Source organism: Ranitomeya imitator, chromosome 4, assembly GCF_032444005.1.
Source record: "Ranitomeya imitator isolate aRanImi1 chromosome 4, aRanImi1.pri, whole genome shotgun sequence".
Lineage (NCBI taxonomy): Eukaryota > Metazoa > Chordata > Amphibia > Anura > Dendrobatidae > Ranitomeya > Ranitomeya imitator.
In genome coordinates this window covers 247868206-248012384 of record NC_091285.1, presented here as the reverse complement: position 1 = coordinate 248012384, position 144179 = coordinate 247868206, and the positions used below count along the sequence as shown (strand labels likewise).

The 144179-nt window shown below is 43.2% G+C and overlaps 1 protein-coding gene across 1 annotated transcript; it reads left to right on the top strand.

Annotated features, from left to right (window-relative positions):
• Positions 1 to 28968: 28968 nt before the first annotated feature.
• On the top strand, positions 28969 to 143794 carry SLC38A1 (solute carrier family 38 member 1). The gene is made up of 16 exons (XM_069764484.1): positions 28969 to 29223; positions 69122 to 69312; positions 89332 to 89410; positions 92580 to 92695; positions 103448 to 103521; positions 103768 to 103860; positions 106565 to 106646; positions 121365 to 121447; positions 121818 to 121876; positions 121996 to 122115; positions 122805 to 122884; positions 125236 to 125336; positions 126819 to 126937; positions 128622 to 128763; positions 131054 to 131151; positions 141912 to 143794. Exons 2-16 carry the CDS (start codon positions 69194 to 69196, stop codon positions 141990 to 141992), a joined length of 1446 nt encoding a protein of 481 aa, XP_069620585.1. The 5' UTR covers positions 28969 to 29223; positions 69122 to 69193; the 3' UTR covers positions 141993 to 143794.
• Positions 143795 to 144179: the final 385 nt, after the last annotated feature.

Genomic DNA, 144179 nt, shown 5'->3' with positions numbered 1-144179 from the left:
GTCCATCTCCAAAGACCTGAATGTTCCTGTGTCTACTGTGCGCAGTGTCATCAAGAAGTTTAAAGCCCATGGCACTGTGGCTAACCTCCCTAGATGTGGATGGAAAAGAAAAATTGACAAGAGATTTCAACGTAAGATTGTGCGGATGTTGGATAAAGAACCTAGACTAACATCCAAACAAGTTCAAGCTGCCCTGCAGTCCGAGGGTACAACAGTGTCGACACGTACTATCCGTCGGCGTCTGAATGAAAAGGGACTGTATGGTAGGAGACCCAGGAAGACCCCACTTCTTACCCTGAGACATAAAAAAGCCAGGCTGGAGTTTGCCAAAACTTACCTGAGAAAGCCTAAAACGTTTTGGAAGAATGTTCTCTGGTCAGATGAGACAAAAGTAGAGCTTTTTGGGCAAAGGCTTCAACATACAGTTTACAGGAGAAAAAAGAGGCATTCAAAGAAAAGAACACTGTACCTACAGTCAAACATGGCAGAGGTTCCCTGATGTTTTGGGGTTGCTTTGCTGCCTCTGGCACTGGACTGCTTGAACTTGTGCATGGCATTATGAAGTCTGAAGACTACCAACAAATTTTGCAGCATAATGTAGGGCCCAGTGTGAGAAAGCTGGGTCTCCCTCAGAGGTCATGGGTCTTCCAGCAGGACAATGACCCAAAACACACTTCAAAAAGCACTAGAAAATGGTTTGAGAGAAAGCACTGGAGACTGCTAAGGTGGCCAGCAATGAGTACAGACCTGAATCCCATAGAACACCTGTGGAGAGATCTAAAAATGGCAGTTTGGAGAAGGCACCCTTCAAATATCAGGGACCTGGAGCAGTTTGCCAAAGAAGAATGGTCTAAAATTCCAGCAGAGCATTGTAAGAAACTCACTGATGGTTACCGGAAGCGGTTGGTCGCAGTTATTTTGGCTAAAGGTTGTGGAACCAAGTATTAGGCTGAGGGTGCCAATACTTTTGTCTGGCCCATTTTTGGAGTTTTGTGTGAAATGATCAATGTTTTGCTTTTTGCTTCATTCTCTTTTGTGTTTTTTTATTTAAGACAAATTAAATGAAGATAATACCAAAGAATTTGTGATTGCAATCATTTTCAGGAAGAAACTGAGTATTATCTGACAGAATTGCAGGGGTGTTTATACTTTTGGCCATGACTGTATACCTTGTGTATGTGTGTATATATATATATATATATATATATATATATATATGTATATATATATATATATTTACTTTGTAATTCTTAAAATGGATGCCCGCACATGTCACAGAGTGAACTATTTTGCTATCAATGTTCGATATGTTTGTGACAACAAAAAAATTGTTACTAAGACACTGGCAGTAAAAGATACTAAAGCTCATCACAGCAGCCAGTTTCTCCAGACCTTAGTGGAAAAAGTTCTGCAAGATTATGATCTAAAAAAAGAACAGGTTCTTGCTATTGTTACTGATAATGCTTCAAACATGATAAGTAAAATTAAACTGATGAATGAGAATAATGAAGGTGAACAGCACCTAGAACATTTCACATTCAGTATGTTGGAGATGGAAGGCCACAGTCCTATTCCCATAACGGAGGAACAAACAGATAGTACTACAGAAGAACAGCAAAATGATTCTTTACAATTAGATGATCTTGTTGAAGCTGATTCACACCTCTTTCCTATTCGTCGCATGCGCTGTGTTGTGCACACGCTGCAGCTGGCAATAAGAGATAGTCTGGAAGAGGGACATGCTGGAACTCTGATTAGCAAAGTGAGGAAATTGGCTATTGGTGCCAGAACCCCTAAAATGGATTCTATCTTGAAGAGACGTCCTGGAAGAGGGGCAATTGTCAATCAAGCCACTTGGTGGGGCAGCACCTATTTAATGATTGCGTGATTGTTTGAGCTGAAACCCTTCCTTGTAGATATGGCCAACTCTCAGGTAACACTACATGAAGGTCAATGGGCATAGGTGGGTGAATTGAAGGAATTGCTTCATCATTTACAGTGACTAAAAGGTTACAAGCTGAGGATTTAACTCCTGGCATTTTTATAAAGGAGTGGAAGAACTTGTTGTTTTGCCTGTCCCAAAGAGGAGGTTTAATCGCAGATGGCATTGCTGCTTCAATGAAATGGAGAGAGACACTACTATTAGAAAATAAAATTCTTCTGGCACCTGTTTATGTGGACCCGAGTCATTTTATATTGCTGGACGATCAACAGCTTACTAAAGGAAAAGAAGATTTGATTGAGGTAGCAGTTAGGATGAGTGGGCTACAGGACGGTCAAGAGCAAGAGGACTCGGGTCCAGCCAGTGCTGCTGCTGCCGTTCCTTCATCCTCATCAGATAAGGAGTTTGATTTCGACAAGTATTTGGACAACATGGAGCAGGCAAAGCGTTGCTGCAGGGAAAAGGATTCCACTCCCATAGAAAACAGATTGACCATATTTCAGCAAAATTTATCACTTGCTCTCAAAGAAATAGAAGAGTTCAATGGTTCATCAAAACTGACTGTGCACGAGGCAATTCCTTTATACCCTGAAATTGTTAGAGATGTTGCCCATGTGGTTAGTGTAGAGAGGTTGTTCTCTACCTTTAAAATAATTAGGCAAGATTTGAGGTCATCTATAAAGGAGGATCTGATGGAGGCGATATTATTTCTCAGAACAAATTCATAGACTGCACAAATGCTATTCAGCACGTTTTTGTTGAAAACTGTTTTTTTTTCCACTTACTGCAAAGTGTATAACAAATTGTAAATATGCAAAGTTTTTTATTCTAAAGTTGTATTCCAATAAATATATTTTATGTTCTATCTAAATGGCTTGATTATTGTATCATAATAACGATTAAAAGCCTGATATTACCATTTTACTACAGTAAATTTATCACTTAAACTTAAACATGAGCCATGTATGAGGGAGTCGGAGACGTGGAGTAGGAGTCAGAGTTGGAGTCGGAGGTTTGGCTTACCGACTCCGCAGCCCTGATTGAAACAACACAAAAAAACTGAGAAAAAAATTTGAATTGGAAATAATTTCACACAAAACTTCAAAAATGGGCCAACAAAAATTGTTGGCACCCTCAACTTAATATTTGGATTCCACAATCCACACACTTTGGAATAAATAACTGCAATCAATTGCTTCCTATAACCATCTACATGCTTCTTATAACGGTCAACTGGAATTGTTAACAACTCTTCTTTTGTACTGCTCCAGGTATCTTGTATTTGAATGGAGCTTTTTCCCAACAGCAATTTTAAGATCTTTCCACAGGTGTTCAATTGGATTTAGATTTGGACTGATTGCTGGCCACTTCAGAACTGTCCAGCTGTTTTTTTTCCATCCATTTCTGGGTGGCACTTAAAGTATCTTTGGGGTCATTGTCCTCCTGGAAGACCCATGACCTAGGATGCAAACTCAGGTTTCTAACACTGGGTGCTACATTGTGACCCGAAATCCTTTAGTAATCTTCAGATTTCATGATGCCTTTCAAGGTATCCAGTACTAGAGGCAGCAAAACAATCAAAACATCTTTGAAACTCCAGCATATTTGACTTTTCTTTGTAGGCATCATTCCATTTTCGGTAAGCAGTAGAATAGTGTGCATAACCACAAAACTTAACTTTATTCTCCTCATCAGCATTCAGCATCTTGCACCACACACTTCTTGCACTTCTTGCCCCTAATACTGAGCCAGCAATCAGTCAGTGCAGGGGGCAACAGACCCCACTCTCTATACACAGCGGTGACTGAAACCACTCTTTAAAGGGAGCCTGTCACCCCCTCAGGTGTTTGTAACTAAAAGAGCCACCTTGTGCAGCACAAATGCTGCATTCTGACAAGGTGGCTCTTTTAGTTATGATGCCTGCACACACTGAAATAAACATTTATAAAATGTGCCCCCTCATACCCTGAAATGTTCCCGGAGGCGGGTCTTTCCCTCCTAATCAGACGCAGCACAGCCTTCTCTCCGGACCTGTGCGTGCCGGGCGCCACCTCTTGCTTCATTATCGTCCCCGGCGCCTGCACATTAAACTTTTTTTTCCAGGCGTGCGCAGTGGCGCTGCCCTTCGTACTTATAGCGCACGCGCCGGCGACGATAATGCAGCAAGAGGACACGGCGCCTGGCGCGCACTGGTCCGGAGTAACGGCTGTGCTGCGTCTGATTAGGAGGGAAAGACCCGCCTCAGGGAACATTTCAGGGTATGAGGGGGCACATTTTATAAACGTTTATTTCAGCGTGTGCAGGCATCATAACTAAAAGAGCCACCTTGTCATAATCCAGCATTTGTGCTGCACAAGGTGGCTCTTTTAGTTCCAAACGCCTGAGGGGGGTGACAGGTTCCCTTTAAAAGTGTTTACCCTTATTTAAAAGTGCCATTCCTCTGGACTCACCACTGTGTCCCCCACCAGTCATGAAGGGAATCAACATCCAGAGGAGGTGTCCACATGATTCTTGCTTCATATATTGATGCACTGAGACAAGTGTATGACACAGTAGCAAGTATGGAGGAGCGGCGCCGACTCAGGAGGTGAGCATAGATTTTTTTTGTCTTACCTCACCTCCACCCCATTGAGAACAACTTTTCAAGTAGCAGAAACTAATTATTAAAGAAAAATGAGTTATTTTGCTAAATACTTGAGTAAAATATGTAAATGTATTCATTGTGCTAAAGAATAGGATTCCAGTAAAATGTATGAAAGAGAAAAATATATCAATACAATAAATTGTCTTTGTTCAAAACTTTTTGTCTATTAAGATAAAGAAAAAAATATTTTGTTTGTGTAAAATGAAAGATAGAAATCACTTGACTCATACAACTACTAACATAATAACTAAGGTACAAACTTGTTCTCACAGAATGGCAAACTGCTAACTCTGACCTGTATTGTAATCGGAATGTATGAATCATACAACAGGTTGTTCTGCAATATAACCATTAGGGTCTTGTGCTGCCAAATTATAACAAAGGCATTTACAGCAAAAATGTATTTTCATTTGGTGCAATTATCTACAGAAAAGATTTGAAGCCATGTAAGAAAAAGTAGTATGAATTCTGAAATCCTGATTTACTGTGTACCCGTCTTATAATAATACCAATATAAACTGAATATCAGAAATAGGAATTGCTCACTTTCTAAATAGACACAATCTATTGATTTTCATAGAAGGAAGCCTGATTCATCACCAAGTTAACAATTCTTAAAGCGTGTGTCTGAGACTCATGTCTATAAGTTGGTCTTGGTATTGCAGCTCTGTATTATTCAAGCGATTTGTGGCTGATCTGCAGTACCATGCACAGCCTGTGGACAAGAGGGGCACTGCTTATGGTGTAACAGACATGGATGAACAAAATCTATGAGCATAGGAACTTAGTATATTCTGCATTCTCTCCCGCTTGTTTAATGTAATTAATATGGATAGGGGAAGCTCTGTGAACATTTTTACAGTCCATAGGAAACTGGGTGCGATGGGTCCCTCTTTACATGAGCCCTACCCCAGTGCATGCGCCTGAAGTAAGGAAGCGTATACTTGGCTTCAGAGACTCAGTGATGCTGCTGGAATGAGCAGCGTGCATGAGTTAGATTTGCATAAGTGGGGGTGATGCCGATCGTGCACATTATATCATCACACCTACAGGGACGTGATAACATGGAAAGAGGGCTGATTAGTCCGGGGCAACTAACGCCCCATTAACTAGTCAAAGCCCTCATTAGCATAGGAAATGGGGATATTATAAATGTTTTATACAGGGCTGGTTAGGCAGGGAATTTGCTCATACATAAGTGAATGCTGCTGGGCTGGAGGGCACGGGGGACCTGAAAGGTTCCCTTTCAGAAAAATGTCTGACCCTTTGATCAATTTTTAATCTTGCATATCTCCATGATCATCTTCAGAAACATTCACAAAGCTATAAAAAGGACAAACGCATGACACAAGATGTACGGTAAAAAGTACTTGTATTGTATGGTCCAACCATCTGTTATAAGGTAGTACACATAAAGTTGCACATACAGGAAGTTCTCTTGAGCGCAAGAAGTGTGAGTGGGGTGACTACTAAAAGAAGGGACTAGGCTCTAAGGAAAAATGGAAGAAAAGGAAAATTTCAAAAATAGTTGCGAATGATAGACAGTCGTGTCTAAAAAGATGTGTTTTAGGCCATGCTTTAGTTTTAGATCATTGGCAGAACAGAGATCATGCTTATGGTGGAAGACAGGCGATAAGGGAGCGGATGTAAGGTGGTGTAGCACTGTATAGAGATTTTTGGGTATTCCTGATAAGTTTATATTGTATTCTGAAGTGGATAGCTAACCAGTGCAGTGACTGGTACAGGGTGGAAGCATCTGTGTAGTGGCTGGACAGAAATGTACGCCTGACTGCTATATTCAATAAAACTTTTCATAACCACAAATGTTTATTTGCAACTCTAGTCTTGATTAATTTTCTTTACAACAGCAGTTAGGTGTCACATGTATGTAAAATGGAATTTAGACATGTCTTTTCATCAATGTACAACTCACAAGTGGCCTAAACGTTTCAAGATGCATAACATATACATGATAGGTCATGCCCCTGCACTCCATGCGGGCTCCGGCGATGAGCCTGCATGTTTTCTGGCACATCAACTGACATGTGCCTCTAGCAGCCACGGGTGGAATCATGATCCACCCACAGCTGTTATCATGTTGGTGCTTGTCATTGCAGCTCTGCTATGAGTGCCACCCAGTGGCTGAAGCCCTGATATATGTAGCAAGTTTTTAAAAATATTTTAAAAATATTAAAGTTCAAATCACCCCCCTTTAGCTCCGTTCAAAATAAAACATAAAAACACACATATTTGGTATCGCCGTGCTATATCAAAATATAGAAAAAATTAATTTGATTAGTAAACGGTACAACGAGAAAAAAAATCAAAAAGCCAGAATTACGGTTTTTAGGTCGCCGCAACATTACAATAAAATGAAATAATGGGCAATCAATACATAATATGTACCCCAAAATGGAATTAATTAAAATGTCTCAGCATGCAAAAATAAGCCCTCACACCTCCCCAGATCCTGAAAAATAGAGAGACTATGGGTCTCGGAAAATAGCGCCATTTTTTTCTGCAAACTCTGGATTTTCTTTACACCACTTAAATAGAAAAGAATCTAAACATGTTTGGGATCTGCGAACTCATTATGACCTAGAGAATAATAATGGCAAGTTAGTTTTAGCATTTAGTGAACGTGGTAAAATTTTAAAAACAATTGTGGAATTGCACTTTTCTTTCAATTTCACCGCACTTTGATTTTTTTGCCCGTTTTCCGGTACACAATATGGTAAAACCAGTGGTGTCATGCAAAAGTACAACTCGTCCTACAAAAACAAGTCCTAACATGGCCATATTGACAGAAAAATAAAAAAAAACTTATAGCTCTGGGAAGAAAGGGAGCAAAAAAAGAAAAAGTAAAAAAAAAAATTGGAAAGAACCAAGGTCGTGAAGGGGTTAAATGTAGAAAAACTTGGCACTCAGGTGTTAGGTGAAAATAAAGTGATTTTATTTACAGTGTCACAGTACGGTTTGAGGTTTTGGTCAGCAAGGACCTTCATCAGAGTCACTCTGTTACTGGTAAAGTGTCTTGGACACACAGCTCGGTGGTGTAATCTCAATGGTCCTGGAACGTGTCGGTATGGCGACGTGAACGTGCTATTTACCGCTCATTCCATTCCAGTGTTCATGCCGCCACACCGACACTGAGTCTTTCCAGGACCATTGAGATTACACCACCGGACTGTGTGCAAGATGAAAATAAATCTCTTTATTTTCATCTTATACCTGAGTGCCAAATTTTTCTACATTACTATTTGGTTTGGGACCCTACTTATGCACCTTATCTTGGAATGCTGATATTTTCTAACTACGGTAAATGACACTCAGGCTAAATTTTTCAAGACACCAAATAAGACCCTGTAATACTAAAAGGTCCATCGAAATACCAAACTGCAAAGAAAAAAAGACCTTTTGCAAACATAATACTTTATTTCAGACAACGTACTACCATCAAAAGCATAAAATAAAGGAGCAGTGTAAACGCAAGAAGCAAGAAGTAGAAAAACCAATGCAGATGTATCATAAGCTATGGGATTGGGATTCTAATCACTATTTAATACCAAACTGCGTCTTCAATGATATGTTGGTTCATACTTTCATGCAGATTCTGTAATTATCCCAAAACACGTGGTGTACTTCACCACACTAAAAGATAAAGTTTTAGAGTACACTTATAAAGTGGCAAGTGCAGAGGAAGTAGGTATCCAAGATACACTAATGATATCTAATAATAACAATGAGTGATGGTATAATCTCCCCATAAAGTGCTGACTGCATATGAAAAAATCAAACAAATACCCCTAGTTAGAAGGACGTAATTCCTTAACAATGATAAAAAAGTATAACGTCCATATAAATTGTTAGTAAGCACACGTTCTACGCTACATGCATAACAACATATAAGAAAAGATGCGTATATAGAACAAGTATAACAATCTTTATTAGAATAGGATTTACCTTTTACATATACAAAATTTAAAACCAGTAGCAAACAAGAGTGCTTGGTACATGAGCCAAACAAATATGAGTGGCACCCTTACTGAGCAAGCAGCATAGCACAGAATAGTAATATCCACATAAACGTATTGTTAACGCCAACGTAATTTAGAGTGGAACATCAGGAGCGCTGTCAATGCTTTTAGTCACCAGCATGAGTCATCAGGCCATAGTGGCCAGCCCCGGTTACCACTATTTAACAGTGCATAACAAAACAAGGCATTAAACATCAGATGATAGTAACATTAGTAAATATATCCTTACCAGTGCTCAGGAGATGGTGCCACTGCCCCTACGCGCGTTTCGGTGGCGTGCCATTATCAGGGAAGGTGGCATCATACTCCCAAAATGCTCCTTTTAAACTGAGTCCAGCCAATAGTAATAGAACCCCGCCCCATACATCGCAACACGTAGCATATGTGGATGGTATGCCAGTACATGTGATTAGCCATGTGACCCAACCAGAGGAATGCCGGTATTTGTAGTTTCTGATCACAGGGGACTGAACAATCCACCAATAGGTATCCAGAGTCACAGCGCACGCGACATCCGCGATCCCGGAGTAGACCGGACATACAGGCGTGCCCACATATGAAGCAGATATTCTATGTCAAATAGACATTGTCTCTTTACGAAAATGTTTTAATTGAAATCAAGGGAATAATAATAATAATCTTTATATAGTGCCAACATATTCCGCAGCGCTTTACAGTTTAACAGTTTTAAACACAACAGTCATAAGTAACAGCGTTAACGATACACTAATTAAAGCAAAATAAGATGACCCTGCTTGTGAGAGCTTACAATCTGCAATGAGGTGGGGGAGATACAAAGTGCAGGTGTGTATTTACAATGATGTATTTACAATGAGGGTCCTGCCATCTTCAGGGGATGGGGGATAGATGGAAGTAGTGAATGGGCTACACACACACACACAAACTTACAGTAAAATGACTTTGATTAGGGAACGTGATAGGCCGCTCTGAACAAATGTGTTTTGAGGGAGCGCCTAAAACTATGCAAATTGTGGATGGTCTCAATATCTTGAGGTAGAGCATTCCAGAGGATTGGTGCAGCACGGGAGAAGTCTTGGAGTCAGGAGTGGGAGGTACGGATTAGTGCAGAGGTTAGTCAAATGTTGTTTGCAGAGTGCAGTGGGCGGTTAGGCCGACATGCAGAAATGAGGGATGAGATGTAAGGGGGTGCCACACTGCGGAGAGCTTTGTGAGTGCGATCAAGTACTTTGAATTGGATTCTATAATGAATGGGCAGCCAGTGTACCGACTGGCGAAGAGCGGACACGTCTGAATACAGATTAGCTAGATGGACAACCCTGCCTGCTGCATTAAGTATAGACTGGAGAGGGAAAAGTCGAGTGAGGGGGAGACCAATTAATAGAGCATTACAGTAGTCCAGGCGGGAGTGGATCAGGGCTACAGTGAGAGTTTTTGTTGTTTCCATGGTGAGAAAAGGGCAGATTCTAGAGATATCCTTTTGGTGTAAGCAGCAAGAGTGGGCAAGAGATTGTATATGGGATGTGAAGGAAAGTTCGGAGTCAAACTTAACACCCAGACAGCGCGCCTGCTGTCGGGAAATGTTAGATTTAGGAAGGTTGGTAGATGGTGGGAGCAGAAGAAGTTCAGTTTTGGGTAGTGTAAGATTGCTCTTACTAAGTGTATTGGGGAACACTCGCTTAGCACGGGATTTAAGCACACGGGCACGGTTTTTCTCAAACAAAAAGAGTCCATACGGTTTATTTTATACAGCATAAACTGCATCGTAAGCCGAGTTGCATATCACTGACTTACATGTAGTCCATTCTTTAACACAGCAAGATATGGTTTAACTTATCTTCACATTAACAGGTTGCAGCAACTAAACACGCTGGTCCTCTTTTGACCAGTTGCTGTGGGTTACCACACTGTTCATATCACAAGCACCAACAGTCTGTATAAGTACCTGACGGGAGCTCCTGCTCCACCTGCTGACTCTTTGTCAGTCCTTTCTTCCGGGAAAGCTGCCTCATGGGAATCACCAACTTGCCTGTGTAGCATATCTTAGTCAGTCCAGACCCACCGAAGGACGGTAGCTTCCCCAACACAGACCATACAGGTCCTCCATGTCACTGTGCGCTGCTCAGGGATCCGGTCCTACTCCCAGGACCTCTCAACACACAAGCGTGTGGCCTGTCCAGGTGCTATCCAGGACTTTAGTCCAACACCCCAGGTCACCAAGTCCAAAGCCCCACCACGTGCTGTTCAGGAATCCTACTCCCAGGACTTCCAACACGGGCTTCCAGGACCTTGTACTTGGACCCTTCAGATGCAAACACTGGAACCACACAGGAACACGTGACCCACACCCTGGTCACATTATATATCTTTTAACCACTCCCCTGGGTGGGAGTGGATATGTATGGCTAGTTTGTCCCGCCCATCTCACATAACTAGCCCTGCCAGCCTCCCATGATAAACATACCAAATACTTGTGGGACTATAGGTCCCAAAACACCACATCGCTGCAGGCTGGCAGCGCAGAGTCTTCTCCTCTGCGACACATATATTGGCCATTCACCACAATGCTGGACTTTGTCTTATTACCACAGCCATGCATGCAACTGCCATGCACTCTCATGGCCTCAATACACCTCTGTACACATACTGGGGAGACTATGCAGCGCCCCCTACCTGTTACAGGGGTCACTGCATCACAGGAGGTTGAGTTTCAGATAGAAAGTGGACATGATGTTGGAGACTGCGGACAGTCACTGGCATTCTGTAGTACATCAGGGGTAACATAGTAACATAGTAACATAGTTAGTAAGGCCGAAAAAAGACATTTGTCCATCCAGTTCAGCCTATATTCCATCATAATATATCCCCAGATCTACGTCCTTCTACAGAACCTAATAATTGTATGATACAATATTGTTCTGCTCTAGGAAGACATCCAGGCCTCTCTTCAAACCCTCGACTGAGTTCGCCATCACCACCTCCTCAGGCAAGGAATTCCAGATTCTCACTGCCCTAACAGTAAAGAATCCTCTTCTATGTTGGTGGAAAAACCTTCTCTCCTCCAGACGCAAAGAATGCCCCCTTGTGCCCGTCACCTTCCTTGGTATAAACAGATCCTCAGCGAGATATTTGTATTGTCCCCTTATATACTTATACATGGTTATTAGATCGCCCCTCAGTCGTCTTTTTTCTAGACTAAATAATCCTAATTTCGCTAATCTATCTGGGTATTGTAGTTCTCCCATCCCCTTTATTAATTTTGTTGCCCTCCTTTGTACTCTCTCTAGTTCCATTATATCCTTCCTGAGCACCGGTGCCCAAAACTGGACACAGTACTCCATGTGCGGTCTAACTAGGGATTTGTACAGAGGCAGTATAATGCTCTCATCATGTGTATCCAGACCTCTTTTAATGCACCCCATGATCCTGTTTGCCTTGGCAGCTGCTGCCTGGCACTGGCTGCTCCAGGTAAGTTTATCATTAACTAGGATCCCCAAGTCCTTCTCCCTGTCAGATTTACCCAGTGGTTTCCCATTCAGTGTGTAATGGTGATATTGATTCCTTCTTCCCATGTGTATAACCTTACATTTATCATTGTTAAACCTCACCTGCCACCTTTCAGCCCAAGTTTCCAACTTATCCAGATCCATCTGTAGCAGAATACTATCTTCTCTTGTATTAACTGCTTTACATAGTTTTGTATCATCTGCAAATATCGATATTTTACTGTGTAAACCTTCTACCAGATCATTAATGAATATATTGAAGAGAACAGGTCCCAATACTGACCCCTGCGGTATCCCACTGGTCACAGCAACCCAGTTAGAGACTATACCATTTATAACCACCCTCTGCTTTCTATCACTAAGCCTATTACTAACCCATTTACACACATTTTCCCCCAGACCAAGCATTCTCATTTTGTGTACCAACCTCTTGTGCGGCACGGTATCAAACGCTTTGGAAAAATCGAGATATACCACGTCCAATGACTCACCGTGGTCCAGCCTATAGTTTACCTCTTCATAAAAACTGATTAGATTGGTTTGACAGGAGCGATTTTTCATAAACCCATGCTGATATGGAGTTAAACAGTTATTCTCATTGAGATAATCCAGAATAACATCCCTCAGAAACCCTTCAAATATTTTACCAACAATAGAGGTTAGACTTACTGGCCTATAATTTCCAGGTTGACTTTTAGAGCCCTTTTTGAATATTGGCACCACATTGGTAAGGTCAGGGGATGACATGTATAGTTGTGTGTCATCAGCGTAAAGATGGTACTGAAAGCCAAATTTGCTGATGGTCTGTCCCATTGGGGCCGTGTAGAGAGAAAAGAGAAGGGGATCAAGGACTGAGTCCTGAGGTATCCCAACAGTGAGAAGAAGAGGAGATGAAGTGGAGCCAGCGAACAAAACACTGAAGGAGCGGTCAGAAAGATAGGAAGAGAACCAGGAGAGAGAAGGGTCCTTAATGCCTAGTGACTGGAGCCTAGAGAGTAGGAGATGGTGGTCAACAGTGTTGAAAGCTGCAGAAAGGTCAAGAAGAATAAGCAGAGAGTGGTCACCGTTACATTTTGCTGTCAGAAGGTCATTGGTCACTTTGATGAGTGCAGTTTCTGTTGAATGTAGGGGGCGGAAGCCGGATTGTGAAGGGTTTAGGAGGGAGTGAGTGGAGAGGTGAAGGGTAAGGGAGCTGTCACACAGACAGCTCTCCAGCGACCAACGATGCCGAGGTCCCCGGGTAACCAGGGTAAACATCGGGTAACTAAGCGCAGGACCGCGCTTAGTTACCCGATGTTTACCCTGGTTACAAGCGTTAAACTAAAAAAAAACAAACAGCACATACTTACATCTGGTGTCCGTCACGTCCCTTGCAGTTTGCTTCCCGCACTCAGTGACTGCCGGCCGTAAAGTGAAAGTGAAAGCACAGCCGCTGTGCTCTGCTTTCACTTTACGGCCGGCAGTCACAGTGCGGGAAGCAGACGGCAAGGGACCTGACGGACACCAGAATGTAAGTATGTGCTGTTTGTTTTTTTTTAGTTTAACGCTTGTAACCAGGGTAAACATCGGGTAACTAAGCGCGGTCCTGCGCTTAGTTACCCGATGTTTACCCTGGTTACAAGCGAACGCATCGCTGGATCGCATCGCTAGATCGCTAGATCGGTGTCACACACACCGATCTAGCGATGCCAGCGGGAGATCCAGCGATGAAAGAAAGTTCTAAACAATCTGCTACGACGTACGATTCTCAGCAGGATCCCTGATCGCTGCTGCGTGTCAGACACAGCGATATCATAACGATATCGCTGGAACGTCACGAATCGTACCGTCGTAGCGATCGAAATGTTATAGTGTGACGGTACCCTAAGGCGGGAGTAGTCTAGGCGTTCCAAGAGATTAGAGATGAGAGATTGGAGACTGGTCTGTAGTTATTTGTGCAGGATGGATCGAGAGAGGGTTTCTTTAATAACGGAGTAATGCTAGAGTGTTTGAAGGAGGATGGGAAAATGCCTGAGGAGAAGTAGAGATTTATTATTGTAGTTAGGTGAATTGCGACGACTGGAGAGAGAGACTGGAGGAGATGAGAGAGAATGGGGTCAGTAGTGCATCTAGTCGGACGAGAAAAAGAGAGGAGCCTGGAGACTTCTTCTGTGATGGGATCAAATGTGGAGAGTGAGCCAGGGGAAATGCAGGGAGGGATGGGAGTCACTGAACTTGGTGGTTGGGAGTGGATTTCCTGACGGATGTTATCTATTTTCTCTATAAAGTGGGAGGCCAGGTCATCAGCACAAATGTCTGTGATAGGGGCTTGTGCTTTTGGCCTGAGAGGGAGTGAAAGGTGTCGAAAAGTTTCTTGGGGTTGTTGGATAGTGAGATCAGGGTGGTGTAGTAGGTCTGTTTGGCGAGGTGAAGGGCAGAGTTATAGGTTTTTAACATAAATTTGAAGTGTATGAAGTCTTCTGGTGTGTGAGTTTTCCTCCATAAGCATTCAGCACACCTAGAGCATCGCTGGAGAAATCGAGTTTGCAATGTGAGCCAGGGCTGTTTCAATCTGTGTTTGGAGGTTCTGAGGGTGAGGGGCGCTACTTGGTCCAGGGTGCTTCTGAGAGTGTAATTGTAGTGGTGTACAGCCAGATCAGGACAGGAAATAAAGGAAATTGGGGACAGTGTTATGACCTGGTGGTCAGAACAATAATGGACCTGGTGGTTAAGAGCACACGGAATGACCTGATAGTTACTGATAATAAGGACGAGCTCTGGGACGTGGGAACTCTGCTGACCGCAATCCCTAAACCTATCAAACACACTAGAAATAGCCGTGGATTGCGCCTAACGCTCCCTATGCAACTCTGAACAGCCTAAGAAACTAGCTAGCCCTGAAGATAGAAAAATAAAGCCTACCTTGCCTCAGAGAAATTCCCCAAAGGGAAAGGCAGCCCCCCACATATAATGACGGTGAGTAAAGATGAAAATACAAACACAGAGATGAAATAGATTTAGCAAAGTGAGGCCCGACTTACTGAACAGACCGAGGATAGGAAAGGTTACTTTGCGGTCAGCACAAAAACCTACAAAAAGACCACGCAGAGGGCGCAAAAAGACCCTCCGCACCGACTCACGGTGCGGAGGCGCTCCCTCTGCGTCCCAGAGCTTCCAGCAAGCAAGACAACAAATTAAATAGCAAGCTGGACAGAAAAATAGCAAACCCAAGAAATACAAGCTGGAACTTAGCTTCTGATGGGAAGACAGGTCACAAGAACGATCCAAGAGTGAACTAGACCAATACTGGAACATTGACAGGTGGCATGGAGCAAAGATCTAAGTGGAGTTAAATAGAGCAGCAGCTAACGAATTAACCTCGACACCTGTGAAACTCAGAAACACCCACCAGAGGAAGTCCATGGACAGAACCAGCTGAAGTACCATTCATGACCACAGGAGGGAGCCCGACAACAGAATTCACAACAGGACAGTGATGAGTGTAGGGAGTCTGTAAGTGTATGAGGGTTAATGGCTTCTAGATTTCTGACTGAATGGTAGGTAGGAGTGTGCTGGGGTGGGCAAGGATTTGTGAGCGTGAAGGAGATAATGTTGTGGTCAGAGAGGGGAAGGAGTGAGTTATCTAGGTAGGAGACTGAACAGAGCCAGACAAAGACCAGGTCAAGGGTGTTACCATCCTTATGTGTCTCCGAGGTTGAGCGCTGCGAGAGGCCAAGAAAAGTGGTTAGTGATAGAAGCTGGGATGCAATTGTGGAAGTGGGGCTGTTGATGGGGATGTTGAAGTCTCCCAGGATAAGGGTTGGGAGTTCTTAAGACTTAAAGTGCGGGAACCAGGCTGAGAAATGGTCCAGGAAGTGGGTGGGTGAGCCTGGGGACCGATATATGACCGCTACTCTGAGGGAGAGGGGACGAAAGAGCCTGATGGTGTGGACCTCAAAAGAAGGGAATGAGAGTGACAGAACTGGGGGGATGACCTGGAAAGTGCATTGTGGGGACAGGAGTATGCCAGCTCTACCACCAGGTCTGTTTGTGGGTCTCAGGGAATGGGAGAATTGTAAGCCACCATGAGAAATGGCAGCAGGGGAGACAGTGTCAGAGTCCTGGATCCAGGTTTCAGTGAGGGCCAACAGATTTAGAGAGTTGTGCAGGAAAGGAAGCTTGTTATATACAGACCGCGGATTCCAAAGAGAACAATTGAAATAGAGATATGAGGGAGTGCAAGTAATATTAATAAGGTTAATATGGTTTTGAAATGAGGTAGGGTAGCGGTTGGGGGGGGGGGTGGACCGGGGTTGGGGGAGATGTGCCCCAAAATCAGTAGGAGTAGGAAGATAAAAAAGCAAGAAGTTTTTGAAATTCTATGAAGTTTTTTTGTGCAGTGTGTTTGGGCAAGATGGACTGAGGTTTTTCATGAAGGTGGGAAGTGCATGGGATCTGTACATGGGAGAGGGAAGTATAGAGGGGCTGATGTCTATGAGTCGTGATGTAGGGGGGATGGTGCTGTGAATGTGGATGGCAAGGGAACATAGGAGGATAGGAATAAAGCACATGGATAAAAGAGAGTAGAGTGTGGGGTACCTGACTCCTGCCCTGACTAACTGCCATGGAGTAACTGCCTTTAGCTTGATGCTCAGCTAATGCAATGCTTTGCTGAATGCGTGTGGAACACCCGCCAGGGCCGTGGGGTACTCAGTACCGAGTCCGGTACTTAAGGGGATGTGTCCTGTGGCGGCGACCCAGTTCGTGGCCCTGGGTGCCCATGTTAAAGGGAATGTCCTTAAAGGGGTTTTAAATAAAGTTTGTGTTTGTGACGCCACGGTCAGTGGGGACGACGCTGCTTAAAGGAGTCCACTGGGGTGATGTTATGACAGCTAAGATGGTATAGCTTCCCACAGGTGAAGCTGGGTCCCCAGGGCTCCTGGTGTGTAGGTGGAGATGGTGCATAGTGCAGAGAGAATCAGAGGACACAGGTTTGCAGTCTCTTTACTTGGTTTACTGAAGACTTCAGGCAGCCACAATCCAGGGTTCCGGATTACAGGTACAGGCAGAGTCTGGCCGGCTTGGAAGCGAGTTGAGAGTCCCGTTTACCAGGTGGAGTTAGAAGCCTTCCTACTAGTGCTGTGGTGTAGTCCCTTGCTGCCTGTGGCTTCTGTCAAAGTCCTCACTGTTCTCTCTGTCCTCCTTTAAAGGTGGGAAACTAACCCGAATGACTAGTGGATCGAGCCTTTTTACAGGGTCTCTATCACGACCCAGACTCTATGCGCCACTTTGTCTCCAGGTGTTAGGGTGGACAAGTGATGTGTACTCCAGCTGTCCTGCCGGTTTCTGCTGTAAGTCTTGGAGTCCCTCACAACCTCGGTCTTCCGGCTACCTGTGTCTGCGCTCTGTAGGGAGGTAGTCCAGGTGCAGCTGTCCTCCCCAGTTCTCACTCTCCTGCACTTCACTTCTCCAACACGCTCTCTACAAATTGTTCGGCTTTCTCCTTTTCTAGGAGCTGCAGCACTTCTCGTGGCTGCACGGCCCCTCAACTTCCTTTTCCTCTGTCACTCTGACAGGAACTCTTTCTCAGACTGTATGACTTTCCCTCCAGACCAGAATATATATAGGGGAGCCACCCACAAGCTGGATCAGAGCTCCCCCTTCTGGCCTGGAGTGTGAACATGTTGATTGGTTGTACCCGATAGAGAAGATCCTTCCTCGCTTCCAAGTGTGACATCGCTTTCCCCTGAGGAAAGCAATGCCACTGTGACAACCAGGAACCTGGGGTGTCACACGTGCAACCCCACACAAATGCGTGCACCCCGAAGAACGAATCCAAATTTATAGGCTCCCAGTACAGGGAGAGGAGAGCAGGATTATGGGAGCTGGTTAGTTATAAATTAGCGACAGCTGCTCAACGCATCCTGGTGTGGAGAAGATGATCAAAGACGCAGTCCTGATTACATCTCTATACTATAGTACCTCTCCTGAGATAACATCTACAGAGATTCTTCCCCTGGATCTACAACAGTAAGTACTGGGAACCATGTAACTGTTGAATTCTAGCAAAGGAGTTGAATGGCATAATTACTATTCAGGCTGCTTGCGGACATTGAATGGAGTGAAAAGACATGCAAGGCAGTTCAGCTCAGTTCAGAGGTTGAATGACATGATTACCATTCAGGCTGCTTTCTGACATTGAATGGAGTGAAAAGACATGCAAGGTGTTGGGGTTGGCTGAACGCACCGAGTGTGTGTGTGTGTGTATATATATATATATATATATATATATATATATATATATATATATATATTGAGTAGTAGGTGCGTTCGCAACCCGGGGGCCACCGTGCAGCAGAGAACCTGCTGCTAGTAAAAGACAGTACTATATGGTGGTATAAGCAAACTCTGTTACTTCACAGATTCGCTTGAGAAAGAGAACGCTTTTCCCTGTTAACCTCACAGGGGAACAACTACCTAATACAGCTGACAGTGGTCATGTAGTCAGCATAGCACACAAAACTCCTCACCTGAGGTGCCGGTATTCTAGGGGCTTATTTCAGCCAAACCCTGACCACATGCAAGCATGACCACACTGGCACTGAGCTCATAACTTAGGTTAATACTAGGGCATGGCCGTGCGGCCATGCAAAACATTTATAGCTGCAGCAACTTCAGGACCTTCCTAGAGGACCAATGGGAGCTGCTACAGTACCTCAGCAACTCCAGGACCTTCCTAGAGGACCAATGGGAGCTGCTGCAGTACCTGAGCATGTGACTCGACCTCCAATGAGAGGTCTTACCCTGGGCATGCTCAGAAGTGGAAAAGCAGGACTTAGTCCCAGAGATGTCTGCTCACCGCTGACCAGTGCTGGCTACAATGGCTGAGCCTGGAAAGGCAGCAGTAATCATCTGCACCGTATCAGGCTGAGCCAGACAATGGGACCGACGTCTTCGCTGAGCAGGCTCCACTGCGGCTGGAGAAGAATGAGAGACCACAGCGGAGATGGTTCGAGATTCCCCCTGTGCAGAGATGGGAACTCGACCCATAACATTACCCTCCCCCCCTCCGAGTGCCTTCCTCCTTGGACCTCGCTACACTCGAAGGCTGCAATGAGCTGCGGAACACAAATGTGCTCAGCAGGCTCCCAAGATCTGTCCTCTGGGCCATAACCCTTTCAGTCCACCAAATAAAATATCTTGCCACGTTCCACCTTGCACCCCAAAATAGCGTTGACCTCGTAATCGTCCGTAGACTAACCCGATGTCCCGGCAGATGACTCAGAAAACCGGGACATGTAAACGGGCTTCAAGAGGGACACATGAAAGATGTCGGTGATACCTAGGCATGGAGGAAGGGCCAGACGATAGGCCACAGGGTTATCCTGTTCGAGGACCTTGAAGGGATCCAAGTAGCGAGGTGCAAACTTAGTGGACTCGACACGCAGCCTGATATTACGGGCGGAGAGCCACACTAAGTTGCCAGGAGCAAAGGTCGGAGCCGGGCAACGAAGAGCATCGAGCCCAGTCTGCCACCCTGGAGTAGGCGGAAGACACGGGCATGGGCACAGGAACACGCGGATGCTGGCCGTAATTAAGGAGGAATGGAGTCTGACCAGTGGAGTCGGCTGCGGCGTTGTTAAGCGCAAACTCCGCTCACGGTAGCAAGGATGCCCAGTCATCCTGCCTGGCAGAAACAAAATGACGTACATATGTGACCAGAGTCTGGTTGGCCCTCTCTATCAACCCATTTGTCTCAGGATGATAGGTCGAGGAGAGATTTAACTCAATGCCGAGTAGACGACAAAGCTCTCTCCAGAATCTAGACGCAAACTGGGAACCCCTGTCACTGACAATTTTGTCCGGCATACCATGTAGGCGAAAGATATGTTTGATAAACAACGCTGCCAGTGCCTGTGCAGAAGGTAGCCATGGAAGAGGCACCAAGTGCACCATTTTGGAAAAATGGTCGGTGATCACCCAAATATTGGTGCAACTACGAGACTTGGGTAAGCCCACCACAAAATCCATCCCAACCATCTCCCAGGGCCTGTCCGCCACCAGCAGGGGGTAAAGCAACCCAGCTGGCCGTTGACGAGGAGACTTGTTCTTGGCGCAGGAGACACACGCCCGAACATAGTCTGCGATGTTTCGGGCCATATGCAGCCACCAGTATGTCCTCGCCAGTAGCTCAGATGTCCTCTTGGACTCAAAATGTCCACCCACCCTGGACGAGTGAGCCCAAGAGAGAACCTCTGGACGCAGACTGGATGGTACAAAAGTCTTGCCTGGAGGCACAGACTCTAGCGAAAACAGAGCCACAGTTCTCAAGTTCTCAGACTCTCGGTAGGGACAATAAGACGAGGCTCCTTTTCCTCCTCCTCAGATGACACAACAGAGCAAGAGAGCGCGTCGGCACAAATGTTCTTCTCCCTGGAAAGGAAATGGAGGGTGAAATGGAACCGGGAGAAGAACAAGAACCATCTGGCCTGGCGAGAATTTAACTGCTGGGCTGTCTGTAGGTAAACCAAATTCTTGTGGTCTGTGAATACTTGGAAAGGAAAGCGAGCCCCCTCCAAAAGATATCTCCACTCACAGAAGGCCAACTTCATTGCTAGCAACTCCCTGTCTCCGATGGAATAATTCCTCTCCGCTGGTGTGAAGGTCTTGGAAAAGAAGAAGCAAGGATGCTTTCGACCTTGAGCATCCTTTTGAAAGAGGACTGCTCCAGCACCAACGGAAGACGCATCCACCTCCATTATAAATGGCTTATCTACGTCGGGGAGATGTAGGATGGGAGCGCTAGCAAAATGGGACTTAATAGAAGTGAAGGCCTTGGAGACCTCCTCCGACCACGATTTGGGATTTGCTCCCTTCTTGGTGAGGACTACCAAGGGAGCTACCAAAGTGGAGAAATGAGGAATGAACTGGCGATAATAGTTAATGAACCCCATAAAGCGCTGCACCACTTTAAGAGAATGGGGTTCTTGCCAGTCCATCACAGCCTGTAGTTTGGCAGGATCCATAGCCAATCCCTGGGCCGAGATGATATAGCCCAGGAAAGGTAAGGACTCCTGCTCAAACACACATTTCTCCAACTTGGTGTAGATGAGAATATCATCCAGATAGACTTCGACCGAGGTGGAGAGCATATCCCGGAAGATATTGTTTACAAAGTCTTGGAAAATGGCTGGGGCATTACAGAGCCCAAAGGACATCACTAGATATTCATAGTGCTCATCTCTGGTGTTAAAAGCCGTCTTCCATTCGTCCCCCTCACGGATACAAATCAGGTTGTAAGCACCTCGCAGATCTAATTTAGTAAATACCCTTGCTCCCTGAAGCCTATCAAAGAGCTCAGATATCAGGAGATATTTATTCTTAACAGTGATGGCGTTAAGATCCCTGTAGTTTATACATGGACGTAGTTCCCAGTTCTTCTTCTACACGAAGAAGAACCCGGCCCCTGCAGGTGACACTGATTTCCTAATGAATCCCCTTCCCAGATTTTCCTGGATATACTGTGACATTGCCTCCGACTCCAGGAGAGATAATGGATAGACTCGACCCCGGGGAGGCTCAGCACCAGGCAAGAGGTCTATAGGACAGTCATAAGGGCGATGAGGCGGAAGGGTCTCCGCAGCCCTTTTGGAGAACACGTCCGCATAGGGCCAATATTGCTTGGGGAGAGAGGATAGATCAGCGGGTACCTCGGTAGTAGCAACCTGAACGCATTCCCTCTGACATCTACCCTCACAAGATTCACCCCATCCCAAAATTCTGCCTGTGGACCACTCAATATGAGAAGAGTGGTACCGTAGCCAAGGTATCCCTAACAGGACCTCATCAATTTTCTCAGGAATGATGAGCTGAAATATAATCTTCTGATGAGATGGCGACATAGACAGAGTGAAAGGGATGGTCTGGTGTGTTACCTGAGAGGGTGGTGTCGACCCATTCACCACCCGTACGGTAACTGGTTGAGCTAGCATTACCAGGGGAATTGTATAACGTTGGGCAAAGGCTGAAGACATAAAATTGCCCTCCGCCCCAGAATCCATGCAGAGCTCTACCAAGTGGGACAATGAGCCTATAGTAATTGTCCCCTTGAAGGACAATTTGGAGGGAAACGTCGCCGTGTCTAGTGTACCTCCACCTTCTACCACTAGATGCTGACGTTTCCCCGACCGCTGGGAACATCTGGTGGCAAGATGTCCTGACTGCTGGCAAACATGACAGACCTTGAGTGTACAAGCGGTGCGGGACTTAGATCTCTCTTGTGACACCTCCATGGCCTCATGTGACTCAGGGACCAGGACCGGAGATTCCAAAAGTTTGGCCAAGGTGGGAGCCAGCCGAAACCTCTGCCTACACTGGGCTCGCTCTAACCTCCGCTTGTAAAAATGGAGGTCAATACGAGTGGACACAGCTATTAACTCCTCCAGTGTGGCGGGAATCTCCCTAGTGGCCAGAGCGTCCTTCACATGGTAAGCCAACCCCCTCCAAAATATTGGTATAAGGACTTTATCCGACCACTCCAACTCAGATGCTAGGGTACGGAAGTGGACGGCAAAATGGCTGACCAAGGACTAGCCCTGAGTCACTGCCAACAGTTGGAGCGCCATATCATGGGTGACTCGAGGTCCTAAAAAGACCTGTTTTAGAGTGCTCAGGAACAGCAGAGCACTCTGCACCACATGATCGCCACGCTCCCACAGCGGCGTAGCCCACTCCAACGCCCTGTCGACAGGACAGACACAATAAATCCCACCTTTGCCTTCACTGTGGGGAAACATGCGGCCAGAAGCTTGTGGTGTATAGAGCACTGGCTCGCGAAACCCCTACAAGATTTACTATCACCCAAAAAAATTTCTGGCAGCGGGAGGCGAGATAGATTTGGAACAGGGGTGACAGTGGACATGGTTGCTGCAGCTATGCTAGCAGCCTGAACAGCAACTGCGGTAACATCCACAGCTGAGGTTGTGCACTCGAGAGTCGCCAACCTACCCTCCAGCTGCTGGATGTACCGCAAAGATTGCTGTTTGTCCACCATTTACTAGCCAGACCCTGGTGCTAGTATTCTGTTAGGGTTGGCGGAACGCACCGAGTATATATATATATATATATATATATATATATGTTGAGTAGTAGGTGCATTCGCAACCCGGGGGCCACCGTGCAGGACAGAACCTGCTGCTAGTAAAAGACAGTACTATATGGCGGTATAAGCGAACTCTGTTACTTCACAGATTCGCTTGAGAAAGAGAACGCTGTGCCCAGTTAACCTCACAGGGGAACTGCTACCTAATAGAGCCGTCAGTGGTCATGCAGTCAGCATAGCACACACAAAACTCCTCACCGGAGGTGCCGGTATTCTAGGGGCTTATTTCAGCCGAACCCTGGCCACATGCAAGCATGACCACACTGGCGCTGAGCTCATAACTTAGGTTAATACTAGGGCATGGCCGTGCAGCCATGCAAAACTTTTATAGCTGCAGCAACTTCAGGACCTTCCTAGAGGACCAATGGGAGCTGCTACAGTACCTGAGCATGTGACTCTCGACCTCAAATGAGAGGTCTTACCCTGGGCATGCTCTGAAGGGGAAAAGCAGGACTTAGTCCCAGAGACATCTGCTCGCCGCTGACCAGTACTGGCTACAATGGCTGAGCCTGGAAAGGCAGCAGTAATCATCTGCACTGTATCAGGCTGAGCCAGACGCTGGGACCGACGTCTCCGCTGAGCAGGCTCCACTGCGGCTGGAGAAGAATGGGAGACCGCAGCGGAGATGGTTCAAGATTCCCCCTGTGCAGAGGTGGGATCTCGACCCCTAATACAAGGTAGTTCAGTTCAGAGGTTGAATGACATGATTACCATTCAGGCTACTTGCTGACATTGAATGGAGTGAAAAGACATGCAAGGCAGTTAAGGTCAGAAGTTGAATGACATGATTACCTATGTGATGAGAGAAGATGGATGTTAATTCCTTGCCATGGAGTAACTGCAAAGGACAGTGAGCTCAACGCATAACAGCACTTAAAAATATTTCAATAGAGGAAGCTAGCTTGATTAAAATGGAAAAGAGCTGCACAAAAGAGAAGTACACAATACAATGTATATTAGCAGCTGAAATGCAACAGCCAAGTGGCAAACACAGTCAGGAGACACCTTGACGCATGTTATGTCTATTTTCTTAGAATGGGTGAAGATGATTGACGATATGTATATCAAGGGGTCTCCTGATTGTGTTTGCATCTTGGGTATTATCAAATACAAATATAACAAAGTTACAAAATGCCTAGAATTGGAACAAGAAGGACCAAAAAGTTATCCATTGGTTTGGAATCCATTACATCTATTCCTATGCTTAGAATATAGGTGACCTGTTGTAATAAGTTGCACTGGCAAATTTATAGCATGCTTCTTGGCTGAGCACTGCATTTCCTTGGTTTTGCAGTGTGTATGTGTTTTCCAGGAAATGTACTTAGAATGTAAATGCTTGTATGTAAAAACACTATGTGTGGGTTTTTTTCTGGTTATTTTTCCCCTGTCAAGTCAATGGAGAAAGAAACTCAGCTGCAGAATATGAAGCAAAAATTATTACATTTCTGTTTTTTTAGTCAAGATGGGGTGCAGAGTGTACATTAATGAGAAAAAAAAACTTTTTTGAATTTATCAAATGGCTGCAATGAAACAAAGAGTGAAAATTCAAAAAGGGGTCTGAATACTTTCCGTACCCACTGTATAAAATCAACCAAAAGCTAGGCTAGCACTTGACAAACATAGATGTGCATGTGTTATCCACAGGTCCCAGATCTTGAAAAATTTACCGAACCATAAAGAAAAAAGACTAAGAATACTTGAAAAATATATAATATTCATATATGTTACAGTCATGACTTTAAGTGAACACTAGTGTTGAGCATTCCGATACTGCAAAACAGGAAACTATCCATCAAGCCCTGGGATCCATATTAATGTAAAAAATAAAGAACAAAAATAAAAAAATATGGCTATACTCACCCCTCCGAAGAACCCTGGCTGTCACCGCTGTAAGCGTCCGCCTCCGTTCCTGAGAATGTAGTGAGTGAAGGACCTTCGATGATGTCGCGGTCAGATGAGCCGTCACGTGTGCGGTCAGTTGACCGGTCACCTGACCGCGACGTCATCGAAGGTCCTTCACTCTTTGCAATTCTCAGGAACGGAGGCAGACGCTCGCAGCGGTGACAGCCAGGGTCCTTCGGAGGGGTGAGTATAGCAATATTTTTTATTTTTATTCTTTATTTTTTACATTAATATGGATCCCAGGGCCTGAAGGAGAGTTTCCTCTCCTTCAGACCCTGGGAACCATCGAGGATACATTCCGATATTTGTGTCCCATTGACTTGTATTGGTAACAGATATCGGTATCGGCGAGATCCGATATTTTGCCGGTATCGGCCGATACCATCCGATACCGATACTTTCAAATATCGGAAGGTATCGCTCAACACTTGTGAACACTTGAATTTTTTCCAGAAAATGAAGTATTTCTCCCAGGAAATTATAAAATTACACGTTTTGTAATACACATATGTATTTCCTTTGTGTGTATTGGAAAAACATAAAAAAGCTGAGGAGAAAGAAAGGCAAATTGGTCATAATTTCACACAAAACCCCAAAAATGGGCACAGCAAAATTGTTGGCACCTTTCCAAAATTGCTGAAAAACAACTTTGTTTTAAGCATGTGATGCTCGTTAAAACTCACCTGTGGCAAGTAGCAAGCATGGGCAATATGAAAATCACACCTGAAACCAGATAAAAGGTGTGACGTTAACTCAAACTTTGCATTGAACTGTCTGTGGACTTTAGAATTAAAATTGTTGAAAAATATCAACAATCCCAAGGTTTCAAGCTCATCTTCATAGATCTTGATGTTCCTTTGTCCATGGTGTGCAACATAATCAAATACAGTAGCTTACAATCCATGTCACTGTATCTAATCTGCCTGAATGTAGACAGCAGAGAAAAACTGATGAAAGGCTGCAATGCAGAATGATCTGGATGGTGGATAAGCAGCCCCAAATCATTTTCCAAGGAAATTCAAGCAATCCTTCAGGCTCAGGGTGCATCACTGTCAGCAGAACTATCCGTCGACATTGAAATGAAACACTATGGCAGGAGACCCAAGAGACAGCCCCACTGCTGACACATAGACACTAAAAAGCTAGACTGTAATTTGCCAAAATGTACACAGGTCAAAATCCTACTAAGAAAGCGTCTTGTGGACAGATGAGTCCAAGAGCTTTTAGTAAAGCCCATCATTGTTTGCTGAAAATGGAATGAGGCATAGAAAGAAAAGAACATAGTATCTACAGAAAATATGGTACAAAAAAACACAGTACCTACAGTCAAATATAGTGAAGGCTCAAATATGTTTTGGGGTTGTTTTGCTGCCTGTGGCACTGGGTGCCTTAAAGGGAATCTGTCACCTGAATTTGGCGGGACCGGTTTTTGGTCATATGGGCGGAGTATTCAGGTGTTTGATTCACCCTTTCCTTACCCGCTGGCTGCATGCTGGCCGCAATATTGGAATGAAGTTCTTTCTCTGTCCTCCGTAGTACACGCCTAAAAGTTTAAATCACCCCCCTTTAAAATCAAACAATAAAAAAAAAAAAAAAATACACGTTTGGTATTGCTGCGTTCAGAATCGCCCAGTCTATCAATTAAAAAAAGGATTAACCTGATCGCTAAACGGCGTAGCGAGAAAAATATTCAAAACACGAGAATTACGTTTTTTTGGTCGCTGCAACATTGCATTAACCCCTTTCTGACCTCAGATGGGATAGTATGTCCGAGGTCAGATCCCCTGCTTTGATGTGGGCTCCGGCGCTGAGCCCACATCAAAGCCGCAACAGGTCAGCTGTTTTGAACAGCTGACATGTGCGCGCAATAGTGGTGAGTGGAATCGCGATCCACCCGCCACTATTAACTAGTTAAATGTCACTGTCAAATGCTGACAGCAGCATTTAACTACCGCTTCCGGCTGCACGGCCGGAAATGCGCGCATCGCCAACCCCCGTCACATGATCGGGGGTCAGCGATGCATCAGGATAGTAACCATAGAGGTCCTTGAGACCTCTATGGTTACTGATGCCGGTTTGCTGTGAGCGCCACCCTGTGGTCGGTGCTCATTGCAAGCCTGTAATTCAGCTGCTATGTAGCTGAGCTGATCGCGTTGTGCCAGCTTTTAGCCTCCCATGGAGACTATTGAAGCATGGCAAAAGTATACAAAAAATGTTTAAAAAAAATATGGAATAAATAAAAAAAATATAAATGTTTAAATCACCCCCCTTTCACCCCATTCAAAATAAAACAATAAAAATAAAATCAAATATACACATATTTGGCATCGCCGCATTCAGAATTGCCTGATCTATCAATAAAAAAAGGATTAATTTGATTACTAAACAGTGCAGCGAGAAAAAAATTTGAATCTCCAAAATTACGTCTTTTTGGTTGCTGCGACATTGCATTAAAATGCAATAACAGGAGAACAAAAGAACGTATCTGCACCAAAATTGTATCACTAAGAATGTCAGCTCGGCACGGAAAACATAAGCCCTCACCCGACCCCAGATCACGAAAAATGGAGATGGAGGTATCGGAAAATGGCGCAATTTTTTTTTTTAGCAAAGTTTGGAATTTTTTTTTCACCACTTAGATAAAAAATAACCTAGACATGTTTGGTGTCTATGAACTCGTACTGACCTGGAGAATCATAATGTCAGGTCAGTTTTAGCATTTAGTGAACCTAGCAAAAAAAACAAAACAAAAAACATCCATGGGATTGCACTTTTTTTTCGCAATTTCACCGCACTTGGAATTTTTTTCCCATTTTCTAGTACACGTCATGGTAAAACCAATGATGTCGTTCAATAGTACAACTCGTCCCACAAAAAATAAGCTCTCACATGGCCAAATTAACAGAAAAATAAAAAAGATATGGCTCTGGGAAGGAGGGGAGTGAAAAACGAAAACACGAAAATACCCGTGGTCATGAAGGGGTTAAAGAAAGTTTCTCCACTGCATAAAATCCCCAAGTATGGCATGTACAAATTTATTTATACAAATATCTCAATATAATTTTATATGTGTTCTTTGCAGTTGTTTTCAGGGTGCATTTGGGCCCATCCGGTCTTGTAAACTGTGGTGCCTGTTCACATGGGATGCAGTTGGATAGCGCTGAACAGCCCACCTGATCTAATAGAAGGATGTCACTACTAGGCTGTTAACCTGGATGCTGTGCATCACCTGTGTGTGAACAGCGCCACATACAAGCCTCTATTGTGCATTAATATACCTCCATGGATTGGTAGGCCGTGAGCGGTTGCCTCGTCGGTAGTCTTGCACCCGTGTTACCGCCATCTTATGGGTCCACTGCATCCTGCTAGTGCATTTTTTTGGAGGCCTGGGCAGGTAAGCTCTCTGCCTTTTTGCTGTATTTTTGTAAATATCTCAATATAAAAATCGTTTATGATTGAAGCAGATAATTTAGAGAAAATAAAGTCTTTTCATGTGACTCCTATACATACACAATGCGTCAGCACACTGCGACTAATGAACACATGAACCCCAATATTGCTGCAAACGTTAAACACATAAGGTACAGTGGGCAAAATAAGTATTTGATACAGATACATTGTCGATTTTGCCAGCTTTCCCACCGACAAAGAATAGCCAGGTCTGTAATTATTATCGTAGGTACATTTCAACTGTGAGAGACAGAATCTAAAAATAAAATCCAGAAAATCCCATTGTATGATTTTGACAGAATGAATCCGTCCCTCTTCTTTCTTTTCATGAGAGGAGCAGATTGTTAAGGTGGACCTGATCCTGTTCAGTGTAGCTGCCAGTGTGGGGAGCTGTAAGAAGCAGGCAGGCTGCCGGATGCTTCATCTTCCCCTGACTCCACAGCACACATGCTGCACACTGGTCTGATGCAATCCTTTGTCTGTTCAGTAGAGTGCACATATTCACTTGGCCGGCTGGCTCCTACTCATCTCCCCATCCGGACCAGATTGTGATACAGGAATCTTCCTTTGGATGTACGGCCCGGTCATCCCTATCGGACCAGCTGCACTGCTCCAGGACCCAGGTAACACCCATTCTCCCCATGCTTTCACCCTCAACATCTATGTGACCAAATGTCTCCACCTTGTTCCTAGTACCTTCTTGTGCTCGGACAATATTTATTAACCTGATTTTATATATATATATATATATATATGTATATATATATATATATATATACATATATATATATATATATATTGAAGTTTCCATGGTGCAAATACAATAAGGCGGCAAGTGATGATGTGCGGTGTATACGTCTCGCTGTCAGCTCTGTGTAAACAGCAGCACGCTGACATCCCATGATTGCTCTATTGAATGGATGCCTGCCGGATGGAGCTGTCCTTCAGTCATTCATTGCAGGGCACCAGGACTTGTGCTGTCACTGGACGCGTCCTTTATAAATTGTGCATTCTAGTCCATCATTGAACTCAATTTCTTGCATTTCCCTCCATTTCCGCCCATTTCCCTCCATTTTAGAGGCTTTCGAATAGGATATATATAACGCTTATACAATAGGATTATAATAACAATTGACCTAGAATATAGTCACGTTGTGATGTCCGAGGCTTCAGACATATGACGATGACATACATTGTAAAGGGAAACGTCCTCATCCTCTGACATAGCCTAAGCATACAGCTGACATGCTAATTGATGGAGGGTCATTAGTTTCATTCATTGGAGGAACATAAGGGAGCTGCATGTGGCTATGACGAGCGGTGCCCTTTAACAATGTGCTGCTCTCACATGATATTGTGCAGTCACAATGTATTCATTGCGGTTGGAGGTGAGACTGACGTCACAAGCACAATGCCATGAATATCCACGTCTCCCCAGGCATTTGTCACATCATTCCCTACAGACAGCATCATGGCAGCAGCTGGGGATTCAGCAGCATTCTTCACTTATTTTCTAGTTTCTACCAAATCAGCCATAATTTAAAGGGGAAATTCCATTTACTAAATGACTGCTAGGAAGTGACGTTTGAGGAAGGCAAGTTTTTAGCCACCATAATCCTCTTTGATCACGCAGTATAATCTAAGCTACAGATCTGTAAGCAAAGGAAGAACGGGCAGAAGGCTTTGTATAGCGTCTAACAATATTCACATGTAAAGTAATAGATGTAAAAAAAAATACAACTGTAGCTGGGAGAAAAAATTGGGGCACAATTATTATCAAAGGTGAGACTTTTGTGGCATAAGTTGTGTTAAATTTTAGGTTGTTTCTGATGGGCTCTACACATTTAAAAAGTGTCTAGACAACTGTCTGTCTGTGCTTGTGTGTGTTTATATGTGTGTCTGTGTATGTCTGTCTGTCTGTGTGTGTGTCTGTCTGTGTATGTGTGTGAACAGGGGCGGACACTGACAGCTTGGGACCCCTGTGCAAGAAATCTGTCTGGGCCACACTCCTTTTATGGCAACAAAGCTATATATATATGTTTTTGTTGTTTTTATAATATATATGGAGAGCCCCCAAGGGCCATGGGGTACTTGGGCCAGGTAGAACAATTCTTAAAGGGGATGTGGTCACGACAGCTGTGACCCGGTACGTGGCCCTGGGCATCCAAATAAAGGTGAAATAAAGTTTATGGAAAAGGGAATTTGTTCGTGACGCCACCTCTGGTACTCGGCAATAAAGGTGTTAGCCGACGCTGCTTCAGAGTCTGCGGGGGCTGATGGTGATGCAGCAGAGTTGATACAGCTCTCCACAGGTAGAGCTAAACCCCAGGGCAACTGTACGAATAGATGATGAGATGGTGGTTGTGGTAGGCCGAGCAGGTGTTGTAGAAATAATGCAAAGACACAGTAAGGTGCAGTTTCCACTTTTACTCACAGTTCTCCAGTCCACAAACGCTAGCCAGATGCTGTGTTCTCCAGGTCAGTGGTCCAGCAAACTCCCAGGTAGATTTGGAAGGCACTTTTCCAGGACTCCTTTCATATGCCTTTCTCTGGCCGTCTCACTACACTGGCTTTTCACTTCTCCTGCCCAACACCTAACCCACAGTGTCTGAAGCCAGCAGCCACGAACCTTGTCGGGTGACGTTCTCTGAGTTTCCTGGATTCTATATGGCTGTCTTTTTTGGCAAAGTATGGCTGGATGTGGCTGTGCTTCTTACAAAAGCCACAGCCTCTGGTTTCTTAGCTGAACTTGAAATATTCCACTAAGTTGGGGCCAGTCCCCTAACTGCAACCTGGTCCCTCCATGTCTGGATACGGGCCCCACGGGTGGCTTCTGCACTTCCCATGCCCCTAGGACCCCTTCTGTCCTTTTGGGAGCTTCCTTCTGTCTCTACCTTTCTAGTCTCTCTTCAGGCTGTCAGGAGCTGCAGACCCTCACATCTGCTCAGCTCCACTTCTCTCACAATTTCTCTCTCTGACTCCCTCTGACAGGGAGCCTCTTTCTGCATGTCTTACTCCATTCAGCTCCTCTCACCATCTCTCTCACTTCCTAATTAGCTCCTCCCCTACTCTACCTTCCCTACCCACTCCCCAACACCCTTTGCTGCCCAGCCTGGCATGTGGCCATCCTCCCTCAGATGCCTCCACTGAACTAGTGTGCGTTGGATGTGAGTGTTAGAGTCCAGGGTAGTGCTCCCTCCTTACCTGAGAGTGGGATACCACACCTCTGGGTGAGGTGCAGTATCTCTGTGGCGACTGGACCCCAGGGGCGCCACATATATATAGCCACACACACTTACATGTGTAAATATATTACATAGTCTCCTTTATTATGTATAGTGCCGTCCCTTATTATACAGTGTTCTCTCTTGTTATATACAGTGGCGTCCCTTACATATAGGATTATATAGAGCCTTTTTGTTAGTACAAACCATCCTGTCTTGTTAGCTCTATAATGCAATGATGGCTGATGGAGCTTGGGAAAGCTTCTTTTCTAACGGAGGAGCTGATGGACTGGTCGTCTGGTCACCTGCCCTTCCATCAGTAGTCATTTTATATCTAAAAAGACAGGGGACTATGTAATAAAAGAGGGCTCTGTGAATAACAAAATTAACAAGAATACACTTATGTAAGAGACAGCACTGTACATCATAACAGCAGAGGAAGCTATATAATAAGGGACGTCACCATATATAACTAGAGAAAATGGTCCGTAATAAGGGACGATGTTATACATAATAAAAAAGGAAATTATGTAACTATGGATGGTGTTATACAGAATTAGTGAGTACACTATATACTAAGGAACTGTGTTATGCATAATAAGTATGTACACTCTATATTAAGGGACTGTGTTAGGCTAAGTACACATTTGCGTTTGGCAGCCCTGAGTAGGGCTGCGTACTTTTTCTTTTCATATCTGCACAGCTGCGCATGCGTCCTGCATACCTATCCTTAACATTGGGTACGCAGGGACATGCTTTGTCAGCGGGCGCGTCAAAACGACGCATCCGCATGCATCCGCATGTCCTGCGTACCCAATGTTAAAGATAGGTATGCAGGACGCATGCAGAATTAGGCGGACCTAAACGCAAATGGGTGGAGCTTCAGGGAGGAAGTACGCAGCCGTCCACAAAGCCCCGGTATGCAAGTGTGAACATAGCCTTAGACAGAATAAGCGATAATAATGTCTTCCTCCACCCTCCCTGTTCCTAAGTCCATTATAAGTCCCCCTTCATCCCCCATAACCCTCATTGTCCTTCTCCCCCGCATCCCATTATTGTCCTCTCCCCCACCCCATCATTGCCCTCTTCACCACCTCCATCATTGTCTTCTCCACCACCACCATTGCTTTCTCCCCACCACCTCATATTATTGGCCATTCCACCACCACCATCATTTCCTCCTCCCCATCATTGTCTTTTCCCCCACCACTACCATCATTGCCCATTCCACCACCTCCATCATTTCTTCCCCCTCTACCACCCTCATTATTTCCCTTTCCACCACCATCATTGCATTCTCTCTCAACACCCCAACATTGTTCTTTCCACCACCTCCATCATTGCTTTTCTCCCACCACCTCATCATTTCCCTTTCCACCCCCTCCATCATTGCCCTTTCCACCACCTCCATCATTGCTTTCTCCCCTGCCACCCCATCATTGCCCTCTCCATCACCCCAATCATTGCCCTTTCCACCACCTCTATCACAACCTTTTCCTCCGCCACCCCCATCATTGCCTCCTTCCCCACCACTCCCATCATTGCCTTTTCCACTACCACCATCATTGCCTTCTCTCCCCACCATCCTCATCATTGCCCTTTCCACCACATCCATCATTTCCTCCTCCCCTACCATCATTGCCCTTTCCACCACCACCATCATTGTCCTTTCCTCCATCACCATCCTTGCCCATTCCACCACCTCCATCATTCCCCCCCTCCACCACCATCATTGTCCTTTCCACCACCACCATCCTTGCCCATTCCACCACCTCCATCATTTCCTCCCCACTCCACCACCATCATTGTCCTTTCCACCACCACCATCCTTGCCCATTTCACCACCGCCATCATTTCCTCCCCCTCCACCCCCCATTATTGGCCTTTCCACCACTTCCATCATTGCCTTCTCCCCCACCACCATCATTGTCCATTCCACCACCTCCATCATTTCCTTCTCCCCCACCACCCCATCATTGCCCATTCCACCACCTCCATCATTTCCTCCTCCCCCACATCCCCATCCTTGCCCATTCCACCACTTCCATAATTTCCTGCTCCCCCACCATCCCTATCATTGCCCTCTCCATCACCCCATCATTGCCTTCTCCCCATCAGTCCCATCATTGCCCTCTCCTCCCCTACACACACAGACACACACAGCACCATTCACCTCTCTGCACATTCCCCGGCAATGCTACACATGCACACACACAACACACACACGCGCTACGCATGCACACACACACACAGCACCATCTCACCTCTCCGCAAGCTCTGCCGCAGCATCATCATCACCTTCCTCTCTCTTGCACAGGAAGCGCAGGCAGGAAGCAGGACAGATCTCTGCAGCTCCACTGCTATTTTCTCTTGTAGGCAGTGGAGCTGCAGGGATCGCTCCCTGCTCGCCGCACATAAGGGCAATCTTTCCAGGGGCCCCATGGAGCCTCGGGGCCGGATAAACAGACCAGATTGCTTTCATTATTAGCCATCCTGCAGGGGCCCCCCGGAGCCTCTGGGGGCCCCGATGCAGCCACACAGGCTGCACATGCCGTATGTCCGCTAATGTGTGTGACTGCCTCTGTTTGTGTATGATTTGTATGTGTGTGTGTGTCTGTGTTTTTGTGTGACTGCCTATTTCTATGTGTGTCTGTCTGTGATTGTGTTTGTGTGTCGCTGTGTGTGCCTGTGCTTGTGTGTGTCTGTGTCTGTGAAACTGTGTGTGTATCTGTGTGTTAATGAGTATGTGTGTGTGTGTATATATACAGTGGGGCAAAAAAGTATTTAGTCAGTCAGCAATAGTGCAAGTTCCACCACTTAAAAAGATGAGAGGCGTCTGTAATTTACATCATAGGTAGACCTCAACTATGGGAGACAAACTGAGAAAAAAAAATCCAGAAAATCACATTGTCTGTTTTTTTAACATTTTATTTGCATATTATGGTGGAAAATAAGTATTTGGTCAGAAACAAACAATCAAGATTTCTGGCTCTCACAGACCTGTAACTTCTTCTTTAAGAGTCTCCTCTTTCCTCCACTCATTACCTGTAGTAATGGCACCTGTTTAAACTTGTTATCAGTATAAAAAGACACCTGTGCACACCCTCAAACAGTCTGACTCCAAACTCCACTATGGTGAAGACCAAAGAGCTGTCAAAGGACACCAGAAACAAAATTGTAGCCCTGCACCAGGCTGGGAAGACTGAATCTGCAATAGCCAACCAGCTTGGAGTGAAGAAATCAACAGTGGGAGCAATAATTAGAAAATGGAAGACATACAAGACCACTGATAATCTCCCTCGATCTGGGGCTCCACGCAAAATCCCACCCCGTGGGGTCAGAATGATCACAAGAACGGTGAGCAAAAATCCCAGAACCACGCGGGGGGACCTAGTGAATGAACTGCAGAGAGCTGGGACCAATGTAACAAGGCCTACCATAAGTAACACACTACGCCACCATGGACTCAGATCCTGCAGTGCCAGACGTGTCCCACTGCTTAAGCCAGTACATGTCCGGGCCCGTCTGAAGTTTGCTAGAGAGCATTTGGATGATCCAGAGGAGTTTTGGGAGAATGTCCTATGGTCTGATGAAACCAAACTGGAACTGTTTGGTAGAAACACAACTTGTCGTGTTTGGAGGAAAAAGAATACTGAGTTGCATCCATCAAACACCATACCTACTGTAAAGCATGGTGGTGGAAACATCATGCTTTGGGGCTGTTTCTCTGCAAAGGGGCCAGGACGACTGATCCGGGTACATGAAAGAATAAATGGGGCCATGTATTGTGAGATTTTGAGTGCAAACCTCCTTCCATCAGCAAGGGCATTGAAGATGAAATGTGGCTGGGTCTTTCAACATGACAATGATCCAAAGCACACCGCCAGGGCAACGAAGGAGTGGCTTCGTAAGAAGCATTTCAAGGTCCTGGAGTGGCCTAGCCAGTCTCCAGATCTCAACCCTATAGAAAACCTTTGGAGGGAGTTGAAAGTCCGTGTTGCCAAGCGAAAAGCCAAAAACATCACTGCTCTAGAGGAGATCTGCATGGAGGAATGGGCCAACATACCAACAACAGTGTGAGGAAACCTTGTGAAGACTTACAGAAAATGTTTGACCTCTGTCATTGCCAACAAAGGATATATTACAAAGTATTGAGATGAAATTTTGTTTCTGACCAAATACTTATTTTCCACCATAATATGCAAATAAATTGTTAAAAAAACAGACAATGTGATTTTCTGGATTTTTTTTTCTCAGTTTGTCTCCCATAGTTGAGGTCTACCTATGATGTAAATTACAGACGCCTCTCATCTTTTTAAGTGGTGGAACTTGCACTATTGCTGACTGACTAAATACTTTTTTGCCCCACTGTATATATATATATATATATATATGTATATATATATATATACATATATATATATATATATATATATATATATATATATATATATACATGTATATATACACATGTATATATAGGTTTTTTTTGTGCTAGTTATATAAGTTGAGGCTGTTGGAGCTGCACAACTATTTAAAGAATAGGTAAACCTAACCATATGTACAGTCATGCCCAAAAATGTTGGCACCCTTTAAATTGTTCCAGAAGATGAAGTATTTTTCCCAGAAAATAATGCAGATATGCATGTTTTGTTATACACATGTTTATTGTGTTTGTGTGCACTGAAACAACACAAAAAACAGAGATGAAAGATAAATTGGACATGATTTCACACAAAACCCCCAAATGGGACAATATTGTTGGCATATTTAATTTAATATTTGGTTGCAGTCCTTTGGAATAAATAACTGCAATCAATCACTTCCTATAACCATCAACAAGCTTCTTACACCTCCCAACTGTAATGTTAGACCACTCTTGAGCAAACTGCTGCATTTCTCTCATATGAAGGGTGCCTTCTCCCAAAAGTGTTCAATGGGATTTAGATCCGGACTCATTGCTTGACACTTCAGAACTCTCCAGAACATTGTTTCCCTCTATTTCTGGGTATTTCTTGAAATATGTTTTGGGTCATTGTCCTGCCATTGTGACCCAAAATCCTTTGGAAGTCCTCAGATTTCATGATGCCTTGCACACAGTCAAGGCACCCAGTGCCAGAAGCAGCAAAACAACTCCAAGACTCTTTTAGCCTCCATCATATTTAACGGTAGGAACTGTGTTCTTTGTAGGCCTCATTCTATTTTCGGTAAACAGTAGAATGATATGCTTTGCCAAAAAGCTATATCTTGGTCTCATCTGTCCACAAGACACTATCCAATAAAAGATTTTGGCTTAGGCCAGTATTTTTATGTCTCTGGGTCATCAGTGAGCTCCTATTGGGTCTCCTGCCATAATGTTTTATTTTATTTTTAATGTTTTATTTTATGTTTTATTTTATTCAAATGTCGATGGATTATTCACGTTGACAATGATGCATCCTGAGCTTGCAGGACAGCATGAATTTCTTTGGAACTTGATTGAGGCTGCTTAAACACTATCTGGACTATCCTGCTTTGCAACCTTTCATTAATTTTTCTCTGACATCCACGTTCAAGGAGATTAGCTATAGTGCCATGGGCTACAAACGTTTTAATTATGTTGTGCATGGTGGACAAAGAAGCACCAAGATCTCTGGAGATGGACTTGTAACCTTGAGATTGTTGATATTTTTCAACAGTTTGGGATCTCAAGTCCTCAGACAGTTCTCGTCTGCTCTTTCTGTTCTCCATGCTTAGTGTAAATAAACACATAGGAAACATGCAAGGCTTCTAGAGCAATAAACTAACATCATAACCACACATATGATGTTGAAGCCAGATGTGCAGGACACACTAGCGAGACTACAGCACCACAGAGGAAAATAGTGTACTAGTCCAAAATAGTAAAATATAAATTTTATTAAACATCCATACAAATACAGACGGTTAAACAGTGACAACAAGGGCTAAAATTGGCAAACACATCTAAACTGCCTAATGGAGAACAGAGCGGCACAGACATCTCACTACTTATAATTGCATCAAATATGTTGCCCAAAAAGGAATGTCAATTAATATATGTAAAAGGTACAAACAAGTAACTATGTCCCGTTCAAAGAGTGAAAACAACATGTTATATAGACAGGGCATATATATAATAACACATACCAAGTGGTAGTAGATGATGAATGCTGCACCATGCCGTCACCACCCTCCCGACGCGCGTTTCGGATCAACCTTCCTCAAGCGCTGCGAAATATGTTGGTGCTTTATAAATAAAATTATTATTATTTATAAGGGGGGCGTCACACAGACACACAATGCTAAAATTAAGTTAACTTCTCGTCTTTTTATCTAGTTTCAGGTGTATTTTTCTTATTGCCCACATCTGTTAATTGCCACAAGTGAGTTTTAACGAGCATCACATGCTTCAAATAAAGCCGTTTTACCACAATTTTAGAAAGGTGCCAACAATTTTGTTCAGTCCATTTTGGGGGTTTTGTGTGAAATGATGTCTAATTTACCTTTTTTTCTCAGTTTATATACACACTAGATGGTGGCCCAATTCTAACGCATCGGGTATTCTAGAATATGTATGCGTAGTGTATAGCACAGCCCACGCAGTACATTGCGCAGCCCACGCAGTACACGTTGTATATTGCACAGCCCATGTAGTATATTGCACAGCCCACGTAATGTGTATAACACAGCCCACGTAGTATATTGCGCAGCCCACGTAGTATATTGCGCAGCCCACGTAGTATATTGCACAGCCCACGTAGTATATTGCGCAGCCCACATAGTATATTGCGCAGGCCACGTAGTATATTGTGCAGCCCACGTTGTATATTGCGCAGCCCACGTAGTATATTGCGCAGCCCATGTAGTATATAGCACAGCCCACGTTGTATATTGCCCAGCCGAAGTAGTATATTGCACAGTCCATGTAGTATATTGCACAGCCCACGCAGTCTATAGCAATGTGGGCACCATATCCCTGTTAAAAAAAAGAATTGAAATAAAAAATAGTTATATACTCACCGTCCGGTGGCCCCACGCTCCTCGTGCGCTCCGGTCTGAAGAGTGCATTGCGGTCTCGTGAGATGATGACGTAGCGGTCTCGCGAGACCGCACATCATCATCTCGCAAGACCGCAATGCATGGAGCGGTCACCGGGGCGTCGCGAGGAGCGTCAGTAACTGCTTCGATCCGGGGTGCCACCGGAGGGTGAGTATATAACTATTTTTTATTTTTTTTATTATTTTTAACATTAGATCTTTTTACTATTCATGCTGCATAGGCAGCATGAATAGTAAAAAGTTGGTCACACAGGGCTAATAGCAGCGTTAACCGAGTGCGTTACACCGCGGTCAACGCTGCCATTAACCCTGTGTGAGCGCTGACCGGAGGGGAGTATGCGGGCGCTGGGCACTGACTGCGGGGAGGAAGGAGCGGCCATTTTCTTCCGGACTGTGCCCGTCGCTAATTGGTCGTGGCTGTTTTGCAGCGACCAATCAGTGACTTGGATTTCCATGACAGACAGAGGCCGCGATCAATGAATATCCGTGACAGAAGGACAGACAGACGGAAGTGACCCTTTGACAATTATATAGTAGATGGGAAATAAACATGTGTTTAACAAATCATGCATAATTGCAATAATTTTCTGGGAGAAATACTTAATTTTCTAGAACAATTTTAACCACTTAACCCCCTGAGCTTTTTTCGCTTTTGCGGTTTTGTTCTTTGCTCCCCTTCTCAGAGCCATAACTTTTTTATTTTTCCATCAATATGGCCTTGTGAGGGCTTGTTTTTTGCGTGACAATTTGTACTTTTCAAAGACACCATGGGTTTTACCATGTTTTGTAATAGAAAACGGGAAAAAAATTCCAAGTGTGGTGAAATTGTAAAAATAGTGCAATCCGACATTTGTTTTTGTTTGGCTTTTTTAATAAGTTCACTAAATGCTAAAACTGACCTGCCATTATGATTCTCCAGACAAGTTCATAGACATCTAACATGTCTAGGTTATTTTTTATCTAAGTGGTGAAAAAAAATTCCAAACTTTGTTAAAAAAATAAAATTGCGCCACTTTCCGATACCCGTAGCGTCTCCATTTTTCGTGATCTCGGGTTGGGTGAGGGCTTATTTTTTTCATGCCGAGCTGACATTTTTAATGATACCATTTTGGTGCAGATAATATCTTTTGATAGCCATTATTGCATTTTACTGCAATGTCACGGCCACCAAAAAAAGGTAATTCTGGCATTTTTACTTTTTTTCTCACTATGCCGTTTAGCGATCAGGTTAATCCTTTTTTTATTGATTGATCGGGTGATTCTGAACACGACAATACCAAATATGTGTATGTTTGATTTTTTTTTTACTCGTTTTATTTTGAATGGGGCTATGGAAGACTAGAAGCTGCCACAACCCGATCACCTCTGCTACATATAGGCAGTGATCAGATCATCACTATAAAGCAGAATTACTCACAACCACTGGATGGCGATAACAGCAAGCCGACACTGACAACCATAGAGGTCTCCAGGAGACCTCCGGTTGTCATGCCAACACATCTGTGACACGCGATCAAGTGACATGGGTCACCTGTGGGCGGATTTCCAGCGCGATTGCTAGAAGCGCTTGTTAAATGTCGCTGTCAGTGTTTGACAGCGGCATTTATATAGTTACTAGATGGTGGCCCGATTCTAACACATCGGGTATTCTAGAATATGCATGTCCACGTAGTATATTGCACAGCCACGTAGTATATTGCCCAGCCACGTAGTATATTGCCCACCCATGTAGTATATTGCCCAGTCACGTAGTCTATTGCCCAGTCACGTAGTATATTGCCCAGCCACGTAGTATATTGCCCAGTCACGTAGTATACAGTCATGGCCAAAATTTTTGAGAATGACACCAAAATTATATTTTCACATGATCTGCTGCCCTCTGGTTTTTGTTAGTGTTTGTCTGATGTTTATATCACATACAGAAATATAATTGCAATCATATTATGAGTACCAATAGGTTTTATTGACAGAATGAGTTAATGCAGCAAGTCAATATTTGCAGTGTTGACCCTTCTTCTTCAAAACCTCTGCAATTCTCCCTAGCATGCTCTCAATCAACTTCTGGACCAAATCCTGACTGATAGCAGTCCATTCTTGCATAATCAATGCTTGCATTTTGCCAGAATTTGTTGGTTTTTGTTTGTCCACCCATCTCTTGATGATTGACCACAAGTTCTCAATGGAATTAAGATCTGGGGAGTTCCAGGCCATGGACCCAAAATCTCTACTGCGGGAAGGAAGGAGCGGCCATTTTCTTCCGGACTGTGCCCGTCGCTGATTGGTCGTGGCTGTTTTGCCGCGACCAATCAGCGACTTGGATTTCCAGGACAGACAGAAGGCCGCGACCAATGAATATCCGTGACAGACAGACAGAAAGACAGACAGACGGAAGTGACCCTTAGACAATTATATAGTAGATTAGCCACAGGTGGATCGCGATTCTACCCGCGGCTATTGCGGGCACATGTCAGCTGTTCAAAACAGCTGACATGTCCCGGAAAAGATGTTGGCTCCGGAGGTGAGGGAGGGAGTCCAACATCGGCATATATATGCCCGATGTTGGAAAGGGGTTAGGGTACCAACACTTTTGGCCATGACTGTATATTACAATTGAATAACTCAACTAGCGTAGCAGTTTGTCCACTTGGGACATATTTAAACATAGGTAGGACCAATAATGAACTGTGTAATTTTATTATGCACTTTAACATATGATTTGCACTACCTACTCCTAGTTTAAATTTAACAATTAAAGATTATGTTTTATTTTGAATTGAGTAAAATAGGATTTTTTGGCAATTGGCTAATGGATTTAAAAAAAAATGTGTGTGTGTGTCAGTGTGTGTTTGTTTATGTGTACATATTTATACATAAAAAATATTAAATATAATACAAAAAAGTTGGTAAATAAAAAATTGATTCTTAGCATAAAATATATTGGTTTAAACCGTAAACTTAAATTAAAGTTAGTGAAAAATATATATTTACATTGTGACTTTTCAAAATGTTGAAATCTCTTTTTTTAACATGATTCTAATATACTAGTAGAGACTTAGGGTTGTCCATAAAATATTGTATTGAACTGAGTTCTGGTTGCCCTGAAACCCCTCTTCTAAAAAGGAGTCAGACAGGTGTGGAAGATGTTGTGGAGTTTGTTCCTTCAGGAGTTCCTCCTACCTCTCTGTCCATGGGACTGGTCTGGCTGTAGCTTCAGACAAAACAGGAGACCTTGGATACGGGTTAACAGGTTCACCTTTACTGTGCAATTTAGTTAGACACGGTTGTAGCATACAGAATAAGACAGAGTCCCATTTTAGTGATGTTCCCTTTGTCTCCACAACTGTCAGTCTTTGTCTCTGCTTTGCCCAACTTGTCCCTAGCCCAACTGTCCAAGCCAATCCTAGGGATCCTCCTTCTGGCATAACAGATTCCCTGAGGACCACCATCCTTCCCTTCCTCTGCTACCCAACCAAGATCTTTGTCGCATGGGCTACAGAGGCATGACACTCAATACCTCTTCGGGACCTTAGGCTCAAAACTGTGTGGGGGTTCAGATGAAACTTTGAATGTGTACTCATGCTGTGGGGAGACTCGGCACTGACAGAACTTTCTTGCCTTTGCTGCATCTAGTTTTCTTGGAACCTGTTAGCACTGTAATGTCTAGCTCTGCTCTCACTCATTCACACCTGACCCCATTCTGAACTTGAACTAAACTCTCTCCTCTAGAACTCACCTAACCCAGAAACCTTTTCTTATAGAAACTGGTCTAACACCTCCCAGACTATGGACTAATTGAAAACACTATTAACTATCTAGTCCCCTGTGTAATGCAAGCTATATTCCTATACCTTGTGTGGTTCCCCTAGTGGACAGGCCTCTCGCATTCCCAAGGACGGCCTTCAGGAAAAGCCTAGAGGAGATCCAAAACACAAAACCGGCCATAGGAATACACAAGAAGAAAAAAACAAAAAACTGCAAACAACAAAGTTTGAGCCCTTCTGTTAGCACTGTAACCTCTAGCTCTGCTCCCACTCACTCACACCTGACTCTAATCTGAACATCAACTAGACTCCCTACTCCTCTAGAAGTCTCCTAACCTGGGAACTTTTTCTTAAAAAACTGGTCCTAACCCCTCCCAGACTATGGGTTAATCCCAACACTATTAACTAACTAATGACTTGTGTAGTACAAGCTATATTCCTGTACCTAGTATGGTTCCCCTAGTGGACAGGCCTCTCGCATTCCCAGAGAAGGTCTTCAGGCAAAGCCTGGAGGAGAACCGAAGCACAAAAACGGACAAAGAAATACAATAAAACATTTTATCACACAAAAGAACATATTGAAACAGCAGGACAAACGAAAAGAGAAAGGGTAGACTAAAAATAGTATGCACAACCCAAAATATAGAGACAATCGGTAGTACTATAAAGCAAAACACCTTTATTAAACACCTCAAAAAATATGTTAAAAACATTTAAAAACAAATGTACAAATCCCTATACCCATCATATCCCATAATAAATGACAATCCCATAATACAATAGGAAAACAGTAATATCCTACCCTAGATGCACCTAGTCACATATGCTCTCCTGCAAAAATGTGCCTATACAGGCCGCAAAGGACTCAACCACAATATGTCAGTATCCACTGCTAATAACCAAAAAATGAAACATCCATGCAATACATGGTCCTAAGATTGGAATGTGATAGCATGCTATATAACAGCTGTGGATACAACCTGTCCTGCGTCAATTCTGGTATATGGAGATGCAGCAATGTCAAAGGGCACAGAGCACCACAAGGGTTAAATCCACATAGAGCCAGGGAACATAACAGCCCCAAAATGGCCCTGACGAAGCTGCGGAGGCAGCGATACGCGTGGGGTGCGCTCCCACCTTATCCTTTTCCTACCTCAGGGCCATTTTGGGGCTGTTATGTTCCCTGGCTCTATGTGGATTTAACCCTTGTGGTGCTCTGTGCCCTTTGACATTGCTGCATCTCCATATACCAGAATTGACGCAGGACAGGTTGTATCCACAGCTGTTATATAGCATGCTATCACATTCCAATCTTAGGACCATGTATTGCATGGATGTTTCATTTTTTGGTTATTAGCAGTGGATACTGACATATTGTGGTCGAGTCCTTTGCGGCCTGTATAGGCACATTTTTGCAGGAGAGCATATGTGACTAGGTGCATCTAGGGTAGGATATTACTGTTTTCCTATTGTATTATGGGATTGTCATTTATTATGGGATATGATGGGTATAGGGATTTGTACATTTGTTTTTAAATGTTTTTAACATATTTTTTGAGGTGTTTAATAAAGGTGTTTTGCTTTATAGTACTACCGATTGTCTCTATATTTTGGGTTGTGCATACTATTTTTAGTCTACCCTTTCTCTTTTCGTTTGTCCTGTTCTATTTATAGACTAAGTATTGCACCCCTTGATGGTGACTGTGACATTATATATTGGTGCGCCCCTTTCTATCTTTACTCATATTGAAACAGCAAACATCATTATGAAACCCCTAGTTGCCACTGCGTCTTCCACAACCCTTCCACCCCCCTACAAGACCATCACCTAATTTTAGAGGTAACTTGCACAGTAGTGAACAGTGATTATCCTCCATATAGTTCCCAAGAGCACCAACAAATAGTATTATGTATTCTTTACTATTGATTTTTTGTATATATTTTATATTTTGCGATAGATTTATAATATGCTTTGTTGTAAATCCACAATGCGTTTTTTTAAAACAAAAAGTACATGGACACATTATAAACTATGGCATATGTCTCTTTTAACATTTTGATGGTCTGATGATGTCCAGAGAAAAAAAATCGGACTTGTGTCCTACTTTGGTCTGATTTGCGGACTAAACTCATCCACTCTAACGAATGTGTTTGCACTTAGTATAGACAGCGCACAAATGACATCTATATCAAACACTAAAATAGAGTCTTACTTTATTCATGGTTTTAAAGGGTTTTTAAAGGGTTTTTCAGATCACACCCTATTGATGACGTAGGATAGGTCATCGATATCAGATCGGAGGAGTTTGAAATACGGCATCCCCACCAATCAGCTGTTAGAAGCAAGGCACAGCTCCATTCAATGTGTAGTAACTGCTGTTAGGTTCCATTCAAAGTGTTTACATCTGGTTGCCACCACAGTTTGTAACAGCTGATCCATGGGGTTGGCGGGTGTCCCCCACTCCAAGCCAACACTGATCTAATATTGATGACATGCAGAATCGCTAGAAGAAGACACAGGCTATACATACACTGATGTGCCTGCGCTCTAGGGTGCTTCCTTTCTAGCGGCCCTGCACAGTTCCCTGACGATCCCAGTATCTGGAAAGAGAAACACATTGGGAAAGATATGTGTGACATTTATATTTTTGCTGTCCAGGGGTCTTATTTGTCTGGGAATAGTTCACATCTTGTCTTTCTTTACTGGAATAATACTAATTGATTGTGATTGCCTGCAATTGTACTGATTTAAGGTTTAATGAAGGTTTATTATTAATGTTTAACTTTCATGTTTTGTGCAGTAATGATATTGTGATAGCATTGTAAAATGTTTATTCAACTTTTTTTTGCCAAAATTGCTTGCTTGCTGCATATGTAGATATCAGACATGTCCACGTTTAGCTTTTAGTATTTTCTATGTGATGTGTTAGTACAACTGATGAAAGCTGCACTGTCGGACACAGACAGAAAAGGGCTTCTATGCAAGAACAATGTTGCATGCATGTCACTCAGTATGTGAAGGCAATACAAAGGAAACATGAGTTTTTGTTGGAATCCTGGGAAATCTTACTTAGGGTGACAATTATAATTTTTCACAATATAGGGGAGGTAACGGTTTACAGGCACACAGACAGCTATGACACAGTTGTGAGCTGCAGTTGATCAAAGGGGTTTTATTCAAGATTCTTTTCATCAGACAGATTCACTTCTCTTCATGCAATGCTTCATCAACATTTATGGAAGTCTCTTCACAGGTAACTTCTCTTTACAGATAACGTCTCTTCACACTCAGTGTCTTAACCTAAGTAGGACTGTACCTTGCTCATGAGGTGAGGGTGGGGGGGATGAGTCCGGTGCTGTAGCTCTATCACTTCTATCGTGAAGTAATAAAGATGCTCCTGGCTATCAAGACTGCTTCTATGATTACAGCAATTGCTTCCCAGGAAGAACTGGTCTATACAACTTGTCTGATTTCAGTCTGACAGGATGCTCTCTAACAAACATCTTCCTCTTGGATGTTGAGGACACAATAACAACTTTCCCAGTATCCCCTGGGACTGAGCTAATCACTCACTCTCTGCTATAACCATTTTAACCCCTATAGCTGCTGGATGATGCTAAATCAATAGTGCAGGTTCTATCTGTCACAACAATATAGGGGCCCTTTTCAGTCTAATAGCTCCTCATAATGCACATTTCTACCTGCTTTAGAGATGAAAATGGGTCCCCTTACCTCTTGGGCTCCTGTGTAGCTGCACAGGTTGCACCAATGATATGTCCATCCCAGCATAGCTGTATTCCTGTTATCTCAGGTATATGCATTGTGCAAATTACTATCATAACTAAATACCATATTTCTCTAAGCATTCTGTATGGGTTTAGAAAAAGACTAGGGAAAGGATAGGGAAAGCAATCAAGGAGCAGGGCATCACAAACGCATACTAAGAAGTATGCCATCCTTCTTGGTAGAGACTTTATTAATTATTCATATTTATGATATTCTTTCATCTTTTTTCTGCATCTTGTTTTTGATTGGTTCCACAATATTACTTACAGTCATTTCAAAATCAGTACTATTTTTTTTGTCTATTGGATACATTAGCTCCAATTCATCAAGATCTGGGTGTTGGAGTCAAATGGCTCTTAATGAGTTAGCAGCGTCTATCGAGTGGCATGCATCATTGTGCGTTACACCACAAATCTTACGCCACTATTGGAGTATGATTTCTGGTATGTGGTGCACCGCAGCCCGTTATGAATTAGATGAGCTGTAGCATCGCACTCGTTTTCTGCCCACATCCCACCCAGGCTCTACTCATTTTGGTGGAGCTGCGTAAAACTGGTGTGAAAATGTAAAAAGTCACAACATTTTTGCACAACTCAAAACTTTTGTGACTTTTCAATGGAATTTATGACAGAATTCTGGCATACCGTATAAACTCGTGTGTAAACCGACCTGAGTATAAGCCAAGGCACCTAATTTTGCCAAAAAACTGGGAAAATTTATTGTCTTAAGTATAAGCCTGGTATACATTGTCCCTTCATCCCCATCCTGGTATGCATGGCTCCTCATCCCCGTCCTTGTATCCATGGCTCCTTATCCCCATCCGTGTCTGCATGGCTCCTTATTCCCATCCTTGTATGCATGGCTTCTTATTCCCATCCTTGTCTGCATGGCTCCTTATCCCCATCCTTGTCTGCATGGCTCCTTATCCCCATCCTTGTCTGCATGGCTCCTTATCCCTTCCTTATCTGCATGGCTCTTTATCCCCATCCTTGTCTGCATGGCTCCTTATTCCCATCCTTGTATGCATGGCTCCTTATTCCCATCCTTGTCTGCATGGCTCCTTATTCCCATCCTTGTCTGCATGGCTCCTTATTCCCATCCGTGTCTGCATGGTTCCTTATCCCCATCCTTGTCTGCATGGCTCCTTATTCCCATCCTTGTCTGCATGGCTCCTTATTCCCATCCTTGTCTGCATGGCTCCTTATTCCCATCCTTGTCTGCATGGCTCCTTATTCCCATCCTTGTATGCATCGCTCCTTATCCCCATCCTTGTCTGAATGGCTCCTCATCCCCATCCTTGTATTCATGGCTCCTTATTCCCATCCTTGTCTGAATGGCTCCTTATTCCCATCCTTGTATGCATGGCTCCTTATTCCCATCCTTGTATGCATGGCTCCTCATCCCCATTCTTGTCTGCATGGCTCCTTATCCCCATCCTTGCCTGCATGGCTCCTCATCCCCATTCTTGTCTGCATGGCTCCTTATTCCCATCCTTGTCTGCATGGCTCCTTATCCCCATCCTTGTCTGCATGGCTCCTTACTCCCATCCTTGTCTGCATGGCTCCTTACTCCCATCCTTGTCTGCATGGCTCCTCGTCCCCATTCTTGTCTGCATGGCTCCTTATTCCCATCCTTGTCTGCATGGCTCCTGATCCCCATTCTTGTCTGCATGGCTCCTTATCCCCATCCTTGTCTGCATGGCTCCTCATCCCCATTCTTGTCTGCATGGCTCCTTATCCCCATCCTTGTCTGCATGGCTCCTCATCCCCATTCTTGTCTGCATGGCTCCTTATTCCCATCCTTGTCTGCATGGCTCCTCATCCCCATTCTTGTCTGCATGGCTCCTTATACCCATCCTTGTCTGCATGGCTCCTCATCCCCATTCTTGTCTGCGTGGCTCCTTATTCCCATCCTTGTCTGCATGGCTCCTTATTCCCATCCTTGTCTGTATGGCTCCTTATCCCCATCCTTGTCTGCATGGCTCCTTATTCCCATACTTGTCTGCATGGCTCCTCATCCCCATCCTTGTATGCATGGCTCCTCATTCCCATTCTTGTCTGCATGGCTCCTTATTCCCATCCTTGTCTGCATGGCTCCTCATCCCCATTCTTGTCTGCATGGCTCCTTATCCCCATCCTTGTCTGCATGGCTCCTCATCCCCATTCTTGTCTGCATGGCTCCTTATTCCCATCCTTGTCTGCATGGCTCCTTATTCCCATCCTTGTCTGTATGGCTCCTTATCCCCATCCTTGTCTGCATGGCTCCTTATTCCCATCCTTGTCTGCATGGCTCCTCATCCCCATCCTTGTATGCATGGCTCCTTATTCCCATCCTTGTATGCATGGCTCCTTATTCCCATCCTTGTCTGAATGGCTCCTTATTCCCATCCTTGTATGCAAGGCTCCTCATCCCCATTCTTGTCTGCATGGCTCCTTATCCCCATCCTTGTCTGCATGGTTCCTTATCCCCATCCTTGTATGCATGACTCCTGATTCCCATCCTTGTATGCATGGCTCATTATTCCCATCCTTGTCTGCATGGCTCCTTACTCCCATCCTTGTCTGCATGGCTCCTCATCCCCATTCTTGTCTGCATGGCTCCTTATTCCCATCCTTGTCTGCATGGCTCCTTACTCCCACCCTTGTCTGTATGGCTCCTTATTCCCATCCTTGTATGCATGGCTCCTTATTCCCATCCTTGTCTGCATGGCTTCTTATCCCCATCCTTGTCTGCATGGCTCCTTATTCCCATCCTTATCTGCATGGCTCCTTATCCCCATCCTTGTATGCATGGCTCCTTATTCCCATCCTTGTCTGCATGGCTTCTTATCCCCATCCTTGTCTGCATGGCTCCTTATTCCCATCCTTATCTGCATGGCTCCTTATCCCCATCCTTGTATGCATGGCTCCTTATTCCCATCCTTGTCTGCATGGCTTCTTATCCCCATCCTTGTCTGCATGGCTCCTTATTCCCATCCTTATCTGCATGGCTCCTTATCCCCATCCTTGTCTGCATGGCTCCTTATTCCCATCCTTGTCTGCATGGCTCCTTATTCCCATCCTTGTCTGCATGGCTCCTTATTCCCATCCTTGTCTGCATGGCTCCTTATTCCCATCCTTGTCTGCATGGCTCCTTATTCCCATCCTTGTCTGCATGGCTCCTTATTCCCATCCTAGTATGCATGGCTCCTTATTCCCATCCTTGTCTGTAGAGTTGAGCGACTTTTAGTTTTTTAGGGTCGAGTCGGGTTTCGCGAAACCCGACTATCTCAACAGTCGAGTTGAGTGGAATCGGCTGATTATCGCGAAAAGTCGGGGATCGACCGAAACACGAAACCCAATGCAAGTCAAAGGGGGAGCATAGTCGGCAGTGAGTGGAGGCCAGGAAAACATGTACAGTGCCCATTTTAATGGCAAAAACATCCATTCTTGTTACTGAAGCTTGTCAATCTTAATTTACCTTATAATAATAGTAAGGCATTGGAAATTGGGGGTCATTTGGCTAAAGTTGTGGGGGGTAGGGCTGGTTCAAGTATTTAGTGGGCCCAGGAAATCTGGACCACGTCACGGCAGTGGAGCAGGGAGAGGTAAGTATTTCAACTTTGCAAGTGCTGTGATCCTGAGCAAGCAGGGGGGGCCCACTCGTTGGCATTGGCACTGGCACAGGGCCCCTCAAAGTACGGCGGTGTGTTTGCACGGCGGGGGCGCCTCCCACCGGCAGCGACACTTTTGCGTATTATGAGGGGCCCTGTACCAGTGACGTCGCCAACGAGTATTCCTCCCCCACCTGATGAAGGAACCTGCACTTTCATCTGCACCTTCCTCTTTGTCCCCGTGTAAGGTGGTATGGCATGCGGGAAGAGGAACCTGACTTTCAGCAGGGTCACAATCTTGCTGTGTAGCGTGCACGGGGAATGTTGCGTTATGGGTCAATGTACCAGCAGACTCATCTATCACTGGCTGGGCAATGGGCAGGATGAGGAGGAAACACAGATATAGGCCCAAAGAATAAAGTGGGCTAAATGCAGTTCAAAATTGGTAACAGGACTAACCAGGGGGCATTGCAGTGGAGGACAACTGTAATGAGAGGCTGACATAGAGAGTAGGCCCAAATCAGTAAGTAGTCTAAATGCAGTTCAAAATTGGCAACAGTAGTAAACAGGCGGCACAGCTTTGTTCAGTGGAGGAGAACAGCAAGGAGCGGCAGACACCGATAGTAGGCCCCAACCCAACTAGTAGGCCAAATGCAGTCTAACATTAACAACTACTTAACGAGAGCCTGAAAATGGAATTTCAGGACAGGAAACCAGGAGAACAGCAAGGAGCGGCAGACACTGTTAGGAGGCCCCAACCCAACTAGTAGGCCAAATGCAATTGTTCCATTTAACAACTATTTAACAAGAGCCTGAAGATAGAAGATCAGGAAAGGCAACCTGGAGAACACCTTGGAGCGGAAGACACCGTCTCTACAACCCAGACCCAACTTGTAGGCCTAATGCAGTGTTGTTTCAACAACTACTTAACGAGAGCTAGAAGATCGAAGCTATGGAGAGGCAACCTGGAGAACACCTTGGAGCGGCAGACACCGTTAGTAGGCCCTACCGAAGTAGTAGCCCCAATGCAGTTTTCAAATTCCTATAGGCTGAAAACCAGACTATTGACGCTCAGCTTTTTTCAGAGGAGGACAGCTGTATTGAGTGGCGCAGACAGACACAGGTAGTAGGCCTTAAACAAAAAATTTGGCTCAATGCAGTTTAAAAAAGGTTACAGGGGTACACAGGCAGCATTGCTCTGGTCAGTGGAGGACAATTTCAATTATGGACCGCAGACAGACTTAGTACGCCTACAATTAAAAAAAGGATGCTCTATGCAATTTAAAATAGGTTCCAGGGGTACACGGACAGCATTGGTCTGGTCAGTGGAGGACTACTGGAAGGAGAGACCGCAGACAGGCTTAGTAGGCCTAACATAACAAAAGTAGGCTGTAGGGACTTTAAAATAGCTTCCAGGGGTACACGGGCAGCAGTGGTGTGGTCAGTGGAGGACTATTGGAAGGAGGGACCGCAGACAGGCTTAGTAGGCCTAACATAACAAAAGTAGGCTGTAGGCACTTTAAAATAGCTTCCAGGGGTACACGGGCAGCAGTGGTGTGGTCAGTGGAGGACTATTGGAAGGAGGGACCGCAGACAGGCTTAGTAGGCCTAACATAACAAAAGTAGGCTGTAGGCACTTTAAAATAGCTTCCAGGGGTACACGGGCAGCAGTGGTGTGGTCAGTGGAGGACTATTGAAAGGAGGGACCGCAGACAGGCTTAGTAGGCTTAACATAACAAAAGTAGGCTGTAGGCACTTTAAAATAGCTTCCAGGGGTACACGGGCAGCAGTGGTGTGGTCAGTGGAGGAGTATTGGAAGGAGGGACCGCAGACAGGCTTAGTAGGCCTAACATAACAAAAGTAGGCTGTAGGCACTTTAAAATAGCTTCCAGGGGTACACGGGCAGCAGTGGTGTGGTCAGTGGAGGAGTATTGGAAGGAGGGACCGCAGACAGGCTTAGTAGGCCTAATATAACAAAAGTTGGCTGTAGGCACTTTAAAATAGGTTCCAGGGGTACACGGGCAGCAGTGGTGTGGTCAGTGGAGGACTATTGGAAGGAGGGACCGCAGACAGGCTTAGTAGGCCTAACATAACAAAAGTAGGCTGTAGGCACTTTAAAATAGCTTCCAGGGGTACACGGGCAGCAGTGGTGTGGTCAGTGGAGGACTATTGGAAGGATGGACCGCAGACAGGCTTAGTAGGCCTAACATAACAAAAGTTGGCTGTAGGCACTTTAAAATAGCTTCCAGGGGTACACGGGCAGCAGTGGTGTGGTCAGTGGAGGAGTATTGGAAGGAGGGACCGCAGACAGGCTTAGTAGGCCTAACATAACAAAAGTAGGCTGTAGGCACTTTAAAATAGCTTCCAGGGGTACATGGGCAGCAGTGGTGTGGTCAGTGGAGGACTATTGGAAGGATGGACCGCAGACAGGCTTAGTAGGCCTAACATAACAAAAGTTGGCTGCAGGCACTTTAAAATAGGTTCCAGGGGTACACGGGCAGCAGTGGTGTGGTCAGTGGAGGACTATTGGAAGGAGGGACCGCAGACAGGCTTAGTAGGCCTAGCATAACAAAAGTAGGCTCTATGCACTTGGAATTATCTTGCAGGGGTACACAGGCAGCATTGGTGTTGTCAGCGGAGGCCGATTGTAATGAGTGTCTGACAGTTAGTACTCCCAAACAATAAATAGAAGTTAATGTCTCGCAATACAACAAAACCAAAAAACAAAAGGGTGGCATACTTAGGTACAGGGGTGGGCTCCTCTGCTGTGTTTCTGACCTAGTAATTTGGCGCAAACTATTTACTGGTGTAAATATAGGACACTGCCCCAGACTATTTTAAGTAGCATCATACATGTCAACACATTGATATTGTCAGTGCTAGGCATTGAAGGATGTCAGTGCATAGACTAAACATTGGTGGAGCTGTGAGAGATAATTTTGCAAATCGTAGAGCACTGTTTGAGCTGGGGGGGTGAAACTGTCTTGTGGCCGGCGGTACAGGCCCAGGGCCCCTCATGTTACAACGGTGTGTCTGACGTTGGTTGCGCGCCACCACCGCCAGAGACACTTTATTGTACTATGAGGGACCCAGTGGCAGTGCTGTCGACCAAAAGCGTGCACACCCATCTCTTCAGACAAACGGCACTCTCACGGGTGCTTGTGCCAAGTGGCGAGACCACGGCCCCGTGGGGGGAGTTTGGCCATTTAGGGAGGTGTAAACATGTCGTATGCTGGAAAAACAGCTGCTGCAAATTACGAGATTGGAAAACTCAGTCAGAGCAGTCCAGAAGCAAGACCTGTTCATTGGAAAGCTAGGTGTCAGCCGGGAAAGGTGGGGCAAAATAATTCGAAATCCAGTAGTGGTTCATTTTAATGAAGGTTAGATCATCAACATTTTGGGTAGCCAGACGAGTCCTTTTTTCGGTTAATATTGAACCAGCAGCACTGAATACTCTTTCTGATAGCACACTAGCTGCTGGGCAAGCAAGCTCCTGCAATGCATATTCTGCCAATTCTGGCCAGGTGTCTAATTTGGATGCCCAGTAATCAAATGGGAATGACGGTTGAGGGAGAACATCGATAAGAGATGAAAAATAGTTAGTAACCATACTGGACAAATGTTGTCTCCTGTCACTTTGAATTGATGCTGCAGTACCTGTCCTGTCTGCGGTCATAGCAAAATCACTCCACAACCTGGTCAGAAAACCCCTCTGTCCAACGCCACTTCTGATTTGTGCACCTCTAACACCTCTGGTCTGCTGCCCCCTGCAGCTCGTGTGAGAACGATCACCGGCGCTGTGTGCTGGGAATGCCTGAATCAAACGGTCAACAAGAGTTGATTGTTTGGTTGCTAATATTTGTTCCAAGTTCTCATGTGGCATAATATTTTGCAATTTGCCTTTATAGCGCGGATCAAGGAGGCAGGCCAAAAAGTAATCGTCATCGGTCATCATTTTAATAATGCGTGTGTCCCTTTTGAGGATACGTAAGGCATAATCCGCCATGTGGGCCAAAGTTCCAGTTGTCAAATCTGCGGTTGTGCTGGGTTGAGGGGCAGTTTCAGGCAAATCTACGTCACTTGTGTCCCTCAAAAAACCAGAACCCGGCCTTGCCACGCCACCAATTTCCTGTGGCCCCGGAGAAGCTTCCTCATTAAAAACAATACTCATCCCCATCATCCTCATCGTCCTCCTCCTCCTGTTCGCCCGCTACCTCGTCCTGTACACTGCCCTGACCAGACAATGGCTGACTGTCATCAAGGCTTTCCTCTTCCTCTGCTGCAGACGCCTGATCCTTTATGTGCGTCAAACTTTGCATCAGCAGACGCATTAGGGGGATGCTCATGCTTATTATGGCGTTGTCTGCACTTACCAGCCGTGTGCATTCCTCAAAACACTGAAGGACTTGACACATGTCTTGTACCTTCGACCACTGCACACCTGACAACTCCATGTCTGCCATCCTACTGCCTTCCCGTGTATGTGTATCCTCCCACAAATACATAACAGCCCGCCTCTGTTCGCACAGTCTCTGAAGCATGTGCAGTGTTGAGTTCCACCTTGTTGCAACGTCGATGATTAGGCGATGCTGGGGAAGGTTCAAAGACCGCTGATAGGTCTGCATACGGCTGGAGTGTACGGGCGAACGGCGGATATGCGAGCAAAGTCCGCGCACTTTGAGGAGCAGGTCAGATAACCCCGGATAACTTTTCAGGAAGCACTGCACCACCAGGTTTAAGGTGTGAGCCAGGCAAGGAATGTGTTTCAGTTGGGAAAGGGCGATGGCAGCCATGAAATTCCTTCCGTTATCACTCACTACCTTGCCTGCCTCAAGATCTACAGTGCCCAGCCACGACTACGTTTCTTCCTGCAAGAACTCGGACAGAACTTCCGCGGTGTCTGTTGTCGCCCAAACACTTCATAGCCAATACAGCCTGCTGATGCTTGCCAGTAGCTGCCCCATAATGGGACACCTGGTGTGCAACAGTGGCAGCTGCGGATGGAGTGGTTGTGCGACTGCGGTCTGTGGACGAGCTCTCGCTTCTGCAGGAGAACGAGGAGGAGGAGGAGGGGGAGCGAACGGCTACAGCCAACTGTTTCCTAGACCGTGGGCTAGGCAGAACTCTCCCAATATTGCTGTCCCCTGTGGACCCTGCATCTACCACATTCACCCAGTGTGCCGTGATGGACACGTAACGTCCCTGGCCATGCCTACTGGTCCATGCATCTGTTGTCAGGTGCACCTTTGTACTCACAGATTGCCTGAGTGCATGGACGATGCGCTCTTTAACATGCTGGTGGAGGGCTGGGATGGCTTTTCTCGAAAAGAAGTGTCGACTGCGTAGCTCATAGCGTGGTTCAGCGTAGTCCATCAGGGCTTTGAAAGCTTCGCTTTCAACTAGCCGGTAAGGCATCATCTCTAACGAGATTAGTCTAGCTATGTGGGCGTTCAAACCCTGTGTACGCGGATGCGAGGATGAGTACTTCCTTTTTCTAACGAGAGTCTCATGTAGGGTGAGCTGGACTGGAGAGCTGGAGATCGTGGAACTAGCGGGGGTGCCGGTGGACATGGCAGACTGAGAGACAGTTGGAGACGGTATTCTTGCCGGTGCCCTAGATGCAGTGTTTCCTACTACGAAACTGGTGATTCCCTGACCCTGACTGCTTTGGCCTGGCAACGAAACCTGCACAGATACTGCAGGTGGTGCGGAAAATGGTGGCCTTACAGTGACGGAAGGGATGTAGCGTTGCTGACTAGCTTCATTGGCCGAGGGTGCTACAACCTTAAGGGACGTTTGGTAGTTAGTCCAGGCTTGCAAATGCATGGTGGTTAAATGTCTATGCATGCAACTTGTATTTAGACTTTTCAGATTCTGACCTCTGCTTAAGGTAGTTGAACATTTTTGACAGATGACTTTGCGCTGATCATTTGGATGTTGTTTAAAAAAATGCCAGACTGCACTCTTTCTACCATCGGATACCTTTTCAGGCATTGCAGACTGAGCTTCTTTAACCGGATGGCCACGCTGTCCTCCAACTGGTTTTGGCTTTGCCACGCGTTTTGGGCCAGATACGGGCCCGGCAGATGGAACCTGTTGCGATGTTGATGCCTGCTGCGGCCCCTCCTCCTCCGCTTCAGAACTACTGCCGCCTGCACCCTGTTCCCCCAATGGCTGCCAATCGGGGTCAACAACTGGGTCATCTATGACCTCCTCTTCTATCTCATGTGCAACTTCATCTGTGTTACCGTGTAAGCCAGTGGTATAGCGTTTGTGACGGGGCACCATAGTCTCATCAGGGTCTGATTCTGAATCAGTACACTGCGAGGGCAATGTGGTGGTCTGAGTCAAAGGAACAGCATAGTAATCTGGCTGTAGCTGTGCATCTGTGCACTCCATGTCCGATTCAACTTGTAATGGGCATGGCCTGTTAACTGTTTCACTTTCTAACCCAGGAACGGTATGTGTAAAGAGCTCCATGGAGTAACCCGTGGTGTCGCCTGACGCATCCTTCTCTGTTGTTGTTTTTGCTGAACAGGACAATGGAGCGACTTGTCCCTGAGCGTGAACATCCACTAACGACACGCTGCTTTTACATTTACCAGTTTCAGAAGAGGAGGCAAAAGAGCTAGAGGATGAGTCAGCAAGGAAAGCCAAAACTTGCTCTTGCTGCTCCGGCTTTAAAAGCGGTTTTCCTACTCCCAGAAAAGGGAGCGTTCGAGGCCTTGTGTAGCCAGACGACGGACCTGGCTCCACAGCTCGAGACTTAGGTGCTATATTGTTTTTCCCACGACCACCTGATGCTCCACCACCACTACCATCATTACCAGCTGGCAATGAACGCCCACGGCCACGACCTCTTCCACCAGACTTCCTCATTGTTTTAAAAACGTAACCAAAGTAACGGTATTTGTTACTGTAAAACAACTTACAAGGTGAACTCAAACTTCTGTAGGATTTAGATATCCCTTTATAGGTGGGTGACACTGCAAAGAAAATCAGGCACAATGTTACACACTCGGTTTTCTGTGGCACAAAATGAGACAGATGCCACACACGCAGGACTGGCACTGAAGCACAAATGCCAATATTAATCTCCCACTATTTATTTTTTTTCAGGGAGAATTTAAACCCCCCCCCAAAAAAAACAGACACTAGGCTTTCTGTGGCCAACAATTTGAGAGAGATGGCACACACGACTGGCACTGAAGCACAAATGCCAATATTAATCTCCCACTATTTTTTTTTTTTCAGGGAGAATTTAAAAACCAAAAAAAAAAAAAAAAACAGACACTAGGCTTTCTGTGGCCCACAATTTGAGAGAGATGGCACACACGACTGGCACTCAAGCACAAATGCCAATATTAATCTCCCATTTTTTTTTTAAAGGGAGAATTAAAAACCAAAATAAAAAACAGTATTGCAGACACTAGGCTTTCTGTGGCCCACAATTTGAGAGAGATGCCACACACGCAGGACAGTCACTCGAGCAAAAATGCCAATATTAATCTCCCATATTTTTTTTTTTTTGGGGGGAGAATTAAAAAAAAAAAAAGGATTATAGACAGTAGGCTTTCTGTGCCCCACAATTGGAGAGAGATGGCACACACGACTGGCACTCAAGCACAAATGCCAAGATTAATCTCTTACTATTTATTTTTTTTCAGGGAGACTTAAAAAAAAAAAACAGGGACTGTCCTACAATTACTATCTCCCTGCAGTAATCTCAGCAAGGTATGGCAGGCAGCAATAACAAGGAGTGGACTGCTGCACAAATTAAATCAACAAACAAGACAAACAAACAAGATAGCTGTGCAGAAAGGAAGGAACAACAGGATTTGTGCTTTGAAAAAAGCAGTTGGTTTGCACAGCGGCGTACACACAGCAATGCAGCTATCAGGGAGCCTTCTAGGGCAGCCCAATGAGCTACAGCGCTGAGGAAAAAAATGTAGCTTCCACTGTCCCTGCAAACAAAAGGTGGTGTTGGATAGTGGAAATCGCTACAGCACAAGCGGTTTGGGGGTTAATGGACCCTGCCTAACGCTATCCCTGCTTCTGACGAAGCGGCAGCAACCTTTTCCTATGCTCAGATCAGCAGCAGTAACATGGCGGTCGGCGTGAACGCCCCTTTATTGCCCCTGTGACGCCGCAGACAGCAAGCCAATCACTGCAATGCCCTTCTGTAAGATGGTGGGGACCAGGACCTATGTCATCACGCTGCCCACACTCTGCGTCCACCTTCATTGGCTGAGAAATTTCATGAAACCCGACTGTGCCAAAAGTCAGCGACTTTTGAAAATGAACGATCCGTTTCGCTCAACCCTACTTGTCTGCATGGCTCCTTATTCCCATTCTTGTCTGCATGGCTCCTTATTCCCATCCTTGTCTGCATGGCTCCTTATCCCCATCCTTGTATGCATGGCTCCTTTTTCCCATCCTTGTATGCATGGCTCCTTATTCCCATCCTTGTCTGCATGGCTTCTTATTCCCATCCTTGTCTGCATGGCTCCTTATCCCCATCCTTGTATGCATTGTTTCTTATCCTTATCCTTGTATACATGATTCCTCATCCCTATCCTTGTCTGTATGGCTCCTTATTTCCTATCCTTGTATGCATGGCTCCTTATCCCTATCCTTGTATACATGGTTCCTCATCCCTATCCTTGCATACGTGGCTCCCATGAGAAAAGCCAGCAGCTCCTGCAGCCAAGCGATCACGTGTCCCCGCTCATTAAGGTAATCAATATTCACCTCTCTCCATGCCTATGGGAGTGAAGAGAGGTGAACATTCATTACCTTAATGAGCTATCACCCGTGAGAGCCCGGCAGCAGCTGAATGTCGGCGGCTGTAACTGTATGCGCTATCAGGGAAATTAATATTCATTGCCAATGCAGTGAATATTAATTTCTCCTTAGCAGCAGACACAGGCTTTAGCCGCAGCCACCGGCTCCTGCCTCTTCTGACCCGCTGCTCCGCCGCTCCCCCTCCCTCTCTGTCTTCTGGGATAATGACTCGTGTATAAGCCGAGGGGGCGTTTTCAGCACATAAAATTTGCTGAAATACTCAGCTTACCGGTGTATACAAGTATATACGGTAATTGCTTTAATGACTCAGGGCTAGTGTGTATATGTTTGTATTTTTAACAAGTATATTTAAAACAGCTTGTGTTTTTTTAATAGTATACAGTTTACAGATACTGTGCATATATTAGATGAAAAATTATCTAACCACAAAAACTTAAAAAGGAAGTTAGCTCTCTCTCTGCGATACCAACTACCTGATATTTTAATTTAAACTTATTTCTCTAAAATTACCAAAAAATACATTGCAATGTTTTGATGCACATTCACAGGCAGAAACATTGTGATTTTTGATTAACCCATGTTACTGACCTATTGTATGCTTAGAGGTTGTTCTGCACCATGTACCTTAGGACCATACAAGCATACTGCATGGCCCATCTGAGAATGTTACATTATTATTATTATTATTATTTATTTATTTATTTATATAGCACCATTAATTCCATGGTGCTGTACATGAGAAAGGGGGAGAAAGAGAAAGATTATAGATCTTTGAAGAAAAAGAGGAGAGACGCTTGCAATACTCACATCCCTAAATTCTGTTATACTGAGTTAACATTCCCCTATATTATGCAAAAGGATCATGTAACTCTCTAGTGGACATTGTATACCAATACAAAAAGAACCTCACTGCTGCACTCTAGACCCTGATTTATGAAGAATCCTATCAATCATATTTATTTTGCAGTATAGTACAAAAAAATGTACCACTATCTCAGTAATGCCTTATTCATGAAAAAATATAAAACCCCTTTAAATGACCAACTGTGGACACCAAATACCTGGGTCTAAAACTGAAGCTTAAGAGGCCGCACAAGCAATGGATGATTGTTCAGCCAGCTCATATCTATCACAACTCCTCCATAAACAGGTGATCGCTACAAGAGCTCCTGTGTTGTGAATTCTGTTGTCGGGCTCCCTCCTGTGGTCATGAATGGTACTTCGGCTGGTTCTGTCCATGGACTTCCTCTGGTGGGTGTTTCTGAGTTTCCTTCCACAGGTGACGAGGTTAATTCGTTAGCTGGCTGCTCTATTTAACTCCACTTAGATCTTTGCTCCATGCCACCTGTCAATGTTCCAGTATTGGTCTAGTTCACTCCTGGATCGTTCTTGTGACCTGTCTTCCCAGCAGAAGCTAAGTTCCAGCTTGTATTTCTTTGGTTTGCTATTTTTCTGTCCAGCTTGCTATTTTTATTGTTGTCTTGCTTGCTGGAAGCTCTGGGACGCAGAGGGAGCGCCTCCGCACCGTGAGTCGGTGCGGAGGGTCTTTTTTGCGCCCTCTGCGTGGTCTTTTTGTAGGTTTTTGTGCTGACCGCAAAGTAACCTTTCCTATCCTCGGTCTGTTCAGTAAGTCGGGCCTCACTTTGCTAAATCTATTTCATCTCTGTGTTTGTATTTTCATCTTTACTCACAGTCATTATATGTGGGGGGCTGCCTTTTCCTTTGGGGAATTTCTCTGAGGCAAGGTAGGCTTTATTTTTCTATCTTCAGGGCTAGCTAGTTCCTTAGGCTGTGCCGAGTTGCATAGGGAGCGTTAGGCGCAATCCACGGCTATTTCTAGTGTGTTTGATAGGATTAGGGATTGCGGTCAGCAGAGTTCCCACGTCCCAGAGCTCGTCCTTTATTATCAGTAACTATCAGGTCATTCCGTGTGCTCTTAACCACCAGGTCCATCATTGTCCTGACCACCAGGTCATAACAGTACAGGTGGCCCAAAGTACTAATGCATCTCAATAGAGGGATAAGAGAAGTTCTGAGACCATTTTTTTTTCTTTGCAGTGTGTTTTGTCTCTCTTTTCCCCTTTACCTCTGGGTGGTTCAGGACACTGGTGTAAACATGGACATTCAAGGTCTGTCCTCTTGGATGGACAATCTCACTACAAGGGTACAAAACATTCAAGATTTTGTGGTTCAGAATCCGATGTCAGAGCCTAGGATTCCAATTCCTGATTTGTTTTTTGGTGATAGATCTAAGTTCTTGAATTTCAAAAATAATTGTAAATTGTTTCTTGCCTTGAAACCTCGCTCCTCAGGTGACCCTGTTCAACAAGTAAAGATCATTATTTCTTTGTTACGTGGTGACCCTCAAGACTGGGCATTTTCCTTTGCGCCAGGAGATCCGGCATTGCGTGATGTTGATGCGTTTTTCCTGGCGCTTGGATTGCTTTATGACGAACCTAATTCAGTGGCTCAGGCAGAGAAAATCTTGCTGGATCTGTGTCAGGGTCAGGATGAAGCGGAGATATATTGTCAGAAGTTTAGAAAGTGGTCTGTGCTCACTCAGTGGAATGAATGTGCCCTGGCAGCAATCTTCAGAAAGGGTCTCTCTGAAGCCCTTAAGGATGTCATGGTGGGGTTTCCCATGCCTGCTGGTCTGAATGATTCTATGTCCTTGGCCATTCAGATCGATCGACGCTTGCGTGAGCGTAAAGCTGTGCACCATTTGGTGGTACTATCTGAGCATGGGCCTGAGCCTATACAATGTGATAGGACTTTGACCAGAGCTGAACGGCAAGAACACAGACGTCGGAATGGGCTATGTTTTTACTGTGGTGATTCCACTCATGCTATCTCCGATTGTCCTAAGCGCACTAAGCGGTTCGCTAGGTCTGCCACCATTGGTACGGTACAGTCTAAATTTCTATTGACTGTTACTCTGATTTGCTCTTTGTCATCCTATTCTGTTATGGCATTTGTGGATTCAGGCGCTGCCCTGAATTTGATGGACTTGGAGTATGCTAGGCGCTGTGGTTTTTTCTTGGAGCCCTTGCAGTATCCTATGCCATTGAGAGGAATTGATGCTACGCCTTTGGCCAAGAATAAGCCTCAGTACTGGACCCAATTGACCATGTGCATGGCTCCTGCACATCAGGAGGATATCCGCTTTCTGGTGTTGCATAATCTGCATGATGTGGTCGTTTTGGGGTTGCCATGGCTACAGGTTCATAATCCAGTATTGGACTGGAAATCTATGTCTGTGTCCAGCTGGGGTTGCCAGGGGGTACATGGTGATGTTCCATTTTTCTCTATTTCGTCTTCCACTCCTTCTGAAGTTCCAGAGTTTTTGTCCGATTATCGGGATGTATTTGATGAGCCCAAAGCCAGTGCCCTACCTCCTCATAGGGATTGCGATTGTGCAATTAATTTGATTCCTGGTAGTAAGTTTCCTAAGGGCCGATTGTTCAATTTATCTGTGCCAGAACACGCCGCTATGCGGAGTTATATAAAGGAATCCTTGGAGAAAGGCCATATTCGCCCGTCGTCATCACCGTTAGGAGCAGGGTTCTTTTTTGTGGCCAAGAAGGATGGTTCTTTGAGACCTTGTATTGATTACCGCCTTCTTAATAAAATTACAGTCAAATTTCAGTATCCTTTGCCGTTGCTGTCTGATTTGTTTGCTCGTATTAAAGGGGCTAGTTGGTTCACCAAGATAGATCTTCGAGGGGCGTATAATCTTGTGCGTATTAAACAAGGCGATGAATGGAAAACAGCATTTAATACGCCCAAGGGCCATTTTGAGTATCTGGTTATGCCATTCGGGCTTTCCAATGCTCCATCAGTATTTCAGTCCTTTATGCATGACATCTTCCGAGAGTACCTGGATAAATTCCTGATTGTGTATTTGGATGATATTTTGGTCTTTTCGGATGATTGGGAGTCTCATGTGAAGCAGGTCAGAATGGTGTTCCAGGTCCTTCGTGCGAATTCCTTGTTTGTGAAGGGGTCAAAGTGTCTCTTTGGAGTTCAGAAGGTTTCATTTTTGGGGTTCATTTTTTCCCCTTCTACTATCGAGATGGACCCTGTTAAAGTCCAGGCCATTTATGTGAAGAGCCTGCAAAAGTTCCTGGGCTTTGCTAATTTTTATCGGCGCTTCATCGCTAATTTTTCTACTGTTGCTAAACCGTTGATTGATTTGACCAAGAAGGGTGCTGATGTGGTCAATTGGTCTTCTGCAGCTGTAGAGGCTTTTCAGGAGTTGAAGCGTCGTTTTTCTTCTGCCCCTGTGTTGTGCCAGCCAGATGTTTCGCTCCCGTTTCAGGTTGAGGTTGATGCTTCTGAGATTGGAGCAGGGGCTGTTTTGTCGCAAAGAAGTTCTGATGGCTCGGTGATGAAGCCGGTGATGTGCTATCTTTTCTAGAAAGTTTTCGCCTGCTGAGCGTAACTATGATGTTGGTAATCGTGAGTTGTTGGCCATGAAGTGGGCATTCGAGGAGTGGCGTCATTGGCTGGAAGGAGCCAAGCATCGCGTGGTGGTCTTGACAGATCACAAGAATTTGACTTATCTTGAGTCTGCCAAACGGTTGAATCCGAGACAGGCTCGATGGTCGTTATTTTTCTCCCGTTTTGATTTTGTGGTTTCGTACCTTCCGGGCTCTAAGAATGTGAAGGCTGATGCCCTGTCAAGGAGTTTTGTGCCTGACTCTCCGGGTGTTCCTGAGCCGGCGGGTATTCTCAAAGAGGGGGTAATTTTGTCTGCCATCTCCCCTGATTTGCGGCGGGTGCTGCAAAAATTTCAGGCTGATAGACCTGACCGTTGCCCAGCGGAGAAACTGTTTGTCCCTGATAGATGGACTAGTAGAGTTATCTCTGAGATTCATTGTTCAGTGTTGGCTGGGCATCCTGGAATCTTTGGTACCAGAGATTTGGTGGCTAAATCCTTCTGGTGGCCGTCTTTGTCACGGGATGTGCGTTCTTTTGTGCAGTCCTGTGGGACTTGTGCTCGGGCTAAGCCCTGCTGTTCTCATGCCAGTGGGTTGCTTTTGCCCTTGCCGGTCCCGAAGAGGCCCTGGACGCATATTTCTATGGATTTTATTTCGGATCTCCCCGTCTCTCAAAAGATGTCGGTCATTTGGGTGGTTTGTGATCGCTTTTCTAAGATGGTCCATTTGGTACCTTTGTCTAAATTGCCTTCCTCCTCTGATTTGGTGCCATTATTTTTCCAGCATGTGGTTCGTTTACATGGTATCCCGGAGAACATCGTTTCTGACAGAGGTTCCCAGTTTGTTTCGAGGTTTTGGCGATCCTTTTGTGCTAGGATGGGCATTGATTTGTCTTTTTCCTCGGCTTTCCATCCTCAGACAAATGGCCAAACCGAACAAACTAATCAAACTTTGGAAACATATCTGAGATGCTTTGTTTCTGCTGATCAGGATGATTGGGTGTCCATTTTGCCGTTGGCTGTGTTCACCCTTAATAATCGGGCCAGCTCGGCTACTTTGGTTTCGCCGTTTTTCTGCAATTCTGGTTTCCATCCTCGTTTCTCTTCAGGGCAGGTTGAGTCTTCGGACTGTCCTGGTGTAGATACTGTGGTGGATAGGTTGCAACAGATTTGGACTCATGTGGTGGACAATTTGACATTGTCCCAGGAGAAGGCTCAACGTTTCGCTAACCGCCGGCGCTGTGTGGGTTCCCGACTTCGTGTTGGGGATTTGGTTTGGTTGTCGTCTCGTTATGTTCCTATGAAGGTTTCCTCTCCTAAGTTTAAGCCTCGTTTCATTGGTCCGTATAAGATTTCTGAGGTTATCAATCCTGTGTCATTTCGTTTGGCCCTTCCTGCTTCTTTTGCCATCCATAATGTGTTCCATAGGTCGTTATTGCGGAGATACGTGGCGCCTGTGGTTCCATCCGTTGATCCTCCTGCCCCGGTGTTGGTTGAGGGGGAGTTGGAGTATGTGGTGGAGAAGATTTTGGATTCTCGTGTTTCGAGACGGAAACTTCAGTACCTGGTCAAGTGGAAGGGTTATGGTCAGGAAGATAATTCCTGGGTTTTTGCCTCTGATGTTCATGCTGCCGATCTGGTTAGTGCCTTTCATTTGGCTCATCCTGGTCGGCCTGGGGCTCTGGTGAGGGTTCGGTGACCCCTCCTCAAGGGGGGGGTACTGTTGTGAATTCTGTTGTCGGGCTCCCTCCTGTGGTCATGAATGGTACTTCGGCTGGTTCTGTCCATGGACTTCCTCTAGTGGGTGTTTCTGAGTTTCCTTCCACAGGTGACGAGGTTAATTCGTTAGCTGGCTGCTCTATTTAACTCCACTTAGATCTTTGCTCCATGCCACCTGTCAATGTTCCAGTATTGGTCTAGTTCACTCCTGGATCGTTCTTGTGACCTGTCTTCCCAGCAGAAGCTAAGTTCCAGCTTGTATTTCTTTTGTTTGCTATTTGTCTGTCCAGCTTGCTATTTTTATTGTTGTCTTGCTTGCTGGAAGCTCTGGGACGCAGAGGGAGCGCCTCTGCACCGTGAGTCGGTGCGGAGGGTCTTTTTTGCGCCCTCTGCGTGGTCTTTTTGTAGGTTTTTGTGCTGACCGCAAAGTAACCTTTCCTATCCTCGGTCTGTTCAGTGAGTCGGGCCTCACTTTGCTAAATCTATTTCATCTCTGTGTTTGTATTTTCATCTTTACTCACAGTCATTATATGTGGGGGGCTGCCTTTTCCTTTGGGGAATTTCTCTGAGGCAAGGTAGGCTTTATTTTTCTATCTTCAGGGCTAGCTAGTTCCTTAGGCTGTGCCGAGTTGCATATTTCTAGTGTGTTTGATAGGATTAGGGATTGCGGTCAGCAGAGTTCCCACGTCCCAGAGCTCGTCCTTTATTATCAGTAACTATCAGGTCATTCCGTGTGCTCTTAACCACCAGGTCCATTATTGTCCTGACCACCAGGTCATAACACTCCTGCCAGACTGCCCTGGCGGCAGCTTATCCTGCCAAGAACAAAAGGATCGACAGTCTGGAATTGGATATCCTGGATCCTTGTCCCCTCCGACATCTTCTGTTGTGGGAGAGTCAGGAGGCCTTCATACACATTAAACCGTCTACTGAACCCACAGATATTAGTGTTACCCATTGCATACTAATGTTATCAAGAAAATCAAATATAATTTATTCAATGCATCAAGCTTTTCCCACTATAAAAATATACAGAGCATTAACACAAAGTTGTGTTTTTTTTTTGGCCTTTGTTGTTTTGTATTTAAAATCGTATCTGACTTCTCTTTCAAGCTGGTAAAAAAAACATGGAGCAACAAATAGCGAAGGTGCATGACAAAACGGGAAAATGTTTTTTCATACTATGGGCCTTTAATAGTCTGTGGATATGTTCCATGTATACATCAACAAATTTCCTGAGGGCAGTCTCACATGTCCAGATAATTCCGGTACCGGAAAAATCGGTACCGGAATTATCCGTGTCCGTGTGCCGGTGCGTTTCTGTGGCACATCAGTGTGGCACACGTGCGGCACACGTGTGCCGCCCGTGTGCCCACTGGGTACCACACGCACCGTGCGGGAGACAGCGCTAAAGTTTAGCGCTGTCCCCTGCATCTGGTGCTGAAGCCGCGATTCATATCTTCCCTGCAGCAGCGTTTGCTGTAGAGAAGATATGAATAATAGTGTTTAAAATAAAGCTCCATGTCCCCACCCCCCTCCCATTCCCTGTGCGCCACCCCCGCTGTTATTAAAATACTCACAGGCTCCCTCACTGGCTGGCGCTGCTTCCTGTCCTGGCCGCACCTTCTACTGTATGAGCGGTCACGTGGGGCCGCTCACTTACAGTAATGAATATGCGGCTCCACCCCTATGGGAGGTGGAGCCGCATATTCATGATTGTAATGGGCGGCCCCACGTGACTGCTCATACAGTAGAAGGTGCGGCCAGGACAGGAAGCAGCGCCAGCCATTGAGGGAGCCGGGTGAGTATTTTAATAACAGCGGGGGTGGCGCACAGGGAATGGGAGGGGGGTGGGGACATGGAGCTTTATTTTAAACACTATTATTCATATCTTCTCTGCAGCAAACGCTGCTGCAGGGAAGATATGAATCGCGGCTTCAGCACCAGTGGGGGGGACAGCGCTTACAGTAGTGCTGTCTCCTGCACAGCACACGGACTGTTGTCCGTGTGCGGTACGTGTTTTACACGGACCCATTGACTTTAATGGGTCCGTGTGATCCGTGCGCTCCCACGAACACTGACATGTCTCCGTGTTTGGCACACGGAGACACGGTCCGCAAAAAATCAATGACATCTGCACAGATGCATTGATTTAACTGTGTCTACATGTGTCAGTGGCTCCGGTACGTGAGGAAACTGTCACCTCACGTATCGGAGCCACTGACGTGTGAAACCGGCCTAAGGCTGCACCATACCGAGTTTTTTCTTATCAGATCTATGCATTTATGGTGATTTGAATGCAAACCAGAATTTTACCTTTACAAATCACAGACTCGTATCTTTCTGCTGTGGCCATTTTTTTTTTTTTTTTTTCCCTTCCTTTTTTTATTCCTATCATCCAAGAACCATCTTTTATATTCTTCCATCTACTTAGCAGTTAGAAAACCTGTTTTATCGCTTGAAGAGTTGTAGTCCAAAAACAGCACCATTTAATTTACCATTTAATATCCTAAATAAAGGTTTTAAAAAAAATTGTTTATTGGATATGAATTTTTTGGCTTTCACTGTGCTGTAGAAATGACGTAGTAACTTTATTATGTTACATTTTATTACAATTATAGCTGAAATGGGTTTTCCACTTTCTTAACTACTCATTTTTTTTATATAAAGCACTCACCATTGTGAAATAAAAAGTACATATACTCACTTCCTGAACTGACCGCCATGACAGCAATGTTTTGTAACTTATTGGGCATCTAGAATTAAAATACGATCCCTGTTTTATCCAAAAGCTACGGTTGGGAGATTTTCATACATATTCAACCAATCTTGCCCAAACTGTCATGTTTCAAAGACTTCTCTATCCGTATGGCCACTTTTACTAGAATAAAACTATAATAAATCTAATAGATATTAAAAGCAAGTTTTCCACACGCAATAAGTACATTTATCTCTCGCTTGGCTATAGAATGTGGTTATGTGTCAGAAATCAGAAAATGTAGCTTGCGACCCTCAAAAGGGTTTATGCAAATAATGGCAATTTAGATAGAGCTGTAGGCAGTGGCGTAACTACAAAGTTAGGGGCCCCGGTGCGAACTTCCAAATGGGCCCCCCCCCCCTGCAGCCCTGCCATACAACTCAATGTAACCCCCATAGAATAATGGCCACACATGATGCTCAATACTGTATAACGGCCACCACACATGATGCTCCATACTCTATAATGGCCACACATGATGCTGCATACTGTATAACGGCCACACATGATGCTCAATACTGTATAATGACCCCCCTCCTGTATGCATGGCTCATCTCCCTCCTATCCCATATACATAGCTCATATTACCCCTCCTGTATGCATGGCTCATATTCCCCCCTGCATGGCTCATATTCCCCCCTGCATGGCTCATATTCCCCCCTGCATGGCTCATATTCCCCCCTGCATGGCTCATATTCCCCCCTGCATGGCTCATATTCCCCCCTGCATGGCTCATATCCCCCCCTGCATGGCTCATATTCCCCCCTGCATGGCTCATATTCCCCCCTGTATGCAGGCTTAGCTCTCCGCTCCTGCTCGGCGCGCCGGCTTATGTCCTCCTTCATCCTTCCCCCCCCCCGTTCCCCCGTCCCCCCGTCCCTCGTCCCTCATACTCACCTGTCTTCCCACTGCACGGCCGTGCCGACATCCCTCGCGCTCTGTCCCGACTCCAGACGGCGGCGCCGGCGCAGCACCTTCTTCCTGCTTGAGCGGTCATGTGACACCGTTCATTAAGATCATGAATATGCGCATATTCATGATCTTAATGAGCGGTGTCACGTGACCGCTCAAGCAGGAACGAGCTGTAGTGCAGACGCCGAGACCATCGCTGGAGCAGGGTGAGTATTCAAGGCAGCGGCGGCGGCGGCGGCGGCGGGGAAGGGGGGGGAGGCCCTGGAGCGGGGGGAGGCACTGCCAGTCTGAGCCTGCCTGCCGGGCCCGGGCCCCTGACCTGCCGGGCCCGGTCGCACTGGCGACCGCTGCGACCGCGGTAGTTACGCCACTGGCTGTAGGTGATATATAAACAATAGAAAATAAATCGATTAATATATAATACATATTGTGGTTCCTTATTGCTGTCATTTTTTTTTCTCTTAAAGGTTCGCCACCAAGCATACCCAAAGAAAAATATATACTGAGTAAAAGCTAGCAACTGGAAAGAAGGGGTTAAAATGCCGTTCAAAAATGGCTTGGAATTGACGGAATTGCAGAATATGAACACACCGGAGGATGACAACATTAGCAATGATTCCAATGAACTCATTGAAGCAGATGGCAATCGTATCAGCAGGTTAGTGATTTCCCTTATTGCAATGTATGGATCACTGATTACGAGGTGTATTGCTGTGTTACAGATCATGGCTACGTGATATCTTACTTTGAGTCTTGTATCCTCATTACTGAATTTGTCTAACAGAGTTGTAGGATATGGAATATACTGTCCATACAGGCAGGGAGATTAGATTTAGAAAGAAAAAAATGATGTCCAAGATTTTTTGCTTTTTTTTTACTAGTACTTATTAAAAGATAAGGTCAACGTCGGTTTCACTGTAGCGATAGTCTGTAAGGCCTGCTCACCTAAATATTTCTCTCATACATGTGATGTTTGTGGGTTTTGAGAAGATTCCAAAGTGTTTTCTATAAAGAAAATCTCTCAAACATTACTGATTATAAGCACAATATCCGTGGATGGCCAGGCAGACTTGTAAATAATAGTAGAAAATATATACATTCAATGGTAGTCAAAGTGGACCTGCCATGTCCAGAAAAGCTGTTTGCCTGCAGATATAGGGATAACCTGCAGGAATTAAGCATAAAGACAGAGACAGACTGCCGTATTTCTCGTGCAAGGATTGCATCGCACTGCACGGCCTGGCCCAGCACCTCTCCTGACCCGAGCAAGACAATATTTTTTTTCCCCAATGTGGAGCTTACTCTTTGCCACATAGGTTTTTTTTGCCTTCCTCTGGATCAACATGTTAGGGCATGTTAGGTTAGGCTATGGGTTGAACTAGATGGACTTAAAGTCTTCCTTCAACCTTAATAACTATGTAATATGGTGGATTACTATGCAGCTGTCAAGCTCAGGTCAGGAGAGCCGACAGCCAGTATGAGGTTTACGAAGCGATTCTCGCACGAGAAATACGGCAGTCTGTCTCTGCCCTTACAATCCTGCCTGGCTGGGGGCAAATTCACTTTTATCCTCCCTGTTAGGCACTCATATTCAGTCATCGTGGCAGTGCAGGGGACAGATACAGTCATCTGCTCATTACACTGTGAGCACAGCTGCAATCACTGCCTGGCACTTTAATTGACAGCTTCCTCTTCAGTGTATGTGTGCAGTGTGTGTGTGCAGTGCAGCCTATCATTAAACCCGCGCGGTGACTGTCACAGCCTCCTACACCACCCTGATGACTTGAAACGAGCAGGTGCTGGGAAAATATAAATTAATTTTCTCCCTGCAGCCACTGCTGCAATATTAAAGGATATGAACTCTATATATCATGCAGATTAACAATATTTGTAGGTAATTAATGTTTTTGGACATAACAGATTCCCTTTAACATCAATGTGCTGTAGATGGCATGAGGCAGTTTATGATGACGTGTTCCTTTAAAGAAAAAAGGTAGTTGAGAACATTTAATAAGGCTGGGGTCACACTAGCGTATTGCATCTGATGCGAGAGTATCAAATGCGATATGCTATTGACCCTTGGCTCCTGCTCTGCTGTGAGCGGGAGCCGAGTGTCATGCGTCTGTTCTCCGAGCCTCTCGCACAGAACAAATCGGAGCACAGCTGCGGAGGAGGCGGAGAAACTAATTTCTCCATCTCCTCCATTGTCGGCGTATATCACACAGCACTCGGATGATATCCGAGTGATAGGCGTTGTCTCACTCGCACCCATAGGCTTATATGGGTGCAAGTGAGCTGAGACTCGGCTGAGTGTCTGTGACAATCGCAGCATGCTGCGACTTCACTCGTACACTGAAAATGGCCGAGAAAATAACCCTAATGTGAGCTGCCCCATAGATTAACAGCGGTCCAAGTGCTATGCGATGTTTTATCACTTAGCACTCGTCCGTATTCATCGTTAGTGTGACTCCGGCCTAAATCAGACATTTTTGTTATAAACAATAACACCAGAGAATGCCACAATTGGATTCATACATGACCTAGTATAACTCTTTCTTGTTTCTTTGTACCATTGGAGGTGAAGGATCTGGTGCCATAGGGGATATAATAATCCTGCTATCTCATAAGAGGACAAAAGTATTATTAATGTCAACTGGTAGGTGATAGGCCCTGTTGCAAATTTTATATTGGCACCCTGGATGTTCAAATTACCTTGTGCAAGTGTCTCATTTCTTTTTTTTTTTTTAGAAACACTAGATTAACCCCTTCATGACCTTGAGATTTTCCGTTTTTCCGTGTTTGTTTTTCGCTCCCCTCCTTCCCAGAGCCATAACTTTTTTATTTTTCCATCAATTGGGCCATGTGAGGGCTTATTTTTTGTGGGAGGAGTTGTACTTTTGAACGACATCATTGGTTTCACCATGTCGTGTACTAGAAAACAGGAAAAAAATTCCAAGTGCGGTGAAATTGCAAAAAAAGTGCAATCCCACACTTGTTTTTTGCTTGGCTTTTTTGCTAGGTTCACTAAATGCTAAAACTGACCTGCCATTTTGATTTTCCAGGTCATTACGAGTTTATAGACACCTAACATGACTAGGTTATTTTTTATCTAAGTGGTGAACAAAAATTCCAAACTTTGCTAAAAAAAAAAAAAAAATTGCGGCATTTTCCGATATTCGTAGCGTCTCCATTTTTCGTGATCTGGGGTCAGGTGAGGGCTTACTTTTTGCGTGCCAAGCTGGCGTTTTTAATGATAACGTAATTCTGGCGTTTCGAATTTTTTTCTTGCTACGCCGTTTAGCGATCAGGTTAATACTTTTTTTTTATTGATAGATCAGGTGATTCTGAACGCGGCGATACCAAATATGTGTAGGTTTGATTTTTTTTTTTTTTTAATTTATTTTGAATGGGGCGAAAGGGGGGTGATTTAAACTTTTATATTTTTTTTATTTTTTTCACATTTTTTTTTACTTTTTTTTTTTACTTTTGCCATGCTTCAATAGCCTCCATGGGAGGCTAGAAGCAGGCACAACTCGATCGCCTCTGCTACATAGCAGCGATCTGATGTTCGCTGCTATGTATCAGAAATGCAGGTGTTCTCAAGGACCTCTATGGTTGCTACTCAGAAGCATCGCCGACCTCCGATCATGTGACGGGGGTCGGCGATGACGTCATTTCCGGCCGCCCGGCTGGAAGCGGTAGTTAAATGCCGCTGTCTGTGTTTGACAGCGGCATTTAACTAGTTAATAGGCGCGGGCAGATCGCGATTCTGCCCGCACCTATTACGGGCACATGTCAGCTGTTCAAAACAGCTGACATGTCCCGGCTTTGATGCGGGCTCACCGCCGGAGTCCGCATCAAAGTGGGGCTTCTGACCTCGGACGTACTATACCGTCCAAGGTCAGATAGGGGCTAAGAGTATTGTTTTAGAAAACTATAAGGTTCAGTCTTTGAGGTTTAGAGTAATCGCTGTTTTAATTATTTCAGAAATTAACAGGACACATGAATATAAGAAATTTTGTACTTTGTCTCGTCAGAGAAATCTGCTTCTTTCTGCTCCAGGACTGATCTTTCATTCTTAAAGGGATATTCTAATCTCCAAGATACTGTCTCAATATATAGTAGGTGTAATAATAATGATATTAGCAAATGCCTCCAATTATAAATGTAGTATAGTTCTTCCGATTTGCTATGTGTCTTTCCTCATGTGCAGGCATTGCAGGACCTTAGGTGTCCATGGTTATGACCACTGACATAGTGACAGTTAGCTAGTTGCTAATGGTTGTAACTATAGATACCCAAGGTCCTGCAATGCCTGCAAATAAGGAATGAGACATATTGAATCAGAAAAATATACTATATTTTTAATTGTAGATATTTGCTAATATTATTATTATTGTTATTATTATCATTACACCTACTACATATCGGGATGTTAATACCCCTTTAAGATTTTCAATTCTCAGGTAAAATCTGTGATAAATACAGATATTCTCATTACTGAGATAAGAGATGACAGTTGGTGCTCATAAAGTTCTGTGGAAAACTGTAAATGTTATTTCAAGAGAAATTGCAGCAGAATGTTGGTTTCTGCCTTTAGTACCTCCTCCCCTCTCCATAGAACTTTAAAAGCACCAGCTGCCATCTCCTATCTTAGGAATGGGACAATCTGTCTTCATTGAACACAGATTTTAATTAATAGTAAAATATCAGTCCTGGAAGAGAAAGAAGCAGATTTTTTCTGATAAGATATTACAAAGTTTATTACTTTAATGTGTCCTATAGATTTACAAAATAAAAATTGAAATGATGGTTACTCTTTAAGGCAATTTTATTATGATTTAAAGGGAACCTGTCAGCAGGATTGTGCACAGTAACCTACAGACAGTGTCAGGTCGGGGCCATTATTCTGATTAAAATGATAACTGTGTTGATGAAATCCATCTTGTGGTTGTTGTTTAATCTTTACACCGTGTTCCAAATTATTATGCAAATTGGATTTAAGTGTCATAAAGTTTTTATTTTTTTTGTTTTTCAAATAAACTCCTGAATGGTATTGTGTCTCAGTGCTTAATGGATCACTGAAATCAATCTTAAACACATGTGATAATTAGTTATCCAGGTGATTCTAATTAAAGGAAAACTACTTAAAAATGATGTTCCACATTATTAAGCAGGCCACAGTTTTCAAGTAACATGGGAAAGAAAAAGGATCTCTCTGCTGCCGAAAAGCATCATATAGTGCAATGCCTTGGTCAATGGATGAAAACATTAGACGTTTCCCGAAAACTTAAGCGTGATCATTGTACTGTTAAGAGATTTGTGGCTGAATCTGAGCACAGACGTGTTCGTGCTGATAAAGGCATAATGAGGAAGGTTTCTGCCAGGCAAGTTCAACGGATTAAGAGAGCAGCTGCTAAAAAGCCATTACAAACTAGAAAATAGATATTTGAAGCTGCTCGTGCCTCTGGAGTCCCTCGAACCTCAGGGTGTAGGATCCTTCAAAGGCTTGCTTTGGTTCATAAACCTACTATTTGGTCACCCCTAAAGAGAGTTCACAATCAGAAACGGTTGCAGTGTTCCCAGACATACATGAAGACTGATTTTCAAACAGTCATGTTTAATGATGAGTGTCGAGCAGATGGATGGAGTAGTGGATGGTTGGTTGATGGCCACCATGTCCCAACAAGGCTTTGACATCAGCAAGGAGGTGGATGAGTCATGTTTTGGGCTGGAATCATGGGGGACACAGCTAATAGGGCCCTTTAGGGTTCCCAAAGGTGTGAAAATGACCTCTGCAAAGTATATAGAGTTTCTGACTGACAACTTTCTTCCATGGTATAAAAAGCAGAAACGGGCCCTCAGGAGCAAAATCATCTTCATGCATGACAATGCATCTCATGCTGCAAAGAATCCCTCTGAGTCATTGGCTTCTATGGGCATAAAAGGAGATAAACTCATGGTGTGGCCACCATCTTCCCCTGACCTCAACCCTATAGAGAACCTTTGGAGTATCATTAAGCAAAAGATCTATGAGGGTGGGAGGCAGTTCACATCAAAACAGCGGCTCTGGGAGGCTATTCTGACTTCATGCAAAGAAATACAAGCAGAAACTCTCCAAAAACTCACAAGTTCAATGGATGCAAGAATTGTGAAGGTGAAATCAAAGAAGGAGTCCTATGTGACCTCCTAATGCTGCAAATTCCACAAATGAGCATTTTCAGTTCTTTAAAACATATCAAATGTTTAGAAATTCTACTGTGCCTAATAATTTGGAACAGTGCATTTTGAGCTTTTATTTATTTTGGAGATTATAATGTTATCATTGGGAGGTTTCTTCAATAAAATTCGATGTATGCTCTAACGGGTGATGACTTTTATTAGACTGACTGTCATTTGCACCATCCATTTAGGAAAATCCGAGAAAAATATCATTTGCATAATAATTTGGAACATGGTGTATTTTCAGTTAATGAGATACTCGTGCTCTGGGGCGGCCTATGGGGGGGTCTTCATGCGGTGCTCTGATTAGGTGTTCATACTGATGGCTTATGTCAAGTCACGGATCCGTCAGCGACCTCCCCATATTTTACATAATGAATATTATATGGATTGAAAAAAAAAATCACATTCAGCAGTGCAGCATGATTACATGTATAATATGCATTAAATTATTTTATTTAAGGATATAAATTTATTCTGAAAAAAAAAATCTTTTTCAAAATGGTTGGTAGAGACAATTTTTTTTTCCTCTAGGAAAATGGCGCCAGCGGCACCTGTGCAGTAGCATCTATCGGATGATACTGTGCAGGCTCGGCTGGCGCCATTTTGAGAAAGATTTTTATTTTTTTAATGAATAAATGTATATCCCTAAATAAAATAATTTAATGCATACTATACATGCGATCATGCTGCAGCGCAGGCGCCGCTACCTTTCTGCTGAATGTGATTTTTTTTTTCAAAACATAATATTCAGTATGTAAAATAGGGGGGAGGTCACTGAGGGATCAGTTACCTGTCATAAGCCATCAGTATGAACACCTAACCAGAGCACCACATGAAGACCCCCCCAGCCCAAGAATTTCATTAACTGAAAACTGAAAATAAAGATTAAACAACAACAATCACAAGAGAGATTTCATCAACCAAAATATCATTGTAATCAGTATAACGGCGCCGACCTGACACCATGTGTAGGTTACTGTACACAATCCTGCTGACCGTTTTTGTTTCATTCTGTACAGAAACAGTCATTGCAGTCGGAAGAAATCTCCTAGCTCTTTATCTGCTCAGCATAATACTTTGTAACAATTTATGGGTTCAAAACCACTTATTAGACACCTCATACATTGATGATGGTGCCAATTTTACAAAATGTCAAATTACGCATGTGGGTAATGGGAATGGGCTTGGAAACACAACAATTTCGGTAAAAATGTTCCTATTTCTGAAGACCAAACATTTCAATAATAAATGCATTATTGTCTATAATAACAGGACATATAGAAACGGATATGAGACTTGTAGTGGAATGAGTAACAGTTATGAAGGAAATATACTGTACATAACCTATGCCCTCATTGTGATACCTCAGAAGATGTACTATAGTCTCAGCCAAAACAGAAGGTTAATTAATGGCCGGCTTCTTATGCTGGTCACTAGGTAAGAAGATTTCTTAATCTGATCCCGGTCATCCTGCTGTGCAGGATTTGTCAGTGCCAGTTTTCAGCTGTGACAACACAGTGCATAGCAGACACATACAGATCAGGGTCTACCATTCTGCCTGTTACTATTCATAGGGAGTTTTAGAGACAACCATTTTGGTTGTGCTTTCTTAAAATACTAATTTATTTATAGTAATCACAGTATCAGTGAATGAAGAACAAATAGTGAAAAGATGTTGAAGTGGTCAGATGCTAAGCCCCACACACACGCACACCCACACACACAAGATGGCTGTCGGCCTAAGGTTCGGTCAATCGTTTGCCAAGCTGCTATCTCTGCCATCTCTCCCATACACAGGGTTGTGCTGTCTGTGTTCTCTGGAGAGCAGTCACCAGACATGTCTGGAGGTGGCTTATCTTTGGGATAGCAAAAGAATTGGTAGACTGAAATTGGAGATGTCGGATCCTTATCCCTCTCGACAATCAATTTTCCAGGGTTTCCATACCCATTAGACTGAGGTAGAAGTCATCATTTTCTATGCAAATGACTGACAGAAGTCTAGTGTGTAAGGGTACCGTCACACAGTGGCACTTTTGTCGCTACGACGGTACGATTCGTGACGTTCCAGCGATATCCATACGATATCGCTGTGTCTGACACGCAGCAGCGATCAGGGACCCTGCTGAGAATCGTACGTCGTAGCAGATCGTTTGGAACTTTCTTTCGTCGCTGGATCTCCCGCTGTCATCGCTGGATCGGTGTGTGTGACACCGATCCAGCGTTGCGTTCGCTTGTAAACAGGGTAAACATCGGGTTACTAAGCGCAGGGCCGCGCTTAGTAACCCGATGTTTATCCTGGTTACCATCGTAAATGTAAAAAAACAAACAGTACATACTTACATTCCGGTGTCCGTCAGGTCCCTTGCCGTCTGCTTCCCGCACTGACTGACTGCCGGCCGTAAAGTGAAAGCAGAGCACAGCGCGCTGTGCTCTGCTTTCACTTTACGGCCGGCAGTCAGTCAGTGCGGGAAGCAGACAGCAAGGGACAGACACCGGAATGTAAGTATGTAGTGTTTGTTTTTTTTTACGCTGGTAACCAGGGTAAACATCGGGTTACTAAGCGCGGCCCTGCGCTTAGTAACCCGATGTTTACCCTGGTTACCCGGGGACCTCGGCATCGTTGGTCGCTGGAGAGCTTTCTGTGTGACAGCTCTCCAGCGACCACACAACGACTTACCAACGATCACGGCCAGGTCGTATCGCTGGTCGTGATCGTTGGTAAATCTTATAGTATAACGGCACCCTAAGGAAGGCATTTAGATGTCACTGGGTCATGGAAGAATGGAGTCAAAGTTATTAGGGACATTTTTATGGTCTAAAAAGTAGCTGTGTTGGGTTGGATTACATTTTAAACCCTTCCTGTCATCTGTTGTACATGTATGGCGCTTTTCAGTGCAAATGCATGGAGTGGGCTCAAACCCATAGGATGATAGGATGCCGGCTGTGTTTTACAGATGGCATCTGCAACTAACAGTAGTGATCAGAGATAAGCACCGATCGCTGCTATTAATCTCTAAATTGTTCCTGTTGATCTTTGACAACGTCATTTTAGGTGTGTGGACCAGGAGACATGATGTATTGCAGCTCATGAACCACCCAGGAAAGCAATTGGTGCCAATGGATTGCTATGCTAAAGGCCTCCATGCTATGTTGGTAGTCCTGTTCAGTAGAGATCATTATTTTAACTATGCTTATTTATTTATTTTCCTCACTTAAATACCGACATTAATTCCACAGCAGTTTACAGAGATATTATCAACTATATACTACAATACAATTGTATTACAATATATACAGTGGCTTGCAAATGTAATCACCCCCTTGACTTTTTACCTATTCTATTACATTGCAACCTGTGTTTAATTATTTTTACAATCCTATTTGTGTGTGATGTATCAGCAATAGTCTAAGTTGATGACATGAAATGAGAAAAATATAAGCATAAATTTAATTTATGGGATCAAATAACTAAAAATTGGTATGTGCATATGTTTTAACCCCTTTTGCTATGAAGCCCCTAAACATTTCTGATGCAAGCAATTACCTTCTTAAGTCACATGCTTTGTGAAAGGAAGTCCACCTTTGTGCAACCTATGTGTCACATAGTTTGTCAGCATATACACACCTTCCCTGAAGGGCCACAGAGGCTGCAACACCATTAAGCTAGAGGCACCTCTAACCAAGCAACAACATGAAGACCAAGGAGATCTCCAAACAAGTCAGGGACAATGTTGTAGAGAAGTGTAAGTCAGGGTTGGGTTATAAAAAATAAAAAAAAATATCTCAATCTCTGATGATCCCCAGAGCACCATCAAATCCATTATCATCAAATGGAAAGAACATGGCATCACAACAAGCCTACCAAGAAAGGGCCGCCCACCAAAACTCTCAACCTGAGCAAGGAGGGTAATAATCAGAGAGGCAGCACAGATACCATACAACCATAATAAGCCACACACTGCATAGAAGTGCCGTTTATGGAAGAGTGGGAAGAAAGAAGCCTTTATTTACACAAAAAATCGTAAGGCTCATTTTGAGTTTGCCAAAAGATACACGGGAGACTCCTCAAATGTATGGAGCAAAGTGCTGTGGCCATATGAGACCAAAATTGAACTTTTTGGTCACCAAGATAAAAGCTATGTCTGGCGCCAAACCAACACAGCTCATCACCCCAAGAATATCATACCCACAGTGAAACATGGTGGTGACAGCATCATGCTCTGGTGATGGCTTTCGGCAGCAGGGACAGGGAAAATGGTCCTAGTCGAGGAGAAGATGGATGGTGCGAAATACAGGGATAGTCTTGAGTCTTGTCTCAGTTTGTCATTGATTTGAGACTGGGACAGAGGTTCACCTTCCAACAAGACAATGGCTCAAAGCATACTGCTAAATCAACTCTCTAGTGGTTTAAGTGGAAATGTGTAAATGTTTTGGAATGGCCTAGTCAAAGCCCAGACCTTTATCCAATTGAGAATCTGTGGTCAGACGTGAAGATTGCTGTTCACAAGAGGAAGCATCTAACTTGAAGGAGCTGGAGCAGTTTTGCCTTGAGGAATGGGCAAAAATCCCAGTGGCAAGATGTGGAAAGCTTATAAAGACTTATTTAAAGCGACTTGCAACTGTAATTGCTGTAAATGGAGGCTCTACAAAGTACTGAATTTAAGGTGGTGAATAATTATGCACACTGAAGTTTTCAGTTATTGTGTCCTATTTGTTGTAGGCATGTTATTTACTGTACATGAACCTGATGCAAAACCTCATGTTTTTGAGGTAGCAAAACACAAAAAATGCAAAGGGGTGAATACTTTGGCAAGCCACTGTAGAATAAGCAATCAGCTGATCACAGGTTGAAGTCCTGTCAGATAGCTAAAATAAAAAATGAAAAAGTAAAAAAAAAATATAAATCCCCTTCAACCCCTTTTAAAATGAAGAAATTTAAATTAACTGTGGAATTAATGGCGCTATATAAGTGGGTAAAATAAATAAATACATTGTGCCACAAGAAATAAAGCTCCATATGGCTATTTTGATGTAAGAATAAAAAAAACATTCAGCTTTTTGAAGTCGGGAAGGAAAATAATAAAAATAAAAAACTAGATTGGTCATGGTGGAAAGGAGGTAAATAAAACTCAGAGCTACAGGACAGATGCATCACAGGCAAACTAGATAACAATTCAAATACATCCACTGTTTCTAGGTGCTCCTTTTTTTTTGGGGGGGGGGGTGATAAGCATTAAGGGTAAAATATAACTTTTAATGAAAAAAGTCAAAAAAAAGTCCAAAAATGATTTATTAATGAGATAAGTGCTAAGTGCAAAACAGTGATGTGCAACTATAGGGGTAGCTATAGGGAAGTACCGTATATTAGAGAGAAAACATCCCACATCAATTAACAGAGTACCAATTGGATGGCAATATAGCAGCCACACTCTTTGAATATACATGATACATCCTATTGAAGCTCCCCTGATGAATCTTTAATGATGAAACGCATCGGGGAAGGGAGATAGGTCTTTGTATGGGTCTTACTTACAAGTTGATTTAAACTGGATACAAATATCTTCTTGTACTATTTGTTGTTATGTAGGCAATCCAGTGACACAGTGTGCCAGCAATCAGAGCACATACAGTGATTTGATAATAACCCAAAAACAATAGAACGAGCTCTGAGACGTGGAATCTCTGTAGACTGCAATACCTGAACCTATCCTAAACACAACTAAAGGCAGCTGTGGATTGCGCCTGTCACTACCTATGCAACTCGGCACAGCCTGAGGAGCTGACTAGCCTGAAGATAGAAAAACAAGCCTGACTTGCCTCAGAGAAATACCCCAAAGGAAAAGGCAGCCCCCCACATATAATGACTGTTAGCAAGATGAAAAGACGAACGTAGGGATGAAATAGATTCAGCAAAGTGAGGCCCGATATTCTAGATAGAGAGAGGATAGCAAAGAGAACTTTGCAGTCTACAAAAAACCCTAAAGCAAAAAACCACGCAAAGGGGGCAAAAAGACCCACCGTGCCGAACTAACGGCACGGCGGTGCACCCTTTGCGTCTCAGAGCTTCCAGCAAAAACGAATAGACAAGCTGGACAGAAAAAGTAGCAACAAAAGCAAAGAAACACTTATCTAAGCAGAGCAGCAGGCCACAGGAAAGATCCAGAAGCTCAGGTCCAACACTGGAACATTGACAAGGAGCAAGGAAGACAGAATCAGGTGGAGTTAAATAACAAAGCAGCCAACGAGCTCACCAGAACACCTGAGGGAGGAAGCTCAGAAGCTGCAGTACCACTTGTGACCACAGGAATGAATTCAGCCACAGAATTCACAACAGTACCCCCCCCTTGAGGAGGGGTCACCGAACCCTCACCAGAGCCCCCAGGCCGACCAGGATGAGCCACATGAAAGTCACGAACAAGATCTGGAGCATGGACATCAGAGGCAAATACCCAGGAATTATCTTCCTGAGCATAACCCTTCCATTTAACCAGATACTGGAGTTTCCGTCTAGAAACACGAGAATCCAAAATTTTCTCCACAATATACTCCAATTCCCCCTCCACCAAAACCGGGGCAGGAGGTTCCACAGATGGAACCATAGGTGCCACGTATCTCCGCAACAACGACCTATGGAATACATTATGTATGGAAAAGGAGTCTGGGAGGGTCAGACGAAAAGACACAGGATTGAGAATCTCAGAAATCCTATACGGACCAATAAAACGAGGTTTAAATTTAGGAGAGGAAACCTTCATAGGAATATGACGAGAAGATAACCAAACCAGATCCCCAACACGAAGTCGGGGACCCACACGGCGTCTGCGATTAGCGAAAAGTTGAGCCTTCTCCTGGGACAAGGCCAAATTGTCCACTACCTGAGTCCAGATCTGCTGCAACCTGTCCACCACAGAATCCACACCAGGACAGTCCGAAGACTCAACCTGTCCTGAAGAGAAACGAGGATGGAACCCAGAATTGCAGAAAAATGGAGAGACCAAGGTAGCCGAGTTGGCCCGATTATTAAGGGCGAACTCAGCCAACGGCAAAAAGGACACCCAATCATCCTGGTCTGCAGAAACAAAACATCTCAGATATGTCTCCAAGGTCTGATTGGTTCGTTCGGTCTGGCCATTAGTCTGAGGATGGAAAGCCGAGGAAAAAGACAGGTCAATGCCCATCCTGCCACAAAAGGCTCGCCAAAACCTCGAAACAAACTGGGAACCTCTGTCAGAAACAATATTCTCAGGAATGCCATGCAAACGAACCACATGCTGGAAGAACAAAGGCACCAAATCAGAGGAGGAAGGCAATTTAACCAAGGGCACCAGATGGACCATTTTAGAAAAGCGATCACAGACCACCCAAATGACTGACATCTTTTGAGAAACGGGAAGGTCAGAAATGAAATCCATCGAAATATGTGTCCAAGGCCTCTTTGGGACCGGCAAGGGCAAAAGCAACCCACTGGCACGTAAACAGCAGGGCTTAGCCCTAGCACAAATCCGACAGGACTGCACAAAAGTACGTACATCCCGTGACAGAGATGGCCACCAGAAGGATCTAGCCACTAACTCTCTGGTACCAAATATTCCAGGATGACCAGCCAACACCGAACAATGAAGTTCAGAGATAACTTTAGTAGTCCAACTATCAGGGACGAACAGTTTCACCGCCGGACAACGATCAGGTTTATTCGCCTGAAATTTTTGCAACACTCGCCGCAAATCAGGGGAGATGGCAGACACAATGACTCCTTCCTCGAGGATACTCGCCGGCTCAGATGAACCCGGAGAGTCGGGCACAAAACTCCTAGACAGAGCATCCGCCTTCACATTTTTAGAGCCCGGAAGGTACGAAATCACAAAATCGAAGCGGGCAAAAAATAACGACCAACGGGCCTGTCTAGGATTCAAGTGCTTGGCAGACTCGAGATAAGTAAGGTTCTTATGATCAGTCAATACCACCACGCGATGCTTAGCTCCTTCAAGCCAATGACGCCATTCCTCGAATGCCCACTTCATGGCCAGCAACTCTCGGTTGCCCACATCATAATTACGCTCAGCAGCCGAAAACTTCCTGGAAAAGAAAGCACATGGTTTCAACACTGAGCAACCAGAACCTCTCTGTGACAAAACCGCCCCTGCTCCAATCTCAGAAGCATCAACCTTGACCTGGAACGGAAGAGAAACATCTGGTTGACACAACACAGGGGCAGAACAAAAACGACGCTTCAACTCCTGAAAAGCTTCCACAGCAGCAGAAGACCAATTAACCAAATCAGCACCCTTCTTGGTCAAATCGGTCAATGGTTTGGCAATGCTAGAAAAATTACAGCTGAAGCGACGATAAAAATTAGCAAAGCCCAGGAATTTTTGCAGACTTTTCAGAGATGTCGGCTGAGTCCAATCCTGGATGGCTTGGACCTTAACCGGATCCATCTTGATAGTAGAAGGGGAAAAGATGAACCCCAAAAATGAAACTTTCTGCACACCGAAGAGACACTTTGATCCCTTCACAAACAAAGAATTAGCACGCAGGACCTGGAAAACCATTCTGACCTGCTTCACATGAGAGTCCCAATCATCTGAGAAGATCAAAATGTCATCCAAGTAAACAATCAGGAATTTATCCAGATACTCACGGAAGATGTCATGCATAAAAGACTGAAACACAGATGGAGCATTGGCAAGTCCGAACGGCATCACTAGATACTCAAAATGACCCTCGGGCGTATTAAATGCAGTTTTCCATTCATCTCCTTGCCTGATTCTCACCAGATTATACGCACCACGAAGATCTATCTTAGTGAACCAACTAGCCCCCTTAATCCGAGCAAACAAGTAAGATAACAATGGCAAGGGATACTGAAATTTAACAGTGATCTTATTAAGAAGGCGGTAATCAATACATGGTCTCAGCGAACCATCCTTCTTGGCTACAAAAAAGAACCCTGCTCCCAGTGGTGATGACGATGGGCGAATATGTCCCTTCTCCAGGGATTCCTTCACATAACTGCGCATAGCGGAGTGTTCAGGCACAGATAAATTAAATAATCGACCTTTAGGGAATTTACTACCAGGAATCAAATTGATAGCACAATCACAATCCCTATGCGGAGGTAGGGCATCGGACTTGGGCTCTTCAAATACATCCTGATAATCAGACAAGAACTCTGGGACCTCAGAAGGAGTGGATGACGAAATAGACAAAAATGGAACATCACCATGTACCCCCTGACAACCCCAGCTGGATACCGACATAGAGTTCCAATCCAATACTGGATTATGGGTTTGCAGCCATGGCAACCCCAACACGACCACATCATGCAGATTATGTAGCACCAGAAAGCGAATAACTTCCTTATGTGCAGGAGCCATGCACATGGTCAGCTGGGTCCAGTACTGAGGTTTATTCTTGGCCAAAGGTGTAGCATCAATTCCTTTCAACGGAATAGGACACCGCAAAGGCTCCAAGAAAAACCCACAACGTTTAGCATAATCCAAATCCATCAGATTCAGGGCAGCGCCTGAATCCACAAACGCCATGACAGAATACGATGACAAAGAGCATATCAAGGTAATGGACAGAAGGAATTTGGATTGTACAGTACCAATGACGGCAGACCTATCGAACCGCTTAGTGCGCTTAGGACAATCAGAAATAGCATGAGTGGAATCACCACAGTAGAAACACAGACCATTCAGACGTCTGTGTTCTTGCCGTTCAACTCTGGTCATAGTCCTATCGCACTGCATAGGCTCAGGTTTAATCTTAGACAATACCGCCAAATGGTGCACAGATTTACGCTCGCGCAAGCGTCGACCGATCTGAATGGCCAAAGACATAGACTCATTCAAACCAGCAGGCATAGGAAAACCCACCATGACATCCTTAAGAGCCTCAGAGAGACCCTTTCTGAACAAAGCTGCCAGCGCAGATTCATTCCACAGAGTGAGTACAGACCACTTCCTAAATTTCTGACAATATACTTCTATATCATCCTGACCCTGGCACAAAGCCAGCAAATTTTTCTCAGCCTGATCCACTGAATTAGGCTCATCGTAAAGCAATCCGAGCGCCAGGAAAAACGCATTTACATTACTCAATGCAGGGTCTCCTGGCGCAAGAGAAAATGCCCAGTCCTGAGGGTCGCCGCGCAAAAAAGAAATAATAATCAAAACCTGTTGAATAGGATTACCAGAAGAATGAGGTTTCAAGGCCAGAAATAGCTTACAATTATTTTTTAAATTAAGAAACTTAGTTCTATCACCAAAAAACAAATCAGGAATAGGAATTCTTGGTTCTAACATAGATTTCTGATCAATAGTATCTTGAATCCTTTGTACATTTGTAACGAGATTATCCATTGAAGAGCACAGACCCTGAATATCCATGTCCACACCTGTGTCCTGAAACACCCAAATGTCTAGGGGAAAAAAAAGACTGAACACAGAGCTGAGAAAAAAAAATGATGTCAGAACTTCTTTTTTCCCTCTATTGAGAATCATTAGGTTGGCTCCTTGTACTGTTATGTAGGCAATCCAGTGACACAGTGTGCCAGCAATCAGAGCACATACAGTGATTTGATAATAACCCAAAAACAATAGAACGAGCTCTGAGACGTGGAATCTCTGTAGACCGCAATACCTGAACCTATCCTAAACACAACTAAAGGCAGCTGTGGATTGCGCCTGTCACTACCTATGCAACTCGGCACAGCCTGAGGAGCTGACTAGCCTGAAGATAGAAAAACAAGCCTGACTTGCCTCAGAGAAATACCCCAAAGGAAAAGGCAGCCCCCCACATATAATGACTGTTAGCAAGATGAAAAGACAAACGTAGGGATGAAATCGATTCAGCAAAGTGAGGCCCGATATTCTAGATAGAGCGAGGATAGCAAAGAGAACTTTGCAGTCTACAAAAAACCCTAAAGCAAAAAACCACGCAAAGGGGGCAAAAAGACCCACTGTGCCGAACTAACGGCACGGCGGTGCACCCTTTGCGTCTCAGAGCTTCCAGCAAAAACGAATAGACAAGCTGGACAGAAAAAGTAGCAACAAAAGCAAAGAAACACTTATCTAAGCAGAGCAGCAGGCCACAGGAAAGATCCAGAAGCTCAGGTCCAACACTGGAACATTGACAAGGAGCAAGGAAGACAGAATCAGGTGGAGTTAAATAACAAAGCAGCCAACGAGCTCACCAGAACACCTGAGGGAGGAAGCTCAGAAGCTGCAGTACCACTTGTGACCACAGGAGTGAATTCAGCCACAGAATTCACAACAATTTGTACTGTGTAGATTATGGAATAAGGGACATCATATCATGCATTGCTTTGATGCTTGCCATAGCCACACGGGTATTTTCCTATAAGGATTGAATGGCATCACTTTATACATGTATAAATGCTTTCTATATCCACATGGTTTTTGCCTTCTACAGTCATGTTTGCGGCTGCTAATGATTATGCTGTGACTGGTAATTATACCGTATAAGAAAATTCTGTTTTTTTATTAACTATTATTTGAAGATTGGTATAACACAGACCTAGTGGTGACCTTATCTCATTGGTATCGCTATTGCCTCTTTTATGTACTCAGGGCCAAGTGAGGTTACAGTTGACTGTGTTATTGCCATACAATTGGTTCTCTGTTAATTGATTTGAGATGTTTTCTCTCTAAGGCTACTTTCACACTGGCGTTGGTACGGGGCCGTCACCATGCGTCGGCCCGACGTACCGACGGACAGTGTGTTAAATGTAGCACAACATGGGCAACAGATGCAGTTTTACAACACATCCGCTGCCCATTGCGATGAGCGGGGAAAGGGACGGAGTTTCGGCCGCGCATGCGTGGTCAAAAATGGCGGACACGACGCTGAAAAAAACGTTATATTGAACATTTTTTGTGCTTCTCGTCCGCCAAAAACACGACGCATCCATCGCATGACGGATGCGACGGGTGGCCATACGTCGCAATGCGTCGCTAATGCAAGTCAATAGAGAAAAAACGCATCCTGCGGGCAACTTTGCAGGATGCGTTTTTTCTCCAAAACGACGCATTGCGACGTACGCCTAACAACGAAGTGTGAAAGTAGCCTTATATACATGCCTATATTTACCATCTTCAATTGCTTGCATCTATTTGCACATCACTGGTTTGCACTTAGCACTTATCTCATTTATAAATCATTTTTGAACTTTTTTTTTTACTTTCTTCATCAAAAGGTTATATTTTACCCTTATTGCTTACCCCCTTACAATTTACTGGCTATATTTACCTAGCTTTTACATGCTCCTTTTTTTGGCATGTTAATTTCTGATATAAGAAATAAGGGACTATCTATTCGATAATGATCTATGAACTATTATCACGCAGACGTAAATGTACAAACGAAACAGAGAGCAACAGAGCCCAAAGAGGGGACAGAGAGAAGCTCAGCTCACAAGATAAGACAGAACAGTATAGCCCAAAGAGAGGATAAAGAGCAGCACAGCCCATGTGGAAAGACAGGGTAGCATATCCCAAAGAAAGGGTAGAGAGTAGCACAGCTCACAGGAGACTACAGAGCAGCAGATCCCAAAGAGAGGATAGAGAGCAGCACAGCCCACATGGGAAGACAAAGCATCATAGCTGAAAAAGAGAATGGAAAGCAAAACAGTCAATAGAGTTAGATAGAACAGCACAGCCCAAAGAAAGGATAGAGAGCAGGACTGTCCACAGGGGGATGAGAGAGAAGCAATATCCGCAGAGGAATAGAGAACAGGAAATCACATGGGTAACAGTAACACAGCACAAAGAGGGGATAAAGAATAGCAAAGCCCACAGTGGGTGACAAAGAGCAGCAGAGTTGGGGGACATGGAAACAACAAGCACATAGGTGGGGACGAAGCAACGTCAGGAACACAGCAAGAGACTGTAAAGCAGCAAGCACATAGCTGGAGACATACACCATTGTGTAATTAGTTCAGAAGGCACCAGAGCTTGCAGATACTACCAGGAATATCATATAGTAATACTGCTACTGTTCTCCATGCACAGGATGTATGTGTAGAGACACGGAGCTTGGCGTGTGCCCAGGTCCACTAGCCGAAACCGCATGGACCAGGGAACTTTCCGCCGGACGCCCTCTGTCCCTTTAAACGTGGGCAAAATGCTACTCAGACTGAGGGTAAAACAGTGTGGCAATGCTTTGTTGAACCACAAAACAGGCAGATAACATGTAGAACAGTCCCAGCAAAATATCTCAAGATGGTGCACATTAGACTCTCACCCTTCGCCAGGATAATGGCAACTGTTACTTCAGAGCTCCCAGTATTGGCTACCCCACCTGTGACACACACAGAGAGGAGGTAAGACAAGCTTAGGAAGATGACAGTCCATTGAGTTACAAGGCCAGTTGACCCGAGGATCACAACCTGGCTTCTCTGAACATCTCCATGGAGCCGTTCAACTGAGAGGTCCCAATCCAGGCTTTCTCCAAACGTATCCATGGTTCAGTGATGGTCAATGGAGCAGATCTGTATTCTTCCAACCAGAGCCGAGGTCTCCTAGGTTGTCTCCTGTAGAATTATAGATCCGTGTCTTTTGTGATGGGGCCATGATGTATTGGCAGCAGTCGTGTAGGGCCCCGTGGATGTTTGGATGTCTTGGCAGAATTTCTGTCTCTCTCTCTGTCTCTATCTACAGAGGTATGTAACCTATTTTTATATTTAACAAGTGTCCTTAAGTCCAGCATCACAGATAAGGGGAAGAATGGTAATGACCAAGTCGCCTTGTTTGATTATGTAATCTATTTGCATAATTTTCCTCCTCTGTTTTAAAAATCAGCAAACTATGTGGGCTACCCAATGCATAATTAGCATATCAATACACATCACTAGTCATCAAGGATAAGAGCAAAATATGTTATATCAAATATCAGCTTACGAGTAAATATTCCAGGCTTACACAAACAAAAGTCTGTTTTCTTGACCAGCTTAAAATTCAAATATCAACATACAGATAATAGCATATGCTTTCTGGCTTGCTAAAAAAAAGTCGTCTGGTTAATTAAGATACAATGCTGTGTCTCCACACTATGCTAATACAATGATGCCAGAGCAGGGAAACCTGCCCCCTCGCAAGCTCCTTTGCACTAGTGTCTATACATAAGTTGGCACTGTTCAGTTAGTACTACAAAATAAACTTTATCCTGCAGGACTGAATAAACTACCTCCTGCATTTTACCCAGCAGCACTCATCTGCAATTGACCTGTTCTGTACAGTGCTCAGAGTTTGAGTGTAAAATATAATAGTAATCCATTTATATGTGTTCTGTATTTATCTACCAAACAAAGTGGGATTTTTACATTTACAGTCTGGATGCCCCCCCAGCTGTAACACAGTTCTTCAGCATGAAAGAGTTAAGTATTATAATAAACGTAAGCACTCAATGTCCTTCACTTTCTCTACAGTAAATTTATTGCTGATCGTGAAAGCAGAAGAAGTCTAACTAATAGTCACCTGGAAAAGAAGAAGTCCTGCGATGATTATGTAAGTGGCCTTGTTCTTTACTAGTTGCTAATGGATATTCCTATTCTTGATATTCCTATTATTGACATTCTGAATATTGCCATCCACATATAACATTATATTTTGATATAAAAAGGCGATAATCAAATCTGGGAACTGTAACAAGAATGAAAAGTAAAGAAATATTTGTTTAATATTCTTCCCTGAGAAACTCAAATCTCTGTGAATGTAGTAATTGTGGGGCATTTATTTGTATAACTCTGTGCTGTTAATCTGATATTGCTTTAGTAAATGAATGAAAATATTAAAAGTTTTGTCAGGAACTTTAACAGTGCCGGGCTATCCTTAGAATAGGTCATCAATGTCTGATCATCCCCATCACCCTCGGCGATTAGCTGTGGCCATGACTGGGTACTGATTTGAATAGGTGGCGGATGTGCAGTAGCTGGCCACAGCCATTCTACAGTCGACAGATGTTCAGGTCCATAACTGAGCAATTTAGGCCCTGGAGACACTAGAAACAGCTGATTGGGAGGGTGTTGGGGTGTCACACCCGCCGATCAGACATTAATGACCTATGTTAAGGATAGATCATCAATGTTAAAATCTCAGACAATCACTTTAACAAGTGGAGGTTACCAACTTCCTTGTCATTATGTCACAATTCCTCCTATAGGCATGTCTGGACACAGTGAATGACAGTTGTGCCATCCAATCTAGGACAGGGGTGTGCAGAGCTGTCAGTATGGTGACTGACAGCTCGTCCATTCAATTGGATGCTGGGGCGTGCTGATCTGTCAGTGTTTTGAGTGACAGTTTAGCTGTCCAATCAGGACCAGGGTGTGCTGGGCCTTCATCCATTTGTCTCCTGTTCAGAGTGATTACCTGGCTATTTAACCATCCATCTGCCTTAGATTGCTGACAATTGTAGATTTGCTCAAGAGTAGTGATGAGTGAGTGTGCTCGACACTTGATCATGTTTCATGATGTTCGGGTATGCATCAAGTATTGCGGGTGCTCGAGCACCAAGCTTGAGTCCCCGCCCCACATGTTTCATGGCTGGTAGTCAACATGACTGCGGAATTACTGTGTATGGCAGGCAATACCCACATGGGTACCCGCAATACTCGATGCATACCTGAGAACCCGATGCACAATAGAGTGGTGAGCAAGCTCGCTCATCACTACTCAAGAGATGTGTGTTTTCTCTGTGCTCCTAGTCTTGTATTATGATCTTTGATGCTCGACCTTGGATTTGCTTTTGACTTGCGTTTCCCTCGACCTTTTTTAATGATCTGCTACCTTATTGGAATTCTGTCATTGGACTGTTACTTGACAACACGTTTTGTCTCACCCCTCTTTCTATGACATACCCTCCTGGCTTTTGACCTTGGACCTCTTGACTACCCAGCTTCACGGCTTGTCCGTGAGTAGTGAGTGACTAGCATCACACATTTTGGAGGAATTGTATAATGTTCAGAACTATCTGAATGACAATAGTATAATAAATGTACAGTTAATTCTAAAATATTTATAATTGAGAGTCCTCAGTGGTTGATACCTTTTAATGGCTAACTGAAAAGATGGTAACAATTGCAAGCTTTCGAGACTACACAGGTCTCTTCATCAGGCAAAGACTAAAACAAATTCTGAAGAATCACATATTTATGTACAACATAGAGAAAAAAAAGGGGGAAAACCATGGATAAGACAGGTGACATGAAGCAGAATTATCATAAGTGATAAACAGTTATGTCCATAAATATTGGGCCAGCTCTTAGATAAGGATTGTTTTATTGTCCTCTGATTAGGGTCTCTGTTGTTATGACCCCTCATAGTCTGAGGGGCAAGTTCCTTAGTTGATGTAAAAAGACATAAATCCGTGCGACACTTTCATTCCTGCATTAAGACTGTCAAAGGTCGTCATCAGTTTTTATTCCCAGACTCTTCTGTCTTTCTGAGATTTGAAGCTACCTTTTAACACAAGTAATTTCATGTCCATAATGTTATGATTTGGGAGACCAAAATGAATTGCCACAGGTAGATCCATTCTTTTTTCTCTTATTGTGTGGCGGTGAGAATTCATTCTTGTTCTAAGCTTTTGCCCTGTCTCCCCCACATACAGACCCCCAGTTGGACATTTAGTACAAATAATTAGGTACACCACATTAGAAGTGACGCAGCTGAAAGTACCTGGTATCTTGTAGTTCTGATGTGAATTGGGGATCTTTATCTTGTCCGTGGTCATTATAAATGGACAGGTTTTACATTTTTTCTGATTGCAAGGAAAGGTACCTGCAGCTGTTGGAGAGGACAGGGAGCTCTTGACAATGATGCTTCTTAGATTTGGGGGCTGCCTAAAACACAGTAGTGGGGGGTCTGGGAAAATGGATTGTAAGCAGGCATCTTTTTGTAGTAAAGGTTGTAATTTCCGTGCAGTTCCCCTTAGCACCTCCAGATTTGGATTGTAGGTAACTACTAGAGGTACCCGGTTACTTTCTTCTTTAGCTTTGTAATGTAGCAGGTGATTCCTTGATATTCTGGTGGCTCTTGTAATCTGGTTTTCAATTGTTCTTGAATGGTAGCCCTGATTCAAAAAGGTCTTTCTGAGGCAACCAAAGTGTTCATCCCTATCCATTGGGTTGTAACATATACGATTGTATCTGATGGCTTGGCTGTAGACAATAGAGTTTTTTATGTGTTTTGGATGGAAACTGTCCCATTTAAGGTATGTTGGATGGTCGATTGGCTTCTGATACAGGGATGTCTCTATTTTATTGTTCTGCAGCTTAATGATGGTGTCCAAAACGTTAATTTCAGTGCAGGAGTAGTTGAGTGTCAAGTTGATGGTTGGATGAAATTGATTACACTGTTCATGGAATGTCTTTAGCTGTGGCTCAGACTCCGTCCAGATGATTAAAATATCATCAATGTAGCGGTAGTAGGCCAGAGGCCTGATGCATGTTGTGCATAAATATGTGATTCTTCAGAATTTGTTTTAGTCTATGCCTGATGAAGAGACCTGTGTAGTCTCGAAAGCTTGCAATTTGTTACCATCTTTTCAGTTAGCCATTAAAAGGTACCAACCACTGAGGACTCTCAATTCTAAATATTATTCTATCTACTGGCTAACACGGTACCAAGATATATATCTGACAGCTAATTCTAGAAACATTTGTGTTTTCTACAGAGTCCAGGCACAACGTCCATTGGAATGTCGGTCTTTAACTTGAGCAATGCTATTATGGGGAGTGGGATTCTTGGCTTGGCTTTTGCTTTGGCGAACACCGGGATAGTACTGTTTGTGTAAGTGTCCATGTTTTGTGTAATATAAGAAGTCAAGTGCTTTTTATTCCTCTAAATAAACAATAGTTACCTGTTGTTACTTAAATGGAGTTTCTTTATATGGCAGTGGTAAAATGGTCTTCCAAACTCTTATTTTGGAAAAGATCCTATCATTACGCGGTGCCTGCATGACTGAAAGCCGACGGCTCCCAGGAAGAATAAGATTCATTTTCTCCCAGCCACAGCAATTTCAGTACACTGGTTGGGCACCTTCATAATGCTATTATCCTGAAGATTAACCCTATATCTGCATGTTCATAACGTTACCGGACCTGACAGGTTCCCTTTAAAGGGACTCTGTTACCTGAATTTGGAGGGAACAATTTTCAGCCATAGGGGTGGGGTTTTCTGGTGTTTGATTCACCCTTTCCTTACCCGCTGGCTGGATGCTGGCTGCAATATTGGATTGAAGTTCATTCTCTGTCCTCCGTAGTACATGCCTGCACAAGGCAATCTTGCCTTGCGCAGGTGTGTACTATGGAGGACAGAGAATGAACTTCAATCTAATATTGCAACCAGCATGCAGCCAGCGGGTAAGGAAAGGGTGAATCAAACACCCGAAAACCCCGCCCCTATGGCTGAAGATTGTTCCCTCCAAATTCAGGTGACAGAGTCCCTTTAATGAATCACCTCCAAAGTGTCGCAGAAACACCTAATACTTTACTGGATAAATAGTATACATGGATTCACTGATGACCCACTCCATGGTGACTGATTTACCATGACGTTTGGCTACCAGGAACCTTATAAGGACTTATTTCACAAGTTTCTACTGTATGCAGTTTTTTAATATTCATATAGATCCCCTTACTTCTGTAAAGTATCACACATTTTTTTCCTTGCTAGGATATCCTTAGGGTGCAATGATTAAGGTTCCTCAGTAGGATTGCCTTTATTGGGGCACCTCATCCGTTGTAGGCAGTGTAGTATGTAGTAGTAGTAGTAACAATCATTCATTTTAAGTAGATATTTTCTAGAATTTGTAGAATATATGTGTGGTTATTTTGAAGAGAATGCAGATATAGACTGTATAATGAGATGGTTTTGATACTTAGGTTCCTTTTCCATTGTGTGATGCAGTGACCCCTGTAACAGGTAGGGGGCGCTGCATAGTCTCCCCAGTATACACACGGAGGCGTATTGAGGCTGTGAGAGTGCATGGCAGTTGCATACATGGATGTGATGATGTGACAAAGTCCGGCATTGTGGTGAATGGCCGATATATGTGTCGCAGAGGAGGGGACTCTGCGCTGCCAGCCTGAAGCGATATGGTGTTCTGGGACCTGAAGTCCTACAAGTATAGTGTTGTATAATAGTCATCATGGGTGGTTTGGCAGGGCTAGTTATGTGAGATGGGCGGGACAAACTAGCCACACACCTACACTCCCACCCAGGGGATTGGTTTAAGGGTATATAATGTGGCCAGGGTGTGGGTCACATGGTCCTGTGTATGTTCCTGTGTTGGAAGACCTGGGAGTAGGCTTCCTGAAAAGCACATGCTGGTGTTGGGAGGTCCTGGGAGTAGGACCGGATCCCTGAGCAGCACACAGTGAAACTGGGGAAGCTACCGTCCTTCGGTGGGTCTGGACTAACTAAGGTGTGCCGCCCAGGCAAGTTGGTGATCCCGTGGGCAGCTTTCCCAGAGGACTGACAAGGAGTCAGCACGTGGAGCAGGAGCTCCTGTAAGGTACCTCCATAGACTGTTGGTCCTTATTGTTTCTATGAACTGTGTGGTAGCCCACGGCAACTGGTGAAAGGAGGACCAGCGTGTTTAGTTGCTGCAACCATAATGTCGTATGTTGGTGCCTGTTGTGCTCCAGGGACATCAGTGAACTGTATGGCATCCGGTCACCCACGATAACTGAACAGAGGTTCGGCGTGTTTAGTAACCGTGTTTCAAAGCTGTAAACTATGATGTAGAGACTGTGTGCGTGCTGTGCATATTTCTATGGTTTATGATGCTATAATAAACCATGTGGACTGTTTTGTTTGGAAAAAAACCGTGCCAGTGTACGTGAATCCCGTGCTAAGCGAGTGTCCCACAATACACTCAGTAACAGCAATCTTACAATTGCCAAATAAAGCTCACATTTTGCACCTACACTATATTACAGCTGTAACATAAGTAATAGGCTTCTGTGAGTTCGGTATAGCAGAACTCTAAGAGGCCCAAGTATTGTGACGGCAATATGATGTGACCTAAAGCACCCGTACTATGGTTGTCTGATGGTGGCCTTACAGTGTAGTAATGTTAGGGTCTCAAAAAATGGTTTAATTAAAGGGGTTGTTTGGTAAAAATAAATTATAATCTAGGCGCACACAGATGATAACTTACTGATCGTCAGAAAGCTGAATTTTTGTCCCATTGGTTAATTTTATTCCCATTACAAAAAGGAGCGGCAGGTTGGATGATCAACCGATGCTTCATTCAATCTCTGAGACTGCTGGAAAAAGCCAGGCTTCATAGGGAATGAATGGGGCGGTGGACAAGAATGCCGCTCCATTCTAAAAAGTGCCCTGTTCTGCCGATCAGTGTGGCCTGCAATGGTAAAACCCCGACGGATTAATAAATTATCACTAACCTTTATGGTTCTGTGCCATGCAAGTCTTCATACTCTGCCCGGCAGGCTCTGTGCACAAAGCTTTGCCATGTGCATGAGTCTTAAGTCAGCTATACTGCAGATCCCAAGCCGACTTACGTGTCCTCAGGGAACATAGAGGTTTGCGTGACCATTGCTGTTTTCATGTTAGCTTTTCTGACAATAAGACCAAAACAGTCCCACAGTGTTTGTAGGGGCAGTACAATGGTCATCGCCTGGCCTTGCCTCTCAGGGAGACACAGAAATATTATGTGAATGCGTATTATATGGTTTATACACTTTCTAACAAGTGAACTTTTTAAAATATATACAGTATATATACAAAAAGGTAAAAGGGACATGGTTAAGTCATAAAATGAGCGAACGTTGTCCAACATAATGGTTTATATAACTGTCAGCCATGAGATACTGAAAGGAACAGAAAATAAATACCCCCCAATGTGTGTAAATTTGGAAATCTAAGATATTATTGATAAATCTTTCAAATTGTATTATTATGAGCACGTTGCTTAAGAGTATGTTAGTTTTTGTTGTCATGGTCTCTTTTAGTTAGATTATACCGTGAAGATTCTATGTACAGTTATTGGGATTTTTTTTTACAGCCTCCCTACTTAACAATCCTTTAGTGACACTGTTTACTAGTAGTTACTTTCTACAAGTCTCCATAATAAAAGACACAGATAAAAGCGACTTTGAGGAGAGGAGATGGTGTCAGGTATAAATATGAGCCAATACAGAGAAAATAACCAGCTCATCCATCCCCAGAGCTCACAGATCCGGGCTCCATGGTAATGATAATCCAAGAGATGGCAGGGGATCCGGGATCTTGGCAAAAAAAAGCTTTTATTTGAAATGCTAAAAGATATCCGATATGGCAAGACCAGAGACAGGAAAAACGTCCTACAAAAGACTATTATAGTTGACGCGTTTCGAAGAAGTGTTACTGTGAAACGCGCCAACCGTAGCAGTCTTTTGTGGGACCTTTTTCTCTGTCTCTGATCTTGTCATGTCGGATATGTTTTGGAATTTCAAATAAAAGCTTGTTTTTACCAAAGCCGCCTCTTGGATTGAATTTGGATTGCCGTAGATGTGCGTCAGCAGCACCTCTAGTCTCATCTGCCGGAATTTAGGCTTTAGGAATGCACGTATATGCAGAATACATGAATGAACTTGGATAGTATTTTGTTACCTGTGTAGTTATCTTTTCTTCAGACACCTGAATCATTATTGCGAAAACAACGAGTATGTTCATGTTTATTTCTACTCTAACGTTCTAGGACTCCTTGTGTACATTCCCCGAATGCGTCCTTGACATTGTGAATCACCACACTTCCCCATACAGTAATTTTCTTTGTATGATGGAACGATTTGTCCACTGACAAAGAGCTGCTAGGGAAAAAGCACAGACAAGGCATGCTGGGACACTTTAAAGAGTCGTCCTGCTCCATTTCCGTATTTGAATAATGCAAGTGATTAATGTCACTGTCAGTTGTAGAAAGAAACTCATAGAGTATGCTACCAGCGCTATTATACCACTAGGTTTTAAAGTTCAACAATCGGCAAAGATATTACTGGCACTGCTAAGAAAGGAAAACATGGTTGGGAGAATTCCTCTATTATTTATCTACTTGTGTCTGTAAAAAGCATTTTCTTCTTTTGTATTATGACGCCAATATGATTCTAAAATTACAAATTTATTTTTAACTTCAGACACATCTAATAATACATAATACCGACAAATTAAAAATATAGCCATTAAAAATAATATACAAGTTAAAGGGCTATGCCAGTAAATCATTTAAAAATGTAATGATCAGTGGATGTAAGGACCCACTTGCTTCCTTGATGCTCATAATTGTTCCCTTATGATATATTTAAAGGGAACGTGTCACCATGAAAATTCAGCCTAATCCGCTGACATAGTGTTACAGAGCAGGGGGAATAGAGTAGATTGATATATATGTTTTTGTGAGAAAAGATCTGGTATAAGTTGTGATTTATTCTTTTAATCCTTTGCTACTTCTGGGATTTTCATTCCAGTGGGCGGACCTATCATTGACTGACAGCTTTTTATGTCTAAGAGTGTGGAATGCCCGCCAGGGCCGTGGGGTTTTCGGTACAGAGTCTGGTACTTAAAGGGGATGTCATGGCAGCGGCGACCCAGTCCGTGGCCCTGGGCGCCCAAGTAAAAGGAATGGTCTTTAAAGGGGTTTGGATAAAGTTTGTCAGTGATGCCACCTGTGGTACTCATTCAGGGTGACCGACGCTGCTAAAGGGGTCCTCTGGGGTGATGTTGAGGCAGCAGGGATGGTATGGCTTCCCACAGGTGAAGCTAGGTCCCCAGGGCTCCCGGTGTAGTAGGGACAGGTGGTAGGTGGTGTAGAAAGAAACGAAGGTTGCAGTCTCTTTACCTCTTTACTGCTGAATTCAGGCAGCCACAGTCCAGGGCACCGGATCACAGGTGCAGGTATGGTCTGGCCGGCTTGGAAGCAATTCTGGAATCCCTTTATTAGGTGGGGTTGGAAGCCTTCCTACTAGCGCTATGGTGTTGTAGTCCCTTGCTGCCTTAGGCCTCACTCAAGGTCCTCACGTTCTCTCTGTCCCTCTTGTTGGTACGACACTACCTGTACGACAGATAGCTCGAGCCTTTTTGCAGGATCTCTAATATGACCTGGGCTCTATTCTGCTACTGTGTCCTCAGCTGTCATTGGTGGACAGGTGACTCGCAATCCAGTTGTCCCGCCGGTTTCTGCTGTGAGACATAGAGTACTTCACAACCTCGGTCTTACAGCTACCGGTATCTGCGCTCAGCATGGAGGAAGCCCAGTCGCAGCTTCTCTCCGACTATTCATTCTCCTGTTCTCTACTTCCCCTCTCAGTCTCTTTACAGACTGCTCTGCTTTCTCTTTGCTCTTCCCAGGAGCTGCAGCACCTCTTGTGGCTGCACGGCCCCTGTCTCCTTCCTCACTTCTCACTCTCCTCTCACTGACTACTCATTAACTGTTGTATATGCTGAATACCTGATAAAGGGATCCTTCCTTGCTTCCAAGCATGACATCACTCTCCCTGAAAGGAAAGCAATGCCACTGTAACAACTAGGAACCTGGGGTGTTACAAGTGCATGCGGAGAAAGCTGTCAGTCACTGATAGGACAAAACAGCATATTGCCCAAAAAGAAAATAGACTCTATATAAAGGATGCATTAAAAACTAACTTTTATAAATTTTTATTTAAAAGTGGTCTATACGTAAAACTACAATAGTAGACCTGTATTATATCAATGGATTAAAGGGGTTTCCCAGCATTGGAGCACCTCTATAACCAGCTACATATAGTCAACCTCTTTTGATAAGCAAGTATCTCCCTAGCTACAGTTCTGCTTAAAAGTTTACATACCCCGACAGAATTTTTGCTTTCTTGGGCCTTTTTTCAGAGAATATGAATGATAACACCAAAACTTTTTCTCCACCCATGCTTAGTGTTTGGGTGAAGCCATTTATTGTAAAACTACTGTGTTTTCTCTTTTTAAATCATAATGACAACCCAAAACATCCAAATGGAGTTCAAAAATCCATCTGGATTCTTTCTGTAAAAGGGAGGAGTTAGACACCCTCCAAGGACATTTAATGAAACTTTTTAAAGACCCAATACCTGCAAGCCCTGACATTTACCACCGTGATGGTGTTGACAATGTGAGGTGACTGAGGTGTTTTGTTTTTTAGATGATTCCAGGGCCCAAGATTGATGGTACAAATATGTTTCTGAAGGTGTTTACACAGTAAATAAATCTTACTATTATAAATCTTAGATCCTAATAGATCGACATTTCAATTCATATATAACCTTACCTATAGTCTTAGACCAACAGTTAAATGTATCGCTAAAGCTGGAATTGTGTCCTGGATGTTGGATGCTGAAAATGTTTTTCCTTAGGTGGCATTAAAACAAAACATTGCAATTGCCACAAGGAAAGAACCCCTGAGGTGAGTCCCGGTACCAGTGGCCCTTTCAATAGGACCTGTCAAGCAATTCATCCCCAAAACCTTGGGCAGCATGAATAATAGCCTGACTGCAATATTACAGAAAGGTATATCGTTCTATGGAACACCAGAGAAAATATACAGATCCAGCAGGGGACAATAGCCGTAAATAACCCTAGTCTAGCTCCATCCAAAGACAAGTTCTCCTAGTGCTGCTACAGGTAGTTGTCAGGGCTTTCCGGTGTGTGTACGCATGGAGAGACCTGTCAATGTGCTGTGGCAGCACTAGGAAGAGTCATCTGGCGGTGTGGCCATACTAGTCTAGTTAACGACTAAGGTCTCTGGCCATACCTTCAAAAAAACTGGAATACTGTAACTTCTCAGAGAATGGACATTGTGCAGCCAGTCTGCAATTCATGTTGCCCATGGTTTGAAGACTGTGGATCATCCAACAGGTTCAATTTAAATGCACAATTCCTGGTGTCCCTTGATGCCCTGACTGCACTGATGCCCGGTACAAAGTGTTCCTGGTGGTTAGGGCAAACTAATCAGAATCTCCATTAGATACTGAAAAAGTGATTTTGTTTCCCAGTATTTATGATACGAGCATCATACAGCATATTTACTACACAAAATGGGCATATTTATACATACATATAAATCTGCAATGTTTAAATGAAATTAAATAAAACAATAAAAAATATACATTTAAAGAGGAACTGTCAGCCCTCCTGATATTCCTGCTTCAGTAATACTTGTTCTCTATATTAAAGCACCACTCCAGCATTTTTTTCGGTGCTGAAGTGGTGCTACTAAAATAAGGCCCCTGCCCCATCTTATACTCATCCTCCAACGCCCTTATCGTTTTTCAGCACCGCTCAGGTCCCACTGCTCCATCTTGTGGCTTCCGACTGGTGGGAAGTAAGACGTTATGTTACAAACTCTCAATGCAGGTCTATTAGAGCCAGAACCAGGTTCTCATAGAGTTGCATTGAGTTGTGACCTCCAGCTCACTCCATGAAACACTATAGCAATTGGGCAGGTCATACACTGCAGGAGAGCGGCAGTGAAAGAAGGTGAAAACAGCAAAGGGTAAGTATCAGACTACAGTAGGTGCACGGATTTCACATTAGAAGGGTCCACTCCAGCGCCACAATAAAAAAATGACAGAGTGGTGCTTTAAATAGCAATTCTGTGGCATCGTTTAATAGACTTCTCCATTGTGCGGTCCCCTAATATTACTCTTAGGGCTCGCTTACATAAGCGTATAATATGGCTGAGTGCTATCCAATGCTTTATCGGACAGCACTTGTGCAAGGTTATACTATGGGACACCGCAGATCTGCTTTTTTTTTCTCATGCCGATTCGGATTGGAAAAAAAATTTGAGCATACTGCAAGTGGCTTTGCAAATCATAGCAGCCGTTCAAGTGTCTGAGTGTTTTTGAAACATTGGACTGCACTCTGATTTACAGTCAGATTTACGCAGACAATGCTATAAGATGGAGAAGTTAAGTTCTCCATCTTCTCTGCACCTGTGCTGCGATCATTTCACATGAGAGAATCAGATCACAGAAAAACTGAAACTCAGCTCCAACTCTGACAGAGTCTGATCGAAGCCTCATTACTATAATTGGAACCATTCTCTTGCATGAGAGAATATACAGTTGTGTGACCACGGCCTTATACGTGTTTTGTAGAAACAAACAGGGTGCTACCATTTACTTTGTAAATTTTGCCACGTCTCTTGAATGTCTAACAATTTGGGCTGACAGAGTCAGAGTGTAGAGAAAAAAGGCCCATCGACAAGGGAAATGGTAAGACCAAGTTGTCCAGTTTATTTTATACCTTTCCCAGAGGAAGAACAGAGGTTAAGCACAGTGCAAGGTTGCTCTAGTATTTTTTTTCTAGAGGAATGAAAGTATTTACTAAAACTCACGTCAGGAGCTCAAACTCTTCTTTTTTTTAAGGGGAATCTTTCAGGTCCTCTAAGTTTGCCAAATCACCACTATAGCGTTAAATTGACTTACATCTGTGTTATAACACAATGCTTCATGTTATACAGAAATGCTTCAATATTGTAAAAAACCACTTCTATGTGCCGTTTGGTAAATGCTAATATTTAGGACCTGTCAATCAAGGTATCACTACCCCCGACTAATTCTGTTTCATAAAAATCCAAAAAATGCGTTAAACTGCACCCTCCACCCATACGGCCTTCATAGGCTTAGTGGCGCACGTCACTGCCAGGGGGTCAGCCCAGCTACAAAGTCCAATCCATAACAAAAAAGAAGACAGCGCCACACCGGTCAGTGAAAAAAGACTTACAGATTTAATCTGCCATCTGCGGCGACGTTTCGGTACAATGACCTTTATCAAGCACTGTTCTGTTTCATATCATGTAATCACGCCTGGGGGTGCATGATTGATATCCTCTATTTTGGGGTCGAATAGACCCCAGGCACTGGCCATTATCTGCAGCCTGGCTGCTGTCTATGTACAACTGTACTGCTCAACGCTACTCGCGGGGTTGGACAGCCCAAGAGATTAGTGCACATTGACTGAAGCTGTCCTCTGTTGCTGGCTACAACACTATCTGTGCTGACTGTAGCATTGTGCCAATCAGTTGTCGACTTTCCACAGGCAACAGCAGAGGAAAGCTTCAGTCATGTCTCATGAAGGCAACGTTTCATCCGACTAGTCCTTCCTCGTTAGTATATACCGAAAAGGAACATAGGCTGCTTTTAGCAATATAGAAGAATATGTGCTTGACAGCATGTGCTGTAATGCAGGCATAAGCCAACTGAACCTAATAGTGCCCGTTTGGCAAATTTGCTTGACCTGGCAGGTTCCCTTTAAAACATATACCGTAAGTCAATCTTATTACTTGCAGTTCCTTGGTCGAATATACTCCAAACCTTGTAAAACTGTGTGTGATCTATTTTAAATAGTTCTTCATAAAGGACTCAAAAACCACAGAATTACCAGAACTGTTACAAAAAAAAACTGTCAGTTTCACAAGTTTTGTGTTTCCTTTTAGTTATTTCCTCTGAACATACTCTCTTCTATAAAAGATTGTTTGAGACAATAGGCTGTTAAAGGGAATCTGCCGGATCCGATGATGCTATTATCCTGCAGATATAGGGCCTATCCCGCAGGGTAATGAAGGTGGCCAGCCACAAGACTGAAAGCAGCACCGATGAGAAAATGAACTTAATTTCTCCTGTGAGCTGCCGGCTTTCAGTCATGGTAGCAGTAAGGACTAATATTAGTAGGATATATACCCTAACATTTAATATAATAATATAAAAACAGGGGAACACGTAAAAACAAACAAAGCCACAGAGAAATTGCTCAAAAGATACACCAGTGCAGATAATTAAATGGTTTGGTCTCACCCTTTCGATGTCCTGGAGAAGGCTATACTTATGATAGGGAAACCGGGGAAAGCATAGGTGTGCTATATAGGCTGCCCTCTCATGCCCTGTGCAGGTCTCCCGTCCTCACAAGGACAGTCCCCAAGTGTGGTCCTGTCCCAGAGAATGTCCCTTAGCTCTCCCGACGTGTTTCATCCTTCATCATAGAGATACCCTTCAAAAATTCAGATTCCCCAAATACTCTATCACGGTTCCTAAAACTGCTATGACCCAGCTTGATACAGTAAAGGAAAGTACACTGTACAATTACCATGAATGATCGCTTCCACTATACGTGTAGTCTAAATAACGTGACGATCACCCAACGAATGAGCAAAATGTTCAATAATCCGATAAAATGATCTGTTGATCATCATCCTCAGTAGCACACAATCCTATTGGACTGATGCTGCTGAGAAAATTTGTGGCCTCTACTCACACAGAATGGTCTATTATAGATTAGCCATTAAACAATCGTTGATGGCCAAATGTGTTCCTGGTCGGAGGTTGTAAATCGGTGCACATCAAACCGCGCAAAGAAAATTATATATAGATCCAAATAATCCGAGTAATGCTAATGATGCACTGAGTAATTTTAATTGGAAGGCTGAGATGACTATTTTAGCATCTCCTCTTTATACGTCAAATATGTCAAGATCCAGACTGTGCACGATTACTGAAAATTCTGATAGAAAATGTTTTCCCCCTTACTTTTTAGGGTGCTCCTAATTTCAGTGACTTTGTTGTCTATCTATTCTATTAATCTCCTACTGAAATGTTCCCAGGAAACAGGTAATTGATATTTTTTTTTATTTATTGTTGCTTTTCATTAATTATTTTGTACTTTTGCAAAAGAATGCTCATTGCAGTGATGTCAGTTTAGATATAAAAATACTTTGTTGCATAAGAAAAAATAGAAAATGGATTGAAAGAAAAAAAAATACACAAAATTCATCAACAGAAAACCATTTCCTGCGTATACTTTGTGGTCTGTGCTAATGGAGATTATTAATACTAAATAATGATTCATGTGACCAGGCTGTATGGTGTATGAGAAGCTCGGGGAGCAAGTATACGGCACTCCAGGAAGATTGCTGGTCTTCGGGTCAACTACACTTCAGAACACTGGAGGTAAGTGCTTTTTTATGAGCCTCCCAAAAAAGTCCCAATAATTCCACCAAATTCCTTTTCGAAGAGTAGTTGTTTGGAGCTATGTGTGAGAAGAGTTAGATTATTTTCTTTTTCAGGTAGATTTTTTTTTTAACATTTTACCTATTTAAATTATTTAAACATATAACCCAGACCCATTACCACAAACTCGGGATGGGCAAACACTCAAATATAACATCAAACATACTGATCCGCTAGGCAGATATTAAGCTGCATGCTGAATCAAAGAGTGCTATGTTTTTTTTATAAAAAGTTATAATTTTATTAACACATACAACACAAAATACTAAAACAATGCCTCAAAACCATATAAATCAATTATATACTGGAGATAGGCGTAAATAGAATGGTAATATTGCCAGGAGAGCACCAGGTAACACAAATATTCACAAATTCGTTAAATTTGGCAATAGAGCATGCTGAGAAAATACTTATTTAGGCACCTATTACTTGTTGCACAATATTTGATAATCTAAAAGTATTTATACACATCACAATATTATTCTGATGAAATATATTCATAATTTAATATTATTCTAAAAAGACCCACATGGGTACATTAAGGCACTGAAAACAATTACTGTGCAAACAAAGCTAGTCACATTATTAAAGAGAAACTGATTATAATTCAATTATATCAAAATCGCCAATGCTTTGTAGACGCAAAAAATATTGAATCCACAGAAAATATTTAATGTGTATATTCAATTACAAGCACAGCCAAATGGTACTACAATTGCACCCTTAACCAATCAGTTGCTTTAAATTAAAGCTAGAATTAGTGCCGTAGTAGCTGTACTCAGATTATATACTCAAAACAATTTGCTGTAAATGTGCCCTTATTGTCATGTGGGTAAATATCTATCGAATAAACATAACCAAATTAGGCAGCGCAACAATGCAATAGATGGATTTGATTATCCCGTGACAAATGCCGAGCGAAGTGGCTACAATCAGCCAACACTGTAGCGCCGCTAGACAGCCTAATTTCAACAGAGCAACTGGTAAGTACACTCTGTGCCAAGACTCAATGTGGTAGAATAATCAATGCTATCCAGCAGTGTGAACCCACAATACAACAGGTGGCCGTCCGTATATGACAGAGAACTAATGCGCCCAATAGATGGTCTGAAACAGACCTAATTACCAAGCAAATAGTAATTTACATGCATCTGACTATGCCTAAATACTGGGTACGTGAAAAGACCCCTCAGTACACATATTACCTAATTGTCGGGTGCTCCCCGCTTCCAGCCGCGCATGGCACGCCACTCTCCACAAAACCCCAGCATGTAAATTACTATTTGCTTGGTAATTAGGTCTGTTTCAGACCATCTATTGGGCGCATTAGTTCTCTGTCATATACGGACGGCCACCTGTTGTATTGTGGGTTCACACTGCTGGATAGCATTGATTATTCTACCACATTGAGTCTTGGCACAGAGTGTACTTACCAGTTGCTCTGTTGAAATTAGGCTGTCTAGCGGCGCTACAGTGTTGGCTGATTGTAGCCACTTCGCTCGGCATTTGTCACGGGATAATCAAATCCATCTATTGCATTGTTGCGCTGCCTAATTTGGTTATGTTTATTCGATAGATATTTACCCACATGACAATAAGGGCACATTTACAGCAAATTGTTTTGAGTATATAATCTGAGTACAGCTACTACGGCACTAATTCTAGCTTTAATTTAAAGCAACTGATTGGTTAAGGGTGCAATTGTAGTACCATTTGGCTGTGCTTGTAATTGAATATACACATTAAATATTTTCTGTGGATTCAATATTTTTTGCGTCTACAAAGCATTGGCGATTTTGATATAATTGAATTATAATCAGTTTCTCTTTAATAATGTGACTAGCTTTGTTTGCACAGTAATTGTTTTCAGTGCTTTAATGTACCCATGTGGGTCTTTTTAGAATAATATTAAATTATGAATATATTTCATCAGAATAATATTGTGATGTGTATAAATACTTTTAGATGATCAAATATTGTGCAACAAGTAATAGGTGCCTAAATAAGTATTTTCTCAGCATGCTCTATTGCCAAATTTAACGAATTTGTGAATATGTGTGTTACCTGGTGCTCTCCTGGCAATATTACCATTCTATTTACGCCTATCTCCAGTATATAATTGATTTATATGGTTTTGAGGCATTGTTTTAGTATTTTGTGTTGTATGTGTTAATAAAATTATAACTTTTTATAAAAAAAACATAGCACTCTTTGATTCAGCATGCAGCTTAATATCTGCCTAGCGGATCAGTCTATTTAAATTATTAAATTATTTGATATATTGGTTTTCATACAGAAAAAAAGGACAAGATATTGGAAATAGGAAGTCCCAGAATTTGTGAGGTCAGATATAAATGGAGAATTAGTTTGTGTACGTGAACATTTGGTCCCATTGGGTCTTGTGAAAATGAACTCCTTGGTTATTTATGGAGGGATATTTCTTCAGAGCGGAAAAAAGACCAGCATAGTCTGAATCTCTAAGATGTTCCTAACACCAGTGTGAAAATGCTTTTTATAAGACCACAAAATCATGATCATGGAATGGCAACTTTACCATTTCAGAGTTCCCAGTACAGGGAATCATTATTTTGATGGTTAAAATGCTAAATTGTGATTTAATCCTTTCTGGTTTTCTGTCTTACAGCAATGCTGAGCTATCTATTTATAGTGAAAAATGAATTACCCAATGTTATTAAATTCCTGATTGGAATGGAAGATACATCCTCGTAAGTGGAAAGTTGACTTTTATAGATTGTCTAATGCAGCCTTTACTTGATATTTTTGGTTAGATGAGTGTGTCTATTAACTGTTGAATGTTTAAAGGGTTATTCTGGTAACATGGAGTTATTACCTATACATAGGACATATGGCTCCTTAATACAATAAGCAGGGCTGGCCCCGGGTGAAAAGGCTTCAGTAAGCCCCTTTAACACATAGCACAATTCATGATGCACAGATACAGCAGAAATATAGGTATAGTACAATGCCTAAGATTTTAATGGACCCCAAATAATGCTCAATGCAGAATAATGGGCCCCATATAATGCTCCATGCAGAATGGGCCCTATATATAACACCATAGAGGACGGGCCCCATATGATGCTCCATACAGAATGGGCTCCATAAAGTGCTCCGTACAGAATGGGCCCCATAAAATACTTCTTACACTATAGGCCCCATATAATGCTCCATATGGAATGGGCTGCATTTAATACTCCATACACAATTGGCCCCATATATTGCTCCATACAGAATGGGCCCCATATAATGCTCCATCCAGCATCGCCCCCTTATAATGCTCCATACAGAATGGGCCGCATTTAATACTCCATACACAATTGGCTCCATATATTGCTCCATACAGAATGGGCCCCATATTATGCTCCATACAGAATGGGCCCCATATTATTATTATTATTATTATTATTATTTATTATTATAGCGCCATTTATTCCATGGCGCTTTACATGTGAGGAGGGGTATACATAATAAAACAAGTACAATAATCTTGAAAAATACAAGTCACAACTGGTACAGGAGGAGAGAGGACCCTGCCCGCGAGGGCTCACAATCTACAAGGGATGGGTGAGGATACAGTAGGTGAGGGTAGAGCTGGCCGTGCAGCGGTTTGGTCAATCGGTGGTTACTGCAGGTTGTAGGCTTGTCGGAAGAGGTGGGTCTTCAGGTTCTTTTTGAAGGTTTCGATGATATTATGCTCCATACAGAATGGGCCCCATGTAAAACTCCATACAGGATGGGTCTTATATATTGTTCCATACAGAATGGGCCCCATATATTGCTCCATACAGAATGGGCCCCATGTAAAACTCCATACAGGATGGGTCTTATATATTGCTTCATACAGAATGTGACCCATATAATACTCCATACAGAATGGGCCTCATATTGCTCCATACAGAATGGGCCGCATTTAATACTCCATACACAATTGGCTCCATATATTGCTCCATACAGAATGGGCCCCATATTATGCTCCATACAGAATGGGCCCCATGTAAAACTCCATACAGGATGGGTCTTATATATTGTTCCATACAGAATGGGCTCCCATATAATGCTCCATACAGAATGGGCCCCATATATTGCTCCATACAGAATGGGCCCCATGTAAAACTCCATACAGGATGGGTCTTATATATTGCTTCATACAGAATGTGACCCATATAATACTCCATACAGAATGGGCCTCATATATTGCTCCATACAGAATGGGTCCAAATAATGCTCCGTCCAGAATAGGCCCCATATAATGCTCCATCTAGAATGGGCCCCATAAAATGCTCCATACTGAATGGGCCCCATATAATACTCCATACAGAATGGGCACAAATAATGCTCCATCCAGAATAGGCCCCATATAATGCTCCATCCAGAATAGGCCCCATATAATGCTCCATCTAGAATGAGCACCATAAAATGCTCCATACTGAATGGGCCCCATATATTGCTCCATACAGAATAATGGGACCCATATAATGATGTATACAGAATGGGCCTCATATAATACTTCATACAGAATGGGCTCCATATATTGTTGCATACAGAATAATGGGCCCCATATAGTACTCCATACAGTATGGGCCCCTTATAAGGAAATACAACAATGCATAGAGGACTTATGGCTCCTTAGTACACTAAGGCAATACAGCAATGCTTGGGGGACAAATGACTCTTAGTACACTAGTGCAATGCAACAATGCACTGGAGAAATATGGCTCCTAAGCACACTAAGGCAATATAATAATGCACAGGGGACATATGGCTCCTTGGTAAACTACAATGTAGGCTGGTCACATGGCACCTTAGTACACTAAGGAAATACAACCATATACATGAGACATATGGCTCCTTGCTCAAACACATCACCATTTATTTTCTATATAGCCAAGTACAACACTACAGGAATAACCCTTTAATCGCCTTATGTATGGCAAGACAGCGCAGAGCCAGTGCAACAATCAGTGGGTGTCAGTGATATTTCATAGCTGACTCCCTGCAATAACACCCACGATCGGTACTAGCACTGATTGCGGATGTTTAACCCTTCTGATGCCGCGGTCAATAGCGACAGTGGCATCGATCAACTTACAGGGGAAGGTAGCTCCCTCTCTGCTCTAATCGGCATAGTGTAATTGTGATTGAATTGTGCTGATGGTCTCCATGGTGACCCCAGGCCAAAAGATGACTGGGAGTCATGCAGTACTGCCTGAAAGCTCCTGCGGAGAGCAGGACCTGACATGTCTCCTGCCTGTGTCTGATTGACACCTCTAATGCCCGGGACTGCAAAAGCATTGCACAGATTTAGATCTCTGTGAACAGAGCATTAAAAGTGGATGTCCCATACTAACTAAGTAAAAAAATATTATAAAGTTTCTATAAAGGAGAAAAAATAAAAGTGAAAGTACAAAAATAAATGTTTGCAAGTTTTGCAAGTGAAAAAACGGTTTTCCACAAAAAATTAAAGAAAAAAGTACACATATTTATATAAACAATCTATAAAACTATGATATTATTTATCCCATATCGTGAACACCATAAAAATAATTAAGAAAAAACACAGCAAAAAAATAGCTTTTTTGTCATACAGACACACAAAACAGAATAAAAAGTGTTCAAAAGATCACATACAAACGAAAATGGTATAAATAAAAATCATCTTGTCCTGCAAAAAAAAAGCTTTTTTAAAGCTCCATCGATAAAAAAGTAAAAAAAAAATTACAGCTGTCACAGTGTGATGATGGAGAAACAAATAATTGTTTGTGAAAAAATTGATTTTAGTGTGCATAAAAAGGAAAAGATAAAAAACCTCTATAAATCTGATTTCACTGCGATCGTAATGACACGAAGAATAAGACTAAGGTTACGTTCCCACGTGCGTTTGGGTTCTTTGCATAGGGCTGCGTACTTTTTCCCTTCAAATCCGCATAGATGCACATGCATCCTGCATACCTATCTTTAACATTGGGTACGCAGGGACATGCGTTGTAGGCGGATTCGTCTACGTGCGTCGTTATGACCGCACGAGAACGCAAAATGTTGCAGATTTGAAGGGAAGAAGTACGCAGCCCTACGCAAAGAACCCAAACGCAAGTGGGAACGTAACCTTAGTCAGATCGGGCATCTGTCAATGGAAAAATAGAGAATGTCTAGGGTTCCTAGTAGTTCCTAGGAGTTGAAAAAGCGACATCGACATAGCGCCCAAAAAACAATCCAGTAAAATCCCCTCTTGGAAAGCCTAATGGCCCCCTCTCCTGAGGTCCAAAGTGTGCCCAAACTACACCAACATGTATGGTCTAGCTGCAGAAGGGAAAACGCACTTAGGGGTTCTCTGGGTCTAATCATTGATCTATTTGCTCAATAGTTCTTCAATATGAGATCGGTGGGGGTCAAACATTAGCACACCCACCTATCAGCTAAAAACTGCTCCTGCAGCGGCCAAACCTAAGCGATGTATGGGCTGAACATAGTAGCACTGCACATTGCATAGTAGACGAGTACTGAGCTAACCACCAAGCAATATACAGAGTTGCTGTATATAGCCTGCACATCACTTACGCTAGTGTCCTTGCACCTAACCTACAGTATATGTCTGGAAACTTTTCCAGACTTACACTGCACTTGACCATGGCTGACCGGAATGCGCAGCAGATTATACTTTACAATAAGGGGGGACACTGCAAAGAGATGTATACGATACTATATATGTCTCATTACAGTGGGTCCCTATGATGGTCGGATGCTTCAGTATCCATCCTGACAATGCACACTGATGTGCGCATACCTCCCAAGCATATGCACCCAACAGTGCCAACAAGCGCAGTGTGGACCTAACATTAGTTCAGGCCACTGCCGGAGCATTTTCACCTGATTGTGAGAGTGTCGGATCCTTAGCAATGTTTTATTGAGATGTGTCATCAATTGTTAGGTCCTTTTCACAATCTATGTGGCTCGTCTCTGGAAGCACAGGCCGGCTATTATGTATTGGGCACTAAAATTGCATATTTGCAAGTTTCACTCTGCAATATCAACTGCGCACTTATTTCTGGAGAACAATAGTGTGGTCAAAATAGTCACTACACACCTAGATGATTTCCCTGAGTGTAATTTGCAAAATGGGGTATTTCGTGGGATTTATGTTGTTTTGGAAGCTGAAAGGGGCTCTGCAAATTATGCCCACAATTTACTCCAGGAATCTCTGCACCTTAAAAATCAAATGGTTTTCTCTGTCTCTTCTGAGCCATGCTGTACATCCAGACAAAAGTATATGACCACAGATAGGTGTGACAAAACACTCTGGGATCGCCTTTGCTGGTGTCAAAGGTCACGTGGTTTGTGCATTGAATCTGAGGCGTACAGCAGGTTTCTGAGCAGGCTGACCTCAGGTCAGATTTATTAACGTGAAAGCAACATGAACAAAACAAAACATAAAAATAAATCCTAGCCTGTCCGGCACTAACTAAACAAATACGTTGCTATCTCAACAACTGGGGGGGCTTCTCCCACCCAGCTAACATCACACAATTCTTGAGCAGAGCTCTTCACTCACGTTTGTCTCACACAGGCAGGCAATCTGGGTGCCCCAGGCAGACACTGGAAACACCCAGCTGGCCATCTTTTATTCCTGCAATCATTAACCCATTAGCACCCTGAAGATACTGAGTGGCCTAATTCACATAGGACAAACACCTGGGCGAGATATACCTGCCTCCAACTACCACACCAGCATGAGTCTTACATATCCCCCCCCCCCCCCTTGCTCAGACCACTCCGGTCGAGCAAGAACACTTTTGAAACAGTGCACTCGGGATAGGGCATCGGCGTTCCCCATCTGCACCCCAGGTCGGTGCTCCACTGTAAAAGAGTAAGCCTGCAGGGCAAGGAACCACCGGGTTACCCGACTATTATGGTCTTTGTGGAGGTGCATCCACTTGAGAGGGGCATGGTCTGTGACCAGCCTAAACTTCCTACCGGCCAGGTAATACTTGAGGGAGTCGAGAGCCCATTTAATGGCTAGGCACTCTTTTTCAACCACCGCATACCTCTGCTCATGTACATTCAGTTTCCGACTGAGATAGAGGATCGGGTGTTCGACTCCGTCCCTCACCTGGGAAAGTACAGCTCCGACACCAGTATCAGAGGCATCAGTTTGTACCACAAACTCGCTGCTGAAATCAGGAGTCACTAGTACGGGCTGAGAGCACAAAGCCCGTTTCAGGCTGTGGAAGGCCTCTTCAGCAGCTGAGGTCCATTTTACCATGACGGAACCCTTCCCCTTGGTACGATCCGTCAAGGGAGTAGCCATGGCTGCAAAATTGGGTATCAACCGGCGATAATAGCAAGCAATCCCCAGGAAAGCCTGTACTTGTTTTTTGTTCATTGGTTGTGGCCAGCCCTGAATTGCCTGTATTTTGTCGATCTGGGGTTTAACCACTCCTCGGCCAATCACGTAGCCCAAGTATCGGGCTTCTTCAAGCCCGATGTGGCATTTCTTGGGGTTTGCCGTTAAACCTGCATCTCGCAGGTCATCAATCACCGCTTGTACCTTCTGGAGATGAGTTTCCCAGTCCATGCTGTAAATTACGATGTCATCCAGGTAGGCAGAAGCGTACTGTCTGTGAGGCCTCAAGACTCGATCCATCAATCTCTGGAACGTTGCGGGAGCTCCGTGAAGTCCAAATGGCATATAGACATACTGGAACAGACCTTCCGGTGTAGCAAATGCCGTCTTCTCTCTGGCCGCCTCGGCCAGAGGAATCTGCCAGTACCCCTTTGTTAAATCCAGGGTCGTAATGTATCGGGCTTTACCAAGCCGGTCGATCAACTCATCGACCCAGGGCATAGGGTACGCATCAAATTTAGAAACTGCATTCAGTTTCCTAAAGTCATTACAAAACCGGATGGAGCCATCCGGTTTAGGTATCAACACAATTGGACTGGACCAGGCGCTGTGCGACTCCTCAATGACTCCTAAGTCCAACATTGCCATCACTTCCCGGGAGACGGCTTCACGGCGGGCTTCCGGAATCCGGTAGGGCTTCACATGAACAGTGACGCCAGGCTCTGTGACAATCTCATGTTTCACCAACTTAGTCCGGCCAGGTTTTTCGGAGAAAAACTGTCGGTTCTGTAACAAAAATTGCTTAACCTCAGATTTTTGTCGTTCTGAGAGAGTCTCGGCAACCTGCACCTCCGGTACAGTAGGTGAACAAACCGGACGGGGCAGATCCGCCGTTAGGGCAGAGCGGTCTTTCCAGGATTTTATCAGATTCACATGATAAATCTGTTCCGGTTTTCTCTTACCCGGCTGGTACACTTTATAGTTCACTTCACCAACTCTTTCTCGGACCTCAAATGGGCCCTGCCATTTCGCCAGGAATTTACTATCCACCGTAGGGATTAGGACCAACACCCTATCGCCGGGTGCAAATGTACGGACCTTAGCGCCTCTATCATAACTTTGCCTCTGGGCTCCCTGGGCCTGTAACATATAGTCCCTAACAATGGGCATGACAGCGGCAATACGATCCTGCATTTGTGTTACATGGTCGATCACCGTTTTAAAGGGAGTGACTTGACCTTCCCAGGTTTCTTTTGCGACGTCCAGCAGTCCCCGGGGACGACGGGCATACAACAGTTCGAAAGGCGAAAACCCTGTGGAAGACTGGGGAACTTCCCTAATTGCAAACAGCAAATAGGGTAACAAGTAATCCCAGTTCTTCCCATCTTTGTCTATCGCCTTCCGGAGCATCTGTTTTAAGGTTTTGTTGAAGCGCTCAACCAGGCCATCTGTTTGAGGGTGATAGACAGACGTACGCAACGGGTCTATTTGTAAGAACCTGCAGAGCTCCTTCATTACCCTCGACATAAAGGGAGTCCCCTGGTCGGTGAGTATCTGTTTTGGAATTCCCACCCGACTAAACACTTGTACCAATTCCTTGGCGATCATCTTGGTAGCTGTGTTACGCAAAGGGACGGCTTCCGGGTAACGAGTGGCATAGTCCACGATGACGAGGATATGTTGGTGCCCACATGCGGATCGGGGAAGGGGCCCAACCAAATCCATCCCAATTCTCTCAAAAGGGACCCCGATGATAGGAAGGGGTACCAAAGGGCTACGGAACTGAGATTTAGGGGCCACGATTTGGCACTCTGGACAGGACTCACAATAGTTACGCACATCATAATGTATTCCAGGCCACACAAAACAATGCAATATCCTTTCTGTGGTTTTCTGTACCCCCAGATGTCCCCCCATTATATGTCCGTGGACCAAATCCAGTACCTTCCGCCGATAAGGTTTGGGTACCACTAACCGTTGCACTGTGTCTTCCCCTTTTTTTTTCTACCTGGTAGAGCAAATCATTTTCCAGAACCATATACGGGTACGCTAGCCTAGTGTCAGGTTCTACGGGTACCCCATCTATCATTTTTACATTTTCCTAGCCGGAGTCAGGGTAGGATCTTTCATTTGCTCGCTGTGGAAGTCATCCACCTGGACTCCCAAATCTGGCAGGCAGGGTGCCGGATGGCTGTCTGCCTCCGCCTCTCGCTGAGGTTCCTCAGTTTCCTCCGTTTCCCCCGCCATGACGGAGAAGGGGTACTGAAGGTTAGATTCACTAACCTCCCCAGCAACATCTTCCTGTGGGGTCTCCTCTAGGGACTCGGGACCTCCAGAGGGCATGGGAGAAGATTCACGGGTACAGCTACCGTGAAGGAGCAACTGATTCTCCCACAACTGCCAGAAATAGGGAAAATCCCTGCCCAGGATTACATCCTGTAACAATGCGGGAACGAGTCCCACTTTCTGCTGCACTGACCCATAGGGAGTAGAAATCCATATGACCGCTGTTAAGTACGAGCGGGTGTCACCATGCACACACGTCACAGAAAACTTGTCAGACGGACCAGACGGAAGTGTCACCAAACTAGCTTTCACCAGAGTCACCACACTTCCAGAGTCTAGTAATGCCACAACATTTTTCCCATCAACAGATAATTCACACAGGTGTTTCACTGTATCATTTTGACCCGCATTCACACTCACTAGCTGTGTAACCAAAGACATGCGTTTTCTAGAGTCTATAACGTCGCACTGCATGGGTTCAGCGGTAACAGGACAGTTCGCAGAAACATGACCCTTCTCATGGCAGCGGAAACACCTAACAGGTCCCCTACTGAGACCACCGTCCAATACTCTTGGTCTCGGAGTGCGAGCAGTCCCGGACTCCTCCCCCACAGTTTTAAGCGATTTTCCTTCACCCGTGGTCCCTGGAACAGTCTTACCGGTTCCACGAGGAGGAGGCACAGACCGGGGGTTGGCGGTGTTGTCGGGAAGTCCTTCTGCCACGGAATAACGCTCGACCAACTCCACAAGTTGATCCGCTGTCGTGGGATTTCCTTGGCTTACCCACCTTTTCAGCGCTGGGGGTAGTACTCTCAGGTACTTGTCCAGGACAACCCGCTGGATTATTTCGGGTATTGTCAGTACCTCGGGTTGCAGCCATTTCTTTGTCAAGTAGATCAGGTCGAACATCTGAGACCGCGCCGGTTTATCTTGCTGGTATGTCCACTGATGTACCCTCTGTGCCCGGACAGCCGTCGTCACACCCAGCCGGGCCAGGATCTCAGCTTTCAGCTTCTCAAAGTCCTGAGCGACCTCCGGGTCCAAATCATGGTAAGCTTTTTGGGCCTCGCCGGAGAGAAACGGGGCGATCAAATCGGCCCATCGTGCCTTCGGCCACTTCTCTCTCAACGCCGTCCGCTCAAACGTTGTGAGGTATGCCTCGACGTCATCTTCTGCAGTCAGCTTTTGCCAGTATCGACTCACATGGATCCTTCTGGACTCTGCTTCCGGGTCAGCGTCAGGCATGCTCACCAGGCGCTGCGCCACCTGTTGGAGAAGTTGGCGGTCTGCAACCGTCATGTCCACTAACTCCTTCAGCTGTGCGGCCATCAAGCGATTAGCTTCGTGCTGTGCGGCAGTGGCCTGCTGCTGTACGGCAGTGGACTGTACTAAGGCTTTCACCACGTCTTCCATGCTGTCGCCTGTGCCACGGTATGCCCGCGTTCTCCACCACAATGTGACAAAACACTCTGGGATCGCCTTTGCTGGGGTCAAAGGTCACGTGGTTTGTGCATTGAATCTGAGGCGTACAGCAGGTTTCTGAGCAGGCTGACCTCAGGTCAGATTTATTAACGTGAAAGCAACATAAACAAAACATAAAAATAAATCCTAGCCTGTCCGGCACTAACTAAACAAATACATTGCTATCTCAACAACTGGGGGGGCTTCTCCCACCCAGCTAACATCACACAATTCTTGAGCAGAGCTCTTCACTCACGTTTGTCTCACACAGGCAGGCAATCTGGGTGCCCCAGGCAGACACTGGAAACACCCAGCTGGCCATCTTTCATTCCTGCAATCATTAACCCATTAGCACCCTGAAGATACTGAGTGGCCTAATTCACATAGGACAAACACCTGGGCGAGATATACCTGCCTCCAACTACCACACCAGCATGAGTCTTACATAGGGTATTGCTGGATTCGGAAGATATTGCTTTAAAAAAGTTTGGGTCCATTTCTCCCTATTATTCTTTGCAAAAATAAAAAATTTAGGGCTAAAACAACATGTTAAAAAAACATAATATTTCATTTTCATGTCTCAATATTATAAAATTCTGTGATTCACCTGTGGGTTCAATATCCTTATCGCACCACTTGATAAATTCCTTGAAGGGAGTGGTTTCCAAAATGGGGTCATTTGTGGGAGATTACTGCTTTTCTGGCAGTAAAGGGGCTCTACAAAAGTGGCATGGTGCTTACAAACCATACAAGCAAAGACTGTTTCCCAAAACATAACTCATTTCTTTTGGAGCTCTCCCCTGTACATGAACAGTTGTTTCCCAAAACACATGGAGCATTGGCCTTCTCAAGAAAAAATGCTAAAAAATTGGGAGGTCCACTTGTTACTCTTATGAAAATAAAAAATTTGAGGCAAAAGCAACATTTTTGGGGAAAATATTAATGTGTAGTTTTCACCGCCTGAAAGCACCTAAAGGTTCAAGATGCTCACCACACCATAGATAAATTCCTGGAGGGATGTAGCTTCCAAAATGAGGTCACTTGTGGCATATCAGGGGCTCTGCCAAAGCAACATGGTGTTTTGCTCTACAAAAGTCAAATAGTGCTCCTTCCCTTCTAAGCCCTGCCATGCTCCCAAACAGTAGTTTTCCACCACGTATGGGGTTCCGGCGTACTTGGGACAAATTGTACAACGACTTGTATGGTCCATTTTCTTCTGTTACCCTTGTGAAAATGAAAAAACTCTTCTAACTTCCTAACAAAAAAAATTAAACAAAGTAGTCATGGTAAATGTTATTTTTTATCTAAAAAACACAATTAACACACTGGTGCTCCCACGTACGTGGTGACTAAAGCTGCTGGGAGTTACACAGGTTCTGTGTGCCAGCCTGTCTGAATGATAATTAAAAAATGGGAATAGTTACAAAACTCCCACGCTATAGTACCTAATTACAACAAATGCCCTATAGCTGTACAATAAAGCAAACCTAAAATACAGTCAAAAGGAGGTATTGTGATATGTCCTATGGGATTGGCTTAAATAATGGCAATATTTGGAACTCCCCTGTTTTATTGGGTAGCTGCCATTGATAAATAAAAATACAGAATGAGATGGACTGACCCAAAAAACTCACACTAAGGTAATGCTTGTGTGGGAAAGAGATGCAGGCTAGTATGCTCGGGTATGCATGCTTCCCACAGATAATATGAATTTGTTCCTTACTGTATTGGGTCAGCTGTAGCTTTCGTCCTGACAAATAGATGCTGGGGAGGTCCTGGTGGAGCAAGCGATATGCTGTGGGAGTGTCCTTCCGATACCATGCTTCCCTGAGACTTGGAGTATTGAAATGCAGCGCGCTTCTGCCCAAAACAACGCTGCTGGCTAGCGAGGCAAGCGGGAGAGTGACAAAAGCATGACATCACAAGCTGAGAGCTACACATCACAATACCTCTTTTTGACCATATTTTAGGTTTGCTCTCTTGTACAGCTGTAGGGTATGTGTTGTTATCAGGTACTATAGCATGGGAGTTTTGTGCTATTGTCATTATTTATTAGCTATTTTATGTGATATAACTCTCTGGCTTAAGGGCATAAAAAATTCAAAGTTTGAAAATTTCAAAATTTTCTAATTTTTCTGTCATATTTTTGTTATTTTCACACATAAACACAAATCATATTGACCAAAATTTACCACTATCGTGAAATACAATGTGTCACTAAAAAACAGTCTCAGAATCAGTGGGATTCGATGAAGTGTTCTAGAGTTATTACCTCAGAAAGTGACAGTGGTCAGAATTGTAATATTTGGCTTGGTCATTAAGGTGAAAACAGGCTTCGGGGCTCATTCATGTGGCAGGAAAAATACATAAAGGCACTACAACTATGCATAGGGGACATATGGCTCCATAGCACAATGCTGCGTGGTCTCCATACACAGCCTTAGAGGCTCTGTCAGACTTTGTGTGTACAGAAACATTTTCTTTATAAATGGAGAACTTCTGTACTTATTTCCGGGAGAGCATGTCAAGAAATCCAAAGGAAAAAACAAATTATGTATGCCTAAATACAAAATCAAAACCATATGGAAGTAAAGCAGAAGCCAAATGGATGGGACACTTTTGTATTCTGTGGAAATAGTGGCAATGCGCATGCTTGAACACAGCACCATTTATTTTCTATACAGAGCTAACAGAATACCCTTTTAACCCCTTAGTGACAGAGCTAATGCCAGGCCAAATTTTAGAAATCTGACCAGTGTCACTTTATGAGGTAATAACTCTGGAACACTTCAACATATCCCCGTAATTCTGAGAAAGTTTCTTCATGACATATAGTACTTCATGATAGTGGTAATATTTGCTTGAGATGACTTGCGTTTATTTGTGAAAGTATTGCAATTTTGGTGACAATTTTGAAGAAAAAAAATCGCAATTTTCAAACTGTGCAAAATAATTAATAAATAACATTTCCCATATGTCTACTTTACATCTGCATAATTTTTCAGATTTCATTTTATTTTGTTAGGATGCTAGAAGGGTTAAAAGTTTTGGAGCAATTTCTAGTTTTTTCAACAAATTTGCAGAACCTGGTTTCTTTAGGAACCTATTCAGATTTTAATGGACTTTGAGGGGCCTATATATTGGAAACACCACAAAAGTGAGGCTATTTTAAAAACCGTACCCCTCAAACACTTTAAACCTGGCATTTTTTTTAATCCTTCAGGTGCTACTCAAAAATTAATGCAAAATTGCTTTAGCCCCAATTTTATCACTTTTGCAAGCAGTAACACCAAAAAAATGGACCCCACAGTTTGTTACCCACTTTTTTTCAACAGCAACGATACCCCAAATGTAGTAAAAAAGTTCTGTTTGGACAAAGCACTTCGAGCTATATTTGAATTTTGGAACACAAATTTGGATGAAAGAGATTGTGGGCACCATGTAGCATTTGCAGGGCCCCTAAGTTGCCTAAAAACCAGAAACCCCCCACAAGTGACCTCATTCTGGAAACTGCACACCTCAAAGTTTGTATCCAGGGGTATAGTGAAGATTTTGAACTATACAGAATACTTTCACACTAGCGTCTTCTGACGGACGTCGCAATGCGTTGTTTTGGAGAAAAACGCATCCTGCAAAGTTGCCCGCAGGATGCGTTTTTTCTCCATAGACTTGCATTAGCGACGCATTGCGATGTATGGCCACACGTCGCATCCGTCGTGCGACGGATGCGTCGTGTTTTGGCAGACTGTCAGCACAAAAAAGTTACATGTAACGCAAGTTACATGTAACGCTTTTTTGTGCATCGCGTCCGCCATTTTCAACCACTCATGCACGGCCGAAACTCCGCCCCCTCCTCCCCGGACATTACAATGGGGCTGCGGATGCATTGAAAAACTGCATCTGCTGCCCCGTTGTTCATTTATTTCACAACGTCCGTCGGTACGTCGGTACGACGCATGGCGACGGCCCCGTACCGACGGAAGTGTGAAAGTAGCCTTAGATAACATTGGGTTGTCATATTGAATATGTCGTCAGATCATCATTTTTTTTACTTTAACCCTTTAAGCCTAACCCTCACTGCAAAGAATGAAAGAAATAAAAGTTATAAAATAAAAAAATAAGAAAAGTAATCTGACTAAGGGATTGACACAGGAGAGGAATGAACAAGGGGGTGCACAACGAGGCACAGCCCAAGTGCTACCCTATGTACTAATTATTGTGCTTTTGATCACTGTGATAGGTTCTATCAGAGTGATCAAAAGTTATAAAGCATGCGCCCGCCATTTTGCTTTATAAAGAGGAGGAGGTGGAGGGCCAGGGGATGATGAATCTGGTACTAAGATACCGTGTGGGGCTTGTGGACACCATTTCTCTGTCCTATGACATGTTATATCATGTCATAGAAGAGAAAAATTTTTTATTTTTTTTCACAAGATCTCACTTTTTTTACGTGATTGGGGACCAGAAAAAACGTTGCTAATCATGTTCTTCATAGTCTCAGCTACCCCCAGAGCTGAAACCCAGGAGATTTTCCTACTTTGGGGGCGCTATTACATTTATTCCCAATCCCAGCTTTCAAAGAGTTTTGAAGACCCCTTAGCGGCCACTGTTTTTATGCGTATCTGCGGTCATGAAGGGATTAAGGACTCATGCACATGGCAGAGTACATTATTTTTATTTATTGATTTTACTCACTTATATAACATCATATTTAGAATTGAGAGTCCCCAGTTTTAATGGCTAACTGAAAAGATGGTAACAAATTGCAAGCTTTCGAGACTACACAGGCCTTTTCATCAGGCAAAGACTAAAACAAATTCTGAAGAATCACATATTTATGCACAACATAGTATAGCAACATATAATATAACATATGATGTTATATAACATCATTAATTCCACCGTGCTTTACAATCATACATTACATGAAGGCACTACAACAAAGCACAAGGGACATAATATTTTTTATTGGATACCAACATTCTTCCTGCTGTGAGTGGTGCTCAATGATTTTCATGTTGGGAAACAAGTACAGATTATTACTCCAGAAAACCAGCACACAATTTAACATTTTTCCACTCTAAAAAAGGTTCCATGTTACCGTTATCCAGCCATGTAGGAAGCAGAACTGCTGATGATGGCCCAATGGCTCTTCAGCAGTGATGTGTATAACTACAGTGGTTTATACTGGAATTTCTCCATGTGTTTCATGCAAAAATATTAATTAGAGAAGTTACAATAAATAACCTATTCTTTCCTGTAAATTAAAAACATTATTTTCTTGCATTTTCAATTCATCTTCAGCCAGACTCATCATTTATCCCTTTTTGCTTTACAGGCCATGGTATTTGGATGGACGATTTCTACTTGTTGTTGTAACTATTGGAATTATTCTTCCTTTGTGTCTTCTCAAGAATTTAGGTAAGACAGAATCTGCTTATCCTAAATTACATACGGTAATCTGGCAAGTTATAAATATTTTATTTCCACAAATATATTTGTTACGAAATAGGGTAGAGATAATAAATTACATGGAATTCCAGCTTCTGTAATTTTGAAATATTTTAAGAAAAATTGATTATACCTGAAATCCTGCAACGTGTAGTATATGTATCTATTCAAATTCAGTGATTGCCATCTGCTGGTAGAGAGCATTATTGCTGTTCCTTGCTAAATAAATAGACTTTCATGCAGATCAGCTGCGAAAGAGAAAAATATAAAGAGTATCGTCAGATAACTATATGTGCTTTAGGACAGCTTTAGACTGAAACATTATATTTAATCCAAACAGGATACCTCGGCTATACCAGTGGGTTCTCCTTGACCTGTATGTTTTTTTTCCTTGTGGTGGTAAGTTCAGAAATATCTTCATTTGCATTTCAAGATTTTTTTTTTATTTATACAGTTATTTAATGATAGCTCTTTTCTTTTTATTTCAACTTTTTATGTTCTGCTTTTTCTTCTTCCAGGTGATCTACAACAAATTTAAAATTTCATGTACTATAAGTAATAATGGAACGTCGCACACTCCTTACAATACGTCAGTAGAAGATCAGTGTACACCAAAGTTTTTCACATTTAATTCTAAGGTAGTTAATCTTTTGCTTTAAAATTGTTTTATTCCAGCTTCTCACAATCTCTAAAGTCTGATAATCTGACCCTTTTTTTTTGTAGCAGAGAAATGCAATGTCATGTTTAAAGGGAATCTGCAAGCAGGGTTTTGCTATGTAATCTGAAAACAGCATGCTGTATGGGTTAAAATACAGATTTAAGAGATGCCTGTCTTATCAGGCCCTGCAGTATTGTTTACCTGTAATGGTTGTTTTTGTACCAGGATGTTATCATTGGACACAGCAAAGCCGACTCCGCCTCCTCCTGTGACAGGCAGCTCAGGGTCTATTGACAATGTACATGGAGAGCCTGGTGTGGGCGGGGTTAGATCCCTTTAGACCATTTGAGAAAACTATTATTATTATTAAAAAAAAAAAACTGTGATAGTTGAGGGACATGTTGGAGATTTTGCATTGACGCCACTCACCATGCACATATGTAGCCACTTCTCATATGTATGGCTCTAATAGAATCAGGTAGGTTATGGCGCCTATAGAAGGGAAGGTCACATCTACCAATTTTTTTGCTCTGGGACCTCCACATTGATTGGTATTTCTCTCTTTTTTATTGCAAATGTGTATGACATTTGCAATGGTTAATTGTGAACATAGACTTTTACTAGATTTAATGTGACCTAATTATGTGTGTCTCTTCTTTTCATCTACAGACTGCTTATGCACTGCCAACACTTGCATTTGCATTCGTGTGTCATCCGTCAGTCCTACCCATATACAGCGAGCTCAGAGAGTAAGAAAAAATGTATACGTCTTAACACAACTGTCAGGTTAAGGGTAATGCAGATTGCCATACTTCAGACACAGCTCACAGATTTGGAGTATATGCAGATTTATCTGCTGGAATTTCTCATTTATTTTTTGTGTTTTCATACATTAGAGAAAAGTCAGACCAATCTGTTGAATCCAGCAGGACTGACCATCAATCTAATGTATATGAGGCTCTTCCAACTCTCCATTGCCTGCAGATGTTTGGGACAAAAGGCTCAGGGATTTGGGGTATTAACATGACCTATCCTCAGCTCTCACCAAAGATATGCTTATGCCAAAAAAGAAAAAACATGCACTAGTCAAGTCAAGCATGTATATTTATGGCAAAGTTGGCCAAATCATATACAAATGTTTAAGGTGGCCGTACACCTTAGATAGCGTTCAGCTTAATGCTTGATTAGCCGACAGTTAGTCTTTCCCAGCCCTTCTGCCAACGTGCACATCCAGCCAAGACTATATGCAGTATGAATAAAAAGAGAGCGGAATATGCTGCCACCAGACGTCTCTGTAGGCTTATCTTCCTTGAGAACAAAGGATTGGACAGATAGAAACCCAACATGCCTGATGCTTCTTTCCCTGACTTCTGCCATCTGAGAAAAGTCAGAACAAAACATCAGAAGGATGGCTAGTGCTGCTAAAATCGTTAGATATGTCTGACACTCATCTAATGTTGCCACCTTTGGAGTGGACTTATCATTTTATTATTTGTCTCTCATCACAATTTTGCATTTCTACTGACTTGTTCTTATCACTGCATTTCATGTCCAAGTAAAAGACATATGAAAAACTTATGTCTTTTATGATGTCATTGTCATATTTGTTGATCTGGGCTTCTGTTTTGTTTCGTTATCTTTTTTATAATCTCTCCTTCTCAATCCATAGGGATACTATGGAACAGCGAGATAAATGTATTTAACTCTGTTACTTCTAACAGGAATGTATGACATGTCAATTAATTGGAATAATGCATTGAAATATACAGTATGTATAACTGTATGAACATTTCATTTGTCTTCTAGTCTCTATGCCTGTCAACTCCTTCCACAAGACTTACGAGGGGCGATCCAAAAGTAATGATAATCAATACTAAACACAATGAATATAGTCAAAAAATAAATTTATTTTTCTGCATAGTCTCCTAACAAGTCTCTACATTTAGTCCATCTCTTTTCTAAACTTAGAATTCCCTTTGAAAAAAATTCTTGATCTTGACCCTCTCTTCGATCTGCCAATACAACTTCTTCAACTTTTTTCACGTTTTCTTCATTGAGGGACGTGGATGGGCATCCTTCACGATGGTTATTTTCCGTCGATGTTCTTCCCAGCTTAAATTCCTTGGCCCAGCGTGCAACTGTGGAATATGGAGGAGAAGAGTCCCCCAATGTTTCCACCAAGTCGCTGTGTATGTCTTTGGTAGTCACTTTTTTCAAGCAGAGGTATTTGATGACAGCTCTGAGCTCGTTTTTTTCCATTTTGATGTTCACTCCTCGGCAGTTCATATTCAAATGAATGTAGCTCCCGGGAATCGTGGTCTATTTAAGTAATTTTTTTTTCCTGGACTAGTGGGTACCTAAGAGAGAAGAAAACATTTTATTTTAATTTCTGTGTGCAATAGAAATAACCGATTATCATTACTTTTGGATCGCCCCTCGTATATGTCTTTATGCATCTTTCTCCACCTCACTTATCCATCCAGAAGTCTTAGAGAAGTCTTCATCTGTCACAGTCCATCCCACCCATCCATCCATAAGTTTCATAAGTCTTCATCTGTCCCATTCCATCCCACACATTCATCCGCAAGTTTTATAGAAGTCTACTGGCCTGCTCCACTCCATACATCTATCCTAAGTCTTATAGAAGTCTTCATCTGTCCTTCTCAACCCCACACATCACTCCCTTAGATTTCTACATCCACCACTCTCACAAAGGCAATTTCCATACTTCTGACATTCACAGTCTGAGCACTGACCTCAATGTCTGGACCAACAGCAAGTCTCAGCAAGCATTTATGAGGCTGTTGAGTTTGGATCAAGAGACGCAAGCCCAATTTAGGGTTCACTCTGTGAAACTGGCCTAACAAAGATGGGTAGCTGTTTAATGTTAGTGGGGCAGCCCAACAATTCCCTGACGTGTGGCTTGGAGGGAAAGAATTGTGTATGTTCGATTTCAACATGAGGTCTGGAACAAGACAATTTACAGTGTATATTGTGTAGCTGAAACTATCTCTATCAGATAAAATTGAAGAAAAATGTCTATTTACTGCACGTGTTCTAACAAACAGATATTAAATATTATTATATTTTTGTTTTCTAGTCGCTCACAGAAAAAAATGCAGCTGGTATCAAAAATTTCCTTCTTCGCAATGTTTCTTATGTATCTGCTTACTGCCATATTTGGCTATCTTACGTTTTATGGTGAGTTGTGATTGCATTTGCTGTAATTAGATAGTTTGATATCAAAAGCTTTAAGTTATAATGTAGATGGAAGATTATAGGAAGCATCTTATATTGCTTGGTATGCTGTGATAAGTCGATGTTACTGTGAGAATTGAAGGTGTTTACACATTATGTTATGGACAACCAAATTACACCATCGAAATGTTCATACACGAGCTGTAGGAGTCAAATACAAATTGTATAGCATGTAAAAATGATGTGATAATAATGTCATAATATGGATTCTACAAGGTATCAATTGCTGCAAACTAATGTAATATCCGGACAATGCTAAGCCCATTCTCAACCCTGGATGAGAGTTGCATGCAAGAACTTGGCAGAAAGCTTGAAAACAGTGTTACAGCTGCGACCGCACACGCGGCCGAGCTGACGCCTCCACGTCGCCAGACATGACGACGTGGGGCGAGCGTTCCTAGTGGGAACGGAATTTGGACCCACTGGACCACATAGAGTTACCTGGACCTACCCAGACTAGGGAAGGGCAGCGAGCAGGGTCTCTGGCAGCTGAGCATGTGCACAAGATGGCAATATGAAGAACTAGATTACACCGCACAACTTCAGGTATGAAGAAACAAAGTTTACTTAAATGAAAACACAGTACATAACAAAACATAATGATGTCAGGATCACGATTCCACACATGAGAGTAGGGTACACGTCTCAGGATAACAGACGAAGGTAGGAGGACATCACGGGTTGATGAAGTCCAGGGTTATCTGGCACGGGCATACTAGGACGGCCTCACTCTCAGGCGCAGCACAGGCTCAGCAGGAGAACATCAGACACCGACCTCGGACGGAATTCAGATGATGGCAGGGGTCATCACGGGTTGATGCAGTCCAGGGTCTTCTGGCACGGGCTTACTAGGACGGCCTCTCTCTCAGGCCTCAGGCATAGCACTGGCTCAGCAGGAGAACATCAGACACCAACATTGGACAGACGTCAGACAATGGCAGGAGTCATCACAGGTTGATGAAGTCCAGGGTTATCTGGCACGAGCATACTAGGACGACCTCTCTCTCAGGCCTCAGGCGTAGCACTGGCTCAGCAGGAGAACATCAGACACCGATCCCGGAAGGATGTCATCACAGGGTGGACCCCGGGGAAGAGTAAGATGCACATAATTCTATATGCACCTTTCAAGTGCTGTGCACCTTGGCAAAAATGGACTCCATTCAGGGACTAAAGTAGCATACCTTTTTATGAACTAGACCTTCACCTATTTTTGCAGAGCGGTCTTGAATTGTAAAAGTTTTGCACAGTTTCAAGCTGTGTAAAATATGTGTAACATTGAAGGTGTTTTACGGCAAAAATCTGGTAAATTTGTTCTAATTGTGTGTAGTTTTAATTGTCTCTATTTTTATTCTCTCGATACATGTGCAATTTCTATCTCATAATTTCTCTAACATTACTAATATTTTTTTAATTTCATTTCTTCAGATAAAGTCGAATCTGAGCTTCTCGGGACATATAATGATAAAAAGGACATTCTCTTATTGACTGTACGCCTGGCTGTTATAATTGCAGTTATACTTACTGTACCAGTATTATTTTTTACTGTAAGTGTATATTAACATTCTGATGTAACATCATGTTGACACCATTTGTTAAAGCTCTCCAGCTTTTTTTATTGGAGCGGTGCCACTCATCTAAGTTCCCTGCACTTAGTCTCATACTTACCAGCCGCCCCTTTCTTCTGCTGTTATCGGTGCTGCTAAGGCCAGTCTCCAGCAGACCTACCTAACGAGGCACTTATAGACATTACATTAACAACTTGAGACCATTAGCAATGACCTCTAGTCAGTCAGAAGTTGCAGTGACAAGATGGCGGTGCGGGACTGAAGCGGCGCTGGTAAGAGCTTAAGACAGTGGCTGGTAAGTATAAGACTAGACTCAGGAAACTTAAATTAGTGACACCAGTCCAGCAGTGAAAAAAACAAAAACACTGGAGTTGTCCTTTGTTCATAAAAATAGATTTTATAAATATAACTTGTATTCATTTTAATAAAGACTTATTCTTATTTTATCTTATCTAAATAGGACCTGTTAACATAACTAAAGTAAGCAGTTTTTGCTCATTTTATTTGCACCCTGAGTATTCCAGTTTTATATATAGATATATACCGTATTATCTGTTCCAGAGATATGGGCTTCTATATTTAGGGCTAATCTTTATGGTCTTTACCAAATTAATGTTGCTCACATTATTCTCTGGGGTCATGCTGTGCACTATTACCATGTGTCCAACGAGCACTTGGTAAAGACGATAAAAAGTAGGACTAAATGAAAGGGTCCATATATCTAGAACCGTAAGCCAGATAAAAAAAGAAAAAAACAATACCAAGAGCAGGAGTAGAAATATAATAACAGCAAAACTGGCCACTTTTAACCGGGTGAAAGGTTCTCCTTAAGGAATGTCCACAGAATTTTCCATTAAAGTCAGGAAGGAGGTGACCATGCACGCACTTGCACTGATCCATAGACCTATGTATTTAGAAATAAACTCTTCGTATGTATTTACCTCATTATTTTTTTTAATTTTTTTTAACAGCGCCGCTTTTAAAGATTTTTCCTATTTTTCACTGTTTTATTTTTTATTCTATTTTTTTGCTTTTTTTTTGCTATCTCTAGAACAAAAATCCATGACCACTGCCTTGTAGCTGCTTTGAATTGAGAAATGCTTAGCTGTTTTCAGATGTGAAATAGACATGTTGGGCCATTTCTCTATTCACAGCGGGGAACACAGGCTCTTAAATCTCCAGATCTCCACATCTATTAGACATTTATGGTATCCTGTGTATACACCACAAATGTCTAAGAAAGGAATCACTTTTACAGCTAACAGTTGAAAAAAAAATGTCATAGCTAAGATGAACTTTGTGCACCTGTTCTGTCTTATGTTACTTCTTTTACCCGCTTCAGGGTTTAAAAACGTTGAAGTGGTTAAAAGAAGTAAAATGTTCATTCTTCGGGTGGCTTCATTTGGAAGCCGCCCACTCTATAAAGTAAAAAGTATAGAATAAAGATGCCTTTGGCAGAACTGCCGCAAAAATGACCGAGAATATGCTGAAGAAGTCCCTTAAGGAAAACGCTGAGGGTCGTTTTTACCTTGGAAAAGTCAGCAATTCCACAGGTTTCTTAACTAAAGACACCATGTGCACATACCCTTAGAAGAAATGTTGGATTTTATGATGAACTTGCTTAAGGTGATATTCATATTTAAACTATCTTCTTTATTCAAAGGTTCGCTCCTCATTGTTTGAACTGGCACGGAAGACAAAATATAAATTCTGGCAGCACTTATTAGTGACATTAGTCCTTCTAATTTTAATTGACCTACTTGTTATATTTATACCAGCAATGAAAGACATTTTTGGAGCCATAGGTAAAGTACTTCAGTTTATATTTTTGTATGGATAATATAGAAAGTGATAGCAAATCAATAAGATAGGCTACTATATTCTGATTAGAAAGAGTCCGACTGTCAGGGCCCCACTGATCATTAGAATGGAGGAGCAGTATGCACACACAATTGTTGGTACCCTTCTGGTAAAGTATTTATTTAGTTTGAATCTTTTCTTCGCTGGATGGGGCATCCGGCAGAGACGTTCGCTGTAATGACACAAATAGAGTCATTTTGTGCTTGGTCTGGTTTGTGTTTCAATAGTGTTTATCTTCTTGAAGTGGGCCAAAAGTGCAGTCGACCAAGCTTTTGTTGCCTGCTTCAAGACACTACAGAAACAAAGATCAGATTATTAAAGTCAATTGCCCTATCAGGAGGTTCAACCCAAATCCCATTTTCCCAGGCGTCAGAGAAAAACCCTGACATAGCCACTGACTTGTATCAGTTTTTTTCTGAAGAGTTTCCATGTTGCATAAAAGGTGACCCAGAGTCCTGCTATTCACAGGAAAAGTAGAGAAGATTTTGTTCTTTAATTTTTAGCAATCTGCGGAGGTCCCAGAGGTCTTGCCTTCTTTGATGTACAGTGGGGAAAATAAGTATTTGATACATTGCCGATTTTGCAAGTTTTCCCACCTTCAAAAAATAGAGTTCTGTAATGTTTATTGTAGGTACACTTCAACTGTGAGAGACAGAATCTTTAAAAAAAAAAAAAAAATCGAGAAAATCACATTGTATGATTTTTACATAATTTGCATTTTATTGCATAAAATAGAAAAACAGAACTTAATATTTGTTACAGAAACCTTTGTTTTCAATTACAAAGGCCTGATGTTTCCTGCAGTTCTTGACCAAGTTTGCACACACTGCAGCAGGGATCTTGACCCTCTCTTCCATACAGATCTTCTCGAGATCTTTCAGGTTTCGGGGCTATTGCTGAGCAACATTGGTTTTCAGCTCCCTACAAAGATTTTCTATTGGTTTCAGGTCTGAAGACTGGCTATGCCGCTCCAGAACCTTGAAATGCATTTTACGAAGCTACTCCTTAGCTGCCTGGCAGTGTATTTTGGGTTATTGTTATGCTGGAAGACCCAGCCACAAACCATCTTCAAAGCTCTTAATGAGGGAAGGAGGTTGTTAGCCAAAATCTCGCGATACATGACTTCATCCATCCTCCCTTCTATTTGGTGCAGTCGTCCTATCCCCTTTGCAGAAAAGCACCCCAAAATTATGATGTTTCCCCTACTATGTTTCGCAGTTGGTATTGTGTTGTTAGGTTGGTACTCATCCTTCTTCTTCCTCCAAACACAGCGAGTGGAGATGATACCAAAAAGTTCTATTTTGGACTCATCTGACCACATGTCCTTCTCCAATGCCTCCCATAAATCACTAAATCATCCAGATGGTCATTGATAAACATCAAACGGTCCTAGTCATGTGCTGGCATGAGCAGGGGGACCTTGTGTGCTCTGCAGGATTTTAATCCATGATGGTATAGTGTGTTACTAATGGTAATGCTTGAGACTGTGGTGTCAGCTCCCTTCAGGTAATTGACCGAGTCCTCCCGTGTAGTTCTGGACTGATTCCTGACCGTTCTCAACATTATCTTTACCGCACTTAGCAAGATCTTGCATGGAGGTCCAGACCGAGGAAGATTGACAGTCATCTTGTGTTCTTCCGTTTTCTAATTATTTTCCCAAAAGTTGCTGCCTTCTCACCAAGCTGCTTGACTATTGTGATTTAGCCCATCCCATATTTGTGCAGGTCTACAATTTTGCCCTTGGTGTCCTTAGACAGCACTATGGTCTTAGCCACGGTGGAAAGGCTGGAGTGTGATTGTGTGGACAGGTGGTTTTTTTTTTATACAGGTAACAAGTTCGAACAGGCGCAATTAATACAAGTAATGAGTGCAGAGTAGAAGGGTTTCTTAAAGAATAACTGACAGGTCTGTGAGAGCCAGAAATCTTGCTGGTTGGTAGGTGATCAAATATTTATTTCATGCAATAAAATGCAATTTAATTATTTAAAAATCATACAATGTGATTTTCTGGATTTTTTTTAAGATTCGGTCTCTCACAGTTGAAGTGTACCTACGATAATATTTATAGACCTCTCCGTTCTTTGTAGGTGGAAAAACTTGCAAAATCGGCGATGTATCAAATACTTATTTTCCCTACTGTAGCTATAAGTGAAAATCTATAAAATATATTCACCCAGTTTTTTAATGGTACGTGATATGCAGTGATAATAATAGACATTTTAATATACTTCACAGGTGCAACATCTGCTAATATGCTGATATTTATTCTTCCATCAATATTATACTTGAAAATTACTCATGGGAATGACACTTTATCCAAAGAGAGATTTTGGGTAAGTTTATTGGTAAATTTAATGATACTCAGTACTGAATGTTGGAAATGCCTGAAAAGTATGCTTGAAATTATACTGAAGCCATGTACATAATTTGTTTTTCTGATATTACACAGTATGACGCCAGATACCATATGGTAAAAAAAAGTGGTCAGTTTAATACCATCTTTAATGCATCTTTGTGGTATTCATTGGTCCATTGCTAGACTCACTGCACTGCTAAGCTTGCAAAATGCAGACTTGTGTAACCTGTGAGCAATTTGGAAAGAGACCATCAAAAGTGCATGGGATACTGCATATATAATTATTTATATAATTTCCAGTCAAGCAATGCATTCATTCACTTACCAAAGTAGATTGCCTCTATGTAGTAGAATTACAGCATTGCTATGAGCGCCGACCACAGGGTGGCACCCATAGCAATCCGGTATCAACAACCATAGAGGTCTCCAGGAGACCTCTGGTTGTTATGCCGACGAACCGATGACCCCGATCACGTGATAGGGGTCAGTGGTGCGCGTATTTCCGGCCCGATGGCCAGAAGTGCGCATTAAATGCTGATGTCAGAGTTTGACAGCGGCATTTAACTAGTTAATAGGCACAGGTGGATCGCGATTCCACCCGCACCTATTGCTGGCACATGTCAGCTGTTCAAAACAGCTGACATTTCCAGGCTTTGATGCGGGCTCACCACCGGAGCCCACATCAAAGCGTGAGTACTACCATTGGACGTACTATGCCGTCCAATGGCAGTAAGGGGTTAAACTTAATTCCCATCAGCTAGAGATTATAAAGTCACCTAATATCACCCACACTGTACATAGATACAGTGTATATTTGGCACAGTCTGAAAGAGAGGAATAGTGGAAGTCTTTCCTTTTGGGATTCACTCTTCATTTTCTAAAAAAAAACATCCATGGAAAAAGTGCACCAATGTCAATACTAGATTAGAAATATATTGTTTTAGACTGGGTTTATGTCACATTTTGCACCCTGTTATAACATACAAGACAATAAAGTCATCCTGTATGGTCTCTTCTCAGTCTGAGAATACAAGCCCCCCCAGCAACCTGTCTGCTTTAGCTTGGCTGGATGTCAAAAATGGGGGGACCCCATGCCTTTTTTTAATCATTATTTAACCCTTTTCTGACATGTGGCGTAATAGTACACCCATGTCCGACTCCCCCTGTAGATCAGTTGACATGTGCCTGTAACAGCGCGAGTGGACGGCGCTCATAGCAAGTGAGCATTTTTACTACATACAGGTGATCTGATCATCCCCTGTGTATACCAAAGGCAATCAAAATACTGCAGCTTCTAGTCTCCCATGGAGACTATTGAAGCATGCAAAAAGTTTAAAAAAAGTTTTTAAAAATATAAAAAAATATAAAAGTTCAAATCACCCCCTGTTAGGGCTAGCGGAACACACCAAATAATTAAATAGATATAATAAGATGCGTTCGCAGCCCGGGGTCCACCGTGCAGAGATGGAACCTGCTGCTAAGTAATGACAGACTATATGGTGGTACAATGAGGATACACACATGGGTTAACTTCACTCTGTATGAAGAAAGCGATCCCTGTTAAGTCACAGGGTCGAGGTACCGCACAGAGAGCGCAAGCAAGGAACCACAGAACTCTATCCCAGGACACAGGATTAGAGTTAGTGTAGACCTCTTGCGATCGACACCACAATTGGGGTAACAGAGGTAACTAATATGCACAGAAGTGCATGCTGTGCCACACTAGCAGACGCCACTAACCACCCAGACTTAGGTAAGGTAAGCGCTCTAATAGCGCACGGCGCTGCACTGGTGGTCACAGCAGTTAGACGCTGTTTCGTGTGTTAAAGCTGTGAGTTCAGCCAGGCGCTAGATTGCAGCCATACACCTTTCGCGAACAGTCATACACAAGGGATGGGTTTTTTAAGGAACGACTTGCACTCATCAACACAGACACGATAACAATTGTATACTAGCGCATGGCCGTGCGGCCATGCAAACCTTTTATAGCTGCAGCAAGTACAAGACCTTCCGAGAAGGACCAATGGGAATCTGCCACAGAACAACACCTTTAAGACCTTCCTAGAGGACCAATGGGATTAGCTGCAGTATCCAAGCATGTGACCCCCGGCCTCCAATGGGAGGTCATCCCGTGGGCATGCTCAGAAAGGGAAAATCTGGACTTAGTCCCAGAAAGACCTGCTCGCTGCTGAACATTGCTGGCTACAAAAACAGAGCCTGGAAGGGCAGTAGTAACCAGTCGTCCAGTATTAGCCTGAGCTAGACGCTGGGACCGACGTCTCCGCTGAGCAGACTCCACTGCGGCTGGAGAAGAATGGGAGATCGCAGCGGAGATGGTTCGAGATTCCCCCTGTGCAGAGGCGGGAACTCGACACCTAACACCCCATTAAAGATAAAACAATAAATTTATATATATATATTATATACAGTACAGAGCCAAAGTTTGGACACACCATCTCATTTAAAGATTTTTCTGTATTTTCATGACTATGAAAATTGTAAATTCACACCGAAGGCATCAAAACTATGAATTAACACATGTGGAATTATATACTTAACAAAAAAGTGTGAAAAACTGAAAATATATCTTATATTCTAGGTTCTTCAAAGTAGCCACCTTTTGCTTTGATGACTGCTTTGCACACTCATGGCATTCTCTTGATGAGCCTCAAGAGGTAGTCACCGGAAATGGTTTTCACTTCACAGGTGTGCCCTATCAGGTTTAATAAGTGGGATTTCTTGCCTTATAAATGGGGTTGGGACCATCAGTTGTGTTGTGCAGAAGTCTGGTAGATGCACAGCTAATAGTCCTACTGAATAGACTGTTAGAATTATGTATTTGTATTATGGCAAGAAAAAAGCAGCTAAGTAAAGAAAAACGAGTGGCCGTCATTACTTTAAGAAATGAAGGTCAGTCAGTCCGAAAAATTGGGAAAACTTTGAAAGTGTCCCCAAGTGCAGTTACAAAAACCATCAAGAGCTACAAAGAAACTGGCTCATATGAGGACCGCCCCAGGAAAGGAAGACCAAAAGTCACCTCTGCTCCTGAGGATAAGTTTATCACCAGTGAGTCACCAGCCTCAGAAATTGCAGGTTAACAGCAGCTCAGATTAGAGACCAGGTCAATGCCACACAGAGCTCTAGCAGCAGACACATCTCTACAACAACTGTTAAGAGGAGACTTTGTGCAGCCAGGCCTTCATAGTAAAATAGCTGCTAGGAAACCACTGCTAAGGGCAGGCAACAAGCAGAAAAGACTTGTTTGGGCTAAAAAACACAAGGAATGGACATTAGACCAGTGGAAATCTGTGCTTTGGTCTGATGAGTCCAAATTTGAGATCTTTGGTTCCAACCACCGTGTCTTTGTGCGACGCAGAAAAGGTGAAGGACTCTACATGCCTGGTTCCCACTGTGAAGCATGGAGGAAGAGGTGTGATGGTGTGGGGGTGCTTTGCTGGTGACACTGTTGGGGATTTATTAAAAATTGAAGGCATACTGAACCAGCATGGCTACCACAGCATCTTGCAGCGGCATGCTATTCCATCCAGTTTGCGTTTAGTTGGACCATCATTTATTTTTCAACAGGGCAATGACCCCAAACACACCTCCAGGCTGTGTAAGGGCTATTTAACCAAGAAGGAGATTGATGGGGTGCTACGCCAGATGACCTGGCCTCCAGTCACCAGACCTGAACCCAATCAAGATGGTTTGGGGGGAGCTGGACCGCAGAGTGAAGGCAAAAGGGCCAACAAGTGCTAAGCATCTCTGGGAACTCTTTCAAGATTGTTGGAAGACCGTTTCCAGTGACTACCTCTTGAAGCTCATCAAGAGAATGCCAAGAGTGTGCAAAGCAGTCATCAAAGCAAACTACTCTTCAGGTGGCTACTCTGAAGAACCTAGAATATAAGACATATTTTCAGTTGCTTCACACTTTTTTGTTAAGTATATAATTCCACATGTGCTAATTCATAGTTTTGATGCCATCAGTGTGAATTTACAATTTTCATAGTCATGAAAATACAGAAAAATCTTTAAATGAGAAGGTATGTCCAAACTTTTGCTCTGTACTATATAAATATATATATATATATATATATATATATATATATATATATATATATATACATACATATTTGGTATAGCTGCGCTCAGAATCACCCGATCTATCAATATAAAAAAAGGATTAACCTGATCGCAAAAACGGAAAAACGAGAAAAAATTTCAAAATGCCAGAATTCCGTTTTTTCATCACGTTGCAATAAAATGCAATATCGGGCGATCAAAAGATCATACCTACAACAAAATGGTATCAATAAAAAATGTCAGCTTGGCACGTAAAAAATAAGCCCTCACCTAGCCCTAGATCATGAAAAATTTTGGAATTTTTTTCATTAATAAGTAAAAAAGAACTTAGCTATACTGTACCTACTGCCCCTCGTAGATATGCCCAATAAAATACACCCTCAGAATGCAGTGTGGCATACAATAAAAGAGACAATATAATCACACCAACACTGCATGGTGTCCCACAGCAATGACTTCACTCTGACTCACCAGATTCCCGAGGTGTAGTGAATGCAGCAGGCTCAGGATGTGTAAAAGCCGCAGGGTTTTCTTGGTGACAGACCCGTCAGGCGGGGGTTTAGGTGATAGAGTGGGGCTGACTGCAGCCACAACAAAGTGGCGTGGCGGTGAGTCGGCGTGGAGCCAGAGAACGCCCCGGCCGGTGGCGTCCCTGGATACAAACAATAAAAAAATGGCTGACGAAAAGCTCTCAGCGTGTGACGTCACAGAAGCTACGGAGCAATGCTGGGGCCAAAAAGGTATCCGACGCTTTTCTTTTGTTGTTTCTTTTATTGTATGCCACACTGCATTCTGAGGGTGTATTTTATTGGGCATATCTACGAGGGGCAGTAGGTATTTCTCTGTATCTTGCCTACACGTTCATTGTTCAGCGGTCTATCCTCAAGCGCGGTATCAATTTTCCATTTATTGTCTATTTTTGTGACAGCTTTGGCACTTGGCTGTTTGATTCCAGCTGCTAAGGATAGTATTATTAATAGGGAGCGCTGGCTGGTGTTTTCCTTTTCACAAAGAACCTAGACATGTTTGGTGTTTTTAATCTTAATGACCTGAAGAATCATAGTGGCATGTCAGTTTTAGCACTTGGTGAACATGGTAAAAATAAAAAAATAACAAATTGTGGAATTGCACTTTTTGGCAGTTTCACCACACTTAGAATATTTTCCCGTTTTCCAGTACATGATATGTTAAAACCAATGGTGTCTTTCAAAAGCACAAGTGGAAGAAGTGGAGCAAAAAATGGAAATTCAAAAACTGAAATACACCCTGGTCGATAAGGTTAAATAATTAAAAAATACGGCGTGGGGACAACTCTATTTTTAATAACCAGCCAATATAAAGCTGACAGTTGGGGGTTGCAGACCACAGCTGTCAGCTTTACTTGCGCTGTTTATCAAAAATAGAGGGGAACCGTGCTATTTTATATTTATTTATTGCACAGGCACCAGCTGTTGAATACTCTCATCAGCCTCTCCTGCTCTCGCTGCTATCAGTGAGAGAAATTATAGAATGATGAGAGTAGTACTCTCATCAGCCGATGCCTGTGACCAGCTGTAACCTTTTACCGCCAGTCAGAGCTGCTGGCTCACATGCTGTCATCTGACAACATAGGAAACACAGATCTCTGACTTGCAGTAACAATCTTATCACTGATCAGAGCCAGTGTTTCCCGTGCGGTCATGGCTTCGGGTTTGAGTTTGGGTACCGTTCTGGTACCCAAACTGAACTTTTTTTAAATGTTTGGCCGAATTCAAACATCTATGCCTTTGCCCATCTCTACTCATTGGTTTTTCAACTGTCCTCGCACTGGTGTTGAAGAAAACTTGTCATTTATTCAGCAGGTGAATAGGATGCATTTCAGCCCATTACTAGATGGGCTGAAATGCACCCTATTTAGTTGTTGAATAAAAGACAAATTTACTGCAAAGTGAGTGCCGAAGCCTGCTATGTACCGTGTAATGCATTTCAAAAACCTGACCGGCACATCCAAACATAGACTAAGTGTGAACAGGTGCTGAACCTAGAGTCGCCAACTCGTATATAGTTAAGTAAATAAGGCAGCACACTGCAGCGCTAAAACATGTAAACTTGAAAACACGAAATTTGAACTGCATTACTGCACTAGAAATATGAAAAATGAGAGCTTTTAGCGCATAAAAATGGCCAATTTTATGTGTACCTGGTAGCCCCTTTACGGCATCTCTCTTATACCAGGTTCTAAACTTGCCTTACCTCGCTGAGAATGAACGTCTCCATCTGAATGGGTACATGTGAAACCTCTTCTTAGACTAAAAATTCTCGCTCTCTGTGGAGGGGTATTGGACCTGCTGTAATTAAAACACCTGAAGCTAGGAGGCGGAGTGCACGATCAGAAGGCTAGAGAATACATTTCAAAAACCTGACCGGCACATCCAAACATAGACTAAGTGTGAACAGGTGCTGAACCTAGAGTCGACAACTCGTATATAGTTAAATAAATAAGGCAGCACACTGCAGCGCTAAAACATGTAAACTTGAAAACATGAAATTTGAACTGCATTACTGCACTAGAAATATGAAAAATGAGAGCTTTTAGCGCATAAAAATGGCCAATTTCATGTGTACCTGGTAGCCCCTTTACGGCATCTCTCTTATACCAGGTCCTAAACTTGCCTTACCTCGCTGAGAATGAACATCTCCATCTGAATGGGTACATGTGAAACCTCTTCTTAGACTAAAAATTCTCTCTCTCTGTGGAGGGGTATTGGACCTGCTGTAATTAAAACACCTGAAGCTAGGAGGTGGAGTGCACGATCAGAAGGCTAGAGAATACATTTCAAAAACCTGACCGGCACATCCAAACATAGACTAAGTGTGAACAGGTGCTGAACCTAGAGTCGCCAACTCGTATATAGTTAAGTAAATAAGGCAGCATACTGCAGCGCTAAAACATGTAAACTTGAAAACATGAAATTTGAACTGCATTACTGCACTAGAAATATGAAAAATAAGAGCTTTTAGCGCATAAAAATGGCCAATTTTATGTGTACCGGGTAGCCCCTTTACGGCATCTCTCTTATACTAGGTCCTAAACTTGCCTTACCTCGCTGAGAATGAACGTCTCCATCTGAATTGGGTACATGTGAAGCCTCTTCTTAAACTAAAAATTCTCTGTCTCTGTGGAGGGGTATTGGACCTGCTGTAATTAAAACACCTGAAGCTAGGAGGCGGAGTGCACGATCAGAAGGCTAGAGAATACATTTCAAAAACCTGACCGGCACATCCAAACATAGACTAAGTGTGAACAGGTGCTGAACCTAGAGTCGCCAACTCGTATATAGTTAAGTAAATAAGGCAGCATACTGCAGCGCTAAAACATGTAAACTTGAAAACATGAAATTTGAACTGCATTACTGCACTAGAAATATGAAAAATAAGAGCTTTTAGCGCATAAAAATGGCCAATTTTATGTGTACCGGGTAGCCCCTTTACGGCATCTCTCTTATACTAGGTCCTAAACTTGCCTTACCTCGCTGAGAATGAACGTCTCCATCTGAATTGGGTACATGTGAAGCCTCTTCTTAAACTAAAAATTCTCTGTCTCTGTGGAGGGGTATTGGACCTGCTGTAATTAAAACACCTGAAGCTAGGAGGCGGAGTGCACGATCAGAAGGCTAGAGAATACATTTCAAAAACCTGACCGGCACATCCAAACATAGACTAAGTGTGAACAGGTGCTGAACCTAGAGTCGCCAACTCGTATATAGTTAAGTAAATAAGGCAGCACACTGCAGCGCTAAAACATGTAAACTTGAAACATGAAATTTGAACTGCATTACTGCACTAGAAATATGAAAAATGAGAGCTTTTAGCGCATAAAAATGGCCAATTTTATGTGTACCTGGTAGCCCCTTTACGGCATCTCTCTTATACCAGGTCCTAAACTTGCCTTACCTCGCTGAGAATGAACGTCTCCATCTGAATGGGTACATGTGAAACCTCTTCTTAGACTAAAAATTCTCGCTCTCTGTGGAGGGGTATTGGACCTGCTGTAATTAAAACACCTGAAGCTAGGAGGCAGAGTGCACGATCAGAAGGCTAGAGAATACATTTCAAAAACCAGACCGGCACATCCAAACATAGACTAAGTGTGAACAGGTGCTGAACCTAGAGTCGCCAACTCGTATATAGTTAAGTAAATAAGGCAGCACACTGCAGCGCTAAAACATGTAAACTTGAAAACACAAAATTTGAACTGCATTACTGCACTAGAAACATGAAAAATGAGAGCTTTTAGCGCATAAAAATGGCCAATTTTATGTGTACCGGGTAGCCCCTTTACGGCATCTCTCTTATACCAGGTCCAAAACTTGCCTTACCTCGCTGAGAATGAACGTCTCCATCTGAATGGGTACATGTGAAACCTCTTCTTAGACTAAAAATTCTCTCTCTCTGTGGAGGGGTATTGGACCTGCTGTAATTAAAACACCTGAAGCTAGGAGGCGGAGTGCACGATCAGAAGGCTAGAGAGTACATTTCAAAAACCTGACCGGCACATCCAAACATAGACTAAGTGTGAACAGGTGCTGAACCTAGAGTCGCCAACTCGTATATAGTTAAGTAAATAAGGCAGCACACTGCAGCGCTAAAACATGTAAACTTGAAAACACGAAATTTGAACTGCATTACTGCACTAGAAATATGAAAAATGAGAGCTTTTAGCGCATAAAAATGGCCAATTTTATGTGTACCTGGTAGCCCCTTTACGGCATCTCTTTTATACCAGGTCCTAAACTAGCCTTCTGATCGTGCACTCCGCCTCCTAGCTTCAGGTGTTTTAATTACAGCAGGTCCAATACCCCTCCACAGAGAGAGAGAATTTTTAGTCTAAGAAGAGGTTTCACATGTACCCATTCAGATGGAGACGTTCATTCTCAGCGAGGTAAGGCAAGTTTAGGACCTGGTATAAGAGAGATGCCGTAAAGGGGCTACCAGGTACACATGAAATTGGCCATTTTTATGCGCTAAAAGCTCTCATTTTTCATATTTCTAGTGCAGTAATGCAGTTCAAATTTCATGTTTTCAAGTTTACATGTTTTAGCGCTGCAGTGTGCTGCCTTATTTATTTAACTATATACGAGTTGTCGACTCTAGGTTCAGCACCTGTTCACACTTAGTCTATGTTTGGATGTGCCGGTCAGGTTTTTGAAATGTATTCTCTAGCCTTCTGATCGTGCACTCCGCCTCCTAGCTTCAGGTGTTTTAATTACAGCAGGTCCAATACCCCTCCACAGAGAGCGAGAATTTTTAGTCTAAGAAGAGGTTTCACATGTACCCATTCAGATGGAGACGTTCATTCTCAGCGAGGTAAGGCAAGTTTAGAACCTGGTATAAGAGAGATGCCGTAAAGGGGCTACCAGGTACACATAAAATTGGCCATTTTTATGCGCTAAAAGCTCTCATTTTTCATATTTCTAGTGCAGTAATGCAGTTCAAATTTCGTGTTTTCAAGTTTACATGTTTTAGCGCTGCAGTGTGCTGCCTTATGTACCGTGTAATGGTTGTATTTGACCGGGCAAGGAAATGGTCTGATCACACCACAGCTCCTGGGCAGGTGGGGAGAGCAAAGGAGTATACAGACATTACATCATGGGATTACAACTGATTCTTTTTGTGATGTATAACATTTCCCTGCCTGTTTTTAAACAATGTTTTACTTCAAAGAAAGAGCTATGATATGATCAGATCATGTTCCTACACAGTCAGACATGGCTATTACATTGTACACAGCAGGGACACAGTTATAAGATTAGCACTAAAACAAAGAAAAAATGCGGCAGCACTCACCAGTCCTAGAGTGGTCTAAGTCCTTTATTGAAACATACAAAACATCTTCACGGCTCGGGGGGGTGTAGACGAAGAGGAGGTGTGCAGGGGTAGACGACGGCCGTTTCGCGCTAACGGCAGCGCTTCCAGTTATAAGATTACCTCAGCACAGGGACATTTTATTTAAACACATTCAATTGTGGAAATTATTATTATTCCAAGATCTATTGATTCAAGTAAACTTTTGTTCATGGGAAAACCCCTATAAGTCTTTATGTTGAATTGGCGAGATCTAAATGCCTCTGTTAAGGATTTTCAGATTAGTACTGTCTATTTTACGTAAACTATACAGCACAATATAGCGTTATAAGGTCCCACAAGAAGCAGTACAAGTTGACTGGAAGACAGTCTGACTGGAACAAAGGTCTTGTATTACATCATGCCGCACCAAAACACTTCTGTCAATATGGATTTCGATACTATAAGGAATTCACGATTAATTGTGACTCTATTCTGTGTAGATGCAAGTTCAGTGCAATGTTTGGACTGTCATGAAATTATTTTTTTACTATAAGCTGCATGCTCAGATGTGTATGTGTAATGAGGCATGGTAGAGCGTATGTTTTCTGCCTGTTGAAATGGGTAACATAATTTATAAACACTACACAAGCATTTTGCGCTTTTTTCTTTATGTATTATCCATTGTTGGTTATGTATAATGAGCACTAGACATCAGCAGAATAACAGATATGGTCACGTCATACATCACAACTGATTTAGTGAATATGTCTGCCAAGATTTACCTATTTTCTTTATTTAATACAGCATTTTATTGCTTCTTTCCTAAAGGCATGTGCTTTCTTTGTACTTGGATTGTTATTCTCCTTGGTAAGCATTCCACTTGTGATATACGACTGGGTTCATCCATGAAATCCAGAAGATGGAAGCCGATCTTGCCTGCAAGGTGTCCGCTTACCACTACCACCACATTGTTTTAAAGGCACTCGTTTAAGAGGACAGTTCTTACTATACCTCATTCGATTTCCCTACTCCATGTCTTTCAGTGTCACAATTATGTTTCTCAATGAAATATTACACTCTTTAGAATATTACTTCTTCATCTTACATTTAGATGAGTTCCATAAATTGCCTCAAGTGTATCATTAATGTTATCACCAATGTTGTTAAAACATATAAATTACATAAGAAACCAACATTTCTTCACCTCCACTTTGCCTACTGAATATATATCAATTACTGGCCTCAATTTGGGACCATCTTTAAGGTTAATGGATTGCCATTGTCCATAGAAATGTACAGTTTAAATTCATCTGGAATTATTTTTCGAATGGAATTAGCACATACATGGTAACTATTATGTTAGAAGGCTTGGTTCATGTTCGCTCATCCTCACTTTTGCTATTACTGAAGATTACTTTGCTATAGGTCCTGTAACGGCAGAGTCCAAAAATTCTACTCAGTAAGTCACAATTAAGAAATAAAACATTTTAACCAGGATACACTGATGGCTTCAAATTCCAAATACGTAATTACATAATCAACTGAAAAATGCATAACGTTTCTCTTCCATTAGACCTAGTTGCTTAAAATAGAAAAATCTAAAGCACAATTGCCCATAACTATGGCTAAGTTTTCCAGTATCAAAATATAAACATGGTGCAATGGACTTTGTAAGACTTTCAAATTTAAGAATATTCATTTAAAAGATGTTGCTGCTGGTCTACTAAACCAGACTGATCCCATAAACCATATTTTAAAAAAGGGGCCATTATCTATTGTTGGATTAAGAATACATGTAATATTTATTTCCCTAATTAGCTGAAGTCATGAATCACCAACTGACATATTCTAAATACCGTTTTAGTGACCTTATGCTTACACCTGCTTATATTTTTCCAAATGTTCCATTGTTCATAATGACTAGTGAGGCGTTGTCTGCTTTAGACAATCCATGTACGTATTCCCTATCAATCTATTACCCACAGCAAAGACAAGGTACAAAAGCGTAGCTACAAAAGGCCAACTACAAAAAGGCATCTCTTCTTCAGGCTTGCCCTTCTATTATTTTATACAGTCCACTGATTTCAGTGGGCGAAATATAATGTTTCATTTTGTTACAGGCGAGATGAACGATTGTGAGCTCAGTTAACTAGAGATCAGAGCTGATTCCATCACATTGTCAAAAGCTATGTCCACCTTCACTAACAATCACACATTATACCATGATGGGTCTCGGATGTAGAAAACAAACATTATTTTCTTTGTCATGTTCTAATGGCTTACTTTTATCATTGATTGCCATATTAAAGTATGAAGGCATCAATAGCAGTCATGGCTGATTTTCAGCTACATTTTTAAATTCCTAACCCTTTCAGAATTTAAGAAAGTGTCACACTATATATGGTGCAATGACATTGGTAATCTTAAATCTAGTTCATACTGGTAGGCACCCTAATTTTCTACGGTAGGCGTCCCCTTTCCTCGACGGCTCGGCCTCAAAATCCCTAGAGATCCCTGCGATACAGGAATCCTGGTTGAACCTAAAAGATCCCTATAGGAAAAAACTGTCTGGCAGTGGAGGTAGGCACCCTAATTTGAAGCGGTAGGCGCCCCCACTCAACATCGACTGACCCTGGGGTTCCTCAAAATTCCCTACAATGGGGATAGAAGATGCAGAAAATGTCCCAATACACCCTGGCACCCATAGACATAAAACAAAACACAAACAAAAAGCGAAAACCATATATCACAAAGACAAAATGTCTCAGATTTATCAGATGTTATGTAGTGAAAGATTGTTATCACAATAAGCTAATGATATACTGGGCATACATAGACAAGACAAAGTATGCCCCAAAGAAAAAAGTTGTTGTATACAGGTAAACAGGATGCAACGAATCTAATATTGTCCAAACATGACCATACAGGGTTTCCCAGATAAAGAGAATTAATTGATCCATAATACCACAATATTAAAGTGCATAGTGTAATATGAGTCTTCTCCCATAGCAAACATAAAGGAGCCCTTTAAACATCTGTACTCATAATGGAAAGACACAATTGTCTCTTCCAGCATACAGAAAATATAGCACCACC

Coding starts and splice junctions, on each gene's coding strand:
- SLC38A1 (XM_069764484.1), top strand. CDS start 69,194: ATGCCGTTCAAAAATGGCTTGGAATTGACGGAATTGCAGAATATGAAC. Junction 89,411..92,579: donor AGAAGTCCTGCGATGATTAT/GTAAGTGGCCTT, acceptor TGTTTTCTACAG/AGTCCAGGCACAACGTCCAT. Junction 103,861..106,564: donor TACACTTCAGAACACTGGAG/GTAAGTGCTTTT, acceptor TCTGTCTTACAG/CAATGCTGAGCTATCTATTT.